The sequence below is a fragment of the Gymnoscopelus microlampas genome (assembly GCF_963454915.1).
Source record: "Gymnoscopelus microlampas genome assembly, chromosome: 9".
Lineage (NCBI taxonomy): Eukaryota > Metazoa > Chordata > Actinopteri > Myctophiformes > Myctophidae > Gymnoscopelus > Gymnoscopelus microlampas.
In genome coordinates, this window is record NC_139946.1 from 12,191,356 (window position 1) to 12,335,534 (window position 144,179).

Here is a 144,179-nt window from a genome sequence, read left to right on the forward strand (position 1 = left end):
CAAAAGCGACTATAGGCTGCATGAGCACTTTAAACCTATATACAAATAAAATAGCCGATCTACAAGCTCACAATGCGTCGCAGCTATTTTCAAAGAAAAAAAGCAACATTAAGAAATAAAGCCAAATAAGAAACTACACTTTGGAAATAAGCTAAAAAGAAACGCAACCATCAATATTTTTTACAAGCAACTCGCTTATAATAAGCAGACACAGCAACACTGCTTCAGATCTGAATTGCACCCTGGTTGACTTTTGAAACGTTTGTTTCAGAGAGGGAGAGAGAGAGAAATACAGAGAAATTGAGAATTATTTAATGTCAATCATTAGCGTCCTGTCTCGGTCTCGCGCATATATCACGGGAGCCTTTCACGTTTTCGTGAGACGTTTGGAATAAAAACAAATGTATGTATTGGCTCGGGATCACATCATGGTGAAATATCTTGCAATCAGTGAACCCTTGTCGCCGACCAATCAATCGTGCGAGAACCACAACGATATATTTAGCCCGATTTCAAGAGAGAAACTTGTGCAATGTGAAATGCTTAACGATCTGTTCACTCGCCGACCATTTCAAATGTCGGGCAGTGTGTAGAGGCCTTTAGGTCTAGCCCCGGCTCGGGACCAGGCGCCGGGGAGGGCCGGGATGGTATCATCAAGCTCCCTCGTCGTGGGCCTGGCGTCGGAGGGAATCCCGCAATAAGAATAATAATAAGTCATCTAAGAAACTGTATCTAAAGAAGGATGTTTTGTAGTAGAATGGTACTAGTCTATCTGAAAACATAGGTAGTAGTAGTATAGTATATAGACAGGTTTCCTGTTAGTAAACATGAGAGGATATGACCGCGCAGAGGAGGGGGAAGCCTATAGAGGGCGCCATTACCCGCAGAAGCTCTGGTCAAATGTCCATTCAAAAAAGAAATGATCTTCACCGGGTTTAATGAAAGTAGATTAAATTATGCAGTTTGTAATACCTTATCAATAAAAAGTATTTGTCGGAAGTTGGATCTGTTTGTATATAATAGCAGCATCTAACTCCCGAACATAACAACAGAGTGAACGGCGCAACAATTCGTTTCCCCCGAGCATGCGCAGATTGCGCATTCTGCTCTGTGATGACGTCGCGCGGAAATCCGTCTATAGCCTTGGGAACCTGGTTCCATAGCCATGTGGCCAATAGGGCAGGAGCCTATCTCTATAGTGTAACGGAAGCTTTTGAACAAAACTGGGCACATCAGAGAATTGGGCACGTTTTTGTTTGCTTTTATGTTTTTTTTTTTTCTTTTCTTCTATAGAGAACTGCAGGCAATGAGAGAAATGGTCATGTTTTGGGGGGGGGGAACAGAGCACTATTTGGGGGGAGAACTGGGTATTCTCCATTTTATATTTAATCACTCATACCCCATTTTACATTTTAAACCCCATTTCTGATCACTCATGAACAATGAGATGCAATGTGTACGTAGTAATTACTGCCCTCCCTATTATGTTTGAACAAAAGGATTAATCAAAAACGTGTGTGTCCAAAGATAATTACCTCACCAACCACTGCTAAACTGGGTCATTCGCACATCCCAGAATTCAATTAATTGTCTGTGAATGGGCGGAAGGGGCACTTTTCCAATTTTGGTTGAGTGCCCCACTCAAATCTTGAGTGGCCTACCAAACATTAATGCTTCTTTATTTAAGCAGATTGTGCCAAAAAGGTGCTTTAAGATAAGATAGTGCTGCTGAGGCCAAGAGTAGAAGAAATCACATTCGGATCTGAGTTCTCGCTGTCATTTCAATCCATTGCCAATTACACAGCTGGAGATGCCTGCCATTTCTCCCTGTCAATCATGCTGTCAGACCATTTTCCAGTGTCATAGCAAAATGGTTGATACAGTAGGCATAACAGGCAGATTAGGTGTGGGACTAAAGTAAAGTAAATGAATATATTTCCCTTTTCTTTCTCAGCTTTTATCAGGTATAAGTGAAACTGCCCGTTTTGTTCTGTGTGTGTGTGTGTGTGTGTGTGTGTGTGTGTGTGTGTGTGTGTGTGTGTGTGTGTGTGTGTGTGTGTGTGTGTGTGTGTGCGCGTGTGTGCGTGTGCGTGTGCGCGTGTGTGTGTGTGTTAATTCAATATCAATTAGTCACCCCATGGAGACTTGAGTTCATGGATATTTCTTTGTTTTTGTCGCATTCCTAAGCCAATAATTTGATGACCAGCCGGTTGGCAGCGGTTCCGGTAGGAGACACAAAAGCAGACTCTTGTGTCAACTACCGGAACCGCTGCCGGTCATAAAATAATTGGCTTAGGAATGCGACAAAAACAAACAAATCTCCATGAATTCAAGTCTCCATGGGGTGACTAATCGATAGAAAAAAAGTCATTTTGGGGTGAACTATCCCTTTCAGAGATTGATGAGTCACCCCTTCTTCCCCACCAAGTCATGTCTTTATTGATAGTTGGCTGGCAGTTAAACGTTTCAAAAAACAGGAAGCGGCACCGCACATATTTTCCCCCCATGACATGAATTTTAAATGAACACATATCTTAAGGTATCCAAAACATTTTAGTTTTATGCATATTGATGCTATGCTTGGATTTGTTTGTACACTCTCAGAGTTAAATTATCAGTCAGGATTTTACTGTTTAGAGCTGTACTGTAGTATCTCTAGGCAAAACATTTCAGAGTGACTGGGCGAAAAACCTTGTTTTAGTCTTCTTGATTCACATTTTAAAGGTGAACAGACAAACACCCTCCCATGGCTTCCCTCCCAACAATCTGTGAGCACTCCCACTGCTTTTCTCTTTGCTGTTTCTTTCTTCCCTGAAACAACAACACAGATGGGATGGCCATGCGTTGGCAAAAGCACTCAGAAAAATAAAGTGTCTCAAATTCATTCCATTTGATTTCCATCACAATTTTATTTTATTTTAGTGCAAAATCACAACAAGTTGACCCAAGACACTTGAAAAGAGCAGAGACCCATCATTTTCCCTCCTGAGCACGCATTTTGTGAGATTGCTAACTTGGCTAGACTCTAGGGTGAGGGCGGCCATCTGCCTCGTACGTGTTGGGGTGAGAGAGAGAGAGGGCGGGAGAGAGAGAGGAGACAGACAGAGAGGGAGAAAGAGGAGACAGAGAGAAAGAGAGAATGAAAGAGAGGGGGAGAGAGAGTGAGAGGGGACACAAAAGATGGACAACAATAATAACAACAACAACAACAACAATAGTGACAACTATAACGACAACAATAACAGTAACCTCAGCCGTATTCCATGGAAACCCTCGATCTGCAGCCGGGGGATACGCAATCACAGTCCATGGGAGCCTGCAAGTCGACAAGAAAGCACCAAAACTCCAGGGAAGAAGTCCCAGAAAGTCAAGTTACACATGTGTGACAGGGTCAAAGCAGGGGGGTGAAACCAAATTGTAACATTTTTTATTGATGATGAAAAACCTGTATTACGCACTTAAAAACATCATTCTCTTAACTATATTTCTGCACTGCATGTTTTATGGTTGACAATGTATTTCCCCCCGGTCCCCGAGCCACTTGACATTGGACTCCCCTATAGGCTGTGTGACATTGGCCTTGTGACAGCGGACGGCCAATGTCCCCAGGTCACGCTGGTGGCAGAGCGAATGAGGGCGGAGTAGGGTGTGGCCCACCTTATTCAAAAGTGAGCGCGAGCCACTTGGACAGCAGAGAGACAGGCATACAGGGCAGTGTGGAAGTGACAGCCAGAAGGGACGGTTGTGCACAGGAGGAGTAGACATACCACGGAGCAGAGGTGGGGAATACAGTGATCGCGGCACGTACCAAGCCACCAGCAGCGGACGGTGAGCAGACGGCGCAGTAGCAGCAGAGACGGGGAGGACAGACAGACGAACCAAGGAACGGAGGAGAGGTCCAGTGGCGATAACGTTGCGCGCTTCACACCCTCAAAGCCAGACGTACAGTCTGGCGGGCGAGTAAGTGTCCTTCTATGCAACGTTACCTTTATAAACCCACGGTCCTAAACCTCATATGTGAAATATACCTGAACAGATGAACTGGTTCTAGTTTCTATGATTGCAGGCAATACGCACGAAGACAAGAAGAGACAGTGATTCCTGGCCTAAACCCCCGCTCCAGTTAAACCCCATATAAGGACATTCCCACCTTTTGCATTGAACCGTGATGAGTATATGACATATAGCAATTGAATTGGCACTTGGCACTTTACTGCTTCAGTAATAGTTGGCACTTTAACGCTAAATTCATTATTTATTTGCTATAGTTTGCACAAGCCCTGTCTGTTTTTAGTGTTTGGTGATTGTCTGTATTCCTGTATTTTAGTTAGTTAGTGGGCGCATTAGGAGGTTGAGGTTTTAGAATTAGTGTTATATTTTGTTTATGCTTTTCAATATTTTATGGCTTATAGACGCCACTGTATTAGCTTAATAAAATAGATTACCTTTTTATACAAACCTGTTTCCGTCCAGCTTTCTCCAAGGGATATGTGTTGAAGTGTTGTTCTCATTTAAAAGTATTGTACTTACCTGGGTAAACTCGAACCTGTGAATAGCCTAAGAAAGAGTGTTACAGAGGACCCTTACCTCTTAAATAAAAAGGTGGCGTAGTCTTGCAGTACCTAACAAACAGTATTATTCTCACAGTAATTACGCACCCCGCACTTTACCGTGCAACTGATATTTTATTGTTGTGAGTTTAATGTGTATTGTTATTTATTTATTATTGAGACAAAGTAAAGAGTGTCAGCATTCTAAAAAGAAGTGGCAAGTTACATGTGACAACCTGGCCACCGTCACATATTTGGCGTAGCGCGGCAGGACTGGGTAGAGAACAACACAAAATCCCTAAGAGAAACTGTATTGAAATTTTGCTGTTTTGCTGCTTTTTGTTTTGTTTTGTTTGGTTGAATCAAGAAAGTAATGATGATGATGCCAGTGTATCCAGGGGCACCGTGGCTACCTAAGTTTTCGGGCATAGAAGGTGAGGAGAAATACAGGGAATGGAGAGAACAGATTAAAGGATTATTGGGCACTCAGGATTTAACAGAGGAGAAAAAAGTTGCTTTTGTAGTACAGACCCTTACTGAGGAAGCTAAGCGACAAATTAGTGTAATTGACAAGGAAGATCGCAATACAGTGGCCAAAGTCTTTAAATGTTTAGACACGTTGTATAAAACATCTGTTTCTGCTTCCCAAGCTCGTGCCTTGTTCTATGGCTGTGCGCAACGCGCAGGCGAAAGTGTGCAGGCTTATATTTTGAGGCTTAGAGAGTTGTTCTGCGGGCTGCGGCGGCTCGACCCAGACACCGCTCCCTCCGATGCCATTCTGCGAGAGCAGTTACTTGTAGGACTGTCTGAAGGCCCTCTGGGTCAAGCCTTAAGAATATATGCCCGTCGAAACCCCACAGAAGACTTCGCCGCCCTAAAAAATGAGGCCTTCCTACTAGACACTGAACATAGAAGAGAAGGGACTGCTGAAATCTTGTGCCATGCTGTTAAACCTGTCTCTATCCCAACACCCTCACAGGAATCTGAATGGAGAGAGAAACTGAAACAGGAGATTATGGAAGACGTCAAATCGCAAATGCAGGGGTTTACGCAGGAGCTCATGAAAGAGATCAGACCGCTCCTTCGACCCAACACCACCGATACACGACCTCGCGGTTCGCCTCCATCTGAACGACGCCGGGAGCCGTACCAACGCAACGAGTGGGATGAGGGAGGTAGGCCGATCTGTAGGAGCTGTAGGCAGTCTGGGCACATTGCTCGCTTTTGTAAATCTGACCCCAATCATTTAAACTAGTACGCCCTGTCGCCGAGGTCCGGGAGACAGGGGTGCAGCGCGCACTCGCCAGATCAAGGGCTAATGAAGTGTTTATTGGGGACTGTCCGACTATTGGGATCACTATGGGAGGAGTCCACTTAAGGGGGTTACTGGATACTGGGTCACAAGTCACATTAATGCAGCAAAGCTTATTTGAGGAAAAATTCTCACACCTAACGTTGGGAAATGGGCCCCTTGTTTTTAAATTACGCGCCGCTAATGGTCTTGACTTACCGTACACTGGCTATGCCATATTGGACCTAGAGCTGGAGGGAATGAAGATCCCAGGGAGAGGAGTTGTAATCGTGAAAGATGAACATTGTACTCAACCGCTGATTATTGGGATGAATGTCGTGAACGCTGTATGGCACGCCCTCTTTAAATGGCCTGGGAGGCCTGTGTTTCCATGTCAGCAGGGAAGGACGCTGTGGAAGGACGCATTCGCCACCTGTAGGAGGGTGGAGGCAGTGACGAACGAAGATGGGTCCATCGGTTATGTGTGGCCGGTCGGCCGGCGGAAGATTCGAATCCCCGCGCAGAGTGAAGTGATGATCTGGGGCCGCGCTTGGAGAGGACCAAATGGAGCGGACTACGAGGCCTTGATGGAAGCCTTGCCGGATGGAAAAGATTTGGGAGTGGCCCGTGCCCTCGTCACGGTGCGCCACGGACGTGTTCCCATACGAGTGTGCAACCCACACGCATATAGTCTGGTCCTGGACCGCCACCAGAAGCTGGGGAGGCTGTACCCGGTGGAAGAAGCGGATGTCCGAGGCGGCAGGGACCTGAGCCTGTCCCTGGGGACCGACGGAGAGGTGGAAGTGGCCGTAATCAGTGTGGAAGATGATGGACCACTGAAGACCCTGCCCGAAGAGATGGAAGTGTTGACGGAGCGTGATGACCTGCCGGAGGCGCAGAAGAGAGAGTTACACGAGATGTTGTGTCGGTGGAAGAAGGTGTTCGCCATCCATGACGAGGATTTCGGACGGACGGACGTCGTGCAACACCAGATACCGACCGGAGACGCGGCACCCATACGAGAGCGACACCGGCCGTTGCCGCCCTCCATGTACCGGGAGATGAAGACCCTCCTGAATGAGATGCTGGAGAAGGGAGTCATCAAGGAGAGTTGCAGTCCGTGGGCGGCACCTATCGTACTGGTCAAGAAGAAAGATGGCAGCTGGAGGTTCTGCGTCGACTACAGGAAACTTAACGCCGTGACGCACAAGGACGCCTTCCCCCTACCCAGGATAGAAGAGACGCTCACCAGCCTGACGAAGGCGCAATGGTTCTCCACGTTAGACCTGGCCAGCGGGTATTGGCAAGTAGGAATGGATCCCCGGGACCGGGAGAAGACCGCCTTTACGACCCCGCTGGGCCTGTTCGAGTTTCAACGCATGCCGTTCGGGCTTTGTAATGCGCCCGCGACGTTCCAGAGGCTGATGCAGCAGTGTCTGAGTGGTCAGGTGACAGAATCCTTGCTGGTATATCTTGATGACATTATAGTATATTCACCTGACTTCTCCTCTCATCTACAGCACCTCGAGCTCGTCTTCCAACGCCTGTGGAGACATGGACTGAAGCTGCGGTTAGACAAATGCAAACTTCTGCGGAGGGAAGTGCAATTTCTGGGCCATGTCGTGGACAAAGAGGGAGTGCGGCCCGATCCGGAGAAAGTGGTGGCAGTGCGGGACTGGACACCACCCTCAACGGTCCGCGAGGTCCGCGCGTTTCTAGGTCTAGCGGGTTACTATAGGCGTTTCGTGTCCTCTTTTGCTGCTATAGCACGACCCTTAAACAACTTATTGATAGGAATCCCAAATGACGTAAAATCCCACCAGTGTAAAGTCGAGTGGACTTCGGAGTGCCAGCGGGCGTTTGATGCGTTAAAGAGTGCCCTCACACAAGCCCCGGTGTTAGCGTATGCGGATTATACACAGCCTTTTGTGGTTTACACTGATGCGAGTGGCCGTGGGTTGGGAGCGGTTCTAGCCCAGGTCCAAGACGGTCACGAACGTGTAATAGCTTATGCAAGCCGCAGTCTCCACCCGACCGAGCAGAATGACGCAAATTATAGCTCGTTCAAATTGGAGCTTTTGGCCCTTAAATGGGCCGTGACCGAGAAGTTTAAAGATTATCTCACTGGCGCTCGATTCACAATATTCACGGACAATAACCCTGTTGCGCATCTCCAAACGGCTAGATTGGGAGCTGTGGAACAACGGTGGGCTGCTCAACTTGCGTCGTTTACTTTCGACATCAAGTATCGACCGGGCAAAAACAACGCCAACGCTGATGCCCTATCGCGGTTCCCAGTGCAGCCTGTAGATGTGGCGGCTGTACAATCGACGCCAGCAGCCCGGGAGGATGAGTGGAGAGAGACGCAGGATCGGGATCCAGATGTGCAGGTGGTGAAGAGGTGCGTGGAACGGGGGAGAGCCCCTAATATGGTGGAGAGGAAGAATTGGACTCGGGGAGCGCGGCAACTGTTACGCCAGTGGAACAAACTGATTATACGAAATCATGTGTTATATAGGAAGGTGACCGATCCTTATACCAAAGAACAATACTCACAGATCATTTGTCCAGGTTCACGCAGAGAGGAGGTATGGAGAGGAATCCACACGGCCGCGGCGCATGCTGGGTTGGAGAGGACCTTGGCCCAGCTGCGACGTCGGTTCTATTGGCCAGGCATGGAGGGAGCGGTGCGTCAGTTACAACAGGGTTGTGTCGCCTGCAGCCTGCAGAGGAACAGGTCAGAGCCTCGGGCCCCCTTACAACCCTTTGAAGTCTCATATCCACTAGAAGTAATAGCCATTGATTTCCTCACATTAGGTAGGCCTGCTGATGCGTGGCAAAACATTCTGGTAGCTACTGACTTATTCACCCGTTATAGTTGGGCTATTGCCACCCGAGACCAGACTGCGCACACCACTGTCCGTGCGTTATGGACGCATATTATCCAGCCGTTCGGCTGTCCGGCCCGGTTCCACTCAGATCGAGGCCCCAACTTCGAGTCCGAGTTAATGCACCATTTATGTCAGACTTATGGTATTGCAAAAAGTCGCACCACTCCGTACCACCCGGCTGGGAACGGTGGAGTGGAACGATTTAATCAGACATTACTGAACATGTTGCGATCACTAGACACTGATAAACAAGGAAGATGGAATGAGCACTTACCCGAGTTAGTTCATGCTTATAACAACACGATCCATAGTGCTACGGGTTATGCCCCCGCCTACTTAATGTTTGGCCGACATTTGAGGCGCCCTATAGATGTCCAGTTAGGAGTGCAGTCAGCGCAAGAGCGCATGGGAGTGGGTGGCTGGGTACAGGACCACCAACAGAGAATGGCGACAGCTTATAGGACCGCAGGGGAGAGGATGGGAGAAACGGCCAAGAGGAGAAAGCAGGTTTATGACCGTAGGGCCGGTATTACACCCCTATTACCAGGAGAGAGAGTGTGGATTCGAAATAGGAAGAGAGATGGCCAGGGGAAATTGAGTACGTGGTGGGACCCCGAGCCTTACGCAGTGATGGAACAGGTGGGAGCTACGGGGTTGGTGTACCGAGTCAGACCCGAGAAGGGGGGGCGAGAAAAGACCATACATAGAAATGCGTTGAAAGTGTGTGTAGCCCCCAGGTCGCCCCACGAGGACCCCCCAGCTGTAGTGCAGCCCGAGCAGGTAGAAGCAACAACGCCGCAGTATTATGGGTTTCTCTCCGTCCCGAGAGCACCAGATGAGCCACGGCGCTCGGGAAGAGCAAATATAGGCCAGCCACCCCAGAGGTATGGACATGATTAGGGACAGTTGCAGGGACTGGCAACGGAAAAGTGGGGGGGGATGTGACAGGGTCAAAGCAGGGGGGTGAAACCAAATTGTAACATTTTTTATTGATGATGAAAAACCTGTATTACGCACTTAAAAACATCATTCTCTTAACTATATTTCTGCACTGCATGTTTTATGGTTGACAATGTATTTCCCCCCGGTCCCCGAGCCACTTGACATTGGACTCCCCTATAGGCTGTGTGACATTGGCCTTGTGACAGCGGACGGCCAATGTCCCCAGGTCACGCTGGTGGCAGAGCGAATGAGGGCGGAGTAGGGTGTGGCCCACCTTATTCAAAAGTGAGCGCGAGCCACTTGGACAGCAGAGAGACAGGCATACAGGGCAGTGTGGAAGTGACAGCCAGAAGGGACGGTTGTGCACAGGAGGAGTAGACATACCACGGAGCAGAGGTGGGGAATACAGTGATCGCGGCACGTACCAAGCCACCAGCAGCGGACGGTGAGCAGACGGCGCAGTAGCAGCAGAGACGGGGAGGACAGACAGACGAACCAAGGAACGGAGGAGAGGTCCAGTGGCGATAACGTTGCGCGCTTCACACCCTCAAAGCCAGACGTACAGTCTGGCGGGCGAGTAAGTGTCCTTCTATGCAACGTTACCTTTATAAACCCACGGTCCTAAACCTCATATGTGAAATATACCTGAACAGATGAACTGGTTCTAGTTTCTATGATTGCAGGCAATACGCACGAAGACAAGAAGAGACAGTGATTCCTGGCCTAAACCCCCGCTCCAGTTAAACCCCATATAAGGACATTCCCACCTTTTGCATTGAACCGTGATGAGTATATGACATATAGCAATTGAATTGGCACTTGGCACTTTACTGCTTCAGTAATAGTTGGCACTTTAACGCTAAATTCATTATTTATTTGCTATAGTTTGCACAAGCCCTGTCTGTTTTTAGTGTTTGGTGATTGTCTGTATTCCTGTATTTTAGTTAGTTAGTGGGCGCATTAGGAGGTTGAGGTTTTAGAATTAGTGTTATATTTTGTTTATGCTTTTCAATATTTTATGGCTTATAGACGCCACTGTATTAGCTTAATAAAATAGATTACCTTTTTATACAAACCTGTTTCCGTCCAGCTTTCTCCAAGGGATATGTGTTGAAGTGTTGTTCTCATTTAAAAGTATTGTACTTACCTGGGTAAACTCGAACCTGTGAATAGCCTAAGAAAGAGTGTTACAGAGGACCCTTACCTCTTAAATAAAAAGGTGGCGTAGTCTTGCAGTACCTAACAAACAGTATTATTCTCACAGTAATTACGCACCCCGCACTTTACCGTGCAACTGATATTTTATTGTTGTGAGTTTAATGTGTATTGTTATTTATTTATTATTGAGACAAAGTAAAGAGTGTCAGCATTCTAAAAAGAAGTGGCAAGTTACATGTGACAACCTGGCCACCGTCACACATGCATTGATTGGGACATGAATGCATACAGCTTGAGAGGCAGAGTTGAAGGGAAGAGGAGAGAGGATCTAATGGTGAGCCATGGGAAGTCCCATGAGCGGTCTTAAGCAGCATAGCTTAAGGGCTAGTCCCGGGCAAGCCAGGGCCAGCCCTAACTATTATAGCTTTATCAAAAGGAAAGTTTTTGGCCTATTCTAAAACTCTAGAGAGGGTGTCTGTCTGCCTCCCGGACATAAATTGGGAGGCGGTTCCACAGTTGAGGATATTTAAAGTCTCTGCCTCCTACTACAAGCCTAACCTACATTCTAGCAGACTGTGTGACCATCAAGGGCTTTGTGGGTGAAGAGAATTTTTCATTCTGCCCTGGATTTGAGGGAGCCGGTACAGAGAAGCCAATGAATGAGGGACAGATATGATCTCCTATCCCGTCAGGACATTTTGTGGACCAGCTAGACTGAGGATCAGGGGTCATTAATAATGTCCGTACATGGACAAATGTGTCCATGGCAAGACTTGTCCTTGTCCGTGGCAAATTTTAGATTTTCTGTTCTTTTGCATAACATTATAATGTTCTTATATTGATCACAAGACCTAAGTACTGAATATTAGCCTTCAGGTTTTCTTCAAAATATGATTTACTACGACTATGGTATACATAGGAGTCCACTAGTACTAGTGGTTCTCAAATGTTTTATTTGCAAAGACCTCCTTAACTCTGAGAGTGTTCAAATGGAACCAAATGGACCCGGGTCCATTTGGTTCCATTTGTACACTCTCAGAGTTACAGACCTGTTATGGTCACTCAGGGCCAGTTCGCTATATGTTTCTGGTAATATTATTGTCCACTCATTTTGTATGTCCGTGGCAAAAATAGAATTTTGACCAAAATGTCCACCACAAACCAGCATGGTGGTGACCCCTGCTGAGGATAGAGACGTGTTTTGTGACAGCCTGATAATAATGTGTGGACTCATTTTTTAGGCATAATTTTCACGTCACGTATAGGTGAAAAAAGACAATCTTTGAAATGTGTTTCATGTGGGAGTTAAAGGACATAACCTGCATGGTCAAAGACAACTCCCACAGATACCTTATGCAAGCATGGTGGTGGCACTCTCTGAGGTCACTTTTATTGTGCAAAGTACATTAATAACGTGAACACGGTATTCTTTGGACATGGGATGTGTTGATGCTGTCCTTATGATGATATAATATATGACATATTATGATATTTTACCCTGGTAAGTATGGGTTCAATGCGTGCCTCTGTGTAATCTAGCACAATCACTCTTACTTTCAGTTCAGAATTAGGCTATGGAATAGTGCTGACTGTGTAACTAAGCTGCTGTGTTATCTGTAACATGGAGATAACACAGCTGATAAACATTCTATGGCACTGAAGGAAGAAATCTCTAAAATATGATGCAGAGGCACCATCTACTGGACGAACAGTCACATAATGTGACGTGGCACTGCCACCTAGTTTCTCATTTAATGCACTCACTGGCAACCAACAAGTTATAAGAACAATGAATGGAATGAAATCCATCCATTTCCATTAAACATTGTAAAATCTGCATTTTGTCTTCAGCGGCCAAGGAGATTGCTTCACATCATGGAATCCTTATTAACTAATGTATATTAAAATGAAATACTTCTTGCCACCGCCTCTCTTCAAAGGACATGATTACTATTACTTTATTTAATTTCCTTTTTTCCTTCATTAAGCTGAAAGTTTGTTGCTCACCACATCCAAAATTATTGTAAAATGGCACACTTTATTATTGTTGTTATTGTTATTGTTATTGTCATCTGCAACTGTAATAGCAATTTTAGAGTGCCAATCTCAAACATTTATATTCTATTTCATTGTATTTCGCCCATAGAGTGTTAGCTTCACAGCAGGGGTCTTTTACCAGCTGTCATTCAACAACTGTTCCAAAGGCTATTTCTACTACACTGTTCTCTGTTTTGGCTATTCTGTTTTGATCATGATCTTTCATTAAAACTTTGTCAATCCTTCATCTTTGTGGAAGATACATTTCTTCCTTTACACAGCGAGGCTGGATGATCTGTAACACAATGACAGAAAGGGCAGTGAGCCTGGATGATCAGGCTCCTCATACATGGTTAAAACTTTGGACTGGAGCTGCTTCGGTCACTTAAAAGTGAGGCATTTAGCCTGGGAAATTCTTTCTGGGTCCTTAAATGGATGTGAGTGGATTGGTAATGGGAAATTGTAGAGCTATGCCCACCCCGAACCATAGGCCTTTTATGTATGATTGTCACCCATGGCCAGTGCCACTACTTTCTAGGGATGCTGGTGAGCCTAGTCCACCCTCATAATAACAGAGTCATCATGTTTTATTTGTAGGCCAACTTTAACATCGTCTTACTTCAAAATACCTTATTGAGAGGCCAATCCAATTTCAGTGACTTTAAAATGCATATTCTGGGGAAACAAACTGATATTGCATTTTGTTCTACCAAGGTTTTCCTCTTTCAGTGTGTAAATTGTAAATAGCCTACATGCTCCTGCAGTGATGGAAAGTAACTAAGTTCGACTAACATTTACTCAAGTACTGTATTCAAGTACAATTTACTTTACTTGATGTCCAATTTTCTGTACTTTTACTTCACTACAATTATTTGAAAACTTGAGTTACGAGTTACTTTGTAGATTTTTATTATTATTATCATATATGTAACAGAGTATTTCTACATTGCGATACCTTTACTTGAGTAAAAATGTGAATACTTTTTCAATCTGCGATTACTGTGCCAGGGGTATTTTCCAATCTGCGATTAATGTGTCAGCTACAGAAGTCTTATGATTAATGAGCCTTCTAAGTGGCCTTACCTGTTCCTATGAACTTGTACTTAATGTCCGTACGAACCTACTGTGACCTTGCTTGTCCTGTGACCTTATTTGTTCGTATGAACCCAATGAACTTAATACCTGTATGAACCCAATGAACTTAAGACCTGTATTTATTTCTATTTAGAGTGTTTTAGTAATTCTTATTTTATGTAAAAATAAAACTATGTTGTACTATTCTACATTATTTCTCAACAATTTATGTAACAGAGTATTTCTACATTGCAATACTGCAATATTACAATACTTTTTCCTCCTCTGTGCTCCTGTTCATCTGTCATCATGACTCGACATGGGCCAAGCGGTGCACGAGACGAGATGACGTAAAACCAGTACGTGCTTACGCACATGGTATAAATCCGTGCGTGCTGACGTCAACGGCCTCTTCCCTGCCAAGCCCCTCGTGAGGTGGGCAGTGTAACAATTCTCTCCTTTTCTCCGCTGAGCGAATCACCAACCATCCGTCAAAATGGTAAGTCGAAATTATACATATGTTTAGATTACATACCCGACGCTTACATTAGAATCGTTGAACATTAATATTTATTTACGTACAGGTCTCTATTTATGGGGAATTTGATCGCCTATATACGGTCAGCTGTGAATTCTGCCTTGGAACAAAATGGCGACCATTTTATCATTTGCCGCACCGTTATTTCTCAACATAACATGACTGAAGTATTACTTACTCAGTTATGTGTCTTTGTGAGGAGCTTTGCCACACTATTAACTCAGTTTCTAGCCGCTCACCAGCTGTTTGACGGCAGTACTAACGGATCTAATTATGGATACATGACCAGGAATGGAGACGACGCCTCAACATGGGTCTTGCGCCGGTTGTCTACGTGTCGTGCTTGTGTCGCAGCAATAAATGAACGAAACGGGTTGTTTGAGTCATTAAATTACAGTTTACACCAGTATTGTGACGTTGAGCAGCTCCCACTGTGGCCGGTGTTTACTGTCACTGACATGTCGAGGAATGGTTGGGTGGGGATACCGGCATTTCTCGGGTCTGTCCGTCTTTAGCTAACCGGGTAGTCTTAGCCTTAAATGCTAGTCTGTACACGTGGCCTATTATGCCGACTTGACACGCCGGGCGTAGCCGGTTAGACTGTAAATGTTGCTAGGTTTTGATTAAATATGATTTTCTTAACCCAGCTTCAGTGTAACTGCATTTTAACGTTTCTGGACGTAGAAAAATGACTGCTATTGTGGTGGTTTTGATCCATCGTAGTTATAAGTGAGTGACGTTTGCTGCCTGGCCGCTAGCCAGGTGATGGCGTTTGGCCAACGGCCTTGTTAAATGGGCCTGGAAGTGTTGCTTCAGAATGACGCACTGGCTTTTGCTCACATGAAACAAGTGGCGTTATATATCTACATGTAATGTTGCCTCAGAATAATGCACTGGCGTTTGCTCACATAAGTAGTCAGGTTATGTATCTACATGTAATGTTGCATCAGATTGATGCACTGGCGTTCGCTCATAAGACTAGTCGGGTTATCTATCTAAATGTAATGTTGCATCAGAATGACGCACTGGCTTTTTCTCACGTAAGACTAGTCGGGTCATAAATATACATGTAATGTTATGTAAAATGTGTTGAGTAAGATGATATTGTTGCAGGCCCAGGTGACAGCTGTCATCATGGCTAATTTCTGTGCGATCACTTGGAAGGCTGACCATAATAAACCTCCCTGAATGCAGTATAATGGCCCCTAGGCATGACGATCCAGCACTTTCCCCCTGTAGTTTAGAAATCATTGTCAAAGAACAATGGTCAGTGGATCCCTGGCCCCATGCTACTTATAAAACATGACGCAATTTAAGGGCAAAATAAAATGGGATAACGCTGCAAGAGGGCAAATTGTAAATCTCATCTACTTATTCAAATAAAAATAAAATTGTATCTGACTGTCTTGTTTGCATTGTATCTGACTGTCTTGTTTGCATTGCAGTGCTCTAATCAAAGCTTTTTTTCCCCCTCTCAGGTGAACTTCACAGTAGAGCAGATCCGTGGCATCATGGACAAGAAGGCCAACATCCGTAACATGTCTGTGATTGCCCACGTAGACCACGGAAAGTCTACCTTGACAGACTCGCTGGTGTCCAAGGCTGGTATCATCGCCTCTGCCCGTGCCGGGGAGACCCGTTTCACCGACACGCGCAAAGATGAGCAGGAACGCTGCATTACCATCAAGTCCACGTAAGTGTTAAATTGTAGCTGAATCACTCTCCTTATACCCATAATTCCATCCTCAACGCAATCTATTGAGATGCCCCTTTTTGCCTCGGTATGCTGACTCACCTGGTGACTCAACATTTGGCAGCTATCGGAACAGTATCGACTATACTCCAAGTGACTTCCACTGGTGTTGATTGCATTCATAATGTCTTGCCACATTCGGCCAACAATCGTTCTTCACATACCCTCAATGTGATTTAAGGAATAGACTGTGATTCGCTATTGTGTGTGTTTCACATCTTGGTTCCAGGTTTACGTAATTGTTGTATTGTACGGTACATAAGAGTAAAAGTAATTTGTTCTGGTTACTCAGACATTGTAGCAGCAATAATGAAGTGCCATGTGCAAGGTTCTTACCCCTGGGTTATAAACATTACAAACATCTGAATGTAAAAGGTTCTTACTCCTACGTTATAAACGAGTTGTAAAGTGACCTGTCCGGCACATGTCTAACTGCTTGTTCTGTCATCTCAACTTCCACAGTGCCATCTCTTTGTACTATGAGCTGCAGGAGAATGACATGGCCTTCATCAAGCAGAGCAAAGACGGTATGGGTTTCCTAATTAACCTGATCGATTCCCCCGGGCACGTTGACTTCTCATCTGAGGTGACCGCCGCTCTCCGTGTCACTGACGGAGCCCTGGTTGTGGTCGATTGTGTGTCTGGTAAGCGATTCCAAAATTAAGAGTGCCATCTAATTCTCTTTAGTTATTGTAATTCTGTCTGGTTCTGTATATTTTAACTGAACCTGCTGCACAAGGCTGTGTGGTACTTGTAACCATCCAAATTGCTAAATATGCATCCGTCTGTGCATTCCTACCAGGTGTGTGTGTGCAGACCGAGACTGTGCTGCGTCAGGCCATTGGTGAGCGCATTAAGCCTGTCCTGATGATGAACAAGATGGACCGTGCCTTGCTGGAGCTGCAGCTGACACCTGAGGACCTCTACCAGACATTCCAACGTATTGTTGAGAACGTCAACGTCATCATCGCCACCTATGGCGAGGATGAGGGTGGACCCATGGGTAGCATCATGGTAAGTGGGCAGTCTTTGCCCCATTTGGTCTTTTTTTGTTTTATTTGAAGCTGTAATGGAGATGGTTGTCCTCTTCCATTATCCCCTGAAGACATGAGTCACTTCCCACGAGTATTAAGCTTTTGTACTTGCGAAGTGTCAGGCACTTATATTATGTACATGAAGCCAGGAAATTGAAAAGTTAAAATATCAGACTTGTAAATACAAGAGACTGCTTGAATCTGTAATCTTTTTCCTAATGTGTATATTTCTATAATTTTCTTTATGCTTCTAGATTGACCCAATCATTGGTACAGTTGGCTTTGGTTCTGGTCTCCATGGCTGGGCCTTCACCCTGAAGCAGTTTGCTGAGATGTATGCAGCCAAGTTTGCTGCCAAGGGCAATGCACCAATGACCCCTGCTGAGCACTGCAAGAAGGTCGAGGACATGATGAAGAAACTGTGGGGTGATAGGTATGTTTCAGTCCAGAATGTATGAGATGGATACAAGGACTGGATACAAACGATTGACGCAAGGCTAAGAACATGAATCCTGTGTGTAATGGTGATTTCATTTTTAGGTTCTTCGACCCTGACACTGGCAAGTTCCACAAGTCTAACCTTCATGAAGGCAAGAAGCTGCCCCGTACCTTTGCCCAACTGATCCTGGATCCAATCTTCAAGGTGATTTGTTATAGCGAGCTAGCTACTTATTTTCTTAATCAATCTGTCATTTACACATTTTCAGTTGATCCAATTTAAAGAATTGGAAAAGGATTTATGCAAAAAAGATATATATATTTTCAATGCTCTCTTTCAGACAACTTAAAGATGACAATTGTAAAACACATGTAAGTGCGTAAAGCATGAGTGCAAAACGCTTATTGTGAGTGCATAGCATTAGCAACTTAGCCAACATAACATTTACCACAAATAGAAGTACAGCTTTTGCTTAGGCTTATAGTTTTTTTCAGGCTAATCGTGTTCTGTTGTGTAGTAGATGTGTTTTTTTTTATTGCGAAGAAATGCAATAATGTAATAAGTGGATTGTGTGCACGTTCACGTTGGGTGCAGTTGCTTTTTGGCAGGCAGTAGTTTTGCAGTATACCGTTATGCAATTCAACCACACCCATGACCAACCTAGTTTCCACCAACAAGTGGAGCTCACTGAAAAGCAATGACTCCTTGCATTTGTTTTCAGGGATGCAAACAACTCGATGGCAATTTTATTTATTTTTCAACATCAATTTTGTCTTTTTTATGCAGCTGCACTACTTGCTGCTCTTCTGCAGTGCACACTTCTTGAGAGAAGTGTCCACTCCCTTCAAATGAGTCTTCACAATTCAGGATGCACCGAAAATTCAGTGATCAAAATTTGGCAGAAAATTTGAGAATTCAAAATGACACAAAAATACGCTTTCGATATTCAGTTATCTGCTAAGTGTTTCTTTTCGGTTCCACAATAGGCCTACATTTCAGTCAACCGTGTTGCAATTCACAGCTATGTGTCAACAATTGTCAAGATATGTTCAAAATGTGCCCACAACATGTAGCTGTCTAGAAATGAGGGAGCAGAGTGATAAATGAGCAGTAATTTACCAATGGTAAAACTTGGCTAATTGATATTGGCTTTCAATGGGTACTGATGCCTGTCCTGCTCAAATGTCAGTGCATGTCCCCCCACTAAATACTTGCCTTTGCAGCACTGGTTGTTATACTCTAATGCAGATGTATTATCTTATGATGATAAATGTGTACTGCTGCAACTAATGTATGCCATCGCTCACTTTCAGAATGAAAGGATTTGATATATTTTTTTGTAACAGTTAATCATGGATGGATTTACCTAGTATAATAATAATTTGTCTAATTCTGGAAATGTCTTATCTTATCTCTTGATATGAATACAAATGGGAGTTCCTCTTATCAGCATATAACAGGTGTTTGTCAAATGAATATCAGGCTACTCATACTTTTTCTTTTTGGATTGGGGTAGCTTGCCTTTTTTACTCTATTCTATTCATGCGTTAGCATTTTTTCACTTTGAGCCCACAATCTTCAAACATGCTTCCTTTCCAGGTACTTGTGCATCACTGTAGTGCCATGTAAGCTCTGCTTTGCACATTTCAGCTGTAAATGGTCTTTAAAGACTTGGAAGGTAAAGTGTTACCATAATTGCTAGATTTGGGTTTCACTCGTATCATGTTGAACCGTGATGGCGGTCAACATGAAAATTCTACAAAATAAAACTTGACCCGTCTTATCGGTAATGGAATTAGTTGGCAACAAATTTGTGTTATCCAGTTGTTCGAGGCCCAATATTTGTGCCTTGGAGAGAGAGGAAATTAAAATGTGTATGATGAATATGTAGACTACGCCTGCAAGTGATGACTACTTATCTTCACTTTGACCTGACTGTCCAGTGATGAATATCTTAAGTCTGATAATGGCAAAACAACAGCAGCAGTTTGCCCCATCCCCATAATCTTAATTTATCCTAAACTACATCGTACCTTCATATACAAATGATTTGTTCTCTGCTGTTGCCCCAATTTAGGTGTTCGATGCCATCATGAACTTCAAGAAGGACGAGACCGCCAAGCTGATTGAAAAGCTGGACATCAAGCTGGACGTTGACGATAAGGAGAAGGAGGGCAAGCCCCTGCTGAAGGCTGTGATGCGTCGCTGGCTGCCTGCTGGAGAGGCCCTTCTTCAGATGATCACCATCCACCTGCCTTCCCCTGTCACCGCCCAGCGCTACCGTTGTGAACTGCTCTATGAAGGACCTGGAGATGATGAGGCTGCCATGGGTATGAAGCTGTTTTTAACCTGTTCTCGCTTGCTGTGCCTATACACGATTCCTCAAGTGCTTTGCTACAATTATGGCTCATCCTAAAATATTTCTTGATCAGTTTTTGGTGAACCAGTTTTGTTTGTGTATTGAAAATCATGGTCTTACTTTAATTTCCCAGGTATCAAGAACTGTGACCCCAAGGCTCCCCTGATGATGTACATCTCTAAGATGGTGCCCACCACCGACAAGGGACGCTTCTATGCTTTTGGCCGTGTCTTCTCTGGCACCGTTGGAACTGGCTCAAAGGTGCGCATTATGGGACCAAACTTCACCCCCGGAAAGAAGGATGACCTCAACATCAAACCAATCCAGAGGTTGGTTTCTGCTGTCTGATCAATGCATTAAAGTTGGACTTAAGAAACACAGCTTATTCAGGTTTTGAGTCTGTATGTGCAATTAGACTGTGTAATGATGCATGTTCTTATTTTTACAGGACCATTCTGATGATGGGCCGTTACGTCGAGGCCATTGAGGATGTACCATGTGGAAACATCGTGGGTCTCGTAGGTGTGGACCAGTATCTTGTCAAGACCGGGACCATCACCACCTATGAGCATGCCCACAACATGAGGGTGATGAAGTTCAGTGTCAGTCCTGTGGTGAGAGTGGCTGTGGAGGCCAAGAACCCAGCTGACCTGCCTAAGCTGGTGGAGGGTCTGAAACGTCTGGCCAAGTCTGACCCTATGGTCCAGTGTTCCATTGAGGAGTCTGGAGAGCACATCATCGCTGGAGCTGGAGAGCTGCATCTGGAGATCTGCCTTAAAGATCTGGAGGAGGACCATGCCTGCATTCCACTCAAGGTAAGGAGAAGTACAACGTTACTTAGTGAACTATTGTGAAAGCTGAATTTGATCCTCGACCTATTCCTTGTATACCTTAATTAACTGTAACATGACTCTTGTTTTTGTGTAGAAATCCGACCCTGTGGTGTCCTACAGAGAGACAGTCAGTGAGGAATCCTCAGTGATGTGCCTGTCCAAGTCCCCTAACAAGCACAACCGTCTGTTCATGAGGGCCTGTCCCTTCCCAGAGGGCCTTGCAGAGGACATCGAAAAGGGTGATGTCAGCAATCGTCAGGAGCTCAAGGCTCGTGCCCGTTACCTGACCGACAAGTACGAGTGGGAGGTCACTGAGGCCCGTAAGATCTGGTGCTTCGGACCCGAGGGAACTGGACCCAACCTGCTGGTAGATGTGACCAAGGGAGTGCAGTACCTTAACGAGATCAAGGACAGCGTCGTCGCTGGCTTCCAGTGGGCTACCAAGGAGGTAACAGGAATGGATGACTGGTTTTCAGGCTAGATGATTTTCCCATATTGCATGAACTGTGTAGTGCTGTGGTGGTGCAGAAGTTAATTGCAACTACTGTGACATCTGCAGTGAAATTTTACTTTTTCAGTATTGATAAATTGATAAATGAGTAGGCTTGTACATTGGGTTATCCAAAGCCAATGGACACATTTTGCGTAGCACCTCATAACTAGCCTGTCATTAAATTGGTAATTATGTATTTGACTTGCTGGGACACGAGGATGTTATTGTCAGTTGGTCAAGTTATTGAGAATTGTGTAATAACTTGCTGAAGGCCAGTATCTAAAAGCATTTACCGTGTCTATAGGGTGTCCTGTGTGAAGAGAACATGCGCGCTTGCCGCTACAACATCCACGACGTCACCCTGCATACTGACGCTATCCACCGTGGTGGCGGCCAGATCATTCCCACAGCCCGTAGAGTACTGTATGCCTGCCAACTCACAGCTGCACCCAGACTCATGGAGCCAGTCTATCTGGTTGAGATCCAGGTACGTGCCCCTCCTTTGCTGCCGCTTTCACTTGTTGTTAGTGTATACTTTTACGTGATATCTTATTTTTCCTTATACATCAGTTTTGTGGGTGGCTAGGTTCTAGAGCAGGGGTCTTCAATGTTTTAGTCCAAGGGCCCCCTAGCTGAAAGAGACGAAGTAGGGACCCCCATTACATACATACTTTATACAATTTTATTTTCATAGATTTCATTGGCCAACACCAAACCACTTTGCCGAAAATAGCCGATCTACAAGATAGATCATAGAGCTGCTATTTTTGGCTACGGTTCTCCTCCAGAATAGGGATGCTGGGTTAAAGTGGCTAATGTAAGAATCACACTAAGATTTGGCGGACCCCCCGTAGTAATTCTGAGGACCCCCTAGGGGTCCCGGAACCCCTGTTGAAGAACCCTGTTCTAGAGATTTTTAATTTTGCAGCTTTTTTTAGAGGCTATGAAATGGCAGTATTTATTGATCAGTTTACCATTTGGAATTTGTCCACAGCAATTTGATAATCAATAGGCCATTAAGCCTTATTCGATTTACATTTTAAAATGTTTTACTAATTGCATGTCCTTCCAGTATAATGCCAGACTTTTGTCTTTCTTTTTTTTCCCCTTCTAAATGTTCTGACTTTTCTCCCCCTAGTGTCCTGAGCAAGTGGTCGGTGGAATCTATGGTGTGTTGAACAGGAAACGTGGACACGTGTTTGAAGAGTCCCATGTCATGGGAACACCTATGTTTATTGTCAAGGCCTACTTGCCTGTCAATGAGTCATTTGGTAAGTTTACTTTGTGATGGGAATCTATCAGACTTTCCGTTAACTGCTGTGGTGTGTAAAGAATATGGAACTGGTTCACACTAGTGTGAAAACGAATATATCTTTAGTTTTAACCTCCCTTTCCACTATCATGTCTAGGTTTCACAGCTGACCTGCGTTCCAACACCGGTGGCCAGGCTTTCCCACAGTGCGTGTTTGACCACTGGCAGATTCTTCAGGGAGACCCAATGGACCCTGCAACCAAGCCCTTCCAGATCGTCGCGGAGACACGCAAACGCAAGGGGCTCAAAGAAGGCATCGCTGCATTGGACAACTACATGGACAAGTTGTAAAAGGATCCCCCACTTCTATCCCCAGCATTGCTCCCCTCTTAAATTACCTACACATTGTGGGACTGGACTGTACAGAACACCATGAGCACTAATGTTTGCCAAAAGGATTTGTTGTTATCCACAAAACGATAAAAATTGTAAACGTTAAATAAAGGAAAATAAAAATTGTCATCGTGAAGGTCTCTCATTCATAGTTGATTATAGTTGATTGTGGTGGGGTTTGTTTCTCGTGAGAATTGATGTTGGTGCCATACAGAGACAGTGGTAGACGTAAGTTGAATCAAAGTGGCAATCAACTTTATTTACAACATACATGAACAAAGTGTGTTAGGGCTTTAAAAGCAAACATGTGGTAAACCTGTTGGGCAACGCACCCAAAAGCCCATTTACACTATTGTTTAAGCTCTTAGTATCTTACCTTGAATATTGGCCAGTGTGCAAATTTTGCTTTGGCTTCTCTTGCATGAAACTTGTGGAAAAGGACTTCCGCGCACCCAGTCAGTTTAAGAGTAGGTGCATAGGCAAGATCAAAGATGCACCCGCACACTGCCATTTTCATGTTCAAGGGAAGTTTTTAATGTAACGTTCCAGCCGTGTAGACCGGAAGGTTACAGTAAACTCTTGAAATGTGTGGTAGATCTCCCTTGCATGAACTTAAAACATGAACTCACTTGCTGCTTTACTTGTGTCAATGTCTAGAGACTATGCATGTTTGAGATGCTAGCATAGAAATTTATCATAGCATTTATGAATTATGAGACTTACACATACAGCCTCTTAAAAACAGTTTGCCTTATTCCACTTCTGTTGCATTTTGCTTAACACTGTTAGGTCAGTCAAGGGCTGAGGGTGCAGTACCAAATACTCCAGAAAATTCTCATGGAAGGGAAATGTTGGCTTTGTGCGCTTGCTCCCAAGGTAGTGGGGTTTAAAGCTCCATGTCATAATTCTGGCGTCCTGTCAAAGTGCTTCAGTGCCACCGTCAGAATGGTGTAATGCTTGGGTACGAAACTATTCTTGTAGCCCTGCATGGTTTTTGCATTGTTTCTGCACATAATGGTATTTACATGTTAAGAGAGGGGCAATTAAACCAGTTGTCCCGCATGCCATTTACAACCTGCTGACCAGAGATTAGTGGTCTCACTAGAAAACATACCCGTGCTAAATTGTTTCCTGGAAAGACAGTTCAACCCTGTTGGATGACTGCAGAGATCAAGGGACAATGAAGACATTCTAGGTTAATTAGCTGTGTAACTAGCTTATTAGAAAGTCAGACGATCCTCTGTAAGCCAAATGGCATTTGAACTTAACTACAGTATGAGTCAGCATGTGATGGGTAGAATATACAGAAGGTATTAAAGATCTTATGTATAGAAGATGACTTCTGGGATCTGTCCATCTTCTACCGAAGTGCCATTGTTGTTGCCTGCAGCGTAGCAGAAGGTGAAGCACGTCTTGGTGCCAGTGGCAGGACCCTCATGGGTGACCTTCCGCATGCCTTTGGTACCATAGTGAGAGTCTGGCCCCTATGAAATGAATTGTCATTTTAATTCAATGTCACATGCAAACATACACACATTAACCCATCAAGACCGGGAACGCATCTGTGTCATTTTAGATTTCTTTGGCTATTCAAAAAAAAGCAGATCTACAAGCTCAGCTGTGAAACCTACGAGCTTGTAGATCTGCCATTTTTAAAATAATCGGTACATTTGTAACTCAAATCTTTGCTTCGATCTGAGGGTCCCTGGAACAAAATATTTTGAGATGGGGTCCACGGCCTCCGGTCTTAATAGGTCATGGTGGTTTACTATTGTGTCAATCAAGTCTGGTATCCCAAAATGACCTCCAAACTGAGTGGTTACGAACAGTTGTGAAACAATTGTTTGGGGTATTCCCTTGTTGAGACTTTCCCCGAAATGGATAACTGTAGTGTACCGTAAATACTGGTCAATGTGTGGGATATGCATTCACCTTGAGAGTGGCACAGGCAATATAGTTGACACTAGGCAGAATTTCCACTGGTTCCTTGAACATGACGCGGAATGTGCTGGCAGAGCCATCACAACTGAAGCCTGTATCATTCTGGCCCAGGATTGTGTTACTGTCCGTGTGAATGATCTGGAAGACACATATAAAGTGCACATATAAAGTTTTGTACATGTGATCAAGGTTACGCTGAAAGTAACTTTACCTCTACACAATAAAATTGAGACCAACCATGTTTACATTACACACTATCAATTCAGTTCAATTAAGATCTCACTCAGTATGACGCAGCTCTGGGAGCTTGTTAAACCTATTTCTTGTTATACCTTTTAATCTGGGACTGCATCTGTGTCACATTAGTTGTTGCTATATCATTTATATATTATAGCAACATAGGGTTTTCAGAAAACTTAGGTTAGGGTTTAGAAGGCTTTTTTAGAATTGGCCTCAGGTCTAAAAGGGGTAAACTAAACCCCCTTTGTCTACTATTCTGAGATGTAAGGGCTCAGATCATGGTCTGCCTCAACTTTGCCAAATATTAAATGTGAGGGGAATCTCACACTATGTCTAGAAGTAAAAGAAGAACAATGTGGATTTGACACTCCTTTCCTTGAGAATGGAAGTCAGGGACATGCTGGCCACTGGGAAATTTGGGACAATTCCAGAACGTCCGTGCCATTTTCTTTTTTTTTAATATATATTTTTGTTTTAGGATTATTACGGTCATTTCCGGGTCGCGCGGCCCAATTATTAGTTACATCACTGTTTGGGCTGGGATGCTTTTCAGCAGTGGGGTAATTTACATAGGGTTACTGGGTTAAAACAGTGAACCCCCCCCCCCCCCCCCCCCGTTGACAAAACCTCAACACATGGTGGCTATTCAAGATGCACTGTTGAAACTGTGTGTGATTGAAAACTGATTCAATCAGCACCACAACAATTAATTCTTCCTTACCTGTATGTTGACCTGGTAGTCTGTAGGACCATGTATTGAACCATATAATCCAAAGCCCACAACAAATATCCTGCGATTTACTGAAAACCTGCATGAAGACATTGTGCGATAAAGGATAATCAGCAACATATTGTTCATGTACATGCACATGACTGACTGCTGTGTGTGTATGCACATGCATTAATTAGTATGACTGGATGACTCACCGAATGCGGTCACTGGTCCCGCTGTATCCCCAGCGGCTCTCCACCTGTCCAAAGCGCGTGATGCTACACTCCTTGCCCCTCAGGCAGCAGCGAGGACGGTCAATGAACTCCACATGAGGCTTGGGATTAACTGTGAAGTGGAGGAACAGACTCACCACCTCCCGGTCTGTCAGGACACCAGACTGTGCTGGACCTGATATAACAAGAAAGAAATTACTTGAAGTCATATTCTACCAGGTGCTCTGTGTGTGTGTGTGTGTGTGTGTGTGTGTGTGTGTGTGTGTGTGTGTGTGTGTGTGTGTGTGTGTGTGTGTGTGTGTGTGTGTGTGTGTGACACTTAGGTGTCACCTGGTGTTTTTACCAGGTGCTCTTCGAGCACCTGGTAAAAACCAACAACATTGAGACATGCATCATCATCAGCACTTAGTACAGAATGTATCATTTTGTTTGCTCTTGAATACGTGCGGAAAATGTCTGTCATATATTTCGTTGACTAAAACTATGACGACATTTTTTCGTCGACTACCTTTTTTCACTGACGAAAACGAATTAAAAACTAAATAAAAACTAAGCTATGATGACTAAAACTAAGACTAAATATATTGACAATTTCGTCAACAAATAAAAACTAGACTAAAATGTTAGACAGGGACAAGTGGAGAAGAGATCCAGTAGAACTAAAAGACAAGTCATTTTATGTTTGGTTGCGTGTGGGTGTTGCGCTCTGAAAATAGCAGATCTGCAAGCTCACAACGCGTAAAATCAGCCATTACGACACCATCAAAATACATTTTAGTCGACTAAATCAACTGTAGATTTAGTCGACTATAATCTTATGATATGTAGTCGACTAAAACTAGACAAAAACTAAAACATTTCAGGTGACTAAAATTTGAATAAACTTCCATTTAGTTTTAGTCATAAGACTACGACTAAAACTAAATCAAAATAAAATTTGCTGTCAAAATCAACACTGCACTGTACCAGCAGCAAACTCCTCGATGGTCATCAGAGGGAAGCGGATGAGAGAGATGGCTTTGCCCAGGACTTTGCGTCTGTTCTCTGGAGTGGGCTGGAACTGCTGCCGCTGAGTCTCTGCCTCCGACCAACGCACTGCTGCTGCAAACAGACGTATCTCACGCACTCCCAGTGTGTCCCTCTCAAGAACCGCAACCAATGTGTCTGTGTGGCAGGGCATGAGAGTATTGCCTTAGAAAAACTTTTTTTTTTGGTCAAGTCATATATACATTTGTTTTGCTTTCAGTGGGGCTTAAAAACTTAAAAAACCTATAATGCTTGACCAGCAGCCTCGATTACCTAATCCTCACCTACCCAGGTCAATATCAGTGAAGCCCTCTGCAGCCAGAGCATCCGCAGTGTTCTTGTCAATGTTCTCGAGACAGAGGCTGGCCAACTGGGGCTCATCAAACAGTCGAGCCTGAAATAAAATAATTATTGTTCATTTGCATTTTGGTTCAAAACTCTACCATGTAGAGTACAGTGTTTTTATTGTATTGTTACCTCGGCTACATTGAAAATGAGGGCCTGCCCCTCAATTGTACTTTCAAGTTTAAATAACAGTTATGATGAACAACGACTAATTATTATTATTATTATTGGAAATTAGTTTTCAATAATCACACTGTGATTCTTGCACATCTGCTTATAGTGTACACATTTGCCACTTTCAACAATGTGAAAATAGGTTATATAACCTGTCATCATGTAAAAACATAAACTTAGTAGTAGTCAGTTTAACACATACCAGATTGGCCGTGTTAGTTGGTCCTTCTAAATGTGTTATTCCTGAGGTTGCTTTTTTTTCTTAGGTAATTTTGCGGGAAGCTTTTTATTTTTTATTTTTTTGTGATACATTGAGATCTACATCCTGCTCTTGAAAATGGTTTGGTCTGCCAGTCTCGCGTCGCCAGACAACTATTCCACAATCTCCGAATGCTATATAGTCTGGAACTACACCTCCCGAAAGCCGAGACTCGCGAGACTATGCCAGAGTAGACAAGCATGGGATACCGTATACTAAATGTAAGATTGAGCTTCAGATGGGGAAAATATGTGACCTAAGCCACTTTGACCATATGATGATTGATGCCAGCACATCAGAAGTGGAAGTGGTTGTTGCCCTCCTGGGCTCTTCACACTAGAAGGAGTCCCAGCCATAAAAACATCCAGAACCCACTGGCTGAATGCATGCAGTCTGAATATCAAGGATTACCTGAGTGAGGAGCATGAAGGCGTTATCAGCCCTCAGGTTTTTCTTAAGAAATTCGACACAGTGAGCCTCCAACGCTGGAACAGCGTATTTCTTAGCCGAGTACAGAGTGGTCATCACTGTCTCGGGGCCGATCTGCACCTCGTCGGAGTACAAAAACCTGGACCCAGGACATACAGTTGACATGTGTCAAGGAGGCAATCCTGTTAATGAGTAGCTGAATGTACTTTGGGTAGAAAAAAACACTCTTTTCTTCAAGCAAAAGCAAAAGATAAGACAACAGAGTTTCACCTTGACGACAGAAAATCATGAACTACACCATTGGTTCTAAAAGTGGGGTCCGGGGACCCCCCAGGGGTCCTTGAGGGAGTTCCAGGGGGTCCCCAGCTAAATGATGGATAGTTAGGAACCAAATGGACCCTTATGGGTCTGTAACTCTGAGAGTGTACAAATGGAACCAAATGGACCCTGACGGGTCCATCTGGTTCCATTTGTACACTCTGAGTTAAATTAACATTGCTTTTACAATATAAATTGGGGTCCCAGAGATAGAAATGCCATTAAATGGGGGTCCGTAGCCTAATGCGTGTCAAACCGGGGGTCCTTGAAATTAAAATGGTGCTAGAGCCGTACAAATCTTCTCTTATGGGGGTCCCTGAGGCATATCTTTTCAAATGGGGGTCCGCGGTGTCAATTTGGGGGTCCTTGACATGATAAAGTTTGAGAACCACTGACCTACACAATGGACGCATCAAATACATTGGACATGAGCCAGTGTAGGAAATGGGATAGGTTCAATCTGGAATAGCATAACTTTAGAGTGCAAGAAAGCAAAAGGATAAAGCATGGTTATTTGTCAGTTTCTCACTTGTGCATTCCGTTACTGCTATAAGCTTACTTGAGCAGGGCAAGGAAGGCAGCAGGCTCCACGTCAGGTAGTTCGATCTCAGTGGAGGTAGTGGCCATACCGCCATTGAACATGGCATCGAACACTGCACTTCCAACTGCAAGGGCAAATCTACCAAAGACAAAAGGACATCAACCAAATCATAGGCTACTCTCTCTCATCTGTGGTAGCTTATTGTAAATGTAAAGCATATTGAATAACATCATACTAAACTATGATCTATGAAGTAATGACATAACCTAAGCAGTCTTTTTTGAAGCGCAATTAACCCATCTATGTGGCTAGTCCGAGTCCAATTTCAAGCTGTGTATCGATCTAATCTAATCTGCTGCATTTTTGTCAGTGTCTATAAATATGGAGTAAAGACGTAAAGGGGTGGCAGTGGCTCAGGAGGTACAGCGGCCGCTTAGCAACCGGAAGGTTCCCAGTTCGATCCCAGGCTCCCCCAGAGTTAGTGTCGAAGTGTCCTTGAGCAAGACACTGAACCCCTAATTCCCCCCCGATGAGCAGGTTGGTGCCTTGCATGGTTTCGTCTGCCATCGGTGTGTGAATGTGTGTGTGAATGGGTGAATGTAAATGCACAATCATTGTAAAGCGCCTTTGATAAAGGCACTATATAAAATGCACCATTTAAAAGGCAGTGATTCATACTGGGCTATACATTAAATGCCCATTCTATCCTGAATGATTCATCCCAATACATGCAGGCTACCATAGCCTTGTATCAAGACTATTATGTATTTTATCGATTTTTGACATCGTTATATCTTCGATAGATACGAAAGTAAAAGTCAGACTCGATAAAACACATCTATGATAGTCTAATATCCAAGGCGAGGTCTACCGTTACTTACCTATGAGCCGGTATCCGCTGCACTCCCATTCCCTTCCCCACCAGAAAATGCACGTCACTCAGCACTTCGTTGTTGAACAAGAACGCGAATCGCTCCTTCACTGTGTTCTTGGTGGCCTGCCAGTTGTAAACCGGTTCCCGGTACACCAGCACGGCTGCGGCGGACACGGACGGGCTGTTCGCCGCCGCCGAGCCGCCGGTCGGCGGGTCCGACTCCGCCGCAGAGGTGGAGGAGGATGCTGCAGACGAAGAGGAGGAGGAGGAGGAGGCTGCCGCTCCTCCTCCGGCTGCCATGGCACCGGGAGACGCCGTCGGCCGCTGCGGGGCTGCGTGCTGCCGATGCGGGGAAGCGTCTACTCGAACATCGGCGGTGGCGGTGCCCCGACCAGCAGGGCCCGTCTGTGGGTTGTTGTTTGCGACGTGGTGACTGATGATCGCTGATGTCCTGGTGGTCGTGGCCCCCGTCGTCGCCCCCTCCTCCTCCTCCTCGTTCGTGATCGCTGAAGACTGTGCGCTGTTGTTGCTCGGCGGAGCGTTGCCCAGCGGTCCAGGTGAGGGGAAGCGGAGCGACGGCGCTCTGCTGCTGCCGCTACTGCTTTCTCCAGAAGCCATCTTGGATCGGATGGATGGAGCGCAGTGTCTGCAGGGTTGGCTCTTGCTCTGCTGGCTGCTGGGATCAACAAGCAGCTACAGACACAGACAGCAGCGCCTCGTTCAGAAACATGGGAATGAATGATGACATGTTGATGTGGAGCCACATGCACGATTTAACTCACTGGGTGTGCAAATCATGTGACCAAGATGTAACCCATGTTATTACACAGTGGTGGGAAAAGTACTACATTGTTTTTACTTAAGTAAAAGTACCAGTACGTACTGCAATGTAAGAAATGTAACTCTGTTACAAGTAAAAGTCCAGTAATCAAAATTTACTTGAGCAAAAGTATTGGCATCACAATATACTTAAAGTACCAAATGTTAAAGTACTCATTGTGCAGAATGTCCCATTTCACAAGGTATCATAATGTATAAAATGTATTAAAATATTTTGAAAGTAGCAGATCTACAATAAGTGGTAAATGTATGTTTTGTAACAATCAATCTACAAAGTAACTAGTAACTAAAGTTGTCGAATAATTGTAGTGGAGTATATTTGCCCTCAATATTTGCCTCTGAGATGTATAGTGGAGTAGAAGTAAAAGTATTGAAATTTGGACCTTCTTCAGTAAAGCAGAAGTACCTCACAATTGTACTTGAGTACAGCACTTGAGTCAATGTACTTAGTTACTTTACACCACTGAATGTACCTATGTTATTACATTTGTACAGTCTCTGAGTTAGGAATGAACAATAAATTATCACTAAGGATTTTACTGTGTTGATACTTGTAACCTAGCCTGGTAAACCCTCCCTCCAGAAATCTCATTTCCATTTGATGGAAATGAGATTTCTGGAGGGAGGGTTTACCAGGCTACTTGTAACCATGTTACACACTGGGAATTAACAACAGATACCTTTTGTCAATTATTAAGATGATTTATTGTGTCTTGAGGCGGTGGTTTTCAACCTTTTTAGTCCCCAAAATAATCATATTTGAACTGGGACCCCCCAAAATAATCATATTTGAACTGGGACCACCCAAAATAATCATATTTGAACTGGGGACACCCGCCCTGACAAGCACTTGGAATTGTAGGCATTACATTTAGTTTGACTCGGTTCCACAGATAAATATTGTGAAAATAGCAGATCTACAAGCTCAAGACGCCTTGCTTTGTGAAGCGTGGTGAGCTTGTAGATCGGCTATTTCCACAATTTTTGCCTCTTTCTTTCATTATTTTTTAATATGTGTTTGACCAGTTATATAGTATAGTTTGTTGATTACTTTTGATGCAGTAATTATCTTTTTCTTTTCTTTCTTTTCTTTTTTTTTTTTATGTATTAAAATGGTCTTAAAAGTCCTTAAATTGTCACTTCACTGTCATCTGGGGACCCCCCCAACATCTTATGGGGACCCCCCTGGGGGTCCCGACCCACAGGTTGAGAACCACTGTCTTAAAGGGCTGATTTTATGAGCAAACATTCTGACATTATATTTCCACCATCCCCTGTCACGCACAGGTCGGCTGTGCTGGCTTGTCCTTGTGTAACCTGCTGCCATGGCAACCAGCCAACCAACGATGTTAAGTAAACGTATGGTATGACAGTATGACTCATTTAATTTTAGATAGTCGTTTTTGCAGTGGTGTAAAGTAAGTACATTTACTAAAGTACTGTATTTTACTTAATAGAATTTCAATACTTTTACTTCTACTCTACTAGATCTCAGAGCAGGCAAATATTGTACTATTATATTTTGGTACCTTAAGTACATTTTTATACCAATCATTTTGTTCTTATATAATAATATATAAATAATAAGTCTAATGAGTCTAACAAACATCGGCTCCAGTGGTCAATAATTGTTTGCATTTTTTCAATGAAGCACAGTGGGAAAATAAACAAATGCAATTATGTGTAAACATGAATAAATTGTAACGGCATGGTTAAACGTAAATAAAATAAAATAAAAAAGAATGTTACGCGTAAAAATGAACACGTGTGACTGTTGGTAGAATGAACCAACCAATCGTCAGGGCGCTATGGTATCAGCCAGTGTTGCCATGTCCGCTTATTACAAGCGACTTTGGGCTTATTTTTCTCTAAAGTTGCTCGTAAAGGTAGTTTCAGGTTGTGGTCTTTTGGGCTTGTTTCTAAGTGTAGTTGCTTATTTAGGCTTGTTTCCAAATGTTTTAATTATTATTTAAATCAGTGGTTCTCAAATATGTCCATACATGTTTTATGTTTTTTTTTTAAATATTCCAAAATATTCCACATTTTATTGCAAGAAATATGAAAATAGCAGATCTACGACTACAATATGCCATATTGTATGCGTCGTAATATGCGTTGTGAGCTTGTAGATCGGCCATATATTGAATATATATGGCCATTGGCCAATCTACAAGCTCGCCTAGTTGCTTCTTTTGGGGCCTGTTTTCCTAGACCTGTGTGCTTGTTTCTCTCGCTAAACCTGGCAACACCGGTATCAGCCAATCAAATGTGAGCTCCTCTTCCTGTTTGGGTAAGAGGTTCATCATAAGGTGAGTAACATAATGTTTTCTACGGCTAAAAGTAGGCATTCTTTTTTTTTTGAACGGAAAAAAAGCTCTGATTTGCGTGCATAAACATCCACCCACTCTACGTCTAAATAATACGAACTGTATACGTACTGTTTTCTCGTAAGCGATCGCATTGGATCGCCGTATTTTCCATTGTCCGTTGCATTATGTCCCATGCGAATTGCAGTCCACGGGAGAGAGACGGGGAGAGCCTCTTTCTTTGGTGTTTCGACCAGGTGGGCGTGGTTTTGAGGCATAGTTTTTGTGAGAATAATATAAATCCCTTTACTGGTATTTCGTATTTACACTCTGAAAGGTGAACAAATTGAGCTGGTCACTTCTTATAAATACCTGGGCATTTGGCTAGATGCCTAGCTCCTCCGGAACCTCTCCCTCCGTATAGCTCCGAGATGAGGTTCCGCGTTTCCCGGTGCCGTTTGAGCAGGACATTGTCGCACATTTTCCACTTTACATATTTCTTACCCTTTTCTGCACATCGTATACAAAAAGTAAAGGTTTTCTGAAACGCTGACAGATGTTTTAAGTTCTAGCTGGCAATAAAATCCATCCAACGAGTTGAAAAAAATATTTAACTCGCTCCTGTCCTCAGCCGGTTACATGTTTTTAAGACATTGCGCAAGAGTTGCGCCCGTAGAGATAACACTACTGATTCCCCTACTGGTCAAATATTGAATTGCATCTTCTAATGCAAAATATTATGGAACCGGCTGAGGACAGAGGCGAATTAAATACTTTTTTCAACTCGTTGTTGGATAGATTTTATTGCCAGCTAGAAGATAAAACATCTGTGAGCGTTTCAGAAAACCTTTACTTTTTGGATACGATGTGCAGAAAGGGGTAAGAAACATGTAAAGTGGTAAATGTGCGAAAATGTCCTGCTCAAACGGCAGAGGGAAATATAGGACCTAATCTCGGAGCTACATAGTGGAGGGAGAGGTTCTAAATGGGGCTGGCTAGATGCCAAGCTCTCATTTAAAGTTCATATCGAGAACCTAAATCAAAAAATTAAGAGGACAAATAGGTCTCCTCTATAGAAACAGGTCCTGTTTTTCTTTTTCCAGCAGAAATACTATAATTCAATCTGTAATAATGTCTGTTTTTGACTATGGGGATATATTGTATATTCATGCTTCACTCTCCACACTGAAGCCTTTGGAAGCAGTCTACCACAGTGCTTTGCGTTTTATTGCTGGCGATGATTATCCCACCCATCACTGTATTTTATATGATAAAGTGGGTTGGCCATCTCTCGCAGTGCGTAGAGCATTGGTTCTCAAAGTGGGGTCCGGGGACCCCCAGGGGTCCTTGAGGGAGTTCCAGGGGGTCCCCAGCTAAATGATGGATAGTTAGGAACCAAATGGACCCTTATGGGTCTGTAACTCTGAGAGTTAACTCTGAGAGTTAAAGACTCTGAGAGTGTGCAAATGTAACTCTGAGAGTGTACATATGGAACACTCTTAGAGTGAAAACGGGTCCATTTGGTTCCATTTGCACACTCTCAGAGTTAAATTAACATTGATTTTACAATGTAAATTGGGGTGACAGAGATAGAAATGCCATTAAATGGGGGTCCGTAGCCTAATGCGTGTCAAACTGTGGGTCCTTGAAATTAAAATAGTTTAGAATCACTGCTAGAGCCGTACAAATCTTCTCTTATGGGGGTCCCTGAGGCACATCTTTTCAAATGGGGGTCCGCGGGCTAATAAGTGTCAATTTGGGGGTCCTTGACATGATATAGTTTGAGAACTACTGGCGTAGAGAGCAACATTGTATTTAATTTATCTATAAGGCCTTGTGTGGAAAGCTTCCTTTGTACCTATCCTAGCTTTTGAAACCAAAGGATACTGGACATTCAACACGTTCACAAACCCACATTAGATATACCAGTCCACGTAAGAGCAGTGAACAAGGAAAGACTGCTTTCATGTATTATGCTCCAGCTCCACACAAATGGAACAAACTTCAGGACTCTCTGAAACTGGTGCGATTGGTCTCAATTGAGACATTTAGGGTGCTTCTCGACCCCCAGGGGTCCTCGAGGGGGTTCCAGGGGGTCCCCAGCAAAATGTGTGAATATAGCATCACAATCATTTTAACCTTTTATACTTAGGCTATGCAAAAATAGCAGATATACAAGCTCATAGCGCAGCACCGAGTGCCGCGCTATGAGCTTGTAGATCTGCTATTTTTGAAGAACCTTGAAGATTTGTGCAAATCTTTGAATATATTTATTTTAAACATTTTTAACACACATCTTTGCTTCTGGGAGTCCCTGGCACAACACATTTTCAGATGGGGGTCCGCGGCCAAATATATATCAATTTGGGGGTCCTTGACACGAAAAAGTTTGATAATCACTGCACTATAGTCACTGCACCTGCTTCTTCATTTAACTCTATGTTTATTTGGATCTGTGACACTGTAATATGATTCAAATGTTAGTTATTGTTATTCATTATGTATGTATTGTATTTTATATGTTGTTATCAGGGCGTCCTTGAAAAAGAGAGCTTGCTCTCAATGGGCTTCCCTGAATAATAAATAAAGGAAAAAGAAAGAAAAAGTAAGGTTCATGCATATAGCCACGCCCACCTGGGCGAATCACCAAAGAAAGAGGGTGTCCCTGCAGCCTATACACTTCGTTGCACGGCGGTGTTGCATGCCGACAATAACCGATCTGCAAGCTCACACAACGCGATGCGACGCGTTGTGAGCTTGTAGATCCGCTATTTTCTATGCATGACCGAAAGCAGCCATAGCGTCGGTGATCTGGTCCTGACTTGGTAGATTAAGTTACAAACTATAGCCCTTCATTTTTCTAATGAGCAGCGAAGCGTCGCTAGCTAGCAGTGGTGTAAAGTAACTAAGTACATGTACTCAAGTACCGTACTTAAGTACAATTTTGAGGCATTCTTTTTCTTTATTGGGAGTATTTCCAATTTTCAGTACTTTGACTTTACTCCACTACATCTCAGAGGCAAATATTGTACTTTTACTCTACTATATTGCGATTATCATTACACAACATAGATTAACTACTTGAGCCCTGTATACATTTCGGCCATTTGAAAATAGCCGATTGCATGCATTGTGAGCTTGTAGATCTGCTATTTTCAAAATATGTGTATACATTTGAAAACTTGTGACATGGGACACTCTGCATAATGAGTAGCCTACTTTCTACTTGGTACTTTAAGTACATTTCGATACCAATACTTTTTTACTTTAACTTTTTGAATTCCGGACTTTTACTACATTGTAGTATTGACTTTCTTACTTAAGTTAAAAAACGTTTTTTTTCCTCCACTGCAGGGATAATGGGAGGAGTGAAACAGGAGCAGAGTGATGCACCTTCACAACCCAAAGGTACACATCCATCTGAGCCAGCAGCACCAGAAGAGGTGAGGATTTATTGTTTTTTATACATATCTTACATATATACCAGGGGTGATGCAACTTTGATGATGGAGAGGGCCACTATATTTCCACACTCACTGCAGAGGGCCACATTGCATATAACTGTCGAGCCATTCTATGTCACACAAGACAAAAGTAGCAAAAATAGCCGATCTACAAGCTCAAAACGTGTCGCAGTGTGACACGTTTTGAGCTTGTAGATCTGCTATTTTTGCTACTTTTGAATTGGAATCCTGATAAAAAAAATTGCTATTTTGTAATTGGAATCCTGAAAAGTAACATTTTTATTTAATTTCAAATGCATTTAGTTATACTTATGTTAACTTTATGAACTTAAATACAAATACATTGGACATAAGAGAGACAATAGAATTTTAATACTAGTCATTAAGCTACTAAGACTGAAGTAGGTAATTAAAGGGGGTCATGTTTGCAATTGTAACAGCTGACATCAATAATATATCAGTATTCCGATATTAAATGTGGCCCCTGGGCCGCCAGTTGCCCATGTATGATATATACATATCTTAAGCAAAGTATCATAGCAGTTTTGTTTCCCATTGATTCCAAGGTTGGAGTATGTCATATCATGCCAAGGACCCCTTAGTTAGCTGAGAGAGATGAAGCAGGGACCCCCACTACATATTGTATAAAATTGTGTTGCAGATTCAAGTTTTTCATAGATTTCATAGACAGCTTTATAGACTTGTTTGACAGCACTGTCATACTCCCACTGTAAGTGTTGTGTAAATGAATGTATTTTGTTTATTTAAGACATCTAACCACTTAAACCCTCCTTACGTAGTAAACCTGTCGTACTTGGTTTGCTCCTTTTCCCCTCTACACCAAACCTCTGCAATTTTTTGGCTAATCTTCCCCTCAGAATAGGGATGTTGGGTTCATACTATGACACAAAGATTTGGCGGACCCCTATATTAACACTGAGGACCCCTAGGGCATTGGTTCTCAAAGTGGGGTCTGGGGACCCCCAGGGGTCCTTGAGGGAGTTCCAGGGGGTCCCCAGTTAAATGATGGATAGTTAGGAACCACATGGACCTTTATGGGTCTGTAACTCAGAGAGTGTACAAATGGAACCAAATGGACCCCAATGTTAATTTAACTCTCTGAGTTAAATTAACATTGATTTTACAATAAAAATTGTGGTCCCAGAGATAGAAATGCCATTAAATGGGGGTCCGCGGGCTAATAAGTGTCAATTTGGGGGTCCTTGAAAAAGTTTGAGAACAACTGCCCTACGGGGCCCGGACCCCTGTTGAAAACCCATGCGTTAGGCTTTATGTTTGTTAAAGAATCAATCAATCTCAAACTGTAACAGTGGCAAGGTGAAGATCAACTTAACAACCCCATACCTACGTGATAACACATGTTTTCCTAACCCTGTAGCCGAAGAAGAGAGGATGGCCAAAGGGGAAGAAGAGAAAGAAGGTGCTGCCGAATGGTCCCAAGGCACCGATAACGGGATATGTGCGGTTCTTGAACGAGCGACGCGAACAGATGCGATCCCAGTACCCCGAGTTGCCTTTCCCAGAAATCACAAAGAGACTTGGAGCAGAGTGGAGTCGATTAGCTGCTGGTGACAAACAGGTAGCCAATGTAGATTCACAGATACTGTGCGTGTTCTCAAGTGTTTATGCAAAGTTTCACTTCACTGTTATTATTGAAACTTAGTGTTATGCTGTAGTACGGGACTCATAATCCATTTGCCCCAAATCACACTTATAATCAAGTAAATAATTCTGTCTTGTCTTGATTTTCAAATATTATTTCACAATATATAGTCAAACATCTTGAATATCTTTACTAGATTAACAATTACACATGTTTCAAAACCAATAAATGTGTGTGTGTGTGTGTGTGTGTGTGGAGATAATCTTTCAAACTACTGGACCGACCAGTGTGACCACATTTCTTGTACACGCTGCCAGTAGTTAGTATCTCCACACATGTTTTATTTTATTCATATATATATATCTTATCCTATATTAAAATTGGAGGTGGACCACGGCCACGTCACTGTGACTCTCAGGCATAAACCATAAGCAAACCGGACACGCCCATATATAGGCATATATAGAGATCTGTGTCTATATGCCCATATATGGTCATGTAGCTCTAGAACAGTGACAGCAATGGTACAAATAATTTAAAAAATGATAATAATATAGTCTACAGTAGTATTCTTTTTAAAATTCTTCTTTTTGTAATCACTTTAGGCCTTTCGTTGCATAGCTAGGGCATCAGTATTATAGCCATATCATGATATTAGACTGGATATCGTCTGTGATTTGGGATATTGTACTATTGTGATATGGCATAAGTGTTCTTTTCCTGGTTTAATCTTATTGGTACTCTGTATTGGCGAATACACAAAATTAAGTACTTTTACTCGTCCTGAAAAAAATAAGTTCTAAAATCTGTATCGGTAAAACCGGTAACGGCAGGTCAGACTTAAAAAAAAACGGTAATCGGTATCGGCCAAGGATTTGTGCGTCTCTATCTGTAAGAGTTAGTTTTGTACACAATGCCTCACAACATATCAAACCAGGCAAAGCGCAGGACCTCCTGCGACCAGTGTTGCCAGATTCTGTGAGAGACAAACAAGCAACCAGGTCTAGGAAAACCAGCCCAAAAGAAGCGACTATGGGCCACATGAGCACTTTAACATATACATCAGCTATTTTCAAATAAAATCTTGCGGGGAAATTATAATAAGCAGATCTGGCAACCCTGCCTGCGGACATCCCGCCGATGCTTAAAGCCGTGATGAAATCAGGTGTGTTGTTTGTGTGCTGACAGCGCTACCTGGACGAGGCAGATAAGGAGAAAGAACAGTACGCCCGGGAGCTGAAGGAGTACCAACAGAGTGAGGCCTACCAGATCACCTCCGCCAAGATACAAGACAAGAGGGTCAAGAAAGGTAACGAATGCCATTCATTTGGTTTTCTGTTTGTCTTTTGGTTTACAGCCATCATCCAACACCGTACTTTACACACATCCACTCACCTACTGCGCTGAGTGTACAGATGAACACACTCCATGGCAATTTAGTTCATTTGCCTTTTATTTATAATAAATCATGTTTGGCTTTTACCGTACCACATGATATCGTTGCTGTCGTGCAGAAACCTCTTATCTCCATATTTTAACTTGTTTTTTCGTAAATGAATGCCCTACTTGATCATACTACAGCGTCACACAAAAGCATCAAAAGTAGCAGATCTGCAAGCTCGTTTTAATATTTTTGAATTTGAATCCTGAAAAGTAACAGTTTTGGACATTCCAGCCGACAGAGAAAACGCCACATGTGGCTCAAGAGGGGAGCGCATGCCATAGGAAAACAATGGTTTTGCTGCCGATGTGATTCTGGCCTAACTCATGTTTTTGTTTTTTCAGAGGACTCTCCATCAGTCATTATCAATGCTACCGCCGCCTCAGCATTACCAAAGGTACACAAACGATCCTGTGACTCTTGGTGTTACTGTATATTTATATTATTATAAACATGCTGGGTGGACCTTTATGAATGTACGATTGTTGTTCACGTAGGCTTCTGAGCTGCCCAGCAGATTTGACATCCCCATCTTCACGGAAGAGTTCCTGGATCAGAACAAAGGTAACAAAATAAATAGTCTCTGAAAAATAAAAATGTTCTAGCTGCTGGTTGTTAAACACAATGTTTCCAAGACAAGCTGTCTGGTCAAATTAAATGTAAATTAAACCATGTTAAACATGACCCTTAGACTAGATGACATGTGTGTGATGTTCCAATTCTACAAAGCATTTTATACACCGCTACCCCATGCAGTCTATAAATCCCATTGTTCTGTAGGGTGAAAATATGACACGACGCTTCCCAATGCCTTCGGTGTGTCAAGAGCACACAATGGAAAATCACTACCAGCCGAAATATGGTCTCATACGGTCAGACCCATCCATCGTGCATGATCAATTCCAGTGACACAAGGGTCTGCAATGCATTTAAAGTCAGCATGTCTTGGTTTTGCCGTAGAAAATCTGATTGGCTCGGCTGCAACCAAAGTCCATGGTTGGTCCGTGCTTAGTTTAAGGAGGAGGTCTATACATTGGTAAATTCATATGTCTGTCACACATTTACGGTGTGGCTCTGTAGGAGAGAGTCTGTGTGTCTGTTTGTCCGGAGCTGAAGCAATCAGTGCCTAATGTTTTGTTGGTTGTTTTAGATGGGTGCATGCAACATTGTTGTCATTTTTAGCCGCATGCTTGCAGCGGCTCTATAAACAGCACTAGTCCTAGTCGACACCCGAGTGACAAAGTGTCGACACCCGAGTGACATTTAGTGACACCTAAGTGTCATTGGCTGTCCTGGCTGTCCTTCACACTTCACGCCAATGGAGAGACGGTACTTTGAAGCACCCGCCTCTCCTCCTTTGACACCTATTTGTCATTGGCTGTCCTTCAGGCAGTACAGTGCTTCATTAGACCTAGTTTGGCTATTAAGTTATTATTTGGCCATGTTCACACTGACTTCAATCTTAGCTATTGTTGGGAAGACCCGTGTGATGTTGCCACCACTTATATAACAAACATTAGAGCGTTAATCTGCGACGCTAAATGTTGCCAGGTTTGGCGAGAGAAACAAGCAATCCAAAAAACAAGTAATCAGGTCTATGAAAAGATTGGGGCCAAAAAAGCCTGCCACATGCGGCTTTATTATGACTTTGGTCATTCTTGTTCCTACATACATTGCATCGCTGCAGATCGAATGCCCATTTCTTTCAGCACGAAGATGGCAATCTCTGTACACGGAGGGCATTGGGGACTATTGCCGCATGTCAGAATTTCATGTCCTCATAATAGAGCAATAGGATTCACATCAAATGTTAGCGAAGCTCACCTGTAGCATCTTCTATCTCTGTTCTCAGCTCGAGAGGCTGAACTCCGCCGGCTGCGTAAGGCCAATATAGAGTTTGAGGAGCAGAATGCCGTGCTGCAGAGGCACATCAAGGACATGTACAACGCTAAAGAGAGGCTGGAAGCAGAACTGGGACAGGACGAGCTACGTACCCAGGCGCTGCACAAGCGCCTTATGGCAATAAAACACACACTGGTCAGCAGTCTTTCATCAGTCCCTCTGCCAGGTGAGCTGACCACTGGCTTTATTCATTCTGACTAGGAAAATACTGAAAACGAAGGCAGAAAAGGATATTATAGACAAGATATTAGTCAGAATGTCTACAACATCATGTCACAATCGCATTGAAATGGTCTTGACTAATGCAGTATATTATCCACGTCACTAGATATTTTCTTGAGAACAAGACAAATATTTCTGGTGATCTGTAGAATCTCAGGCCTATACGGTATATCAAGCTGCATGTTGGAGTAAACGTTAGTTATTATTTCAAATAGAGTATATTGCTCAAAAATATCTAATGTATTAACACATTAAGGCCTTCCGATTCTACAAATGTCATCTAAATCAGTTTTTTGAAAAAACTTATGTTACTATGTCAGTGGTTCTCAAACCTTTTCATGTCAAGGACCGCAAAATGTATATGTATTTGGCCGCGAACCCCCATCTCAAAATGTGTTGTTCCAGGGACCTCCAGAAGCAAATATTTGAGTTACAAATGTTCGCTTTGAAATATATATTCAAAGATGTGCACACATTTTCTCGATTTTTCGAAAATAGCAGATCTACAAGCTCATAGCGCGGCACTCTGTGCCGCGCTATGAGCTTGTATATCTGCTATTTTTGAATAGCCAAAGTGTAAAATGAATGCTTTTTAGCTCAAATCTAAAAATGACACAGAAGCGTTCCAGGTCTTAATGGGTTAATACATTAGTGTTGAAACTGAGTCTTTCTTTTTACCTTTACCCTGTTTCTACTTTTACATCAGGCACAGGTGAGACCCCATCTCTAGGGAACTTGGACACGTACCTGAGTCGTCTGAGTGTTGTGCTTGAAAGCAACCCTCACAAGCACCGTGCTTTCCTCACCCAGCTCCGAGAGGTCCTGGCTCATCTGGACAGGTAACCATACTCATGGTCATGTTATGAATGTTCGTCTCATATGGTCGTGAGCTGTAATTTCCACATGTTCATAAAGTGATACTTTACATGAAGGGATACTTTATGAACACCAAATACTGGTTAAAAAAATAAATGTGTCTTTACCTGGTTGTACAGTATATTATGCTGGACATCTTGTCAGCTAATCAATTAGTCTGACCTAAAATAATTGCAAGAGGTAGTTTCACAAGTAAGATAATGACACTAGCTGTTTTGGGAACTTTTTGAATTGGCAAGTTCCCTCGACCTATAAATGAAAGAAAATGGGAAAGAAAATGGGTACCGCTAATACTATCATCCATTTTATTAACCTTAATCTCAAGTCTGGTGTGCTAACTGCAGTTTGCATCTACATACCCCCCCCTGATGTTATACTGTATATTTGTCTAACTTATTGTCAGTGAGAAACTATGAAGAAGTTGCAGCCCTCCATCCATTCCCTGCCTATGATGATGTACAGATGACAGTCTCGGTGATGTTAGGTAAATACGTGCCATTCATCTGTAACATCTAAAGGACAAGACTGCAAAAAGTTCAAAACACCAACACATTGTCAATGTCCATTTGTCAATAAGCTGTATGGTACATGTGATCATGCAGAACTTGTATATTCTTGCACAGTATTACTTATAAGTGTAAGCCTATGTTGTTGGAGTGTGGAGAAGAGTACAGTTAAATTCATTCAGGGAAGGAATTTAATTAAATCGCAGAAATTCTGTTTTTATCATGTAGTACTTAACCTACTAAGTATATTTACACATATCTGTTATTTCAATTAATTTAAATGTAATGGAGTTTCTTTCTGAAATGACTGAAATTTAAGGTGTTTTGACCCGAACTCTGTTTTTTGTATTCGCTGGTACCGTTTAGTCTCAGCCATAGGTTTTTATGGTCTGTGCAATAAGAGAAGCCTAGTTTACAGTACATGCCTTTTTTGGCGTTGTGCGTGAAATCATAGTTTCCAGATGGAAAGCTTAATCTGAAATAAGGAGAGTGATAATTTGACAACTAAATGAATGAGGGTCGTAGGTGTTTGACATGGTATTGTGACGTTGATAAGTGATTTGGTTTGGGTTTTGGGGTTGGTTGTCTTTATAAAATTTGTTGAAGTTTGTACCATTTATTGAATAGAAAGAAATGTTAAATGAAATCACTTTACATCCATTTGCAATAAAAGTGAATTTAACTATATTTCCTGTACTTTGTGGTCATCATATTGGGCCTTATTCAACTTGTTCTAAAGTACTGGAGGTTTTGGTGGGAAACGGTATTAATGCATTAAGGCATAATTATTTCTTAAACTTATCAGTGTACAGTACAAGATAGTGTGCTTTTTTTATAGACCAATAGAATGCTCAGGGATTGCATCTTTTTTTGTAGGCCAACCATGAAATTATTCCCATCATAGGAAGATTGATATTAGATTATAATTGCTCTCCATAACAAATTAAATACACCTTAAATCTTTTAGAAATAGTTTATCTTTTACTCAAGGGGGACAACGCCCGTCGCGAGTTGATGGTTTAATTTGTCCATGTGTGGTACAGCCCTAAGGAATGCATGTGCTAAATAAAAACATGTTATATTGTTTTGATGCTCATATTAACCTTTGGAAGTATTTAGTTGTTTTTTTGTTATGGTTAAGTACAATTGTTTATTTTTTAAATGACATCAACTTGTGACGGGCATTGTTCCCCTTGAGTAAAGTATTTGAGGTGGTTTTCATTTTTTGTTATAGAGGGCAATTATAATATATTAAGGCTTAGTAGCCAGGGATCCTTTTTAAGGATTTTCTTCAGGTTTTGAATAAATTAATTCAGGCTTAAGAGATTAACATGTTTTGAGAAACAGATAATGTCCACAAGCCAATACATGTCATGGTTTATTTTTTTAAGCATACAATATTAACTGTGTGCTCTACAGAACAAAACATGCTACTAAGTCTTATGTCAACCGCAGACCTAATATTATCAAAACCCTCAAAAAAGCATTGGCGATCTGAAGAGGGAGCCAATGTGAACCCTGGTTTTAAGGACTACAAACTATAGCACTCTGTTAGTTGCAGTTTTATAAAGAGATGTCTCTTCACTATTTAGGAGCTAGACTCAACATTAACAACATTGACTTCCAGTAGAGGGAGCTGTTAATCCACACCACACCAAAATGATAGCTGTTGAAACTGTGCAAGTCGAATCCTTGTATGTTCCAAGAATGCAATCCAAGTATGGTCCTTGTACTGTATGTATGGTATCCAAGTATGGTATAGAAAATGTATATGGTCATATAATTAGCCGTCATAATCTTAGTCATTATTTGGTCAGTTTGCCTTTTCAGTACCTATGAACTTGGACATTAACGCATTAAGACCTGGAACGCATCTGTGTCATTTTTTGATTTGAGCTAAAAAGCATTATTTTACACTTTCGCTATTCAAAAATAGCAGATCTACAAGCTCATAGCGTGGCACCGAGTGCCGCGCTACGAGCTTGCCAAATACATGTATAGCCATTTCCAAGTTTGTAGATGGTAGAGACAAAAGAAAGTTGGGCTACATACTCGCCTATAGGATTCCTTTTGTCAATATAAATTCATTTTAATACTGTAAAATAGGCTGCATTGGATATAGTCTTGTCCTGTTTATGCAAAGTGTGAACCTATGTTTTTTCCCTAGGCTGCTTCAGTGCTTACTACAAAAGTATGCATCTCCCCCTATTGCTCATTCAATTGAAGGGTCGTTTTAAATCAGTGGTTCTCAGTCTTTTTAGGATTAGGGCACACTTGAAAATTTCAAAAGGTTTCGCGGCCCACCCATCTGACCACTTAACATGGCAATCTGTTGGCTGCTGTGTTAAGTGGTCAGAAGGTTGGTCTGTGTGTATTTTCAGAGCATTTTTATTTGAATGATCAATCAATCGATTGTTTTCCGACCTGGATCAATGGAACTAACATAGCATACTTTAAGTTCTTATATGTATTAGTATCACAATGAAAACTCACTTTTTAAGGTTTAAAAAAAAAATACCATGATCTTGTTCTTTTTACATTAACCACTTAAACCCCAGCATCCCTATTGTGGGGAAAGCTTTCGCTGAAAATAGCAGATCGACAAGCTCGCGACACGTACGTTGTGAGCTTGTCGATCTGCTATTTTCAGCGAAAGCTTTCCACACACAATAGACAGAAAACAGAAAAGACGTTAGCATAGAGCCCTGAGGGTTCTCCGTTCAACCATGTGGGGTTTAAGTGGTACATTTCTATAAATATTGTTCTTATCATTAAAATCTTCATGTTTTGCCCGTTATTTTGGGGGCCCACTTGCAATTTCCCGGCCTGTTCAGAACGAATGTTTAAAATCAGTGGTTCTAAACCACTGGTCACCACCAGTGGACCAGCTAAATTAGTTAACATAGCGTCACAATCATTTTAACCACTTAGCTTTGGCTATTCCAAAATAGCAGATATACAAGCTCATAGCGAGCTTGTAGATCTGCTATTTTTGAAAGATTTTGAAAATGTGTGCATATCTTTGAATATATATATATATATATATATATATATATTTTTTTTTTTTTAAACAAACATTTTTAACTCAAATCTTTGCTTCTGGGGGGTCCCTGGCACAAAACATTTTCAGATGGGGGTCCGCGGCCAAATGTATATCAATTTAAGGGTCCTTAAGTTGGTATGAATAAAACCACTGTTTTAAATGATGATGATGACGGTATTGGGGTCAAACCATGTATTGAGGGGGTGGGAGATGCTCACACAACACAATCATCTGTTTCAGCGTCCAGCTCTGCCCCCCCTTTCATCATCATCGCCTTGACGTCATTTTCGTTAGCTGTCCACAGAGCGGTGGTGCTGAAGCTGAACAAGATGGCTGTGCGCTGGGGAGCAGAGAGCTGAAAACAAGAAGGCGGGGGGGAAACAGCTGTAAATTCACCCACATTTAGCCTACATAGTAAGCGGACAAGAGTCTCGGCACTGAGACTGTATTTTTGTAAAGGGTGACAAGCCACGGTAGCTGTAGGCAAGTAGCGACGGTAGGCACCTGCCCCCCACTTTACACTGTTCGGGTTGTATTGAAGTGATCAGCTGCTCAACGGGAGCCGGTGGAACGAACGATCAAGGCTTTAGGTTTAGGTTAAAGACATGTCATTGCTGTGTGTCGGAGGTGAGTACAATACATTCGAGTTTAAAATAATGTTGGACCACTTCTTGCTGGTTTCAAGTAACCTATTAGTAGCTTCAAGTCTTTTCAGCTCGTTGAGGGGAGAAATGTTTCAGATTATAGTTTAACGATTTGCACCGCGGGACTGAATGAATGAACGCATCCTACTTTTCGCTGGAGAAACGCCAAAATGACTCGGAAAAGGCAAACATCTGTAAAATATGGGATGTCATTATTTCAACCACGAGGTCTAATTTTAGCTTTGATTAAATGACTTGAATCAAACCTCTTCTGCTGAATGGAGTCGTAACAAGGTCTCTATCCAAGCTGGTTTAAATTACAACTGAATCAATGTTTGATTGGAATGCTGGTTGTGGTCGCATGGATAGCTTTGGGTAGTCACTGTAAAACACAGTAAAACAAGTTAGTTAGACTCACTTCACTCTCAGTTACCCCGCATTGTTCATGCTCTTTTTATGTGTATGAGTCGACATTACACTATCTGTGAATGGGCGTTTACTCTGTACGGTGTTGGGTTTCTTTCAGGCTCAGGCTGTCCTTCAACCACGTGATTGGCAATGAAACGTGTTGATTATTTCGTGTGTTGCTTTATAGTGATTGGCAATTTACGCAAAGTAAGCTACAACGTAAATTAACTCCCAAGATGCAGTTTGTGATGCTGTTTAATCAGTGTAGGCCTACTGTTAATGTCGTTTGTGAGGTCTTAGATGTAGCTACCATAGTTGTTTGTCTGAGATCTCTCTCTCTCTCTCTCTCTTTCTCTCTTTCTCTCTCTCTCTCCAGAGAAACATAGTAGCCTAAAGAAAGAGGTGCCAAGAGAGATTTGGTCTCCAGAGCTTAGACTTCTCTTACTGTATGTCCATTCTTAACCAGAAAGAGCAGAACAACACTATATCAGTGTGTGTAGCACTGTATTAGTCATAGAATTATACTTAATTCAAAACCAAGCCCATTTGTTTTAACTTTGTTGGCATTTATTTCATGAGATAAACCCAGATAACTACACACTCCTTCAAAACAGATGTGCTTGTGTTGCAGTAGTGGCTCTGAGCCTAATATCACCCCCGGCCAATTAAGGAACAATACTCTTTTAGCCTAATGGATAAGATGTTGGCTTTCCATGAGGAAGACCCGGGTTCAAATTCCGGTCATTACACTTGTTTGATGCCTCAGTTAGTTATACAATATTTGACCTGTGTAGCACTGCAGCATGGTAGCCTAGCCTGCTGTATAGCCCATGTTTACACAGTTTGTCATTTCACAAACTAAAAACAAAGCCTGTCAGCAAAATGACAGAGGGTCACTCCAAACAAGACAAGCCACATGCTTCCATTTTGGTACAAGAACCGTTTCCTCTCGTCTCTTTACAAAGTGTCCAGCTTTGTCAGACTGCCGAGCAGAAGAAATAGCGAAGCAGTATTTCCAGGGGCTTCTGTGGGTTTAATGAGAACTTGGAGGGGGCTTGTTGCATTTTGTTGCTGTCGGGCAGAAACCTTGTATATCTCGATATTTCAACTTTTTTCCGTAAATGAATACCTTACTTTGTCGTACAGAAGTGTCACACAAAAGTAGCAAAATATTGGTAATCTACAAGCTTAGAAGAATTTGGAAAAAGAAAACTGAAACTGAAAGTCTGTGGGTTTAAAAAAAATGGAACTCATGAAAAGTATTAACAGGAGCTTGTGATTAAATAATGACTACATTGGATCTCATTGGAACACAGGTTCTTTTTTCCCCATTTCCTAAAAAGTAACACCCGACGGCGACGATATGTGAGAGCTTGCCATGTTGCAGTCATCAGAGTGTTGGTGCCTTGTGCTGCACACACGCACACGCACGCACACGCACACACACACACACACACAGACGTCTGGATTGAGACACATCCTCCTAGTGGTCCCTTCATGTCCTGAAGCTTTGTTGTCATAGCAACCCCCAGTGGTGGGTTTTGGTCTCCGTTGTGCGTTTTCTCATTAGTTTAGTGTACACTAACACTTCACTATAGACCTTGAGCGACGCTGGTGTTATTGTCATATAATATGTCAGGTTTCTGACGTCTGTGAGGGGATATGACGAGAGCTGTTAACCTTCTTGGTCTGCGTGGTGAGATTCATGTGGACTGTTGTCGCTGACGGGCTTCAGAACAACCATAGAATTGCAATACAATATGTATGTACGCACTGTGTATGTTAGAAATACCGAGGAGGTTTTAGAACAACCATAAAAACAGCAGTATTTCACTGTCCTGTCGGAGTAAACCCTATACCGTCATTATATTGTATTGTTGAGTAAAGGACTTAGCTGTGATATGATGGGCAAAGTCAGAGAAACTGACCAAATAAGTTCAGTCGTGGTGATGCTATTCCTGCTCTGCCTTGTAGACACAGTGAAAGAGAGCAAGAGACTTTCGAGGTAACTGGAAAAATACACCCAACTCCCTCAGTTACTTTACAAACGCCTTTACAAACAATATTCTGAGAGAGACTGACCCTTATAGGAGACTTCTCCTCAACAATAACACCTTCACCTATACATGCATTATGCAAGCATCCGCTAGAGAGACTATTTAGATATGCATTTCGGATCATTAGCGAAGAATGTTGTGCATCTGACTACAGAGATGAATATGATTTAGAATTGATTTCTCCTTGGCCAGCACTGTTTCCTTCAGAGACATTAGCATATCAAACATACAGCTATTTTTGTGCACGAAGGACAAATGATGTTGTCTAGGAGTCTAGAAATTGTTGGATTTATCTGTCTTGTTAGTGTCTAGTGGACACTACCAATGTATGATGGTATAAGGCACACTATTACTTTGTGACTTTATGCTATCTTTATAACCCTTTATAATGGATTTCTTATTGGGACCAAGTTAGTGACTGTGAGATATGGGGCAGTTTTATGACTTGCAGATTCTAATCAATATTAATGTCAGTATATCCCCTCTGGCATATAGAGTATGTGACTTAATATTATCTGACTGGGAAGGCAATATGAAATTTGGGGTAATGACTTTTCAGTCTTTTCAAACTGAGGTGTGTGTGTGCGCGTGCGTACGTGCGTGTACATGTGTGTAATGTGTATGTGTTTGTATGTGCATTTTCTTAATCGTAATCTTGGAAATATTCTACGTCAGACTCGCTGCCGGCTTCAGGTTTATATTGTTCCTGCTGTCAGTACAGCTGCTCTGAGGTGTGGCTTAGTATGTGTTTGATTGGGAAATAAAAAGCCATTTAGCTCTTCTGAAACAACATGGCTGACTTTATTTGTCCAATTTCCCTACGCAAAGAAAGAGAAAATGAGATCCCATTATTGCCGTGGCCACGACTCAACATATTCTGTTGAGGGTTTGCAGGAAATATGTGCCACTACTCCACCCGACATACACCACCACCACCACCACCACCCCCCAATACCAAGCAAAGCTGGTTCCTGTGAGCTGAGAGTACCCCCACTCCCTTTTCCCACCCCCACACGGCACCCCCCTGCAAACCCCCTATCCACTCCCGTCACGCGAAAGTGGTTATTTTTAGTGTTGGGGATGCAGCTCACTCTGGCCAATGCTCGGCTGCACAGACAGAGATTAATGGAGCACGAGGGAAAGCGATAGAAAGCGGAGCACACGTGCTCTCCTTCCACATGGCAGGAGGAGAGCGTAGGAGTGAGGGAGTGAGCGGGGAGGGCGGACGAGAGAGAGAGAGAGAGAGAGAGAGAGAGTGAGAGCGGGAATCCAGAGCGGGTGGGGAAGGTGAGGGGAGTAGTGCGTGTGTGTGTGTGTGTGTGTGTGTGTGTGTGTGTGTGTGTGTGTGTGTGTGTGTGTGTGTGTGTGTGTGTGTGTGTGCGTGTGCGTGTGTGTGAGAAATAAAAGACAACTGGCAGCAGGGAGTGGGTTGGGAGGTGTTGAGGAATTGATGTTGGAGCTTCTCTGAATTAGCCTCCGTAAGCAGCAGGAGGGTGAAAAGAGATCTCTCATTTGAGCAGCTCTTTTGTCAACTGTGTACAGCAACCCCCCCCCCCCCCCCCCCCCCAACCACCCGCCCAGCGCCCACCCACCAGTAACTGCTTTGTAATTGTAAGGCAGCTTGAATATAAGGAAGGGGGGATTTTGCTTTGCAATCAGCAAAGGATTCACATCGACTACATCGTGACTGTGAGATATGGTGTACTGTAGTTTGATGACTGGCACATTCTAATCCATATTAGAATGTCTCTTCCACCTGCTTCACTCATCAGGAGGATGTACTGATGATAAGCATTGTCCTAAGGGGGTCTTTAGTGGCGATACTATTTTTGGAAGTCCCCGTCGCTGAAAGGGGAAGCGGTCCAGAAAAATCCTCTCCATTAACCCATTAAGACGCATCTGTGTCATTTTTAGATTTGAGCTAAAAAAGCGTTATTTTACACTTTGGCTATTCAAAAAATAGCAGATCTACAAGCTCATAGCGCGGCACTACGCGCTATGAGCTTGTAGATCTGCTATTTTTGAAAAATCGAGAACATTTTTTGAATATATATATATTTAAAGTGAACATTGTAACTCAAATCTTTGCTTCTGGGGGTCCCTGGAACAAAATCTTTAGAGATGGGGGTCCATGGCCAAATACATATGATTCCTGTCCTTGACATTAAAAAGTTTGAAAACCACTGACATAGAAACATACGTTTTTTTCAAAAAACTCTTAGGATTTAGAAGACATTTTGTAGAATCGGAACCTCAGGTCTTAATGGGTTAAATCAATTCATTCAGGCTATACCATCAACAAGCAGATCTATAAGCTCACAACGCGTCACGTTCGTGACGCGTTGTGAGCTTGTAGATCTGCTATTTACTGAGCACGACACCGGCACGCAACTATGTATAAATCAGGCTTTAACCCCCAGCTCCCCGGGTGCTGTACTGTGGAGTGTGGAGCTAAGCTGACAGGACACAAGCGGACTGCTTGGGAGGCGTAGTTAAGCTTCTGTTTATGGAGCAGCCGGTCAGTAGGTCAGGAGGAGTATCACTTTTCTGGTGCCCTCTAGGTCTCTGCCAATGTCCTGTTTGGATGTCAAGCAGTGTGTGTGTGGTGTGTCTGAAGACACTGCACTGCCAGTGTCACAGCCCTGTCCACAGAGAAGTGGCTTCTGAGGAGGTTCCCCACGGATTTTTTTAATTTCTTCTATCATTCTTTCATTTTTGTTTTTGTTTTTAAAAACATTTTAAAATAGTGATCTAAGCTCGACGCGTTGTGAGCTTGTAGATCAGCTATTTTTACTATCTTTTTCACTAGCTTATAGATCTGCGAGCATATAGATCTGCTTATAGATCTTCTATTTTGTGAGACACTGTTATGAAGAACTAGGGCATTCATTTACTAAAAAAATATAAAACGAAATGCAGATATTGGAGGTTTCATGCCCGACAGCATGCCGCTTCAGTGAAAATATCCAGGGTTTAAAAACCAGGGCTTTGAATATTAATGCCTCACTGTACATGCAACGGGGGTGCATGGAATTGGTGGGACACAGGGTCAAATCAATAATGAATGGGGATTTATTTGGCTTAAAATGTTACTGTTACCTCCAGAGGTCCAGTGTTGATGATAGTGGCGGTCACACCTTAACAGAGATGATCCTATTGTGTCACACAAACTGTGCTACAGCGCACGTATTTAATCCTAACAGTTTTCTGAAAAATGTATGTTGCTATATCATATGGTTCTCAAACCTTTTCATGTGAAGGACCCCCAAAATAATGTGTATTTAGCCGCGGTCCCCCATCTAAAAAATATTTTGTTCCAGGGACCCCCAGAAGCAAAGATTTGAGTCAAAAATGTTTGCTTAAAAAGAATATAAATATATATTCAAATATTTGCAAAATCTTTCATGATGTTTCCAAAATAGCAGACCTACAAGCTCGGCACAAAGTAGATCTGCTATTTTTGAATAGTCAAAGTATAAAATAATGGTTAAAGTGGTTAAAATGATTGTGATGCAATATTAACTACTTTTTCTCGGGACCAATAATTTCCCGGACCCCATTTGAGAACCAATGTGCCATATACTGTATATATAGCTCAAAAGGGAGAGATACCCGCACACTGCAACTTGCACGTTCCAAGAGAATATTTAGTAGATGTAACAACGTTGTTATATCTAATGAATATCGGGTATCTCTCCCTTTTTGATTTTATACTGTTTATCGCTTACGCACCTGCTCTGAGAGTGACTGGGTGTGTGGAAGTCTTTTCCACTATATACTGTATAGCTAAAATCTCAGACACAGATGCTTTCCTGGATCAAAACACCCTATTGCTCTGTGAAAGAACGGATACTCCACAGAGCGTGCCCAAGCACAACCCTTTCTCTAGCTAGTCTCTTTCACCTGTGCTAACAACAGCCTTCCAGGCCCTTCAGACTGGCTCTGCATGGGAGGTCCTGACATCTATATCGCTGCCTTTGATATTGAGATTGTGGCATTCTGCACTATAACAAGAAAGGAGGACTAGGCTAACTAGAGCTGACCCATCCTCCTCCCTCTGAAATGCCAGGCTTCTGTCAATCACCAGTCAACCATGCATGCATGCATGCGCATAGGCTTGAGGCAGAGGCATGTGTCCGTTACAGCAGGGGTGGGCAACTTTGATGACGGAGAGGGCCACTATATTTCCACACTCACTCCGGAGGGCCACGTTGCATATACTGGCGGGCCATTCTATGCCACACAAAAGTAGCAAAAATTGCCGATCTACAAGCTCAAAACGCGTCGAAGTGCGGCACGTTATGAGCTTGTAGATCTGCTATTTTTGCTATTTTTGACTATTTTTTTATTGGAAAAGTAACATTTTTTATTTTATTTCAAATGCATTTAGTTATACTTATGTTAACTTTATGAACCTAAATACAAAGACATTAGACATAAAAAAGACAATAGAATTTTAATACTAGTCTTTAAGCTACTGATATAGACTGGAGTACATTAAAGCGGGTCATGTTAGCATGTTTGGAATTGTAACAGCTGAACTCAATAATTGATCAGTATTCCGATATTAACCTGCGGGCCGCATTAAGTGAAGGTTGGGCCGGCACCATGTATGCGTTACAGGGAAAGAGGCACAAGAAGATGTTAGACGGTCCAATGTTTGTCTGCTCCTATAGTGTCACCAAGACAACTTTCTCTACAGTTGTTTTTACTGTAAATAAATATATTATATAAAATCATATACAGTATATATTATGTAAGATATGGCAATTGTGGTTCTGAATGTGAGTGTGATTGTAATTCCAGTTGCAAGCCTGCAACTGTTGTACTATAGTCCCCTGGAATAATGTCATATTTTCAGAATAGATTCAGATGAATATTCATATACTGTGTCAAGATTTCCGCTTGAAATCTTTGAGAGACTAACGACAGCATTAAATTACTAAAAGATGATGAAGATTTGACTGCTTGTTTTATGTAACAAAACACTCATCTGAAAGTGGAAAAACACCACATAACGTCAGAAGAAACAGATTGATTGTTTTACTCTTAAAGCCCATTGTGACCATTGTTTCCTCTGTATCTGTCTTGCAGTGAAGAAAGCCAAGCTCGATGGACCCCAAGGTAAGTTCTCTTTCTTTACTGTGAAGGCTATAGGTGATGAGTGACGTTGCCATCAATGCCATGTTTAGGTCCACCAATATATAATAGGATGATGGACCTTTGGTTGTTTGGTACATTTACTCACAATGTCATTGACTTCTTCTGATGTACTGCTACATCTTTCAATTGTATCGATGTAATGATTGGTTAAAGCGTTGAGTGATGCTTGATGTTAACAGGTGGCACGCAATCAATGTGAACATGTTGATTTGTTTAAAGAGGGTGTTTTCCCCATTGTCACTTCAGACTGATGAGTGCAAGCTCCAATAAACGTCACTAGGCATTCAGTGGGTGCTATATTTAACACGGAAACACACACACTCACACAGAGTGGCGTTAACAGTGACATTTCTGCTTTTCTTGTCTTTTTTTTGACAGAGAAATTTAACACTTACGTGACGCTGAAGGTACAAAATGTCAAGAGCACAACCATCGCCGTGCGTGGCAGTCAGCCATGCTGGGAGCAGGACTTCATGTTGTGAGTCACCTGCATCAATCATTTCCTCCACTTTTCTATTTCAGTGCTTTTAAAACTTTTTCATGTCAAGGACCCCTGGGAGTCCCTGGACCCCACTTTCAGAACCTCTGTTGATGAATCATCTTCAGGGATGCAACTTTTTAGGCTTTTACCAAGAATCCTATTCATTTATAATAGAAATAAGTAGTTGCAACAATCAGCATTCCCTGCCTTTTGGTCTTCTTCATTTCCCTGCTGTTTCATACTTTGCCATTCTTCAAATCTATTCAAGTTATTTTATGTTGTTCTCTGAAGTTTACTGGGAACTCATTTTAAACAAGCTTAGTGCTTTTATGAGTTATCCAGTTTAGTAGACCTTGTATTGTGAATTGTACTTCCATGTACTGTTTCTCATGTCTTACTAAATAAAGTACATCAATCAATCAATCACAATACTGTAAATTACTCAGCATTTTAAAGTCAAGGACCTTTAAAAAAACATGATTTCGATCTGCAAATCAAACCTTTTGATGATTTATGATGAAATACTAGCTGTTCAAATTACTGATGACTAATTCATGCAGAGAGATTCACTTCACACAGAGAGAACTCCGCTGTCACATCAGTGGCTCTAGTGCAGGGTACACAGATGTTTTTTATTTTATGCTTCCCAAAAAAAAGTCTGTTTACAGGAGATGCCACAAATGTGTGGGTGTATTGAACTGCTCCAGCAGACTTCAGAGGCTAGATCAGTTTTAGAAGTTTTCAACCCCATCATCACCATCTCTTAACTGCTGATAAGAGCTGGAAGTTGCCCAAGCAGAAAAACTTTCCCAAAGCTGAACAGATAAAGAAAAATGGCATCTCCTCCTTTCCTCCTCTTTTTTTAGTAGACATTCAACTGCTGAAACCCATCACAAAAGAAAATGCAGTTCTACCCCCCTCCCATCCTCTTCCTCCCTAGGCTCTTTCTTTCTCTTTCTCTCTCTCTGTCTCCCATCCACCTATCTTCCCCCTTTCCTCTTCTATGAAGGCACAGCCCCAAGTCAGCCATTTGCCAGATTACCTCCCTGGCTCTCAGAGAAAGAGAAAGATGTGTTTTCATATCAGAGCTGTCTATTATTAGGATTTGATTCACTTGGGAGAGCAGAGTGCACATTGTGTTTGCCCAGCTCAGTATGGGAAGAGATATTGAAAATGCTTTGAGGAGTAATATTATTGATTTAGACCCGACTGTAGCTATAATAATATAACGTTGCTGTTCGGCAGAAACCTTGTATCTCCATATTTCACAGTGTCGCACAAAAGTAGTGAAAAAAGAGGCTCAGAGGTCCCATTTGTCAGGGCTTTTGGAAATATGTGTTTCCCAATCTCCACGTTTGAACTTTTTATGATTTCTTTCGTAAATGTAGGCCCTACTTGATCATACTACAGTGTCACACAAAAGTATCAAACTGGCAGATCTACATGCTCAAAACGTGTGGCATCGCGACATCGTTTTGAGCTTGTAGATCTGCTATTTTTGTCTCCGCCAGGCCGAAGGTATGGCCGAGACCTTTTGCACCGTGAACAGCTAATCTCCGGCACCGTTGGCCCGATCGCAATGTGCACTCCCTGGATGCCAGAGCAGAACCTCTGGCCCGAAGTTTTCAGATCGGCCTATTATAGCGCCACCAGGAGGCCAATTTTGATATTACTCCTACTTTCAGATTGTTCATATTCCATCCTGATTGGCTAAGATTGGCTTCTAAAGTTTGCAGGAGTGCTCCGTTTTGAACAAAATGCCTCAAATCATGAACACAGCGTGCGAGTGGCGTGAAACTTTGCACGGCCAAGGAAGAAATGCCACCCTACATTTATCAAATCGGCCTTATGGTAGCACTATAACAGGCCGATTGCACATGACTATTATCTCTACAGTCATGTGATCAAGACCGATCTGTCCGATTTTTCATATTCCATCCTGATTGGCGAATTTCGAACATTGCTGGCCCGCAATAACCTACCTGACCTGGCGGAGACCTGTGCTCCGAGGAGCACTCTTTCTAGTTGAATTTGTAACATTAACAGTTTTGGACATGAGGTTTCCACCCGACAGCAGCGATATCGTCTCTGTCGGGTGAAACAAAACTGTTACTTTTCAGGATTCCAATTCAAAAACAGCAAAAGTAGCAGATCTATAAACTCAAAACGTGTCGCTTGCAGATCTACTTTTGTGTGATGCTGTAGTATGATCAAGTAGGGCATTAATTTACACACAAAAAAAGTTAGAATATTGAGATAAGAGGTTACCACCGGACAGCAACAACATGGTATTTTAACTATTAATAGGGCGTTTCATTCATAATGTATTCCTGTACGTTTGGGTCTCTGTCTCTCTCTCTTTAATTGGAACTTCATGCTGAGTGACTCAGTCACCTCTCTCAGCAGATTGCATCGTAGCGTATATCCATCCCAGGGGTTGAGTACAACTCCTGATGGCATTCCTGTCCAAGGCATTTCACTACTATTAGGCTTCAGCATCTCCTCCCCCAACACGCACGCACGCACGCACGCACGCACGCACGCACGCACGCACGCACGCACGCACGCACGCACGCACGCACGCACGCACACACTTGCTGTGTATAACATTATTCTCAGTACTTCATTCTCCTGATACATTTCTCTCAATCTCTGGTAGTCCCTCTTCTTGATAAAACAACACACCTTACACTTATTTTCCTTGGGAGAATTGTGATATGTACCAAGGTCTCTCTCTCTCTCTCTCTCACTCTCTCTGTCTCTCTCTGTGCATCTCTCTCTCTCTCTCTGTGCATCTCTCTCTCTCTCTCTCTCTCTGTGCATCTCTCTCTCTCTCATATATGCCTCTGTATACCTCTGTCCTCTGCAGTGAGATAAACCGGCTGGATCTGGGCCTTACGGTGGAGGTGTGGAATAAAGGCCTGATCTGGGACACCATGGTGGGCACCTTATGGATCCCCCTGCGCAATATACGACAGTCCAATGAGGTACACACACACACTCTCTCTCTCTCTCTCTCTCTCTCTCTCTCTCTCTCTCTCTCTCTCTCTCTCTCTCTCCCTCTCTGACCTGGTTATGATTCTGCCCCCCCCCTCCCCAACCCTCCCTGGATGATGGATGATAGGTACATGTGCACCCCAATACCGAACTGATTTCAAAGCAGCTGTGAAAACGTGATCCATTGTATTTGCACTTCAATAAAGCTCATCATCATCATCTCATCATCGGAGAGTTCTCGCAAGTTGTGTGATACCAGTATTTGCACTGACCGTACCTTTGTACAGTTTAGTTTGAATATGTTTATTTAGTCTTTCCATTACGAGATTCTCTGGGTTCATAAGCGTGAACTGGAAGCCTTATATGAGAGCAATGTGCAAACTGCAGGTTATGAACTAATAAAGGGCCATGACCAGTAACGTTAAACAAATAAAGATGACTGATTAATTCTGTCAATTAACGTACACGAAATTGTATTAAATTGTATAATGAATGGAATATTCCATTTTAATTTGCATGTAACCAGCTAAATAGAATTACAACCCGAGTAAGTAAGTAGTGATTAGATGACTATGAGCTTGGAAACACAGTCTGTGTCTTATTGATTTACCAATTTGGCATAGCTCAAGTTTCACTTAAAGCTGTAATCCGTAAAATCTACGTCGGTATGTCCTTCCCGGGATATCCGGGACACTGACACCGAAACTGGAATAACCGCTTTCTCAGGGGAGATATTGCTTTGTTGAGCTGCAGGCAATGCCAATCGTCAGTAGTGTTTCTACCTGCAGATGTACAAGTTATATTGTATTAACATACTCTACCATAGGCTACAGATAAAAATACAAATAATGTTTAATCCCATTAAGACCTGAGGCCGATTCTATACAATTTATCATACTCTATATACCATGCAGATAAAGATACAAATAATGTTTTATTCACATACAAAAAAAAAGTTCTGTATTGCATCTTTAAGCTTTACAAAAGATCTGACACACCTAAAGGGTAACATTTCTCTTTTCTCTCTTTCCTCTTTCATGTATGCAAAGTACCACACTTTCAGCATGACAACACTTGACATTCAGTAGTACTTTTACCCAACGTGCCTTACAAATACCATGGATGTATAACGTTTTTTTTTGGGTGGAGCTAGATAACGCACTAAACTTATAAAAGTTTCAGTTTCGGACTGGATGCTGCCTGTTTGAAGAGAGAGAAGAAAAATATAAAGAGATGGGTAGATCTCAAAGGAATATCTTAACCACACTCATTATCATTTAGGGACTTTTATTAATACAATGTAGGCTGCTGTATTTATTTAAAAAAAGATCCTACTTTAGCACAGTATTATGTTAATTTAATATGAATAATTATTTAAATATTACAATTTAGCAAAGACATGTTTATCTTAGATGCTGTGTAGGCCTAACTGTGTCTACCTATCTCTCCCCTGTGTGTGTCTGTCTGTCTGTCTGTCTGTCTGTCAGGAGGGCCCGGGCCAGTGGTTGACCATGGACTCCAACGTGATCATGGCTGAGAACGAGATCTGCGGAACCAAAGACCCCACCTTCCACAGGGTGCTGCTGGACACCCGCTTTGAACTGCCACTAGGTTAGCCCCATTCATACACAGTAAAACACTGCACTGTTCCTTTAACTCAGAGAGTGTATACATGGAGCCAATTTATACTAAGCTACTAAGTTTAGTATTTCACTTTATTATATTTTAGTATCAAGCTCTTTCATAACTTAGTGTTATAATGTGTCTTCCTGTCTGCGTTTGTCTCATTGTTTGCTGTCGTTTTTAATTATTGTTCGCTCGACCTCACAGTAAATGAGGGTAATAACCCCCAGTGCCTTTCAAGCATAAATAAAGCTTTGAATGAATGAACTTACAGTACCTTTTTTTTTAACCTAAGTGTGTGTGTTTGACAATGTGTCGTTGTGTCCTGCAGACATTCCAGAGGAAGAAGCCAGATACTGGGCCAAGAAACTAGAACAACTAAACGCCATGAGAGACCAAGATGTAAGGACGTCGACTTCTCACTCCCTTTTTGTTTCATCTCATCGCCTTCTATCCGCTCTCCTTTACTCTTTCTCCACCACGCCTTCCTTTCTCTCTTAACCCATTAAGACCTGGAACGCATCTGTGTAATATTTTTGATTTGAGCTAAAAAGCATAATTTTACACTTTGGCTATTCAAAAATAGCAGATATAGCGCGGCAGATGGGGGTCCGCGGCCAAATACCTATCATTTTGGGGGTCCTTGACATGAAAACGTTTGAGAACCACTGATATAGAAACATGCGTTTTTCAGAGAACTGTTGGGATTTGGAAGACATTAGCTAAGAATCGCCCTCAGGTCTTACTCCGTTCCCACTGCCTCCACCTCTTGTCCTCATTCTAACCATTCTCCGCTCCATCGAGTCTCAATATTCTCCCATCTCACACATCCTCTCTCTCTCTCTCTCTCTCTCTCTCTCTCTGTAATTGCACTCTATTGGAAAAATGTATCGATAACGATTTTTCTTTCTCCCTCTTTTTTTGCGAGCAGTCGATACTTTTGCTAGTAATTTGTCTTGGCAGAAGTGGCAGGCCTTGTGTATTCTGACCTGTTGCTGTTGTTGTGATCTTGTTGTTTCAGTACGCCTACCAGGAGCAGCAGGAGAGACCGCTACAAGCCCCGTCTACACAGTGCTGTGAGTGTCTCCCCATCAAACTTTTGAATTTGAATCCTGAAAAGTAACAGTTTTGGACATATTTGGAGGTTTCCACCCGACAGAGACCATCAATGTTATATTGATATCGATATGGAACTATATATCGTCTGGGAGTTTTGGATACCGGTATCTTAATATCATGATGATAGAGATTTGTTCTTATCACCCTTATGAGATTCAGATTAATTTCACAGAGATCATAAGAAAACTTCAGGGACACAGTCAGCCATTGAGTGTAATGAAATATCTTGGAAGGATGGAAGGTCACAGTAACACAGGTGGCTCATCGGGGTACCTCTCTCTCGTGAGAGACGGAAAAAGACTGGGCTTTAACAGGACCCGTTATCAGTTTGGTAATATAAACAATGACATGTCGGGCACGGTGGCGCAGTCGGTAGCGCTGTCGCCTCACAGCTAGAAGGTCCTGGCTTCGATTCCCGCCAGGGACGCTGTGGGCGCTGGGGGCGTGTTCTCTCCTCCACGTCATCGGCGCCCATACCCTAGGTGGGGTTGGTGAAAGGGCCTACTCTGTGTGGAGTTTGCATGTTCTCCCCGTGTCTCCTAGGGTAGTTAATACCCTCACAAAAACATGTAGTAATCCTGGTCACTATACTGCCTCCCCCTGGTCAGCCGGGGCGCCTGATGGAGGAGAAGGGAACTGGTTGGAATAACGTGTTCCTTCCACGCGCTATGTCCAAGCAGGGAAACTCCCCCCTGTCGGGTGATAAGAAGCGGCCTGCTTGCTCCTCATGCATTGAAGGAGGCTTGAGCTTCAGCTTGGGCTCTCCCTAGGCTGGCAGAGGGTAGGTAGTGCCCAGGATTACATAGGCAATTGGCAGTGGGTGAAAAAATGTGGGTTACAAAATCGTGGGACAAAAATTATAGAAAAAAACAAAAAAAACAATGACATGTCATAGGCCTACACATGAGCATCCGACCGTCGGAGGTGGAATCCTGCCGTTGGCGGAGAGTGATGATGTAGTTGATGGAGTCAGATGGCAGATGAAGATGATGGTGGTAGATAATGATGAAGGTGACCCAGCATCCGAATGTCTGAGTCAACACTTTGGCCTCGGTTCTTGACCGGTCACTCAGTGGCACTGAAAGAAGTGTTATTGTATCGAGGGACACAGAGTTGTAGTGGGCTGATTTTTTTCCCCCTTCTAACTAGCAATATTATGACAGAGAGAAAATAGGAGACTCCTTGACATTATTATATGAACTTGACATTTAGGCAGGACAGAGATGACACTAGACAAATAATTATTACAAAAACACATCATCACATGATATGGCACAAGTGTTGTCTTTTCTTGGTTTTCTTACTCCCATGTTCCCCTTCAACATTTCTGAATATTTTTCCACGCCTGACACCTCTTCCTACGTTGTCCCGCCTCTCTCCCCCTCGTACTGACACGCCCCCTTGTCGTCACTGCCGGGCATAAACCTTGTATGTCCGAAACCGTTACTTTTCAGGAAGTGAAAAAAATAACTTGTGTTCCAAAGGATCCAATGTAGTTATTATGATTTAGTCACAAGGTCCTGTTAATACTTTTCATTGGTTCAATATTTATAAAACCCACAGACACACATAACCACATATTTGCTTAAAACCTGCTCATCTCATCTGTTAAAAAACAGATGAGATGAGCTTGTAGATCCTGCTATTTTTGATACTTTCGTGAGACACTCGTATGCAACCAAGTAGGGCAATAATTCACAAAAAAACGAAAAAAGCATAAAAAAATCAAATATGGGGATACAAGCTTTCAGCCCGAGAGCAATGTCATGTTTTTACTCTCCTCCTTCCCATGACTCATTGAAAACAAGATTGGAGGGGGGGGGGGGGGGGGGGGGGTTCGGTTGACAGGGAGATGAAGTTAAAGTGACTTTGAGTGTGTCAAGCGTCAATCGACATTGGGTACTTAGAAAAGCACTATATAAATCTGAGCTATTATTTTTATTATTATAAGGATGGTGGGAGGGAGACAGCTAAAGCTGACAGGACAATTGGTTGCCCACTGTGTGATGATTGAGGCGCTGTGACTAGGCCTACTCTACAGACAGCCTTTTTGGAGCTGGCAGCGCCTGTCTGCCATGCATGCAGTGTTGATTTCGTCGACTAAAACTATGACGAAAAATGTTCGTCGACTACCTTTTTTCACTGACGAAAACTACATTAAAACTAAATTAAAACCAAGCTACGATGACTAAAACTAAGACTAAATATATATCGACAATTTCGTCAACAAATAAAAACTAGACTAAAATGAGTTAGGGAGGGACGAGTGGAGAAGAGATCCAGTACAACTAAAAGACAAGTCATTTTATGTTTGGTTGCGCTCGGGTGTTGCATGCTGAAAATAGCAGATCTACAAGCTCAGAACGCGTCGCGGTGCGACGCGTTGTGAGCTTGTAGATCGGCTATTTTCAGCATGCAACCACTTGTAAAATCAGCCATTACAACACCATCAGGGCGCCGCCAACATTTTTCGAACATTTTAGTCGACTAAATCAACTGTAGATTTAGCCGACTATAATCTTATGATATTTAGGCGACTAAAACTAGACTAAACTAAAACATTTCACATGACTAAAATAGGGCTAAAAAACTAAATGGAATTTGATTCAAAAGACTATGACTAAAACTAAATCAAAATTTTGCTGTCAAAATCAACACTGCTGCCATGATGCATTTCTATGGTAAAGGTGCGTTGGAGCGTATAGGTGCTAGATGTGTGATGGATGGGAGGTGACATACACAGACGCCCAAACCCACTGTCTGTCTGTCTGTCTGTCTGTCTGTCTGTCTGTCTGTCTGTCTGTCTGTCTGTCTGTCAGCCTGTCTGCCTGCTGACGATGACAGGATGGGGCGCAGGTGGAGGAGGGTGTATGGTTAAAATCTGTGGATGTGTGCACGGAGACTTGCTTGGCGGAGTGGGTGGCACAGGTGTGTGTGTGTGTGTGTGCGCGTGTGTGTGCGTTGCGTGTGTGCGTGTGTGCGTGTGTGCGTGTGTGTGTGTGTGTGTGTGTGTGTGTGTGTGTGTGTGTGTGTGTGTGTGTGCGTGTGTGTGTGTGTGTGTGTGTGTGGAGGGCATGACTGTGCATCTATGGTTCTGCTGTGCTTTGACTGTGACTCACACGATGGCCCAGTTCTTAACAGGCTGTGAGTAATGGCCTGTTTCTGTCTGTGGCTGTGCTTTACTAATCATCACCTCCTGGACCCCCTGGCTGTTCATGGCCAGAAAGTTTTACTGTCCTTCCCCACTGACACGTGTGTGTGTGTGTGTGTGTGTGTGTGTGTGTGTCTTGTGATGAACACAGTGTGTGATTATAGATAGCGGCAGTGAGGTAGTGTTGATTTTGACAGCAATTTTGTATTTAGTTTTAGTCATAGTCTTTTGAATAAAATTCCATTTAGTTTTAGTCATATTTTAGTCATCTGAAATGTTTTACTGTTAGTAAAAAAAAATGAGTCGACTAAATTTCATGAGATTATAGTCGACTAAATCTACAGTTGATTTAGTCGACTAAAATGTATTGTGTCGGTGCCTTGATGGAGTCGTAATGGCTGATTTTACACTTGGTTGCATGCTGAAAATAGCCGATCTACAAGCTCACAACGCGTCGCAACGCGACGCGTTGTGAGCTTGTAGATCTGCTATTTTCAGAGCACAACACCTGAAAATGAGGTTTAGTTCTACATGGATCTCTTCTCCACTAGTCCCTCATTTTAGTGTAGTTTTTATTTTTGACAAAATTGTCAATATATTTAGTCTTAGTTGTAGTCATCATAGCTTAGTTTTTATTTTGTTTTTATTTAGTTTCCGTCAGTGAAAAAAGGTATTCGACGAACATTTTTTGTCATAGTTTTAGTTGACGAAATCAACACTGCAGTGAGGCAACATCATTGTGGGAATACTAGGAATAGTGTATGCTCCCCCAAAAATGTCTGTGCACAGCCCTGAGATACAGAGACAGACAGAGAGAGACAAAGTACTAGTCAAAGACTGGAATGAGAGAGAGAGATTAACTCTCTTGGATTGTCCGTATGGGTTTACACCCTAAAAACATGACTCTGAATCTCTCACTCATTCTGGCGTGTTTGAACCTGCCCGTAGGACCCTTTCAGATGTTTAATTTATGGCCCAAACCTAATTTTATCTTATTTCCTCTGTGTCCTTGTAGGTAACTGGAGCCTGTGGGGAGATCAGCAAAGTAAGTTTCTTTCACAAGTTTCTGCTATTCAACCCGGGAATCATGTTGTGTTTGTCTGTGTCTCACCTAATTTATTACAGTCTTCTTTTCTGTGTGTTCCCTCTTGTGACCAAACTCATATCAGCTCGTATTAGTATTCTGCCAAGGGGTGTGAGAGACAATACAGCCTCACAGAGTTGAATCAATCACACGGAAATAAAGCATAGCATGAACACATGCCCTACTGCCAGTCTGCCACTATAGTGAACCAAGACAACGAGTATTTTTGCAGAGAGTTTTTCTGTTTTGGCATCGCCTACTTCAGGGGTCTTCGACGTTTTCAGGCCAAGGAAAACGTTGAAGAACCAAATGATTTGGTTCCATTTGTATACTCTCAGTATAGAGCTTATGGGGTGTCCTTAAAAATCAAACAGTTTGAGAACCACTGAGGTAGACTATTCATTGACCAGTGGCCCACTTAACACGGTCCCTTGTGTGTCTTGGTGCAGACGAGGACCCAGACAGCGCCGTGGACGACAGGGACAGCGACTACCGCAGTGAGACCAGTAACAGCATGCCTCCTCCTTACTACACCACCTCCCAGCCCAACGCCTCCATGCATCAGTACCCGATGAGGCAGCAGCAGCAGTACACACACCCTTACAGCGAGGACATCCACCAGCTGGGCTACGACCAGAGAGCCATGAGGTAACAGCAGTCACTTAAACCCTATCTACTTCGTTGACCGCCGGGGTCCCCCAGGGCTCTATACTAGGTCCCCCCCCCCCCCCCTCTTTATACAATCGCATCACTTTGCTGACAATAGGCGATCTATATATCTAAATATGTTCACCCCCCAGAATATGGACGCCTATTGGGTTCACATGATTAACCAATCAAGGGGGTGGAACTGACACAAAAGCTGTAAACACGCCCACATTTACATAAGAAAAGCATGTACAGGCACCCATGTGCTTTGTCCACGCAAACACACACACATATATATATATATATACTGTATATAAGGCAGAGTGATTTCCTTCTCTTGCCTCTTTGGCCTTGCCTACTGTATCTGCAGGAATGAAGGGAACGAGACAAGGAAATAATGATGGGTAATGTGTTGAATATCACTCATTTTCTAAATAATTTGTTTATACTAGCCCCTATACTAACTTGACTTGGATAGTTTTTATACCTAGCCTGTATATATATATATCGCTGTCCGGCAGAAACCTCTCCATATTTCTCTGTCGGGTGGAAACCTCATACAGTATGTCCAAAACTGTTACTTTTCAGGATTCAAATTCTAAAATAGCATTAATGTACGAAAAAACACAAACAGTTAGAATATGGAGATAAGAGGTTTCTGGCCCACAGCAACGATATATTCAGTATACGGTATTTATTTATTTACCCCCCCCCTGTGGATTTTTATAAATATTTAACCAATGAAAAGTATTAACAAAGCTTGTGACTAAATAATAACTACATTATTACCATTGGGTCAATCAGAGCTTTTCCATTTCCTGAAAAGTTATGGTTTTGAACATATATAAGGTGTCCGTCTGATAGTAGAAGATATACAGTAGTCCTGAGACTGCTCAGCTCCTTGTGTTTTATTCTGTGTTTAGTGTACTGGGTACATGGTACATGCTGAACATGAAAACATGTTTTCCCATATGGTGCTCTTCCTCTCCAGAGAATTAACTTTGTCCCCACTGTATACAGGCTTTCTGTGGCACAGACTGCTTTAATACAGGTTGTGTATAAAGACAGAATTTCTGCTGGTATGGGCGAGTGTCTTTGTGTGTGTGAGTGAGTGAGTGAGTGAGTGGGTGTGCTTGCGAAGAAAAAAAAAAGAGCACCAGACTTTAACCCGTTCAATCCAAGAACGCATCTGTGTCATTTTAAGATTTTCTTTGACTATTCAAAAATAGCAGATATACAAGCTGATAGCGCGTAACCGAGTGCCGCACTATGAGCTTGTAGATTTACTATTTTTGAAAAATTGTGAAAATGTGTGCGAATCTTTGAATATATCCTAACAGTGTGTTGCTATATCAGTGGTGCTCCAACTTTTCCATGTCAAGGACCCCCAAAATAATATGTATTTGACCACGGACCCCCATCTCAAAATACGTTGTTCCAGAGACCCCCAGAAGATTCGCACAAATTTTTCCCAAAATGTTCAGATCTACTCATAGCTTGTATATCTGCTATTTTTTGAATAGCCAAAGAAATATAAAAAAAAAACACAGATGCGTTCCCGGACTTAATGGATTAAGTGTTAAGTGTGTCCTCTTCTGTGCCAGTTTATTTAGCAGAAAACCCAAAATGACTGTGTTTTTCTGAACACATTTCCAAAGGCTCCAGGTCACCAGATTGGTGAGACGCAATATACAGTAGCATGAAGTTTCGGTCCGACTTTCTTTTTGTCCTTTCACTATTATTCACCAGTGAGCATATATATATATTTCTTCTGAGCTGTATTGTTAGATGGGTGATACAAGTGCTCAACCTGCAGTTTGTCTTAATGCAGAAACTTAAAAGCCTACTTTATGCTTTGTGGTACGAAAAGGCAAAGTATAAATTAAGCTCAACTAGGCATATCGTCTATGTCGGGTGGAAACCTCATATGTCTAAAACTGTTACTTTTCACGATTCAAATTCAAAAATAGGGTTAGGGTTAGGCTTGTAGATCTGCTACTTTTGATACTTTTGTGTGACGCTGTAGTATGTAGGCCGTTAATTTACGAAAAAACACAAAAAGTTAGAATATGGAGATAAGAGGTTTCTGCCCGACAGCAATGGTATGTACAGTATACACTAGTAATCTTTTATTTACACCCCCCCCCCATGCCATTACAGATGGGCATGCCATCTGTAATGGCATGCCCACAATAGGGACACCAGGTTAAAAGTGGTTAAGTCTGGTCCAAGCCGTCTTTTGAAAGGTTTTATACTGGGCTCTACTGATGCTCCTCTCCTAACCTCTCCCCCCAAAACCCCTCCCTCCCTCCTCCCTCCCTTCCTCCTCTCGCCCAGACGCTATGATAGTTTAGACTCGGCCACCAACGGGCGCGGCGGCAGCGATGTCGACTCGGGCTCGGGGTCGAGCCAGCGCACCAGCCGTCAGTATTCACTAGACAGTAGGCATTCGCTCTCCGATAGGTGGGTCTCTGCACCTCCTCCTCTTCTCCAAACTGCTCCTCTTCCTCCTCCTCTCCCTCCTGCTCTAGCCTGTGACTCCGTCTCGCTGTGACGTCAGTGGTGGACTTGTCCCGTCCTCCTCGCTCGCTGTGCTTGCATGCTTATTGTGCTCTAACCCTCTCTTCTCTGTATATATGTACAGTACAGTATTATATTTATCCTCTCTTCTCTGTATATATGTACAGTACAGTATTATATTTATCCTCTCTTCTCTGTATATATGTACAGTACAGTATTATATTTATCCTCTCTTCTCTGTATATATGTACAGTTCAGTATTATGTTATATTTATGCTTTGTATGAACTTATTGCTCCTGTGACAAATGTCTTTTCCATTGTAACTCTATTGTATGTGGAGTTCCGCACTGCTAGGTGTGTGTGTGTGTGTGTGTGTGTGTGTGTGTGTGTGTGTGTGTGTGTGTGTGTGTGTGTGTGTGCGTGTGCGTGTGTGTGTGTGTGTGCCTACGTGTGCATGCGCGCGCGTGCATGTGTCTTTATGCGGACCAAACGTCCCCACAAGGATAGTACATTTATGGTTAAAGAGTCAGGTTGGGGTTAGGATTAGGTGTTCAAAACTATGGTGACGGGTAGGTGTGGTTGTGATTAAGGTTAGGCTTACGTTGGGGGCCAGCTGGTTAAGTGTGTGTGTGTGTGTGTGTGTGTGTATATGTGAGAGAAAGAGAGAGAGAGAGAGAGAGCGTGTATGTGTGTGTGGGTGTGCCTCGAAGGGGCTAATTGTTAGTTCTTGCTCAGCTGTGCTAATGTGTGGGCCTGTGGGTCTCCTCCATCGTATATAAATATGCGTTTGTGTATACAGGCTTTTCTGCTTTTGTGGCAGTCTGTTATTACTATCTGTTGTTAGAGTGAGGCAGTGAGAAGAGCCCTGTTTGATTCTGGCTGTCCCACAGTAATTATACAGATATCTCTGCCTTCCAGGCGGAACACAGCAGCAGGCCCTCAGCTCAGAGACATGCCCTATACTACAATTTCTTGGTCATTTGAAAGATGACCTTAAGTAAAATAAAGTCTCTTTCCCACTGTTGCCTTTGTTGGGACATGCCTTATGTACTTTTCATATTCCGTTGCTGTTGGGTGTCCAAAACTGTTACTTTTCAGAATTCTAATTCAAAAATAGCAACAATAGCAAAAATAGCAGAACTGCAATGCAACATGCTTTGAGCTCGTAGATGGGCTATTTTTGCTACTTTTATGTGACACTGTAGGATGACAACATAGGACATTAATTTACAGAAAAAAACAGGAAATGTTAAAATATGGAGATATGAGGTTTCGATATTTGAAGATAATTTCTTATACTTGTGTATCAGTTTCATGAAGGCAGCGCAGACAGACAGTGGAGCTACAGATGAGAGCAGGAGTGACGTGCTGGGTCACATGGTAGTCTACTGTAGGTCCCCATGCAGCCAGGAATCAAGTGTGTTTGATGATGCTCTATTTGGATGAGCGACCCTTCTGTGTGTTTTCTAATTGAATCAATAGATGAGGATGAATAGAGCTCTCTGTGTCTCTGTGTGTGTGTGTGTGTGTGTGTGTGTGTGTGTGTGTGTGTGTGTGTGTGTGTGTGTGTGTGTGTGTGTGTGTGTGTGTGTGTGTGTGTGTGCGCGTGTGCGCGCGTGTGTTTGAGGATAGGTGGGGGAGAGGGTGGATCACTAATGAGCGTGAAATAAGGGGAAGTCTCGATTTCTTTGATGCATTGATTGATTCATTGATTGTTCATGTGATCAATCATCCAGTCTCTTATTATTCCCTCTGGTTCCCACTATAGCCCCAGGCTGTTCCCAGCCCTCTCTGTTACTGCTCCCCCAGTTCGTCATGCATTATTGAACACACTTTGCTGTACTCAATAGCGCCTAAATGATGAAGTGTGTGCGCGCGTGTGTGTGTGTGCGCGTGCGTGTGTGCGTGTGTGTGCGTGCGTGTGCGTGCGTGCGTGCGCGTGCGTGTGTGTGTGCGCGTATTTCTGTGTGTCAGATCTCTCCCTGACTCATGCCTTGTCCCAATGTCTAACGTCTAGCGTCTAGCGTCATTCATCACGATGAATACATATTTCTATCTTGGTCTGCAATACAGACAATCTTCCTTAATGAAACTCTTCCTCTACTCTACCTCTACCTCACGCTCTCTCCATCTCTCTCTCTTCCTCAAAAGTCTGTCAGACTTCAGAAGGTTGTTTTTCTTTCATTTTATTCAGCGTTTTGATCTGCTATTTATATGCAAATCTTCTGTGTGTGTGTGCGTGCGTGCGTGCGTGCGTGCGTGCGTGCGTGCGTGCGTGCGTGCGTGCGTGCGTGCGTGCGTGCGTGCGTGCGTGTGTGTGTGTGTGTTTAAAGCATCCTCTCCAGTGGAGAGTCTCCACACTAATCTCTCTCTCTACTAAAGCTTGTTTCTCACTGTGGCAAGAATTCCCCTGATTTTAAGCCCAATTGTGGAACGCTCAACTGGAGCCAGTCGAGGCCGAGGGTCGGCGCTAATAATCCTCATGGCCCCCCTGACTCTGCGGACCCCCACCGCCTCCCTGGTCGACTGACAAAATCAAACATGTTTGATTCGTCTGGGCCAACTCAAAGGCAGAGTCGCGTTGTTTGTATTGGTCAAATGATATCTGACTGATATCTGCAACCATCCCAGGCAAATCTGTAATCGTCTTAACCACTTGAACCCATGTTCTGGGGCGAACATTCGCCAAAATAGCAGATCTACTGGCTCAAAATGGTTGTAGAGGCTATTTTCGGCAAAGAGTTTCGGTGTGGACGTGAAAAAAACTGTCCGAGTGCAGTTGTAACTTAGGGTTTAAGTGGTTAAGATAATATTCCCCCTGCAGTTCCTTCTGCACACCTCTCTTCTATTCCTATAGGTGAACATTCCCTTACTTCCAGTTATTTGCATTTGTGTGTGTGTGTGTGTGTGTGTGTGTGTGTGTGTGTGTGTGCGTGTGCGTGTGCGTCTGTGTCTGTGCGCTTGTGTGCTCGCGTGTGTGTGTGTGCGTGTAGTTGTTTGTGTGTAACTGACTGGTCTCCATATCTCCCTCTCCCCACCAGTCCAACAGACAGCCGTTATGCCTCGTCAGGCGAGCTGAGCCGAGGCAGCTCCCAGCTCAGCGAAGAGTTCGGCCCCGAGGAAGGCGACAGCCTGCGAGGCTCCGAGTTCTACGATGAGAACGACTCGTATCACTCCTGCCACTCCTCGGTCAGCTGCGGCAAGGAGGGCTCCCCCGTCTGGGACGGCGAGGAGCCCCAGGCGGCCTACAGCGACGAGGGGGGCTACGTCAAGGACGGAGGGGAGGAGGGGGCCCTGTACGACGAGGGGGAAGGAGACATGTACGAGGAGGGGGAGGAGGAGGGGGGAGAGTACAACTACGACGAGGAGGAGGAGATGCCGTACGAGGAAGACGAAGACCTGTACCCGCTGGACGGCACGCTCAGCGAAGACCAGGAGCCGCCTTACACCCCCACGCCTACCAGCACGGCCCCCGCCGCCCTGGAGCCCCCCTCGGACGGCTTGCCCTCGACGAGGCCTCCTCTGGAGAAGCAGGCCTCCCTGCGCCAGCCTGCTCAGGGCCAGCTCCAGCCTCCCGGCATGGGTCCGGCGAGCATGGCCCCTGGCCTGAGCCCGGTCACCCAGGACGACACCGTGCCCCCTTTCAGTGCTGGCTCCGCCATGAAGCCTCCTTTTACATCCACGCAACCAGGTCTGTCTACCTCCACAGCTACCACCATGTCCTCCACCACCACCGCCTTCACTACCGTATCACAGGCCCCGGCCTTTGACACTCAGCCCTTATTGGAGCCTGAGCTCAAACTTGAGGTCCGACTGGAGGAAAGTCCAGCCACAGAGCCGCCTCCATCGGTGGAGATCAGTGCCCCTACTGAGGAGAAAATAGAGGAGCCACCTGTGCCAAGGTGAGCATTCAAATGCTGTTGGTATACTGCAGTGTTGATGTTGTCGACTAAAACTATGACGATTTTTTTTCGTCGACTACCTTTTTTCACTGAAGAAAACTAAATAAAAACTGAATAAAAACTAAGCTATGATGACTAAAACTAAGACTAAATATATTGACAATTTCGTCAACAAATAAAAACTTGACTAAAATGTTAGTGAGGGACGAGTGGAGAAGAGATCCAGTAGAACTAAAAGACAAGTCATTTTATGTTTGGTTGCGCTCAGGTGTTACGCTCTGAAAATAGCCGATCTGCAAGCTCACAACGCGTCGCGAGCTTGTAGATCGGCTATTTTCAGGATGCAACTAAGTGTAAAATCAGCCATTACGACGCCATGAAGGCACCGCCAAAATACATTTTAGTCGACTAAATCAACTGTAGATTTAGTCGACTATAATCTTTTGATATTTAGTCGACTAAAACTAGACTAACAGTAAAACATTTCAGATGACTAAGATATTACTAAAACTAAATGCAATTTGATACAAAAGACAAAAGACTTAGCTGAAAATTTGCTGTCAAAATCAAGATTAGTATACTGTCAGATTAGTCTTATAAAAGTCGAATCAGGGATACAAATGTAAACAAAATGGGGAAATGGGTAACCTCACCACCAAAAAACAGCAGGTTTTCATTCTCCAGTGATTGACTCAGTTCTTGATGGAAAGACTAAACATTTGACAAGAGTTGATGAGTTGAAATGTATGCATTTTGGGGCTGTAATATGTTTGGTTATGTTGTTAACATTCATAAACATTGGAGGATAACAGACCTGTATTTTGATTTATGATGGGGTAATAAAGTATTGTAATAAAGTATCTACCAATTAAGTTTAAGGTTAGGGTTAGTTTAAAGTCTATCAAAGTTTAGTTACTCATTGACGGGGATTAGTTTAAGCATAATTCTATTTCATGACAAATTACCTAATTATTACACAATCTATACTCATATATGCACAATCAATTAAATTAAATTCAATTCAAAGGGCTTTATTGGCATGAGAAAACATAGGTTTACATTGCCAAAGCAGAAAGCACAATACAACAATACAGCAATACAATCAAAACAAAAAATATGTACATTTGAAAGTCAGAATCTTCAATAGATCAATTTCTATGTACCAAGATCACTGGGTGCAGGTATAGTGCAGGAATACACACAATGATTAGTCTTTAGGGTGGTTGTGTTCCGTTTGATCAAGTGTGGCAATCAAGTGTGGCAAATATTTCCTCTCCATTCTTTGCCAGTTTCCCAAAGAGAGAAATCATGGAGCCTGGTCCTGCTAGGGCCAAGGCCAACTGGCTCCGACTCTTCAGCAGAGTGCGACTTCAGCTACAAGAAGTAAGGTTTCTGTGTCCGTGCGTGCGTGCGTGTGTGTGTCTACTTATGCACCTGTGCGTGCACTTGTACACTTGTATGTGATGTGTTCATATTATGTGTATGCATGGGCTCATACAGTAAGTGTGTTAGAACGTGTTAGAATGTGTTTCCTGTTCTCTTTCCTCCTTTGACTCACTACTGTATTTGAGTTCACTGACTTTGCTTTGTCTTATAGCTTTTTCCGAGTTTAAAGGAGTAGTTCACCCAAAAAAATGACTTATTTTCTATCAATTACACACCCCATGAAGCATTGAATTCATGGAGATTTTTTTGTTTTTGTTGCATTCCTAAGCCAATAATTTTATGACCGGCGGAAATATGCTAATGTATCCGGTAGGAGACTCAAAGAGTAAAAGAGTCTCCTACCGGCGAGACCCCCGGTCATCAAATTATTGTCTTAGGAATGTGTCAAAAAGAAAGATATCTCCATGAATTCAATGCTCCATGGGGTGTGTAATTGATAGAAAATAAGTCGTTTTTTGGGTGAACTACTCCTTTAAAGTATGCTGACCAGACATACTATTCCCTCCTGTTGTTGATAGCTGTGTGGTTTGTCTTAGTCGTGTCTGGAGTCAGTCTCTGTCTCTGTAGTGTCTCTGTAGTGTCTGTAGTCAGTCTCTGTCTCTGTAGTGTCTGTAGTCAGTCTCTGTCTCTGTAGTGTCTGTAGTCAGTCTCTGTCTCTGTATTTATTGTTATGATAGTTTGTGTTTACCTCGTGTCTCGTATGCCATCTCATTATTTTCTTTTCAGTTGTTTGCCACACCCCGTTGTGATTTGCATGTTGTCCATTCTGATTACCAAAGGCTGGAGCGGACGCTCAGGTAGGTGTGACCAAAGAGTTCCTTAATTACTCAAGATATAGAGTAATTAAGAGTAATTAATTCACAAGTCAGATATTGAGTATGTCTTCTGTAGGGCTCAGAGTAGAAGTGTGTAGACACATTAGACAGCTACCGGTGGATATAATGGTGGTTTTTAAGCTGATATTCAGGCCAGTCATACGCCCCCCTCAGCATCAGTATGACGTAAGTATCAGCACTGCCTGTGTCATTTTGTGACAAAGAGCATGTCTTTCTATAATAGACCAGATAGAATTAGAAGAATGATTACCCAGATAGTCATCTGACAGTAATTCACTTTTACTACGCTTCTCAAATGCTAAGACCTCACCGCTGACGTCAATAAGTGGGCTACCCAGTGAGTACTCAGATGTTTTACTTAAGTAAAAGTAGCGATACCATATATTTTTCTTTCTGTTATTTGTTTTGCTAACGTTAAACTCAAATAAATTGATCATAAAAAAGTATCGATACCACAATATAAAAATACTCTGTTAAGTAAAAGGCCTGTATTCAAAGTTTTACTTGAGTAAAAGTACAAAAGTATTGGCATCAAAATATACTTGCAGTACCAAAGTAAAAGTACCCCCCTCCCCCAACTGTAAAATAATAGTAGTGGAGTAAAAAGGATAATATCTGCCTCTGAGATGTAGTGGAGTAGAAGAATAAAGTATTGAAGAAAAAAAAAAGGAAATACTCAAGTAAAGTAAGTACTTGAGTTAATGTACTTAGTTACTTTCCACCGCTGTAAGTACCCCAGTACCATGTGGTGAAAGACAGAGCGAGAGAAACACAGCACAGTGCTATCTCTTATTTCATCCTTTTACCTCTCACATTATTTAATCATTTGTGAATTTCAGGAACAAGGCGATAGGCAGTCGCTATGGTAGCAGCTAGAAGGGAATGGAATAATGACACTGTTGTGACGTTACTCCACCATACAATACACACAATAGCATATATATATATATATATATATATATATATATATATATATATATATATATATATATATATATATATATATATATATATATATATATATATATATATATATATATATACGCACGCTGTAGTATGATCAAGTAGGCCCTACTTGACCATTTAACCAGTAAAAATATACATTGAGACAAAGTCTCTTTTGCAAGTATGCACTGGCAAACCGTGATCGACACTTGATTGATATTTCTCGCTTCTACTTGTCCCTACCACCATTCTAATGGGTGTCTCTCTACCATCTCTACCTGTCTTTCTTAACAGGCCAGAGGAGAGAGCGTTGGGATTTGTTCTCTGCTTCTATCAGCGGGGTACGTACAGTACTGTAATCCTGACTCTGTTTACTGTCAATGGACTGTGAGGCTCTCAGTTGAACCAGCCTGCAAGGAATCGTGCATTTGTATAGTTGCACACAGTCATTGAAATGCCATGCTGCTAGCAGTGTCTTATTAATGCAGTGTGTGTGTGTGTGTGTGTGTGTGTGTGTGTGTGTGTGTGTGTGTGTGTGTGTGTGTGTGTGTGTGTGTGTGTGTGTGTGTGTGTGTGTGTGTGTGTGTGTGTGTGTGTGTGTGTGTTATCCACAGGGTGGGCGGTGCTCTCTACAGCATAGACAGCATGCCTGACCTCAGGAAGAGGAAAGCTATGCCACTGGTCAGAGATTTGGTGAGGGCTCAGGCCAAAAAAAAAGACTAAATCTGTTGTTGTTCCCCCTGTCTCATAAACTTACCATCTGTATGTTTTTGTATGTTTTTGTCTCCGCCAGGAGACTATGTTTTCGTTCTCGTCCTTCCGTGTGTCCACCAAGCTAACATTGGTCAAGCTTCACGTGACATGTGACAATATGTTGAAAGGGTGTGCTTTGATTGGCTAGCGAGACGCATGATGAAATAGAGCCCTATGAATAGGTGTGTCACTTCAAAAGATAATTTATATCTTTTGAAGTGAGGTAAGACAGGATTAATCAGGAACACTACTGGCGGAGACCTGTGCTCCGAGGAGCACATTTTCTAGTTTTCATTATTTCTTTTTTTGTTTTCTTCTTCCTTGTTCCTACTCATCTATCGTCCTGCGTTGAATTCTCTTTGAGTCCTCTCTCTGTACTGCTTCTAGTTTGCATCCACTGTGCGTGTATGCTTGTTGACGACAAGTTTCTGCGGTGTGACAGCCTGCGAGGCCGCAGCTCCACAGGGGCCAGCCATAGAGGGCTAGGGAACTTCTGCGAACTGACACTGATGTAAGCTTGAAGCTGTCAGTAAACAGGCCTTGTCACCCTCACCAGGCCTTGCCACCCTCACCGGTGCTGTCTCGCCGATGACAAGGCTACGTGAGAGGCTTATAAATAATACAGGAAAACGTTTTAACATTTCAAACAGACATTACACGTATAATTGAGAAACATTGAGAAGATTTTATAGATGTTATATAAGATGCGTTTAGTTTTGACAATGGAACTGATCACCACTCCCTGCTTAGCATAATAAAACAGACGGCCAAAATGAGAGCAAGCAATGATTATTTACCAAAAGACCCTGGGGAACTAAAGTGAAACAGAGACAACAGGTGGATGCTGTGGACATCTGACAGACCATCTGACGCAGTGGGGAGGCGCTACTCGAGTTGTCTGCCTGAATCTGCACGCTGATTCGTTTCATGTTTGTGAGCACCAAAAGCCAGAATTGTAAAATCTAAAAGCCGATCATTGTGAGCTTGCAGATTGGTTATGTTTGGCAAGTGACACCGTAGTACAACGGAGTATAAATTAAGCACTATTATCCTACACAAGGTTAGCCTGGTAAAGCCCCTCCCTCCGGAAATATCATTTCCATTTGATTTCAGGAAGGAAGGAGTCTGGCATTAGGGCTTATTTGGCTTTTTTTCGTCGTCCACCAAGTGGACGAACCTATCTGCGTCCTTAGCCTAGTAAAGCCCCTCCTCGATCATCGTTCTGTGATTGACAGCGAAATTTGGCCAATCAGGTGGCGAGTTCAAGTGAACCCGAATGGATCCGAGTACAGCCGACCAAAAGGGAACGGCAGCCATTGTTTTCTGTCCGCTGTTTTTGGTTTCGGTTTTAAAACTTGAAAACGCTCTCAAACTTCTTTTTTTGAGGCACGGAATTTACTTTTAAGACATCGTTCGGATAGAATTGAACTGAGGAACCCTGGCGTCTGTATTGTAATCACTGGGGCCACAGAGGCAAACCCACCTGCTTGGGAAGTCTCAGACAGTGTGCACTCTCCTGTCAGAGGAGGACTCCTGGGATATGAAACTCACAACACATTGATGGCTCCTTGTTTTCCTCCTTCCTCGACCAACCGCCATTGATCTGATTGAGATTCTCCGGCTGAGTTCTAACTGTCTGGAGACAAGCTGGCCAATATCACCTGCCAAATGACTGGGTTCATTGCGGCGCAACCTGTGCCGAGCAAACTGGAACCCAGCATTACCAAACAGGAGCAAAACGCTCAACGGGATGTCTTTATTAATCCATCTTTCTGTCACACTGTGACACCCGCCGCCTTCTTCACTGATGACCCATGCTGCCAGACACGGATGTTCAATTTCAGTCTTTATCTCTCTGTCTACAGTATACCTACTCTCTCTATCTACACCTCTAATTCTTTTCTTCTTTCTCCTTCTGTTGCTCTCCCATCTTGCCACACTTCTACTCTATACTCTACTACTACGTTTACTTTAGATTTCCACTGCACTGGACCGCCCTCATAGTTCCACCTCCCTCTGGAGGTGATCGTCATAATAGCAACGGCCATGAAAACTGCCGTGACCGTCTGTCTAAACTAGGGGTTCCCAACGTTTACGGGTGCTTACCTGTTCAGCAGCGGAACCGGGAAGGATTACGTTTTCCTCCGCATGCGTTATACCCTCCTGGTGAAACTCCTCACCGTCAGCTGAAAAGAAGCGACGTCACATGTATTGGTGGAGACACATGGTTGTCTACCCCCCCACTCCCGCCAGTGGCTCAGGGGTAGAGTGGCCGGTAGAGCCGGTGGTCGGTAGAGCGGCCGGATGGAAGCCGTGAGGTGTCTTTGAGCAAGACGCTAAACCCCTAATTGCTCCTGATGAGCAGGTCGGTGCCTTGTATGGTTTCCTCTTCCATCGGTGTATGAATTAATGGGTGAATGTAATGCACAATCTATGTAAAGCGCTTTGGATAAAAGCGCTATATAAATGCACCATTTACCACTCCCACCCCAACAATGACACATGGGGGAATTGGGAATTGGCATAGCTAATAATTACTAAATTGGAAGAAAATGATTAATTGATAAAAACATAATGTAAAAAAGGAATGAAACTAAGAAAATATAATATTAGAATTACTTTGAAGATAACCTGACCTATAACCATCTTTGAAGCAGATGACCTCGGCTTCAATGACGCAAGCTACAACAAGAAATCCCATTGGACAGACAGTAGATATCCTGTAACATCTGATCAGTCCTTCCTCCTGTGGTGTAATGTTTCATTTCTGTGTGTATTTGACGTTGAAAAGCCCATCAGGGTTTTAAATTGTTGTATCTGATAACTGTATCTCAGGACTCAGTAGTTTTGGGAAATGAATCCCACTACGTTGGCCCTGTTCCTAACAGCATATATCTCCCCCCCCCCCCCCCCTTTCTTCTCTTACGCTGCCACAGGCCATGGTGAGTAACATGGATGCTGGTTGTTTGTTTGTCAAAAGCTTTAAGCTATTGTGTGTCTCCCCTCTCTAACCCATTAAGACCTGAAGCCGATTCTACAAATGTCTTCTAAATCCTTACAGTTTTCTGAGAAATATATGTTTCTATCAGTGGTCCTCAAACCTTTTCATGTCAAGGACCCCCAAAATGATATGTATTTGGCCGCTGACCCCCATCTAAAAATATTTTGTCCCAGGGACCCCCAGAAGCAAAATATTTTGTCCCAGGGACCCCCAGAAGCAAAGATTTGAGTTACAAATGTTCGCTTTAGAAATATATATATATTCAAAGCTTTGCACAAATTTTCACGATATTTTCAAAAATAGCTGTGCAATCTTGCTATTTTTGAATAGCCCAAATTAAATCTTAAAATGACACACAGATACATTCCCGGTCTTAAAGGGCTAAGGGAGCGCTTTCAAATTCTGCCACTGTCATTTTATCGTCGGTTGTAATCACTGAGGAGAACGTTGCCAGACAGGCCTGTAATAATGACACACTGCCTCAGAGGCAGAGGCAGACTGACATTTGTCTTAATTACAGCTAAGCTGAGTGATATTGAAGCGTGTATATCTGGAGCAGCGATGCTCAACCTGTGGGCCCGGGCCCCACTGGCGGGGCTGCGAGGGTATTGCAAGCAGCCCTCCAAATAATTGTCAAAACACTTAAGATTTGAATGATAATATGAACAATAATATGAAAAAATATACCAATAAATAAGAACTCTTGGTATACTACTCCACTGATCCGAGGTGGAACACAATCGATTGACTGATCATTAAGATAAACATGCTGATCATTAAATGCGCTTTTGAGACTTTCAAGGTGGTCCCTGATCCAGATGAGGTTGAACCACTGATCTAGAGAAATCAACTCCATCCTCCCTCACTCACTCCCTCCCTCCCTCGTCCACTCTCTCTGTTTTCACTCAGTCCTTGGTGCAGAATTCCAGGAAGGCAGGCATCACTTCGGCTCTGACGTCAAGCACCCTGCACAATGAAGAACTGGTCAGTCCTCCTCATTTACAATTATGACACATGTTGAGTCATTTATATCTGGATAAAAAAAGGCTGTGTTTTGCAAACAAAGGGTTCCAGACACATTTTTGAGTCACGGAAGCATTTGTATGGGTCTGTCGTGAGTAAATATCACAAAAAAAATAAAAAGACCAACTGGCTATATTTTCCCAAAAACATTTTTTTTTCAAAAAATAAATAAAAAGTTCCATAAATAAAAAAATTAAAAGTAACAAAGAGTGGAAATAGCAGAGCTTGTACATCAGCTATTTTCACTATTAATTCATAGTGAATTTTTGTACGTTTGGGTCCCGACTCCGAGGAGACACCAAATGTCTCTTTTGGGTCTCGGGCTAAAACTTGTGGGACACACTGATCTAAAGTGAACACATACAGTTCCTTTTTACTGATATTAAATAGATTTTATGATATTATGATGTCGCAGCTGTCGGGCAGAAACCCCTTATCTCCATATTGTCACTTTTTGTGTTTTATTTTGTAAATTAATGCCCTATTCGCTCATACTACACTAACTACAGCGTCACCGTCACGCGACGCAAAAGTATTAGATCCACAACATCGCGCCGGGTTTCGAGCTTGTCGATCTGCTACTCTTTCTATTTTTCTATTTGAATCCTGTAAAGTCACAGTTTTGTACATAAGGAGGTTTCCACCCGGCAGAGATGATATATCAGCTCATATTGAATAAATTCCAGTATAACTGTTTTTGTTTACGATATCTTGGAACCCTTTCCTCCATGCCCTTGTAGAAGAGCCATGTTTACAAGAAAACCCTCCAGGCTCTCATCTATCCCATCTCTTGCACCACGCCTCACAACTTTGAGGTGTGGACCGCCACCACCCCCACCTACTGCTATGAGTGTGAAGGGCTGCTGTGGGGGATCGCTCGCCAGGGAATGCGCTGCACGGAGTGTGGGGTCAAATGTCACGATAAGTGCCAGGACCTCCTCAACGCCGACTGTTTGCAAAGTAAGATGATGCTATTGATTGAACGACCAAAATCAGTTGACCGAGCTAATAATAAGACTGGTTCATTTGATCTATAGCTAAGAAGCTTAGCTTTTCAAGTGTAGTTCAATTTCACTATAATTATAAAATCACTTAAAAATCTTGCGATACAAAACATTAATAAGTGACTATCCGAAAAAAATATGTTATATGTCAAATCAATATGACCACAATGAATGTACAATATTTTGTGTTTACTGTAGACCTACAATTGTGACTTAGAGACAATTTAATTCAGTGCAGCTCTTGTCAGTTTTGACTATATACAGTAGACTACTTTGAGTGTCTTGGTGTCTCAGTGTCTCAGAGTGTCTCTGCTTTTAATAATAAGACTGGACTCTCTGTAGCCCATTTATCGTCTTCATTTCTATGAAGCAACCTGTCCTCCCACCGGCTTCGAATGCTATCAATGCATTGAATGGGAGATTATCACGTTTTATCAGACCATTGAATGGGCGAAGTAGGCGACCTACTGTCTACCCCGCGATTTGTCAGACCATTCATTGGGCGTAATCAGGAGCTACTGACCTACCGACGGAGGCGGAGCAGTCCCCACAACAATATTTACGATTCTGTCCATATCGGTACATAACTCGAACGGCGCTGAGTAGGCACAGGCGAGCGTCGCACCGCTCCGGACGGCAACTCAGTCGCCTTAGCTCCTTCGGTGGCCCGTCGCGGGGCTCCAGCTCGCCTGAGACTGCGCGCCTCCGTCATGGTCCGAAACCAAAACAACCAAAACCAAAACCGAAAGTAAACTATTTAAGTCATCTCCGTCGGTAGGTCAGTAGCTCCTGATTACGCCCAATGAATGGTCTGATAAATCGCGGGGTAGACAGTAGGTCGCCTACTTCGCCCATTCAATGGTCTGATAGAACGTGATAATCTCCCATTCTATGCATTGATAGCATCCGAATCAGGTGGTCCTCCCTCTTATCCTTCTCATGCCTATTGCTTTGTTTGCCTCTGTTTTTCTTTTTCTTTTGAGAGGATATTAAAAGCCATTTGTCTTTTGTTGACATCCAAACCTCTTTTCCTACCCATTTAGGGTATGTTCCCACTATCCGCAAAACAAACAAAAACAGAAGAAAAAAAAACACCTTTTTTACAATAACCCTAAGGGACTTTTTTGGGGGCAGGTGGAGCGCTTTCAGAAGTTGAGAATAGTTTACCTTTTTGAAAAAAGAGCGTATGACTTTTTTTTTTGTCAAATAGGGTTTATTGAGAATCATGAGTACAAAATGAAAGGTAATACAGAGATAGAATTCTCCAGGTTTTCAAGTTCATGGACCGCTTTTGGTCAGCTGGCCAATCACGAAAAATGCTGTGTGTAATAGAACTCTGTGGAGAGTAGCCTTCCAAATATTCATAACAAAGTTTTCACTGCATGGGCCATTTCTTGCCTAAAATTACATTCTCTTCACACACCTGCCCCTGCCGTGTTATTTCTACTCCTAATCAGGAGCAGCAGAGAAGAGCACCAAGCATGGTGCGGAGGACCGAACCCAGAACATTATCATGGTCCTGAAGGACCGCATGAAGATCCGCGAGAGGAACAAGCCTGAGATCTTCGAGCTCATCCAGGAGCTGTTCGCCATCGTGAAGGCAACCCACGTCACCCAGATGAAGCAGATCAAGCAGAGCGTGCTCGACGGAACCTCCAAGTGGTCGGCCAAGATTAGCATCACAGGTAAGAGGAGAGTTCGGTTCAGACGGAAGCTAACGTCCTCATCAAAGTCATAGGAGAGAGAGTATGACAAAGGCTCAGGTGCTGTTTCTTTTAACGCATACTGAGGCCAATTCTACAAATGTCTTCTAAATCTTAAAGGACGACTTCACCAATTTTCAAGCATTAAGCATTAAACCAAGCTGTGTAATGAATAAATAGGGATACATAGGGAGGAACAAACAATGGCTGACAGGTGGGTGGTGCTGCTGTCTCTCCACAGTGTTGTGTGCTCAGGGCTTGCAGGCCAAGGATAAGACGGGCTCCAGTGACCCCTACGTCACCGTCCAGGTGGGCAAGACCAAGAAGAGAACCAAGACCATCTATGGCAACCTTAACCCTGTATGGGAGGAGAACTTCAACTTGTGAGTAGACGATAAGACAGACAAGCCCGATTATTATGTTAAATTAAACTGTCTAAGGCTGGGTTTTTATTGTTTTTTATTTGTTTACACTGTCAGCGTTGCATATCGTTGCTGTCAGGCAGAAACCTTGTATCTCCATATTTCAACTTTTGAAATTGTTTATTTTTTCTTTTCGTAAATTTATGCCCTTCTTCATCATACTATAATCTCACACAAAAGTAGCAAAAATAGCTGATATACTGTATATTACATTACATTACATTACAGTCATTTAGCAGACGCTTTTATCCAAAGCGACTTACAATAAGTGTATTCAACATAGGTAGGGAACGAAAACTACTAATCACCAGAAGTTTTAAGTACATTTCCTGCAAAAACAAGCAACCAAGAGTATAAGCAAATCGACAATTTCCTATTTTTGAAGTGAAAGTGGTTAAATCTGTCTGCGTTTTATAAATATTGAACCAATTAAATGTATTAACAAGAAGCTACAAGCAACAAGAAGGTACTTTTTTCCATTTCCTGAAAAGTAACGCTTTTGGACATATTTTTGAAGATTTCCACCTGCACGAGTTATGTCCCATAAGTCATGCTAATTATTCAAATTCAAATGTTTGTTAACTCATTCAGTGCCAGGCTTTTTCAAGCTTGTTGATCCCTGTGCCATGAAAAATGCTATTATTTTACCTTTTCAATTGGTCACAGAATGTTTGTCTTCAGTGTGATTGATCCCCTGATGGTTGCTAATCACTGAGTCACTTCAGGTGTGGTTTCACAAATTTCAACGAGGTCATTGTGACCTCGTTGACATTTGTTTTTGATGTTTGAAAGTGCCATGCCACACTCAGAAATACAGGGTTTACAATGGTAGGAAAAAAAAAAAAATTCTCTCCGTTTCCTTTTTAACATTGAAGTGGATGGAGCAATAAGTTTTTGAAAATCGTTTTCTCCTAGTTCCTTTGAGATAAAAAAATAATAATAATAACCAAAAAAAAAATTAAAACATTTTTTTTTTAGGAGACGTCAAAAGACGTCATTGGCACTAATGGCCAATTGAAAACAGCCGTCAAAAGACGTCATTGGCACTAATGGCCAATTGAAAACAGCCGTCAAAAGACGTCATTGGCATTGAATGAGTTAACTGTAATCGGTCATTTCTCTCACTGTAGATTGAAGGAATGCATTGTAATGTTTCTGTGTGATGTGTCCACGCACGTATAGCGAGTGCCACAACTCCTCAGACCGCATCAAGGTACGAGTGTGGGACGAGGACGACGACATCAAGTCTCGGGTAAAACAGAAGTTCAAACGGGAGTCCGATGACTTTCTAGGTCAGACCATCATCGAGGTCCGAACGCTGAGCGGAGAGATGGATGTCTGGTACAATCTGGGTAAGTAGGATCAAATAAATAAAAAATGTCAACGTTAATAAGGGATATTTACTCGTGACCCATAAAAATGGGTGCGCGACCCAGTGTTTAGTAAACAGTGTAATAGATCAGTACGTGGTTCTCAAACTGGGGTCCCGGCGGGGAACACACTCTCAGAATTAGGATTTTATAGTATAGATTGCAGTCCCAGAGATAGAACATCGTATCAAATGGGGGTCTGAGCACATAAAAACCGGGGGTCCTTGAAATAAAAAAAAGTCTGAGAACCACTGTACTATTTTGCTGACTGTCGGTTCATCTTGCGTTCCTCTTACTTGACTGACCTAACATTTCCTATTAGTATTTTCAGTGGAAGTGCCAGTATGTGTTCACACTGTGCTCTGTGCTCCTCCTTACAGACAAGCGTACAGACAAGTCAGCTGTGTCGGGTGCTATCCGCATGCACATTAATGTCGAGATTAAAGGAGAAGAGACTGTCGCCCCGTATCATGTTCAGTACACTTGCCTCCACGAGGTAAGTTATTAATTGTGTTTGAGTGTGCGGGTATGGGTGGCTGTGTGTGTGCGTGCGTGTATGGGTGGCTGTGTGTGTGCACAAATGTGTATCTCCAATGAGCCATTTCTTAACCCATTCAATCCGGGAACACATCTTTGTCATTTTTTGATTTCTTTGGCTATTCAAAAATAGCAGATATACAAGCTCATAGAGCGGCACCAAGTGCCGCGCTATGAGCTTGTAGATCTGCATTTTTTTTTAAATCATGATTTTTTTTTGGTACAAATCTTTGAATATATATTTTTTATATAAATACATTAAATTTGTAACTAAAATCTTTGTTTCTGGGGATTCTACAAATGTACAAAAGAAATGTCTCAAAATATGTTGTTCCAGGGACCCCCCAGAAGCAAATATTTGAGTTAAAAATGTTCGCTTTAAAAAATGTATATATTGAAAGATTTGCACACATTTTCACGATAAAAATAAATAAATAGCAGATCTACAAGCTCATAGTGCGGCACTCGGTGCCGCGCTATGAGCTTGTAGATCTGCTTTTTTTGAATAGCCAAAGAATGACAGACATGCGTCCCCGGATTCAATGGGTTAATGAGCCATGCCACACAGGTTAATTTACTTGACTGATATCTGTTCTCTGTCATAATGGGGCCATTCCCATCAAACAGAGGTTAATACCCCGTAAAGTTTGCTTTGCTCCAGTAAACTATTACCTCAGACACAGTTCCATTACCCCTGACTACAGATATGCTGATTGATGCAGACTAACCACGGCCTTGTATTTGGTCATTACTCGGCCTATTACTCAGTACAACACGAAAATCGCTGAACCTTGTCCCGAGAACTGGCTGTATAGTTATTGTTGCGAGAAAGGGCAATTGTTTCACAAAGCTAACTTAGAATGCCTTCTAGCAGCATAATGTGTTTTTGGCCATGCCCATGGTAATATCAAATTGTAGCATCATATTATTGCTTCATACACTGTAGCACAGCCAGTTCAAGATAAACAAAGACAGCTGCACACATGGTAAAATCTTGCTCTGTTATTGTTTTATGTAGCCTTATACAATACCTAGGGTGGACATTAACTGGACCTTTGATTAGAATTGAGAGCAATGCGTGCATGGTTTTCCCTTCCATTAATAAGTGAATGAATGAAATAATATTTCACTAACTAAATTAATTAGTAGACTGATTGAAAAGAGAGGTCACCTATTAAACACACGCATGCACACACATGCATGCACACACGCACACGCACATGCACATGCACACGCCTACTGCAATCATGTAGTGCTCATTCATCCTTTGACATAACCTAAGAGCAGACCAATCACTTATTATCCCTTCACTCTGTCCATTATAGTCTTTAAATCCTACTACTTCAACCTCTGCTTCTTGACTCGTTTGGCTGCTTTTACTTTTTATCTCTCATGTATAACCAATTTCTTTATCGACTCGCCGTTTTGCTCTTACACCTTTTGCTCTTACACTTCATACTCAGGTACAGTGTGACATTAGAGCAGCATGCCCGAGTAGAACAAAACAGCTGCTAGGTGCGAAAATGCGTCACGATTATTTCACAGCAAACCTTTTATTTTGGTAATGCCTCCATTAGTAGCCTGCCCTACAGGTTGATAATTTTATTCGCGCTGACAATTTGACCTCGTTTCGATTGCATCATTGCCTCGTTAAAATAGCACTCAGTGTGCATGTACTCATAACACAAACAGCAGTTTAAATTAATGTGAATTATTCACACAAGATAAAAGCTCCCCGTCCGTCTGGACCTTTTAACCACTTAAACCCTACAGTATATTACATTACATTACATCACAGTTATTTAGCAGACGCTTTTATCCAAAGCGACTTACAATAAGTGCATTCAACATAGGTAGGGAACGAAACTACTAATCACCAGAAGTCTTTAAGTGCATTCTCTTCTAAAGCAAGCAACCAAGAGTATACCTAGCGCTAAGGTAAAAGTGCAATATATCAGCTACCTACTTTCTTAAACAGATGAGACGAATAGGAAAATCAAATGAGCAAGAGCTAAAACAAATAAGTGTCTCGAATAAACAAGATCCAATAAAACCAATAAAACAAGAGCTCGTACAACTAGTTAACTAACTAACAACTAGTTAACAACAAGTAGGCAAGGCAAGGAAGGGTAGTGTTTCCTGAAGAGGTGGGTTTTCAGCCTGCAGTGAAAGATGGGCAGTGACTCTGCTGTCCTGACATCAGTGGGGAGTTCATTCCAGTATATGCTTGACCCGGAGTCCCTCAGGGCTCTATACCAGTAGGGAAAGCTTTCGCTGCGACGCGTTGTGAGCCTGTAGATCTGCTATTTCTGCGAAAGCTTTCCCCACAATACGGATGCTGGGGTTTAGCCTTTGTGTCTTTTTGTCAGTTACCTGTACACCTCTGTTATCCCCCCCCCCCCTCTGTCCCCCCCCTTTGGGCTCTCCTGTGTAGAACCTGTTCCATTACGTGACAGACATCCAGACCGGTGGTGTAGTGAAGATCCCTGATGCCAAGGGGGACGACGCGTGGAAGGTCTACTTCGAGGAGACTCCCCAGAATTGTGGACGAGTTTGCCATGCGATATGGAGTGGAGTCCATCTACCAGGCCATGACGTAAATTCTTAATCTTAATTTGCCAACACCGACCAAAACAGCAGCTCTTTAAGCTTGGAGAGAGAGAGCGAGATGAGGAGAGAGAGAGAGAGAGAGAGAGAGAGAGAGAGAGAGAGAGAGAGAGAGAGAGAGAGAGAGAGAGAGAGAGAGAGAGAGAGAGAGAGAGAGAGAGAGAGAGAGAGAGAGAGAGAGAGAGAGAGAGAGAGAGAGAGAGAGAGAGAGAGAGAGAAGAGAGAGGAGAGAGAGAGAGAGAGGGAGGGAGGGAGGGAGGGAGGGAGGGAGGGAGAGAGAGAGAGAGAGAGAGAGAGAGAGAGAGAGAGAGAGGAGAGAGAGAGGAGAGAGAGAGAGAGAGAGAGAGAGAGAGAGAGAGAGAGAGAGAGATGAGAGAGAGAGAGAGAGAGAGAGAGAGAGAGAGAGAGGGAGAGAGAGAGAGAGAGAGAGAGTGAACAGAGGCACCGATCCTGCGGGTTCTTCGTTGCCCGAACACCTCTGAGAAATGCCGAGCACCCGTTAGAAAGTGCCCTTGATATTACTTCTGATGCGGCCGTCACGTGTGTGTGTGGCCAGATTTACATTCATTTGATAGCGAACTCCACCCAGCACACGATGCGCGGCATATCCTGTGTTGCAAAACAATTGGACCCGCCCAATGAAGTTAAAGTAGCTCGCCCATTGGCTCCAATCCATCACGGACAGGCAGCCAATCACTACCGTGTCCAATCTGTCCATTCATTGGAGGGATGGGCGCTCGCCCATAGGCATGCATATATATGGCTTTGTCTTCTTGGGGACTTCACCTGGCAGGTAGAGTCTAAAAGGCCAGAGAGAGCAGCTTACCAGCACCCATATACCGCAACAAGATGATGCCACCACCAGCAAAGAAGAGATTCATCCAGAACACCCTACATTTCGCAGGGCCGGATTAACCTTTCGTGGTGCCCGTTTTGTCAGTGGGGAGGGGGGGGGGCGGGAAAAAAAATCACAGTTTTAGCGCTCCTTCAGCAGCCGCTGCTTCTAAATTTCGGCGCTTTTCGGTGATAGTTCAGTCATTCTTTCACTTTCTCCCCGCCGTTTGCCCCCCCCCCCCCCCCCCCCCCCCAAGGTTGACGCCCTGTGCTTCAGCACCCTAAAGCCCTTCCGTTAATCCTGCACTGCATTTCGCCGTTGCCGGCAAGACCCCAGGATGGGTTGGGGTTTAGCACCCGTGGGCATGAGCATACATTGGCGCATACGAGTGTGAGTGAGTGTGCGAGTATGTGTATATGTATATATGTATGTGTGTCACTTAATGCCCTACTTTGCCGTACAAGATTGTCAAACTTAAGTAGTAAAAATATCTGATCTCAAAGCTCAGATCGGCTATTTTCACCAATTCTGAAAAATGTTGTTCCATTTCCTAAAAAGGTTTTGGGCATATGAGATTTCCACCCGACAGAGGCGATAATTATGCTTATTCATCGTGTCGAAGCCTTTGTGTCTTTGTGTCTTTGGCCTGTGTGTTCATGTTTGTGCGTTCCCTTCTTGTAATTTATCGGCATTTCCGTTTGCAATCGTGTACCTTTCTTCTTCCAGCCACTTTGCCTGCCTGTCTTCTAAGTACATGTGTCCGGGTGTGCCGGCGGTAATGAGTACCCTGCTGGCCAACATTAATGCCTACTACGCCCACACCACGCAGGCGACCAACAACGTGTCTGCCTCCGACCGATTTGCCGCGTCCAACTTCGGGGTGAGTCACTCTCTCTCTCTGCCTCTCGCTTCTTGGTGACAGAGCACAGAAACAAATGAAACCCCCCAAAAAAAATCCACAGATCTTACAACCAGTAACATGAACGGTTTAGTTGTTAACTCATTGAGTGCCAGGATTGCCAGAATTATTTCAGAATTGATTCTGAAAAGTGCCAGAGTTTTTTTTCACAGAAAACAAAAAGTGCTTAGGAAGCGAGATACAGCCTTTTTCCGTTCTAAGTTAAACAAGGAGTGGATGGAGCTGCACATCTTCAGATGATGATATCTTGGGTTCTGAACATGTTTTTCAAAAAAAATAAAAAATGTATGCAAATTTTTCAAAAACACGTGAAACACGTTAATGGCACCCAGCGCCATAGCGGTAAAAACACGTGAAACACGTTAATGGCACTCAGTGAGTTAAACTGTTGTATCGATCGTATACGATTGTATCAATCGTATTGTATAGATGATTTGATCCTTCAACTTTCTGTAGCCTCAATTATTTCCACATGTCCTCCATCCTCCAAAAACGAGATCTTACTGGGTATACATTTTCACACTGATGGTTCTGCTGTGTAACAGTATAGTCAGTGGTGGATAAAGTACTCAACCCGAGTACTTGAGTCAAAGTATAGATACTCCTGTTTGAATATTACTCCACCTACAAGTGAAAGTTGATCAGTCAAATTTATAGTATAGACATTTCTGTAACTTTTATATTTTACATGTATGCCTTTTACTTTCCCAAATTGTAACTTATTTTCAACAGTGATGTTGTTGAATTGTACAGTATTACTCGACGACACTGCAAATTAGTTTAACTACTCAGTGTAATTTCAAGAATAAATACATCTTGAATTCATTCATTTAGACTTTTTCCACACAAAAAAGCGACACACTGTGAGCTTGTAGATCTGCAATTTTCATTATACTTGAAATAGGGCTTAAAAGTATTTACTTCATGTACTTTTTCTCCCAAAGTATCCAAAAATACAACACTCAAGTAAAGTACAGATACTAATCATATGTTTTACTTAAGTACAGTACTCAAGTAAATGTACTCGAGAAAGAATACACCACTGAGTGTATTCTTTCTCTCTGGGTTTGATGTCATTTGTGCATTTCTGTGTCTGCAGAAAGAACGATTCGTGAAGCTCCTAGACCAGCTCCACAACTCCCTGAGGATTGACCTGTCTATGTACCGGGTAATGTGGCTGTCCGTCTATCTGTCTCATCCTTGATCTCAGAGAAGTGCAGTGATTATGCATGACATCTCAGAGCAGGCTGCAGACCAGCTGAGACCTTTTGTTATTTTCTCCTCTCCTTCCATGCCGGCATTCTCTACTTTCTGTTCTCGTTGTCTTGCCCTTGTTTTCTTGTGTAATGATATAGCAAGACTGAGCAGGCAGATGTGTTAATTAGAAAGACATGCTCCTCAGACACATGCATTAACACATGCCAGGCGATGTTCCAAACCCACCCAACAGCAAGTGGTGGGATCAAAGATCACCCCCACACCCAATCTTTATGTGCAAATATATGTGACTGTTTTTGTCTGGGAGACGAGACAGTCATCTCGCTTGTGCCCATTCTTCAGGAAAACAAAAAACGTTTTTCTATTTAAAATGAGTTAATAGCCCAGTTAGACTCTCCACATATTAGAGTATGTCTGACATAAATGTCAGAGCTTAAATCCACATGTAAATATGAAATAAATGCATAAACATGTAGCTAAGATATAAGGTTAGAGCTAGCAACCACTAATTCAAGTGGTGCTGCGGACCCCCCTCTGAAAATACTTTGTGCCAGAAATCCCCATACAAGATTTGTGTTGTTAACATTTTTGGAGAGTTTTTGAAAATAGCCGATCTTCAAGCTAAGTGTCGTGAGCTTGTAGATCGGCTATTTTCAAATACCGTAGTATATAGTAGTGGCTAAACTGATTTTGGTGCTAAATTAACCAATTTAGCTGGGGACCCCCCTAGAACCCCCTCCAGGACCCCTGGGGGTCCCCAGACCCCACTATGAGAACACACACACACACACACACACACACACACACACACACACACACACACACACACACGGAAATACAAATACATACAGTATACAGGAACAAAATCTCATGCACAATGGGGAGGGGTGATGTGCTTACATTGCTTTCTGTGTTGGACTACAGAACAACTTCCCAGCCAGCAGTCCTGAGAGGCTGCAGGACCTCAAATCCACCGTGGACCTACTCACCAGCATCACCTTCTTCAGAATGAAGGTGCACTATCTCTCTATCTCTCTCTCTCTCTCTCTCTCTCTCTCTCTCTCTCTCTCTTGCCTTTCTACTCTCTCCTTCAGTGCATTTTCTGTTTCCAGTTCACTCAAAGATTCAAAAATGTTAAAGATGGATTGCCACAATTTTTGGTACCTTTGTTTTGGGTGAATGCCTCATTCACACAGGCTGGTGATTTCATTTGCGCTGGAAAAATCAACTTTGTTTTGAAAAAGAAATACGCTGCTTCATGGCCTCGTTATAATCGCGCTCAGTGTGCATGTACTCATAATAACACAAGCAGAAGTTTAAATTAATGTAAATTAACCACTTAAACCCCAGCCTCCGTATTGTGGGGGAAGCTTTCACAAGAAAATAGCAGATCGACAACACGTTGCATTGTCGATCAGCTATATTTTCAGCGAAAGCTTTCCCACAATGATAGAAAACAGAAAATACCCTAGTATAGAGCCCTGAGGGACTCCGGTCAACCATATAGGGGTTAAGTGGTTAATCGCGGCAAAATAAACGCTCCCAGTGTGTACAGACCTTTACTGTACACTTTATTTAAATAATTCTTCCTCCTTATATAGTAATAATACTGTGGCACAGCTCTCCCTCCTTGACTTTGATACTGTACTAATGGCGGAAGCATTACAACATGTCATTTAGTGGTAAATTGGTGTGCGTGCGTTTAAAACTAGTATTAAAGCTCTCTTTGTGACTTGCTGCTGTTGTTCAGGTCCAGGAGTTGCAGTCTCCACCCAGAGCCAGCCAGGTGGTGAAGGACTGTGTGAAGGCATGTCTCAACTCCACCTACGAGTACATCTTCAACAACTGCCATGAGCTCTACAGCCGCGAGTACCAGACAGACCCTGTAAGACGTGTGTGTGTGTGTGTGTGTGTGTGTGTGTGTGTGTGCTTGTGCGTGTGCGTGTGCGTGTGCGTGTGCGTGTGCGTGTGCGCGTGCGTGTGTGCGTGTGTGCGTGCGCGCGTGCGTGTGTGTGTGTGTGTGTGTGTGTGGAATGTCAGTTCTTCCATTTATCAGGCCTGTCCTGGATTTCGACAGGGACTTTGTTCCTCTTTTTTTCTCCAACCCTTATTAAATCACCAGCAGCGTTTTCAGTCTCCCTTTGTGAATTTAAAAATGAGAATTTTCACTTTGAATAAAACATTTCCTCCTGAGGGGCACAGCTATACTTTGTAGACATTTCCACTAGATCATTGTTCATTTTGAAACCCTGTGGTGCTAGGCTTTGCTATCCCCCTCCCTCCCCGAGTCCCTGTTGTCAACACTTGAAGTTGCAAGCCTATGTAATATGGTTTGAGCAGCAAGAGTTGAATATGCATGAGTTATGTTGAACTGGCATCGTTGAAATGTTCTCCAAATACAAGCTGATGCTCAAAGGGTTTCAAGTCAAATTTCACTTTGAGGGAGTTGAGGATCTGGAGTATTGTACCATATGTCCAGTTAAGTTGTGAGCTACAGTACATTTGACATTGTTTTACATTTAGTTTTTGTTTCACCTGGTGTTTGATCAGGATGGGGGACCTGTTATTTTAGCTAGTGACTGCACCTTTCAACAGAACTGAACATGATACGCGTATGTAAGCAGCACTCAAGTGTTATTATTTTAATTGTGGTGAAAACCGGGACAATTTAGTTGTAAATGTTCAAAACCGGAACATTTTAGTGTGTGTGAGAGATATTCGTCGAGACTCGGGACACCCAGATTTAAACCGGGGCAATCCCGGCCAAAGCGGGATGTCTGGTGACCGTACTCTGGTGGTCATCTGTTGTCTTCACAGGCCAAGCAGGGGGCTGTCCCTCCAGAGGAGCAGGGACCCAGCATCAAGAACCTGGATTTCTGGTCCAAACTCATCACCCTCATCGTCTCCATCATAGAAGAGGACAAGAACTCGTACACGCCCTGCCTCAACCAGTATGTCTCTCTAGGTTGTCTTTGTCTCTTTAGGTTGTCTTTGTCTCTCTGTCTCTCTCCCATTAACCACTTAAAGCCTCTATGACCTCAGTTGGCTTTTTTTCTGTCTGCATCAAATCTCTTGGCCAAAAATAGCTGATCTTCAAGCTCACAACGCGTTGTAGATCGCTATTTTTGGCTAACGTCCCCCCTAGAATATGGATGCTGGGATTCAAGTGGTTAATCTCACCTTTGTCTTTCTGTCTCGTTCACTCTCACAATCAAAACCTCTATCTCACTCTTCTTCACTTTTCACCCAGCGATCTCCCTTAAATGCATTTTCAAATTGTAATACCCCTCTTATTTTCGAACTCCATTATACCTTTGCCCTTTTCTTCTCCATTAAGATTTCCCCAGGAGCTTAACGTGGGTAAAATCAGTGCTGAGGTGATGTGGAACCTGTTTGCTCAGGACATGAAGTACGCGATGGAGGGTAAGCATAAGTTAATTATACGTATACTGCCTCAATATTGACCATGCCTGCACTCGACTACTATGATGACGTAGCCTGGCATGGTCAGACTAATATCACTGTGTAGATATTAGTCTGGAATGTGGAACCTGCATTTCCAAGGAGCGCATTCAAAAAATGCCTTTGATGATAAACCCGCCCCACATTTGCATACTGGGCCCTGATTGGTGCCCCACAACTTCGAGGGCAGGGAAATCAAATCGCAACCGAGCGGGACCATACCAAATCTGCTAAGGGGTTTTTACATTTTTTTTGCACTGGCAGATTCGTCAGGCTAATGATGACGATATACATAATTCAACAAGACAAAGAGGTTGCATGCAGGTTTCATTTGAGGTTAATGCTTCTAAATACATGCAGTATGTAAATTGATTGTGAATGGGCTAAAATAGCTTAAACACACGGAATAATCATCATCAATCATCTGTCTCTCATTTGTTGTATTTCTCCACGCTCTCAGAGCATGAAAAGAACCGCCTGTGCAAGAGTGCCGATTATATGAATCTTCACTTCAAAGTCAAGTGGCTGTACAATGAGTACTGCAAAGATCTGCCCTTCTTCAAGAGCAGAGTGCCTGAATACCCCGCGTGAGTTGTCTATGTCCATAATAGCCAGGGTTCAACTTGTTTAAAAAAAACAGGGGGGACTTTCTTAAAGTGGTATTATGTAACTTTCTTTAGTGGATAACATTTTATTTTGTCTCATACAATTGGGGTGGTTGTATTAAATACAACCACCCCAATTGTATGAGACAAATTTGGTCTCCCTGGTCTTCTATTGAGACATTTGGATCCTGTGTCTAGGTTAGACACGACCTTTGACACAATCCTGTTTTTGGTTTATTGTGCCAGATAGTGTAAGCAACATTGAACCTTACGAGTCACTCCAGATTTTACTTTGAACATTCAGTAGATTTACAATAATATTATAATAATAATATGTAGATACATATGATGATATATGATTATAAGCAAAAGCTGCTTCTCTCATATAGGTGGTTCGAGCCATTCGTCATTCAGTGGTTGGATGAGAATGAAGAAGTGTCTCGAGACTTTCTGCATGGCGCTCTGGAGAGAGACAAAAAAGATGGGGTAAAGTGTTTCTGCTTTTCTCTCCTCTTTAACCCATTAAGACCTGTTACTCTGTTACTTTAGATTTTAACCACTTTAACTATTTTCTAATATGTTGGCTATTCAAAAATAGCAGATCTGCAAGCTCATAGCACGGCACCGAGTGCTACGCTATGAGTTTGTAGATCTGCTATTTTTTTGAAAATCATGAACATTTTTGCGAATCTTTGAATATATATTTGAATATACTTTTTTTTTTTAAACTCATGTTGTACTGCTATATATCAGTGATTCTCAAACTTTTTCATGTCAAGGACCCCCAAAATGATACAGTATGTATTTGGTCGCGGACCTGCATCTAAAAAATATTTTGCTCCAGGGACCCCCAGAAGCAAAGATTTGAGTAAAAAATGTATACATATATTCAAAGATTTGCACACATTTTCACGTTTTTTCAAAACATAGCAGATCTACAAGCTCGTAGCACGGCACTCGGTGCTGCGCTATGAGCGCTATCAGGGCGCCGATACTGTGGGTGCCTCGGGGCTAAAGCACCCAGGAGAAATGACGAGCACCCATCACAAACTCATCACAAGAAAAGAAAAAGAAAAAAACTCCGACATCTGCACTTCATGGAGTACATTTTTTTGTACCAAATTAACCGAATTAACCGCATTAAAGTAAAACGAAGGAGAAAAAAAAGGTAACAAACACGAAAAAAAACACATTTTCGCACGCGCAGTGACCGCACATGCATGCACACTGCATCCAATAGCGCGGACATAAATCGGCGCCCCTGGCGCTATGTATATCTGCTGTTTTTTAATAGCAGCGTTCCCGGATTGAATTGGTTAACTCCTCTTTACTGCTCTGGAGCCACTGAGTCTTTGTTCTCATTCAGGTAGCATTAGGGTAATCCATTCTTTGAACTTCCTCCAGAACCTTATCAGGCGAAGTTTATCCTTCTCCCACTCTACCACCCTCTTGTTTCCCTGTACATCCTCTCTGCACTTCAGAGACTCCACAACAACAGTAGTGCCACAGTCACAGCAGACCTGGGGCCTCGTTTATAAAACTGTGCAGAATATCGTTGCTGTCGGGCAGAAACCTCTTATCTGCATATTTTTACTTTTTGTGTTTTTTTGTTAAATTAACCCCCTACTTGATCATACTACAGCGTCACACGAAAGCATCAAAAGTAGTAGATCTACAAGCTCATAGAGCAGTCATGTCAAGTAATTTTTCGGTGAAGAATGCAGTTGGAAATAACAAGATGTTTCTACTTTGTATTATCTTCATCTCTATCCATCACCAAACAGAACAACATTTTGTTCTTCCCTCTGGTAGATGTTTTTGTGTGCCAATGTTTTGTTGTTACACTGACAGATCTGTGGATGATTTGTTTTCCTGTTCTTATTTTATGAGTGCTCAGCTTTTATTAAGTTTTTTTTTTCAAGGATATTTTGAAATATCATAGAGCTTGTAGATATACTTGAATCCTGAAAAGTAAGTTTTGGACATATTGAGGTTTCCATCCGATATGCACACAAAACAAAAAGAATTGCCTTTTCACAAAAATAATCAGATTTATAAAACCAGGAGACTGGGAGAGAGATGGATGCAGGGAGAACCTGCATGCAATTCTCCCATTATAAATCAGACTCAATTGAGAATATGTGCACATGCCCCAAGCCTAATATCAACTCTCATTATTGACCATGAATGGTTATTGGAAATCTGAACAGCCCAGTGATGCTCTACAACCGAAACCAGCATGATGCAGTAGTTAAAACAACAAGAGCTATATATCAGTGACTTTATAGACGCGTACAATACGGTTAAAAAGCCAACAGAATTGCTGTACTACTTCTATAATAAGTATTAACTTGCCAAGAAGCCAGCCATCACACAGCTCCATTCTGAAGTCTGTTCCCTACACTGCTACAGCGCAGGGTAACCTAATGTACCAATGTTTATCAAAACTTTAATAAAATATAATTTATAATGGAGAGTTGGACAAAAGGCCCAATTAGTGCAGCTGACCTACAGTGCCTACTGTACAAGAGAAATCTCATTAGTGCAAGTGCACTGATGGATATTATCCAGAGGAGATTTAAACACAAACGCTGCCCGCCACCATGAGTCAGTCTCCTTACATAACCCTTACCACCGACAGTGTTGTGTTATAATTGTGTGCACATCTGTGTGCATTTGCTGTATGTTAATTTGTATGATGCACATAATTAGCTGCTTTCATATCTGTTTGGTCAACATTGTCGCTGCTCATTTTCACCTTGGTGCTGCCTGAGGTGCATGACACAGCAGTGTGTTGTGTATTCAGTAATGTTAGTTCTGCCCACATGTCTTATTCACTAATATTCTCTTCAATGCCTTCTTGTATCCTAGAACAGTGGTTTTCAAACTTTTTCATGTCAAGGACCCCCAAATGGACACTTATTAGCCTAGACCCCTATTTGAAAGAATATGCCAGGGACCCCCATAAGAGAAGATTTTTAAGACTCTAGCAGTGATTCTCAACTGTTTTAATTTCAAGGACCCCCAGTTTGACACGCATTAGGCTACGGACCCCCATTTAATGGCATTTCTATCTCTGGGACCCCAATTTATATTGTAAAATCATTGTTAATTTAACTCTGAGAGTGTACAAATGGAACCAAATGGACCCGTTAGGGTCCATTTGGTTCCTAACTATCCATCAATTAGCTGGGGACTCCCTGGAACTCCCTCAAGGACCCCTGGGGGTCCTCGGACCCGACTTTGAGAACCAATGGCCTAGAACAGCAGCCCATCTATTCATCCTTGTTATAATAGACTTTCTGTAGGTTCATTGTTGTAGCTCTCAAGTGGTATGGTGTGTTTGTTTGGTTGTTTTATGATTTATTTGGTGCTGCTGACGCACACTAAACACTAAAATAAACACAGTTTATGCCTGGAAGTTCCTTATGACAAGGTATTAGAAGGCTGTAAGTTGATATGGAGTGAAATGTATTTGTCAGAACGGCCATTACGACATTCGGCTTTATTTAACTACATTGCTGTCGGTGTCGCTAATTCACACATGTACAATATGTTCATATGCATGGGTCAAGGTTTCAGTACAGGTGAACACAGTTTCCCGTCAAGTTTGTTTTTATATATCTCAACTTTTGTGTGGGAAGTGGCATGCATATCTTCAGCCCCTGGGCTCAAAACTAAGAGAATGCCTCGGTGAAGAGCATATTTCTGTCTTTTGTGGGATAAAGACATTGTGGAAGTGTGACGAGCCAGGATTGAGGCATGTATGTTTGTGAAGGAGACTATAGCTTTTTGACGGCACGAAATTACGTTTTAACCAAAGGAGTAGCTTCCCTCACCTCATTACGCAGACGTCCCTGGAAGAACAGCTACATTGCTACAGACTGACCTCTTGCCAAATGGGGATCAGAGACCCAATTACAAAAAGAGATCCCACCTGCCACTCGCTGGCTGTCTGGGTGACTCAGGGGTGCCATGACACAGTGGGCAGGTGGTTTAATGGGCCTTTCTTATGCTCATGCTACAGTATGCAGCCTTGGGTAGCTGAGTGTCACATCTTGTGGCTAGCTGTCATCTTGATTTATTTCGGCCTCATCAGCCAGTCTTTCTTCTCCACCTATATCGACCACACCCTTTTTTTTTAGCGCTTGCATGCAGCTTTTAGTTCTTCTTTTTGGCCCTCTTTGATGCAGATGCTTGCCTCTATTTGCGTGCTTAGATTGCAAAGAAACCTTTCTGCTTTTGTTTGGGGGGGGGGGGCCCACACAAAAATGTGCAACACGTCGGACAAATTGATCTAATCAATTCTCAGTTGTGTACAAGGTTCTGACTGATCGTGCCTTGCAATGCACCCAGGCTATCAAAACAAATGTCTTTCTCTGTTTCACCTCCACTTTCCCTCCATTCTGGTCAACATCTGTGTCCTGTGTCCTGGCCCACAGTTCCAGGTGACGTCGGAGCACGCTCTGTTCTCCTGTTCCGTGGTGGACGTGTTCTCCCAGCTCAACCAGAGCTTTGAGATCATCAGGAAGCTGGAGTGTCCCGACCCACAGATCGTAGGGCACTACATGAAACGCTTTGCCAAGGTACATAGAGATCATTTCAATCAATGAAGTTATTTTAGTCACGCGTTCAGATATTGAATACTGGGAAACTGTAGAACACAATCCCTCATAGAGGTTTTTCATTCAGATTTTCACAGCCATTTAGGAAACGCCTTATATTTCTATTGTTATTTAAGGTAACTAGTGATTGTGTATTGATTGTAGTGTTTCCATCCTTCTCTCTCCAGACCATCAGCAATGTGCTTGAGTCCTACGCCGACATCATCTCCAAGTGTTTCGCCAACTACGTCACCATGGAGAAAGTGGTGAGTGGCCAAACGCATATAACCCCCATGTGTTGGAAACAGTGGTAGAAAAAATATTCAATTTTTAGACCACCAATAGGCACGAGCATGCATTGATGAAGTTATCAAAGAGGGGTCCAGGGACCCCCAGCGCCCGTATGAGCACGGGATGAGCACGGGATTTTAAACAGCTATAACTCCAGTTTGCAGCACGCCAGCAAGTCCACATTTGGTATGTGGACTTAGACCACCAGGACCAGCATGAATTGCTCAAGCCCCGCCCCCTCTGTCTTCCCATTGGCTGGCCTTCAAACAGCCATAACTCAAGTTCACAGCATGCTATGGAGTACTAATTTTGTACATGGACTAAAGCCAGCAATAGGGACTAACTGTCATTACTTAAGCCCCGCCCCCTCTGTCTGCCCATTGGCTGGGCTTTAAACAGCCATCATTCCAGTTTGCAGCATGCTACCAAGTACAAATTTGGTAAGTGGACTCAGACCACCAATAGGGACGAACTGAAATGAGTTAAGGCCCGCCCCAAAGGCACCGCTTCCTTCACACAGGGTGTGATTTTTTACTTAAGTAAAAGTATCAATATTGCAATGTAGAAATACTCTGTCACAAGTAAACGTCCGGAATTAAAGATTTACTTGAGTAAAAGTGCAAAAGTATTGGTATCAAAATGGACTTAAAGTACCAAAAGTAGAAAGTACTCATGATTCAGAATGTCCCATTTCCAGTTTTCAAATGTATAAAAATCTTTTGAAAATAGATTCACTCACAATGCATCGCGACGCATTGTGAGTAAAAGTGGAGTGAAAGTACAAAATGTGCCCCTGAGATGTAATGGAGTACAAGCAAAAGTATTGGAAATTGGAAATACTCGAGTAAAGTACAAACAACTCAAAATTGGACTTAAGTACAGTACTTAAGTAAATGTACTTAGTTACTTTCCACCACTGGTTGGAACTAAAGCCCTGAAGGACACGTTGTCACGTTGACAGTGTCACATTGACGTGTCCTCTCCTCTCGTCTCCAGCCGTGCATTCTGATCAACAACATTCAACAGCTGAGGGTCCAGTTGGAGAAGATGTTTGAGGCCATGGGAGGAAAGGATGTGAGTGACTCACCTCTGTCACCCTCTGACGTCTGTAATGCACTGCGTGTGTGTGTGTGTGTGTGTGTGTGTGTGTGTGTGTGTGTGTGTGTGTGTGTGTGTGTGTGAGTGTGTGTGTGTGTGTGTGTGTGTGTGTGTGTGTGTGTGTGTGTGTGTGTGTGTGTGTGTGTGTGTGTGTGTGTGTGTGTGTGTGTGTGTGTGTGTGTGTGTGTGTGTGTGTGTGTGTGTGTGTTCCTGCTTGCCTCTGTGTGACCTGGTTCTGTGTCATAGTGCTTTCTCATGCTGCGTTCAAACTACAGTAGCTGCTGTGACAAGAGCTACAAAACAGCCAAGCGTGTCCAGCCAGCTACAGTACATTGCTGCTGAGTCACAGATGTTGCTCAAGCTATACTGTGTAGAAGAAAAGGACAGGGTTTAATAGCACATGGGAATGGTTAACGGTGGCTTGAACAGAGTTTTTCTCTCTCTTTTTTATTTAATCATACTGTACTATTAGTCGAGCAGCTCCAGGATTTTGTTTTCAAAATGTCAATCTACCTGTTGCAAGTGTGAAATCAATCAATATTGAACAAATACATGGCCCATTTCTCGCCTAAAATGTTGAACAGAAGCTATTTCTGGTTGCACTATAGATGATGGATAGATAGCTGTATTGTCATTCAACAGTACATGAAATGCATAATTGAAGGGCATTCCCTTCCACAGGCTCACTATAATCTAAATACTCCTAGTTTAAAAATAGAATACTAAAATACTACAATACTAAAAAAATAAAATAGTCATAGTCAGTTCATAAGTTCATAATGAGACAGAAATATTGCACAGCAAGGAGTATAGGAGTATCAGCAGCATATAGGTGAAATGTAGATAATAACCACACTGTGAGTGCGCTGTCATTTCCTGGGTGCTCTGCCAGAGGAACTTAACTGTGTTAAACGTGTGTGTGTGCTTCAGCTGTGTGTGGAGGCCAGTGACATCCTGAAGGGCCTGCAGGTTAAACTCAACAACGTCATGGATGATCTCAGCAGGGTCTTTGCTGTCAGGTACACACACACACACACACACACACACACACACACACACACACACACACACACACACACACACACACACACACACACACACACACACACACACACACACACAGAGATTCTTGGCTGGGCCTTCCCCACACTATGTGAGGGGATGAATGGTCATTAGTGGTCAGCAGATGGAGACCGCCTTTGTCTTATGCTTCACAGAAATCTCTTCCCACATTCTTTCCTCTCTCTGTGGTTCCAATGTACTGCCAATAACCATATCAAAAATATGGAGCCGCAGCTCCCTTAATAGCTCTCTGTCACCTCTTTCTGCCATTTGTATTAATTCCTGAGAAGACTTTGTTTGCACAATGGTAGAGCCAGAGAAATAACACATTAGGAGTCCAAAGCACTATACAGTAGGTATACTAACCCAAATCATGACAGCCATTTTAGAAGCTTAAAACAAAAGAAAAGGAAGCGCTGCCTGGGTTGAATCACAGTGGCTCAAAACAGGTGCTCTTCAGTGGAACAGGTATAGGAATGGATGCAAAGGAACCCAATAGTCCTGCTTGTGGTGAGGCAGGCTGTAGGGAAAGAATACTAAGGCACTCCGTCTGCAGGTGAAAATGTATAATTTATTTTGCAGATGAGCAAGGCAACAGCTGAGCCATTTTAGAAGCCTCATAACACAAAAGGGAAAGTTTCATCGGCCAAGAACATTTGGACCTACCTGGAATTCACCCTCTGCATTTAAGCCACCCTAATGTCTGCTTCTATAGAGCATCGAAGTCTGATGTAATTTACGCATCCTACCTGGGTCGCGGTTCCCCCCCCCCCATTCTGAATTCCCATAGACGTCTTTAATATCGCGTCAAATAAGAACTGTGTTCCAAAAAATAAACAAATGGCGAATTGACTCATATGGATATGAAGCAACATCTGACGGTGAGAAAACGGTAATGTTCCTTCCGCCGAATTAGTTACATTTTCGCCAGAAACAGACTGTATCAAATATGAGTGACTGACTGTCATAAACGACACAGAGCCACCCACCTGACGATATTGCAGAGACAGTTTGTTTATTTTTGGACCACAATTCTTGAGACGATTCTATGACCCAATGTTATTCTCCATAGAGAAATGACTTCCGCAACCCAGGGGATGAACGAGTGACGTCAGGACTTCGGTACTCTATACTTGGCTGTGCATCACGTCATGCACCGTTAAGCCTAGCTGTGATGCATCGTGAGCTTGTCAATCAGCTATTATTGGTGTGTGTGTGACACCAGTGTGACACCAGCGCGCAGCTAAGTATAGCTCAGACGTAACGGTTAGGATCAGTGGGCAGCACCCAGGGAGCAGTTAGGGCTTCATCTTTAGCTCAAGGACGCTTTGACACAATGCCAGGAGGAGCTGTGATTTAATTGGGAACCGTCCAATTCCCAGGTGACCGCTCTATCTCCTGAGCTACTACTGACCCCTGGCTAACATGCATCTTCTATCCTTCTGTAAATTATCTATCTGTGTACTGATAACATCAGGGTTCTCCATATATGGCCAACTTGCATCGTTCCAGAGTAGTAATATACTGTAACAAATGCAACTTTACAACTCAGCATATACTAACTAGTGTTGATTTTGCCAGCAAATTTTGATTTAGTTTTAGTCATATTTTAGTCATCTGAAATGTTTTAGTTTTTGTCTAGTTTCAGTCGACAAAATATCATAAAATTATAGTCGACTATCATAAGATTATAGTCGACTATCATAAGATTATAGTTGACTAAATCTACAGTTGATTTAGTCGACTAAAATGTATTGTGGCGGTGCCTTGATGGCGTCGTAATGGCTGATTTTACACTGGGTTGCATGCTGAAAATAGCAGATCTACATATTTAGTCTTAGTTTTAGTCATCGCTTAGTTTTTATTTAGTTAGAACATTTTTCGTCATAGTTTTAGTCGACAAAATCAACACTGATACTAACACAGTGCTAGTGGCTGTCAAAAAAATGGTGGCTATAGAGACACACGGGCGGAAACGGAAGGCCTACAAATTCACGCCCACTTTTGAGATAGCGCCGCTACTCGAGGTCCGTTAGAACGACGAACTGCAGCTCTCAATGCATTCCCTATGAGAGGATATGAGAATTAGCCTACTTTTAAAATTATCCTGCATTAACTGGAGACGATATTGATTTAAATAAAAATATGTTTCCAAATGTATGGAGTGTCTTTGTCAACATATCTTCTTGTTTTCTTAATAGTTGATGTGTTTCACATTTAATTTGCCACTTTAACAAGTTACCCATAATGTTAACACAGCAGAGGGTAGACGGCAGACAGAGAAGTTGTCGCATTTCAGTGACATCACTGTCTTTACGAGCGCCGAGCGCCGACCAGTGGTGTACCCAGTACCACACTGTAGAGGCAGGACAGGCGGTCGCCTGCCCAACTAAGATCTCGCCTCCCCTAAAAAAAAAAAAAAAAACCCGAAAATGTGTCATTGCGTGCTTAATGTCCTCAAAGTCACGCACCCAACAAGCTTTGAACTGAGCAGATTGGACCTTCTGTTCCAGAGATAATGACCAAAACATATTGAAAACGTCCACTTTCGCCAGTTTTCTGGGTATTGAAAACCTCAAGGGATGCGTCCGTGACGTATATACCATGCGACCACTTAAAGTCTAGATCTCCGATGCTAGCGGTTTTGACATACTGATGGAGTATATTATAGTATATTGTGGGTAGTATATCGAGATGACAGATATGGGACATTAAAAAGGACAAATCAAACAAATGGGACACTTTATTAGAACACCAAAAATTTCGCTACAGCCTCAGTAGTTAACCAATGAAATGACGGTATTTTACAATGCCTCTCATAAAGATTGCATTGAGTGCTGCAGTTCATCTTTCTAACGGACCCCGAGTAGCAGCGCTGTCTCAAAAGTGGGCGTGAATTTGTAGGCCTTCCGTTTCCGCCCGTGTGTCTCTATACCAAACCTGGCACCTGCTGACAACTGAAAACACAAAACATTACACAGATCTACACAGTAAAATCCCCCATGTTAATTTAACTCTGCTTTAGGTGGTTGTTGGCTCCCACACAGGGGCGGCCTTAATGATCTGGGGGCCCGTTTCAAGAGCTCATATGGGGGCCCCATATGCACCCCCCCCCCCCCCCCAAAAAAAAAAAAAAAAAGTTTTTTTTTTTTTTTTTTTTATTAAAAAACAAATGTGTGGACTGAAGTTGGTTTGCTTCCACAATCCATAATGCTGCATTTTCGAAATAAATAAATTAGGCTATCTGCTCTTCCACCATGGACAGACAGCTAAAACAACTCACTCACATGATTCACTTGAGCTGAGCCCTGATTCAATCAGATCTACATCATCTTCTTGCATGAAATTCTTGGACGTCGGCCAGCCAGAGGCGGGTCCCGGACTGGGATGCGAGTCAAAAAATATATATTAAAAAAAAAAAAAATTAAAAACATTTTTTTTTTTTTTTTTTTTTTTTTGGGGGGCCCCTGAGGTTGGGGGCCCGTTTCAATTGAAACGGGTGAAACATAGGAAAGGCCGCCACTGCTCCCACAGCAACAAACTAAACTGTGCCATGTTGTGTTTTGTTCCCCGTATAGTTTCCAACCTCACATTGAGGAGAGCGTGAAGCAAATGGGCGACATCTTGGGCCATGTGAAGGGCACCGCCAACGTGGGCAATGCCAGCAGCGTGGCCCAGGACGCCGACAATGTCCTGCAACCCATCATGGAGTTCCTGGACAGCAAGTGAGGCCATCTGCCATTTTAACTGAGCGTTTTTCTGGGCTCTGCTTTCTGGCATCGCTTTTCATACACAAGGGACTTTATAGTACATTTCTCGTATTTGTCTTTCTCTCTCTCTCTCTCTCTCTCTCTCTCTCTCTCTCTCTCTCTCTCTCTCTCTCTCTCTCTCTCTTCCTCTCCCTCTCTCTCCCTTTCTCTGTCTCTTTCATGTTCGCCCCTCTCATTTCTTCCAGCTTGCTCTGCATCCTCAGTATCTACATTTTGCTGTTGTAGTCTTCTCTTGGCAGCAGAACAGTGCTTGTGTCTGTTGCTAATTATTCATTGCCCCCCCCTCCCCTCCTCCCCTCTGCCAGCCTGACACTGTTTGCAAAGATCTGTGAGAAGACTGTGCTGAAGCGCGTGCTGAAAGAGCTGTGGAAGTTGGTGATGAACACCATGGAGAAGACCATTGTTCTGCCCCCACTCACGGATCAAACGGTGAGAGCGCCTTGTCGTATGAATGAACACGTGTGCATTAGTACACGTGTAAAATATACAGGCAGGCGCATGTGCACGCGCACATGCACACACGCACACGCACACACGCGCGCACGCACGCACGCACGCACGCACGCACGCACGCACGCACGCACGCACACACACACACACACACACGCGCACACACACGCACACACACACTCAAAAGTTGACATTTCATGAACAGGCTACCTGCCACAGCAGAGAACGCAATATTGAAGCTGTTTGGCCTTTTTCTTTGAAAGGCCAAACCACTAATAGCACATTTATGGACTATTTGTCCACAAACATATCCGAGGCCTGTATTTGTGTGTCACTAGGGACTGAATGTCAGGTTGTCAAAGAAGGCTTGTTGCATATAAAGGTGTAATGAGCTCTCTTTGATCATTATTCAAAAAATATATATACTGTACAATATCAGAGTGTTAGGGGTTTTGGAATATACGTAGATAATGAGCAGAATTAACCCTTACAGACATGTATAAATACTCAGAGCCTGAGGATGGGTTGTGACTCAGGGTGGATTTGCAGTTTATTTTTAGTGAGCAGAGAATTGCTGTGCTGCACTACATGAAGTAAAGAGACGGGATGAATATTTCATCTGTGCTGCTGATGACATGACAACCACAGCATTAGTTAGCAGGAAACCATGTTCCACAAGACAGACACACACACACACACACACACACACACACACACACACACACACACACACACACACACACACACACACACACACACACACACACACAGAGTTTACACTCACATCCAACTGCCAACGCGGCATCAAAGAAAAAGCATGGAGAGATGGAGGAGGGGGGGAAGGACATGAAAAGGCCGACATTTTGTGTGTATTGAAATTCAAGATGGCTCCTCCTTTTGAGAGATGTCTGAGGAAATGTGCACAGCGCTGTCATCAAATTGACATGACTCTGCTACAGATTTACCGCCTAGCTATACGTGTCCGTTGATTGAGCAGAATCCAGGTGAAATCCTCCTCCTAATACGACAGAAAGAGGAGGAAAAAAAAGGAGTGCACCATTTCATTTGAACCCCAGCTCATGCTGCTCTCCAACATGTCACATTCTGATTATACTTAGAGATCCTTCAATTATACAAGCTATTTGTTTACAAATTAATGAGTGAAATCTTTTGCCCCAGGATTCCTCTCCTTATGAAGTATAAACATACATTTTGGAAAGCAGCCTCTTGTTTTCGTTTTCTTTTTTTGTGTAATTATATATATCTGTTCTTATTTGGGTTTATTTATTTATTTCATTTTTTTAATAAGAAAGAGCCTCATATCATTCTAAAGGGGAAGGGAATTGTGTTTGTAGTATTGATCCTCTTAGGCAAGCCCTCTGATTAGCCTGAAAGCTGTTTTATTCCAGCAAATGTGTCTGTCGACAGTGTCAAAGAGCAAAAGAATAGAGAAATTAAGCAGGGATAAACACACAGTAACAGTAGTAACAAATGTATTAAATTCCTGCAAGACATAACTATCTGAACAGCCATTTACCGCTATGTGAAGACACTCTCTTCCATGCTTCACTTACTGCATCTACTCTAGGTTTTAGAAGTCTCTCTTAACAATTACAGTAGCTCTGTGTCCCTCCAAACCCTTTTGTTTTTGACTGATGTGGGGCTCTTTGCAGCTTGACTGACCCTTTTCTCTGGTTTGTTGTCGTTATTATTACATCCTGCTCCCACGCTCTCCCTCCACAGATGATTGTAAGTACGGCACTCCTGCGTGTGTGTCTGTCTGTCCGTCTGCGGTGGTCGGTCCTCTGCTATATGTGGCTGCAATCTCCCCTGTTCTGCCCTCCATGAGAACCCAACCCCCATCCCTCTTCTTTTTTCTCCAAAACCAACTGTCCTGTCTCTCCTCTCCTCTCCTCTCCTCTCCTCTCCTCTCCTCTCCTCTCCTCTTCTCTTCTCTCCTCTCCTCTCCTCTCCTCTCCTCTCCTCTCCTCTCCTCTCCTCTCCTCTCCTCTCCTCTCCTCTCCTCTCCTCTCCTCTCCTCTCCTCTCCTCTCCTCTCCTCTCCTCTCCTCTCCTCTCCTCTCCTCTGTCCTTGAGGAGACAGAAGCATGGTGCATTCCTGACTGGGTCTTACAGGTCCCAACTACCCCCTTAGAAACACCACCAATCAGAGGCCCTATGCTATTTGTCTTCCTAAAGCAGGAAGTGGTACTCCTCCCTCCTTACGCCTGGTGTTGCCTTGTTTCTTCTTCTTCTCTTGCATTGTGGCCTCCCTGGGACTCAAGCGGGGTGAATTTGGCCTCTTGATGGCTTGGTATCTGGTGTCCTAGTGTCCCTTTGTCCACCCCCCCCCCCCCCTCTCTGAACTTTTCCCCCACTGCCCCCACCTTACCCCCCCCTTCCCCGTTTGAAGTCCCCGTCCCCCCCCCAGTGTGGGTTTGTTGCTTGCATCTAATCTATTTCAACACTGCAGTCTTCTCTCAGTATACTGTACTACACTATACTGTACTGTACTATGTGTCTCTGCAGGACCTGTCATGTCGGTCTGTCATGGTTTAGTTCCATGTTCTGTTTCTATAACACCGGCTTTGAATGCTATCAATGCATTGATTGGGAGATTATCACGTTTTATCAGACCATTGAATGGGCGAGTAGGTGACGAGTAGGCGATATACTGACCTACCCGCGATTCGTCAGACCATTCATTGGGCGTAATCAGGAGCTACTGACCTACTCGGAGGCAGAGCAGTCCCCACAACATGATTTACCATTCTGTGCCTATCGGAACATAACTCCAACGGCGCTGAGTAGTCTCAGGCGAACGTCACAACGTTCGGGACGCCAACTCGCTCGTTTTAGCTCGCTCGGTGGTCCCTCACGTGGTTCCAGTTCGCCTCCTTCATGGTCCGAAACCAAAATGGAAACTGGACTTTTTAAGTCATCTCCGTCAGTAGGTCAATATGTCTTGATAACACCCAATGAATGTTCTGAGAAATCGCGGGTAGGGTCAGTATGTCGCCTACTTTGCCCATTCAATGGTCTGATAAAAGGTGATAATGTCCCATTCAGTGCATTGATAGCATCCGAATGGGGTGCACCATAATGACAATTGTAATTTCAGTGTTGGAAGCACTGTGCTTCTGATGGACGGATAAAGCTTTGTTGGGATGCTGCATTTAATATAGTGTTCTGCTTTAGCAGAAACCTGTCTTTGTTAAACTAAGCTATGTATAATCTTGTAACAATTGTAAAATATTTCATTTTAATATCTCTCTCTGAGTTATGGCTTCTCTGCTTTTCCTTATATGACTTGGGCCCTATCTCAAAGTAGATCCATCTTCTGACTTTAATGTATTAGTAATGTGATAGTAATGTCAGAGACAATAGATTAAAATAATGTGAATATCCGATCAGACCTAAAACAATTATTTAGCCACATACAGTATATCCAAACATATTTTGGAGGTTTGGTCATTTTGTGGCTAATAGAATAGTTTGGGATTATGTTTCCAGCAGTGCCGGTGAGTGTTCACATGGCTCAAAGTGGCAAGTGTTATGACATTTACCCATTTGACCAATGAGAACGAGTGTTGCTCAGATACCATACCAGCCAATCAGACTAGAAGGGACTGGAACACTTCCTCATGTATTAACCACGTCCATGTCTTTTCAGGGGAGGCTGAAGAGTGCTTCTCACAGTGATGTAAGGACAAAAACCCCTCTAGATTGATGTGTCCTGTCTTACTGTACCTCCTCTTTGTACCTGTGTGTGTGTGTCTCGTCTCTTCGTTTTGAGAGCATACACTTTATTTTATCTCCCCAGATCCATCCTTATGCATAGAGACTCGTTTGTGGTGGTTGCTTACTTTTTATGTTGTTATTGTGGTACTCTTTGTATGCCACTGATTAACCCGTAACACATTATGTACTCTAAAAACATTCATAATGTCTATGGCTGTGTTGTTGACCAGAGTCACAGTCAACAACTCTTAATGATACTCTGTTAGCAGAGCATCACACTAGGTTGTACTTCCAGCATAGGTATCGCAAGGTTTAACCACTTAAACCTTGCGACGCGTTGTGAGCTTGTCGATCGACTATTTTCTGCGAAAGCTTTCCCCACAACAACAGAAAAGACACTAGTATAGCCCTGAGGGACTCCGGTCGATAGGAACACTGCATAGACACAGGCAGCTCTCCTCAACAACCTTTGTGTGTTTGTGTGTTTGTGTTTTTGTGTGTTTGTGTGTTTGTGCGTGCCGTATGAATTAGCTGAGCTAATTTCTTCCCTTTTTGTACTGCTGTGTGTGTGTGTGTGTGTGTGTGTGTGTGTGTGTGTGTGTGTGTGTGTGTGTGTGTGTGTGTGTGTGTGTGTGTGTGTGTGTGTGTGTGTGTGTGTGTGTACAGTCTTAACAGTGCTTCAGGCAAAAGTGTCTTTCTAGGCTTAGATAAGCTCACTCATAAGGTGTGTGATTGTTTGCATGTTGGAGCTGTCACTGTCTTCAGTGTGACATTAAACCCTTTACTGCCACCCTGTGTTCTCATGATAACCATGACATTATTCTCCCTCTCTGTTTACCTTTCTCCTGTACTCTCCACCCTCCAACCCCATCCTCCTCCTTCTCTGTCTCTTTTGTGCTCCGCTCGCTCCTTTCCAACTCTAGGGCACTCAGCTCATCTTCAATGCTGCCAAGGAATTAGGACACTTGTCCAAACTGAAGGTAGCATACTCTCTCTCTGTGTGTGTGTGTGTGTGTGTGTGTGTGTGTGTGTGTGTGTGTGTGTGTGTGTGTGTGTGTGTGTGTGTGTGTGTGTGTGTGTGTGTGTGTGTGTGTGTGTGTGTGTGTGTGTGTGTCAGTGTTGATTTTAACAGCACATTTTTATTTAGTTTTAGTCATAGTCTTTTGAATAAAATTCCATTTAGTTTTTGTTACATTTTAGTCATCTGAAATGTTTTATTTTTTGTCTAGTTTTAGTCAACTAAATGTCATAAGATTATAGTTGTCAAAATCTACAGTTGATTTAGTCGACTAACATGTATTTTGGCGGTGCCTTGATGGCGTCGTAATGGCTGACTTTACACTTGGTTGCATGCTGAAAATAGCAGATCTACAAGCTCACAATGCGACGTGTTGTGAGCTTGTAGATCTGCTATTTTCAGAGCATAACACCCGAGCGTAACCAACCATAAAATGACTTGTCTTTTAGTTCTACTGGATCTCTTCTCCACTATAGTCCCTCACTAACATTTTAGTCTAGTTTTTATTTGTTTGTTTGAGTCTAGTTTTAGTCAGAACATTTTTTGTCATAGTTTTAGTCGATGAAATCAACACTGGTGTGTGTGTGTGTGTGTGTGTGTGTGTGTGTGTGTGTGTGTGTGTGTGTGTGTGTGTGTGTGTGTGTGTGTGTGTGTGTGTGTGTGTGTGTGTGTGTGTGTGTGTGTGTGTGTGTGTGTGTGTTGTATGCATTTAAAAAACCCTTCTCTGTCCTCAGGAGCACATGGTCCGTGAGGAAGCCAAAGCCCTGTCGCCCAAACAGTGCGCCGTGATTGAGCTTGCACTGGACACCATTAAGGTACAAACCATTGCACCGTTGTACAACTCATGTGCACATATACACCCACATAGACTTGGCACTAGATATACTGCTATGATAAGCTACTACTATCAGAGAAGAAGGAGTGTTTGTGATGTTTGTGCTCTCATTTTAGTGGCCAATTCACGTGGTTCATGTCTATTTAAATAACTTTGGTTTTATACCATGCCTAACACCAAGGAAACAGCCTTTTGATAGCATGGCTTTGTAATGCTGTAATTTTAAGACCTAATTTAAGTGGATGGAAATTGGTAATGGCCCCTGCCAAATGGCACAAACTCCTGTACAGGATGTTAAAGGAGTGATTGCGGAAACAGAATACCTAATCACGGCCACTGTCAGCTGAGCCACTCTTTTCAAAAGCACTGGACTGCACACCAGATAAGTGTTGAATGTCAATAATGTGCAGGGTGTAGTGGAGGGGTAGTGTGAGGGAGCGACACTCTCCTTCACTTCTAAAAATTGGGTTTTGTTTTTTTGATCAACCGATTCGGTTTGTTATCATATGATATTGATAGTGCGACTTGGTGTGACCGCAATAAAGTCTACCTGCAGTGGTCCGTTGACTGGTCGTAATGTCACCCTGGAAACGTGGTCTTCTACATCTGACTCCCTGTATATGGAGGGAGTTGTGAGTGAGTGACTGAATTCGGACACAGCCTCTGTCAGTGAACACGTTCAGCTTGACTGTCCCCTCGGGCTATAGGAGTTACAGTAAATGATATGCTCTCTCCAGGAGATGGGATCCAAAACTCAAGGCAGACACACAAATGAATGGCCCATACTAATACTTTGCAGTTCATCGAGAGGAAACCCCCCTCCCCCTCCGTCTGTTGAGCTTGTCAGCGGTCTGATTGCACATTCACCAATACAATAATGTAGGCTACAAAAAATATATATAATGCAGAATTGCACCCTTTGCCACTCGTTACGAGGCTATATTCTGCTCACATGTTTGTTTGTTTGTTTGTTGGATTGATTTATTGAATACTTAACAGTTTGCAAATAGTGGAGTGGTATGATTTTACAATGATGCTAAAAGGATAACCTAGGGGCTTGTTTCCATTGTGTAGATTTATTGTAATTAATATGTATTGATATAATTCATATTTGAATGTTATTTGTACTCGCATGCATATGCATTAGGTAATAATAATAATAATAATAATAATACATAGCATTTTTATAGCGCTTTTCTTAGTACCCAAAGTTTCTTTACAACAAAACAAAACAAAATAAACAACTTTATTAGGAGAGAAATATTTAAAAAGTGCGCTGTCATTCTGCACTGTGTACTATTAAGTTACAATATTCTAAACTGATGTTACTGTAGAAGTGATGATCTATTTTCTCCCTGTCTGACCTGACCATTCTCCGTGGCAGATATACTTCCATGCTGGTGGTGTGGGTCTGAAGAAGACTTTCCTAGAGAAGAGTCCTGATCTCCTGTCTCTGCACTACGCCCTGTCCCTCTACACCCAGGCCACAGACAAACTCATCAAGACCTTTGTCCAGTCACAGAACGCACAAGGTAACCTAACAGTCTTTCGTCGGACCCTTCTCTTTCTCTCTTTCCAACCTCCCTTTTTTCTGCCTTTTTTTCTCAAGACCCTCATATCAATCTCTGCTTTGGATCTTCTCTTCATTTGTTGACTGTAAACCTTATTGCTCACAGTTTTACTTTTCTTCCTGCATTGCTCTGAATATGTGCACTGTGTGCTCTTTGAGAGGCGACTCCAGCATCTCCCTCCCACCATGTCTGTGTTCAGTTAAGGCATACATGGGCAGCTGGCGGCCCGGGGGCCACATGCGGCCCCCACCTTCACTTAATGCGGCCCGCAGGTTAATATGGGAATACTGATATATTATTGATTTCAACTATTACAATTCCAAACATGCAAACATGACCCGCTTCAATTACTTCAGTCTATATTAGTAGCTTAATGACTAGTATTACAATTCTATTGTCTTTTTTATGTCCAATGTATTTCTATTTAAGTTCATAAAGTTAACATAAGTATAACTAAATGCATTTGAAATTAAATAAAAATGTAACTTTTCAGGATTCCAATTCAAAAGTAGCAAAAAAGAAATCGGGATTCCAATTCAAAAATAGCAAAAATAGCAGATACACAAGCTGAAAACGCGTCGCACTGCGGCGCGTTTTGAGCTTGTAGATCGGCTATTTTTGCTACTTTTGTGTGACATAGAATGGCGAAGTACGGCATTCATTTACGAAAAAAGTTAAAATACGGAGATACGACATGTCTACCCGACAGTATTATGCAATGTGGCCCTCTGGAGTGAGTGTGGAAATATAGTGGCCCTCTCCATCATCAAAGTTGCATCACCCCTGAGTTAAGGATTCCCCACATGTCTCTGTTCAGTTCAGGATTCCCCACATGTCCGACTGTATTTCCTGAAAATACCTTACATGCTTTGTAGAGCAGAAAGCAGTGGCTCTGGGTGGTACTATTTTATTTCATCTCAAAAATATTGAGTCTCCAGTTAGCCAGCCTCCGGAAACACTTAATAATCTTTTACATGAGCTGTCCGTCTAGCCATTTGAAATAATTGAATACCCCCTAGTCCACCCACTCTTGTTTTTTTTTTTTACATTTTATCTTTTCTGAAATATTTTACTTTCAAGTCAGAGGCGGTCGAATTGGACAGAAAATTGCCCAATTATGGAGTCATACGTCATGAATACCCTAGATGACTGACTGATCATATGAGGTCTGAGATCCACATGGGAGTCACTCTGTTATTAGACCCCATCTTGTTTGTCTCTGCTTCTGTTCTTTTTCTTTGTGTCCTCTCATCAGAAGGCTGCATAACAGCCATCATCTCCGTGTGAGCGCTGACACACCTCCCTTAGCAACATGAGTAGAAATGATATTTTATTTATGATGTTCAAACATTTTAACAGAACAGAATTAATACCATTGTGGCTCAGGGAACATTTAGAAACACTGTGTCAGACGTCTGTATTTGTCTTTATAAAAGAGAATGAAAGAATGAAACAGTTATGCAACAGAGGAATAATGCCTGTGGATTCACTTTCACATTTAAAACTGTGAGTTTGGCTTTTATTGTTCATTTTTTATTTCCAACTGTCTTGTGTTTCTCAATTCAACGTCTTCGCTCCTTCATATTTCTATGTGTCTCTACTACAGTATTTTCTCTACTTTCCCTTCTCTCTCTCTCTCTCTCTCTCTCTCTCTCTCTCTGTCTATTCTCTCTGCCTCTGCCCCTTTCTGTGGGCCAGTGTTCGACGGGAAGGGCTTGAGGTTCACCAGTAGTGAGGATGTGTACCCAGACAAGGGTATGTGGACCCTCAGGCTTGGGGCCTGAGACCCTGGGGCTCCCAGAGGGCCTCCAGACCAAAGCCCTACTCCCTTCACCCTGTACATACCCAACCATTATGCATCCTGAGACTGCCCTGCCTGCTCAGATTCATTCCCTATAAACAAACCCAGTGTTACAGCTGTCTCTCAGCCTCTCTCTCTCTCTCTCTCTCTCTCTCTCTCTCTCTCTCTCTCTCTCTCTCTCTCTCTCTCTCTCTCTCTCTCTCTCTCTCTCTCTCTCTCTCTCTGTCTCTGTCTCTCTCTCGCTCCTTCTCTCTCTCAAGGCTCTTCTCTCTGTCTCAGTATGGCCTCTTCTTCTGCTACTACAGTGCACACCCATACAACAACGCACAGAGCATAGACTTAATGCATTCATGCATGCAATGTATACAATTACACACCGATGTCTGTATGTGCGCTGCTGCGCCGTATACATACCCCACACAGTATGTATGAGAGACCAAGGCATGATCTGCAGACATCAGGCACAGAGAATACTCGGGCATTGTAGAGCCTGGAGGATTCTGGATCAAGCATGATGTCACACGAAAGGAGGCCTCAGGGCCAAGTCCACTTGTGTGTATGTGAGTGAGTGAGTGAGTGAGTGAGTGAGTGAGTGAGTGAGCGCAATTGTCTACTGTCACTGAACCAGACGCAGAGGGACTTGCTGTCTTTAGTAACATCGGTCGCTGCATCAGAGGAAATTATTTTGCAGATGTTATGCCCTTTCTAAATGCTACAGCTAGAGGTGTGCTGATATATCGTCCGGCGATATATCGTCCGGCGATATATCGCGATACGTTTTCATGACGATATGTATCGTTTTGGGTGGAAAAAAATATCGTTTTGAAAAAAATAAAATAATAATAATAGTGTTTTTCTTTTTTTTTTCTCCAATAATAATAATGCAAAAACATAAGTATTTGTTTGCATTTGCTTTCTTTCCCCCCCATTTATTTTCATAATAAAAAACGTGCCATATATCGTATCGTATCGATGTTGTGAGCCCAATATTGTATCGTATCGTTTTGTGAAATTAGTGTATTGGCACACCCCTAGCTACAGCCATGATAATTATATATGCTTTCTCATAATGATGATGATGATGACGATGGTGACAGTTGGCTCACATTGTCTGGGAGGGATCCCTGTCCTTGTTTTGGCCTTCAGTGCATATACTGTACACGCACACACACACACACACACACACACACACACACACACACACACACACACACACACACACACACACACACACACACACACACACACACACACACACACACACACACACACACACACACACACACACACACACACACACACACACACACACACACACACACACACTGGTACGTACACACACATCTCCCAAGTGCAGGGTAGCCCTCCCCCCAGCGTGGTGACAACAAGCGGTTGTTGGCCCCTCCCTCTAACAGATTCTTCCAATCAGAAGTGTCCCCCAGTGGTAAGGTGGTCATGCCGCCTGTCCTTGTAGATCAGCATCAAAGGATTTGACTCTTTCTAGTCTCTCTGCCGCCGGCCTCTCTTCACATCCTCATGCTGTTCATTTGACACATGGGATGCAGCTGAAACTGAATACAAATACTTTCTTTTGAATTTGGCTTTTATCTCCCTGTAGTCTCAGGGTCTCAGGGCATCTCATTGTAACTGACAAAGACTCTGCTCTGATGGAGAGTCGTTTAGAACTAGACTCTAGTGGTTTAGAACTAGACATTATTAGGGAAGTTGTGCCTTTCAAACACATTATTTATTTATTTAATATATTTTCATATTTATTATAGAGTTCAATAGCATATTGTCTATCGGGTGGAAACCTCATGTCCAAAATGTTAAGGAATAAAATTCAAAAATGGCAAAACGTGAGAAAAAACGTACAGAATCTTTGAGTATGACATTTATGCCCTATGCTAAAGATTAGTAACATGACATAAGTTCTATACACCTTTGTGTATATTGGAGAGACAAAAACTCTTGCCTTTCCTTGGCAGCATCTTGCTTTCTCTTAGCCAGTAGCACTTTCAGTTTCTCATCTGACATCAAAGTAACAGGCAAGGCCAGATGGATGAGTGCTTCCCTGTTTAGGCCTAACCACTTTCACCCTAGCATCCCAATTATGTTTGTGTCACTGTACATGGAATTAAGGACCTGCACTGTGAAATCCTGAGTGTAACTCTGAGAGATCGATATGGGTACATTTTTACACTGTCTGATAAACTGATACTTATTGATTTTGTAGTGTACATATGTACATACACTTACAGAATACACACACACCCACGCACGCACACACGCACGCGCACACACACACACGCACGCACGCACGCACGCACGCACACACGCACAGTACGCTACCCTCAGTTTGGACAAGTGTCCTAATTCCTTGGCAGCATTGGAGATGAGCTGAGTACAGGCTTCTGTTAGTTGCCGCAGATACCATTGACAGAGCAAAAAGACCAATCAAAACGGAAAATAAACACAAAAAGACCAATTCAAACGGAAAATGAAAATCAGTCATAATAATTTGACACAAATCTTCTGTTCTATCATACTTAGGACAGATTGCTTCTTCTTCTGCACAGACAGACAGACCCTTGTGACACCTCTCTCTCCCAGACAAAAGAGTGGAGCTATCTTGAAAGCCCTTTTCTGCACGCCCCCTTTCTTCCTGTCCCTAACATCAGCATGGAATAGACCTGTGTTATTCTCAACCTTATGGTTCAAGGACCCCCAGTTTGAAAGGCTTTTTAGGCCACGGCACCCCATTTGATAAAGTTGTATTGTCTCTGGGACCCTAATCTACACTGTAAAACCCCAAAAAGGGTCCCTGGTGGTCCCTGGACCTGAGGGTTGAGAAACGGGGGAATAGACCCTTTTTCACAGCAGACCAGTAAACACAACTTGTGGGTGTGTTCCATTTAGATAAATTACTGTGCCTAAATGAAACACACAATTAATATTATTACCTTAAGCTGGCACTTATCTGTCAAAAATGGCTGCTATGTGGAAAGGGTCCATCAAGGACCGCCCAGGTTCTGATGAGCCCCAAACATCAACATTTGGGCACAGGTCCAGTAAGTGAGCTATCAAGGATTTCTGACAAAGCTGAGAAACTGAACTCCCAGCATAGCTCTGTTTCCCTTCATCTCTAACCATCCCCCTGCCATGCTGGAGAACTCTTACCAAGGAATGGGTTTGTCCGTCATGTCTGGATCCATATCAGCATGTTCTTCTGACCTGACATGCAGTATCTCAGGAGAAACAGAAATGTGTTGGTCTCTTTCTCAACGTCCTACTAATGCATCTTAACCAGACACACTCCATGAGACAACACAGCCACTGTGCAACTATGAGTGGACATATACTGTCCCAAAAGAGCCTAAATTGCTCAATGTTTTAAAAAGATATGTGTAATAAATAAAAGGAAGGAGGAGGAGAAATCACTGTCAGTAAGCTCTTCTATTGCATAATGTCTGTTTAAAGGAAAGGCTAACATTCGACTCGTTGTAAGCCATTTGTTTAAGTAAATTCACAGGCATCCTGATTATTCATTCGATCATTGATTTAATCTTTTCTAAATATCTTGTTTTTTTTACATATTCTTTTTAGAATCCTTCTTTTCCTCCCTCAACATTTGTTTACATAAAGGATGCTTGTCTCCTTGTGCTCTAAAATCCAAAGTGCAAGGTGTGCCTGTGTTTTGATGACACACAAGAGAAATTGATGTGACTTCCTCCATTACCATGAAAGTATATCTCTCATAGCTGCACAGTGTGAAAAATAGCAGATTTGCTATTTTCTGCGAAAGCCTCTTCCCCCACAATAAGGATGCTGATGCTGGGGTTTAAGTTGTTAAGTGGCCCATATTTGTGAGCATCAGGAGTTGAAGTGTCTCCTCTCTGGCTGTCTTGCTCTGTCAGGCTCTGGGGTGGACGATGCGGTGGGCGAGGTGTCCATCCACGTGGAGATCTTCACTCACCCCAACACCGGAGAGCACAAGGTCACGGTTAAAGGTCAGTCAATGTTCTTCAGTTGTTGTTTTTTTACCCCGTTTCTCCCTTACGGAGGGGATGGGGTGTGCCGAAATGACATGAAACTTGGGTAATGGCCCCTGGTTTCATGAAAAAGATTAAAAAAAATGTTTTTCAGCCATGCATTTCTCAGAAATAGTATTCTATTTCTGAGCTATAATGCTATCCAATATCCATTGGGAGGGTTCAAAAGGGGGTCAAATTATCAATCAGAGTTACAAGCTTAAATTCTCTCTCTCTCTCTGTGTCTCTCTGTGTGTGTGTCTCTCTCTCGCTCTCGCTCTCTCAGTGGTGGCTGCCAATGACTTGAGATGGCAGACACAGGGAATATTTCGGCCTTTTGTAGAGATCTACATCATCGGCCCCCACCTCAGTGACAAGAAGAGGAAGTACGCCACCAAGTCTAAGAACAACAGCTGGGCTCCTAAATACAATGAAACGTTCACATTGTGAGTAGAGTGCTGAAACTCGGATGAATCAACTATTATAGCTTGTATGTTGTATGTCCAAAACCGTTACTAATTTATTGAGCCTATTGGAGCCTAATTTTTGCTCCACCTTATGACACAGCTGTCACAAAGTGTTTGGGATTTGAGTACAATAGTGTCACGCAAGGAAGTCACGCTTAATGATCACCTACACCATACATGGGCAACTGGGCCCAACAAACATGCGGCCCCCACCTTCACTTAATGCGGCCCGCAGGTTAATATCGGATTACTGATATATTATTCCAATTATCCTATTATCTTTTTTAAGTTCATAAAGTTAACATAAGTATAACTAAATGTGTTTGAAATTAAATAAAAATGTTACTTTTCAGGATTCCAATTCAAAAATAGCCAAAAAAAAAGAAATATGGATTCGTTTTGAGCTTGTAGATCGGCTATTTTTGCTACCAGTGAGCGTGGAAATCTAGTGGCCCTCTCCATCATCAAAGTTGCCCACTACTGACCTACACTGATGGGCTGGCATGTGGAGAAAGATATTTGCATGCAGAGGTTTAGGGAAGTAAAAGCACACAGACTGGCAGACATTCATGTTCTGTTCTTGACTGACCAGTCCTCAAAGGCAGACAGACACACAAACAAACATAGCCTGGTACCAGACGAATCTGCGAGTGCAAAAAAAAAAAGCACTCTGCGATTTGGGTCTGGCACCGCTCCATAGAGAATCCATTTCCTCTCCCAGAAGACGTGGGGCACCAATCAGGGCCCAGTATTCGAATATGGGCGACTGTAATTGGTAGTTGGTTGTAGGTCTAACCAATTGCGTCGAGGGCTATTGTTTTGATCCCGCCCCTTGGAAAACAAAACGTCCTCATGGAAGCACCAGACTCATATCCACGCAGTGATATAGTCTAGCTACGCCAGGCTAAAACAAACACACATTGATGCCGGTCCTCTACATAGGAAGCAGCGCATGATAAAATTATAAATGAATAAAGACAACCACAAACAAAGTTGAATTCGGCCTTATAGACTCTCCCTTTTATGTTTTCCCTCCCTGCAGCGCCCTGAGCAACGAGGTGGGCCCGGAGGGCTACGAGCTCCAGGTGTGCGTGAAGGACTACTGCTTTGCGCGCGAGGACCGCACCGTGGGCATGGCCGTCATGCAACTCAAGGACATGGCCTCCAAGGGCAGCGTGGCCTGCTGGCTGCCGCTGGGCAAGCGCGTCCACATGGACGAGACGGGCCTCACCGTGCTGCGCATCCTCTCCCAGCGCAACAACGACGACGTGGCCAAAGAATTCGTCAAACTGAAGTCTGACCAGCGCTCTGCGGAGGAGGGCCGCAGCTAGAGAAGAAGCAGAGAGGTGAAATTACTTTTGTCTGGAGAAAAAAAAGGGAAAAATCTACCCCACGCGGCGCCAGCTGCTGCTCTGGCGCCGCCCGGTGGCTACTGGCTACCCACTGCCATGAGGTTCCTAGTGATGTAAAAGCACAGGTAGAACGACGGCCATGACACGTGACTTGAAGTAAATACATCCATTTTACTGACTAGGACGTCGTCATCACAATTTGAATATAATTCAAACATCACTCTACCTGTCTTGACTCTGTAAAAGCATCAACATCGTTACGTAGAGCAGGGGTCTTCAACAGGGGGTCCGGGACCCCTAGGGGGTCCTCAGAGTTACTACAGGGGGTCCGCCAAATCTTTGTGTGACCCTAGCATCCCTTTTCTGAGGAGAACTTTAGCCAAAAAATTGCAGATCTACTTGTAGATCGGCTATTTTTGGCAAAGAGTTCTAGGTGTAGAGGGAAAAAAGAGCAGCAAAAGTTTATCTGAAACACAATTTTATACAATATAGAGGGGGTCCCTGCTTCATCTCTCTCTCAGCTAGGGGGTCCATGGCCTGAAAACGTTGAAGACCCCTGACGTAGAGTTTAAGTCATATACTACCTTCCACTAAACCTCTCCTGGAAGAGGTGATAGTCATTTCATTCCAAACTAACATTTGATATGTAGAAGACACATCTTCCTAGGCTGATCAGGGTGTGGGCGTACTGTACTTGTATAGCCTTGGTTGGGTCCCCTGTCACTTTTTGACATTGTCCCTGACATTCCACTCTTATCTGGTCCCTTTCCCCCCGGCTAGTGCCAAGAGAGGGGACTAGAAGTGCCAATAGATAATCAATGAAACATGCCAAGACCAGCCCGAAGCACAAAATTACCTATAGACGGATTTCCGCGCAACATCATCACAGAGCAGAATGCGCAATCTGCGCATGCTCGGGGGAAACGAATTGTTGCGCCATTCACTCTGTTGTTGTGTTCGGGAGTTAGATAGCCATAATTCTGCTATTATAGGCATAATAGGCATAATGCTGCTATTATATACAAACAGATCCAACTTCAGACAAATCATTTTTATTGAGTAAACAAGGCATTACAAACTGCATAATTTAATCTACTTTCATTAAACCCGGTGAAGATCATTTCTTTTATGAATGGACATTTGACCAGAGCTGCTGCGGGTAATGGCGCCCTCTATAGGCTTACCCCTCCTCTGCGCGGTAATATCCTCTCATGTTTACTAACAGGAAACCCGTCTATAACGTCCTCCTCCGGCCCACTCACACCAGAGGCTGCACAGTGTCACACACTCCAGTAGGGGGGGGTCACTCACAATGGGAAGAGTTTTAACACAAAACTTTAATTCTCAAGATTATTCTTTGGTTTCTTCTAAATTATATTTTAATGTTTATATGTAATGTAGTGTTAAATGCAGATCTTCTAAGATGATGTATGGATACGATTATAACAGAGGACTAATTGGTGCAGGTTATTGAACTTTGAAAGATTGTCCCTGTCATCGTTTTGTATGTTTTGTCTACCCTGTAACTAACAGAGCACACTGCCTGAGACCCGTTATGCCTTCTGTCTTGTGGACCCTATGTGTCTTGTCCTTTCTAGAGCTAATGTTTAGAGACTTTAACCTGATGAAAACAAGCCTTCAAGCACTGTGATTCATCAGTGTGTGTGTATGTGTGTGTGTGCGTGCGTGCGTGTGTCACGTGCGCGTCACGTTCGCACACGCATAGATGGAGACCAAATTGTGCGTTTCTAAGTTCTAGTTCTGACCTCTTGTATTTACCAGTCTTGCCTGTTACCTGTAACTGTAATCATAGAGAGCCGTGTCAAGTGGAGGACATTACACTGACGATGAGAGTGCTCATGTTTGACTTAGATTTATAAGAATTTCCAAAGTGTCTTTTATGTGAGGAAGGATGCGCAAATTATGTCTTTTAAGGGATCTTTTCATGTTCCGTGTCTTATTGTAAACATTCCATGGCGGGCATGCCCTGCTAAGTGTGTGTGTGTGTGTGTGTGTGTGTGTGTGTGTGTGTGTGTGTGTGTGTGTGTGTGTGTGTGTGTGTGTGTGTGTGTGTGTGTGTGTGTGTGTGTGTGTGTGTGTGTGTGTGTGTGTGTGCGCGCGCGAAAGAGAGAAAGAAAGATACAAACTGAACAAAGCAGTTTGCATTTTTGGCTGATATTTAGAAGACACAAACTGCCACTGCCTCTCCTGCAGCATGACTAGCCGTAGCCGATCAGATCAATACCTGCCGGTAGGTGGCGGGTGCACCGAGGCGATAGAAAAATCTCTATTGAGCTCATGTTGCCGTAGCAACCTCAATCCAACTGAAGATGTCATAGTGGGGTGCAAGACCGCACCCCCCCCCCCCCACCCTACCACACCCCCACTTTTATGGTATCTCTTCCCAGGGAAAGCACAAACCATTAACCACTTTCAACCTGGTGTCCATATTTTGCATTATAGATGAAACTTTTCAAATAAAAAAATAAGAAATAAAAAATACAAAAAAACCTTCAAATTCTCAAAATTGTTAAAAGTAGCAAAAATAGCAGAAAAATAGCAGCTTGTAGATCGGTTATTTTCACTATTCATCATACGACGAAGGATATAGGGCTTAAGTGGTTAATGATCTAAATACCCACAATCCCTGAGGACTTTAGCTGTGGGCCTATGTGCCGTAACCATGATCTACAGTATATGTCAGAGAACGCAGACCTCTCCTGAAAGGGCTACAGATGCAAACCACATCAGGGTTGGCACTGTAAACTGTATACAGAGGATCTACAGAAGACATGCTTGCTTACTTATGTAGCATAGAAGAGTATGGGGATTTATGTAGAGATTTCAAAGCACTAGGTTTTCAATTGTACCGCATTAAAACATAAACTATTTTGAATTAACTGATTATTGAGCTAAGAGGAGGCATCTTCCATTTCCTCTGGCTGAAATTATTAGTCAATATAATTTCAGGGATTTTGCATGCCTGATGAAAGCAAAAAAAAGATGAGAGAAATTGATGTGATGGCCAAGGTTCCTCACATTGGGACATTTATTCCAGAGTAAAGGTCCTTACACACCGGGGATTTTTTTCATGCGAATAATACGTTTTTTTTTTAAACCTTTTAAAGTCAATGCAAGCTTCACATCAGTTTCGCGGAGCGAAAAAAGCGTCTTTTAATTATTCGGAACAAGTCCGAATTTTGCGTATATTCGCATATTCGCCGGTGTGTAACCACCTTTAGAGTTGAACAAGTTCGGTTCCATTCTTTTGTATTTCAATGTAGCTCCACTTTTTTATAGTCGACACCAACCATAACAGCCTGTCCCCCAGAAACTGCAGAAATCACTTTTTTGATCACTCAATCACTCAATTTGGCAGTGACTGCACATCAGAATTTTATATGGCCCCTGATTTAACAAGGTATAACAACTGAAGTCTATGCATCTAGTCTGTAACATGTATGTAGACCTGTCGTTTCTAATGTTTACATTGTGAATTATTATTATCAGCACAAGGTGTTTGTCTGATAAGTTGAAAATGCTGTCTCTATTGACATACTGTAGGCCAAATGTTGGAAAATTGTAGTAATGTGGATTAGAGAGCAAACCTGTGTATGTAGGCTACTACAGTACAGGCTTTAAGGATGGAGGAAATCAACTGTTACAGAAATATTCTTGTTAAAGAATATAGAACAGTTGGATTGCAGACATTGTAAATAGTACCTATGTACCAAACACTTGTCATACTATATGAAGTGACATTCGCTGCTCTTTGAGTTTTTTTGGCCTTGGCTGGCAGGGTGGACATGGGCACCCATCTATGCGCGCAGTGCGCTAATTACTGAAAGATGGACTTTGACCTGAATGCATCTATGGCTGTGTATACAGGGCAAGGGCATGCTGGAGTTGTACAACTGATTTGTCCTCATCACAAAAACATTTATAATTAAATGTTAATGGCATCATTATCAATTAAATTAACTGCCTGCTTATGACACAGTGTTATTTACCACATCGGTCACATCTGCCCTGCCTGTCAAGGTTGTTGTTTATCACACGCCTTGGTTGACTAAAGCCTCATGCAGGTACGCTGCTGTTGGTTGCATACGTAGCTGCAAATGGCACACTAGATCTTTATTTATTGTTGTTGACCATGATGCTTTTGTCACTGAAACATTCCCTTATTTTTCACAGCTGTCATAAAGTCAGTATTTGGGATTTTATTTCAACCTAGTGTCACGCCAAGGAAGTCACGCTTAATGATCACGTGCACTGATGGGCTGACACTATGGAGAAAGTCGTGCGGTATGCACACAGACGTTTAGGACGGAGAAGTAAAAGCACAATGAAAAAGCACACAGACATAACCACTTAAACCCTCTATATAGCCTACTTAGTCAAATGGACCTGAGTCACTTACGACTGTATTTGGTAGGCTTTTTTTTTTCTTCTCACTCTTCTACCCCAAATCTGTGGCGAACGTTACTGCCAGAATAGGGATGCTGGGGTTCAAGTGGTTAAACTGACAGACATGCATGTTCTGTCCTTGACTGTCCAGTCCTCACAGGCAGACGGATAAACAAACACACTTCAATGTGGGCTCTGTACATAGGAAGCAGTGCATGATAGCAACAATTCAAAAGATAAGAAAATAAAAAAAGTTGAATATTATAAACATCTTTCTTGTGCCAGCACGCATAATTATTTGATGTTATTTGCCAGTTGTTGTCCTCTTTCATTTATTTTGATATTTTATTATTGTTTTATATTTTTCAGATTTGTGAATATATAAATATGTATTTCTGATGATGTGTAGTGGTACTGAGTACTCGCATGGGAGAATTTTTTTATACAGATGTTTCTAATTTTTTTGTCTTTTTTTTATTCTGGTTGTTGTTATTGGGGGTCGAGGTTACTGAGACTGTTGTCTCACTGTGTATCTGCTTCCAATAAAAAATATGAAACAAACGTAGTTTCTTCTCATTTTGTGTATTATTACCTCATACTGACCAAAGCAAAGCAAAGCAAAGCAAAGCAAAGCAAAGCAAAGCAAAGTTTGTTGTTTACCCAGGGTGTCGGACTAAGCACGAAGCTTGTTTCCAGCCGGACCCTGCATGGAAGCCTTGCTCAAGGGCTATTCAGCGGTGATTCATGATTGATGTGATGAATTGGGGAATCGAACTAGGGACCTTCCGGTATCAAGGCCGCCCCTCTAACCACTAGGCCACCGCTGACCAATGATACTGACATCATACTGACCATGGTTAATGACTGTGTTTAATGACTATGTTTCTGACTATGGTTCTGAAACAAACAATAAACCACATGCATCCACTCACTAAAAACCAGGTGCTTGGCTGAGGTCAGAATCCACAAAGAAGAATAAAGTCTGCACACTGGCCATATGCTTCAAAGCTTAGAAACATATTTTGGTTCCTTTTTACACCATTGGACGTGACGTTTCGAGCCCACCGGCTCTTCATTATCAGACCACTGACATGTCAGTAAAATCTTGCAAAATAATTTGGGGACCCACAAAATCCTCACAGCCTAGGAGTCGGCCCCGGCCCACAATCGCTGACTTACGGTACGTTTTAACAGCGGGCGACTCTCGGGCGATCGCGGGCGACATCGTCCAAAAGATAAAGAAAGTCTATGAGAGCCGGCGATCGGGCGAAGTGGGCAGGGGGGGGGGGCGATGAAAGATGGATTTTCTTTATCTTTTGGACGATGTCGCCCGGCATCGCCCGAGAGTCGCCCGCTGTTAAAACGCACCGTCAGAATTGTTGTTTTCTTTTGGTAGAGGTGTTTGCGTTTCATAGGGGTGTTTGTTTGAATGAGTGTTTAACCCTCTAAGACCCAGAGATGCTTTAGAGCAACAATTATATTTCATAAAGAAAGGAGTTTAAATAATTTGTTTTTCTGTTATTTGTTCACCTCTAAATCCTCATTGGGTCCTATTGTTTAGTCTTACAATGCCATTGGCCAGGATATTTGCATATAAATACCCCCACAGAGGCAGGAATCATCACAACTTGAAAAATCTCTGTTGGAACAGATCTCTTTTTTCTCTGGAAGATATTCCTCACAAAAACGTAAGTAATATGCCTGTAATATTTGTTTTGGTGAACATTACAATGTCTAGAACATGTATATATGTTATTATTGTGAAATATATGTCCCAAATTTAAATTAGAGCATGATTCATTCTTGTTGCTTTTGGTCAACGTTGGGCCCTCTTGGTTGCAAAAAATGTGATGCCACCCAACCGATTTCAGTCTTTGTTGACCTCGTTACATCTGGTTGACAACTTGACCGTGCCAGAGAAGGACAAGAAGGACAAACTCTAGAAACTCCGACCATGGCTGGATTTGTTCAGAGAGAAGTGCCTACAGGTGGTTCCAGAAGAGCATAACTCTGTGGATGAGATGATGATTCCATTCAAGGGAAGATTCAGTTCCATCAAGCAGTACATGAGAGGCAAGCCACACCCCTGGGGCTTCAAAGTGTGGGTCAGAACGGGGATCAGTGGCGTCATCTGTGACTTTGGCGTTTACCAAGGGAGCATCGATGGCGTACGAGCGTCAGTGTCGTCATGAAGCTTGCTTCGACACTGCCCAGCGGGCAGAACTATAAGATATACGCAGACAACTACTTCACTTCTGCTCCACTGGTAGAGAGGCTCCTTGCTCGCGGCATTCACTACACGGGGACAGCAAGACAGGTAATGACCATAATGATAACAAGTTATATGCTTTTGGTAATCCTTTTCATATTGCTTTTGTATGTGTGCTTCTGTACAACTTATTAATAAAACCATTCATTCTTTCATTCAATCACACAGGGGCCTGTTCCTCAAAAGGGAATTAGAGCTTAAGCCTGGCTTTAACACCTATCCTGGCTTAATTTAGCCAGGATTAGGGCTGAATCGGTTCCTCAAAAGCTGAATTAGCTTGAAGATTAGTTTAGCCAGTTCACCCGTTTAGCCATGACCCGATTCCTCAAAAGAGAATTGAAGCAAGCCTACCTTAGTTACCATGGCAATTTAGCTGTGAAGTTAGCCTGGTCAGGAGCAGGCTAACAGCCAAGCTTACTTAATCCAGTGCCTTGTTCTTCAAGTTTTTCCACAGTTAATTCAACACATGTGTTTAAATATGGACTCATTTTAATGACCTTGCATTCAAATACAATGAAATAAATACAATCAGATATAATCAAATTCATTATATTACTGAAATAGTGTGTGACCATGAATCATAATTGTTTCACAATGACTCATGTGATGTCATTGTCACTCTGTTAACACTATAGTTCATATTGTTGTTGTTTGATAATATATAACAGATTTTTTTTTAATATTATAAAAAGGTCTATATATATATATATATATATATATATATATATATATATATATATATATATATATATATATATATATATATATATATATATATATATATATATATATATATTAAAAAAAATATTAGTTACGGGTTTAAAAGAGCCTCTTCACTGAATGTAAATCAATGAGGAGCATATTTTAAATTATCAATTTCTAGTCAATGGAGATTTTTTTTTTAATTTCTTGTCCGTCTTTGGAGTTACATCATGATGGCATCATGGCAAGGTAACTACACAACCCAAACCTCTACCAAAGTGGTCTTGCAAATGTGGGGTTATTGCGTGTACCCCCCCGTCCCCGTCCCCCCGTCCCCCGCTCATCCCGTCGCGGCCCCCAGTCGCGGTCAACCCCGCCGTCCCGTCCCGTGCGTCCCGTCGCGGTCCCCGTCGCGTTACACCCCCCGTCCCGTGCGTCCCGTTGCCGTCCCGTCCCGTCCCGTCCCGTCCCCTCACGCACACACACACACACACACACACACACACACACACACACACACACACACACACACACACACTCTGTGTGTGCTTGCAATACTTTGCCACGCTTTCTCCCTGGATCCATTTATTGCGGTCGCATTCTCGCTTATAATACATTTTACTTCCTTGTATGATTTCATGAGCTGCTGCAATGCTGCTGTTCAGCCACAGAGAGGAACGCCGCTCGGGTTTTGGACTCCATGATTGGTCAAGTTCAAGGATTCTGCTATCGACTTTCATGGTCTTTTATAGAAATACGTGAAGCCTGGCTTCATTATCCTGGCTGGACATAGCCTGGCTTGACAAGGCCTAGCTCGACAAAGTCGCTCCTTTTCAGCCTGGCTTTGCTTCGAGGAACGGAATAAACGAGGCTTATATGGACCCGACTTTGTCAAGTCTGGATTTGGCTTAAGTCCAGGCTTAGTTAATTCACCTTTTGAGGAACAGGCCCCAGGTCCGCCTACCAAACCTCACCCTCGAAGATGACAAAAGCTTGAAGAAGAAGGGGAGGGGGGCCTTTGACTACAGAGTCGAGAAGGACCAGAGCATTGTTGTGGTCAAGTGGTTTGACAGCAGCAGGACAGTCACTCTTGTCTCATCCTTTGCTGGAGTGGACCCTGTGGATGTTACTCACCGCTGGGCCAAGGCCAGAAAGACCTACATCGAAGTTCAAAGGCCATACATCGTGGGACTCTACAACAAGAACATGGGCGGTGTGGATTTGCTGGACTCCTTCACAGCATTGTACAAGTTCCCTCTGAAAGCCCGTTGCTGGTACATGTACATCTTCTGGCAAACCATCTACCTTGCTGTGGTCAACGCCTGGCTGATCTTAAAAAGGGAGTGCCAAGCTCTCAAGGTCCCACGGAAAGACGTCCTGAAACTCAGACTCTTCCAGGCACAACTTGCATCCTCTCTCATTCTGGTAAGAATCAAGATCTGTTTACCATCTGTCATTTTAAATCCGAAAATATCACTAAGTGTGGAGGCCAAAATCGTCCCCCCAAAAACCTGTTAGGAGTACGTTTCAGGCAATTTAGAGTTGATTGGTAGTACTTTGTAGTGACTTTTTTTGGTCCCTAACATCATCGAGCTCTGGACTTAGTAAATGTATTTTTTCACCATTGGGGTCACTACCGAAACGAAAGTTTGTCACTACCGAAACGAAAGTTAAATCCGAAAAAATCACTAAGTGTGGAGGCCAAAATCGTCCCCCCAAAAACCTGTTAGGAGTACGTTTCAGGCAATTTAGAGTTGATTGGTAGTACTTTGTAGTGACTTTTTTTTGTCCCTAACATTCATCGAGCTCTGGACTTAGTAAATGTTTTTTTTCACCATTGGGTCACTACCGAAACGAAAGTTTGTCACTACCGAAACGAAAATTAAATCCGAAAAAATTACTAAGTGTGGAGGCCAAAATTTCTTTTGAAATCATTTGTAGTTTTGGAGATATTTAACTTTAAGCGCCCCATTCATTGTCGATGCGGCAATGGACATTTAAAGGCAGGCTTACAACTACATACTTACGCCTAGTAACCTCATTCATACTTTAAAATGTTCATCTTACTCTGGACATGTTTGCCTGAAAAGGAATCTTTGAAATGTTTAATAGTTTTAGAATTGTACTCCTTTAAAAGTTCAGAGATTTAGAATGGAGTCGGATGGAAAGTTTTGGGACCTCAAAAAAACACTTTCACCTAGAAACTCCATTCACAGTTCAAAAATCCCCCCTTACTGTGGACATGCATCCTTGAGATGTTTTACTTTGAAATGATTTGTAGTTTTTGAAATATTTAACTTTAAGCGCCTAATGCATTGTCAATGGCAATGGATATTTAAAGGGAAAAGGGTACAAAGTTTTGGAGGCTAAGTTAACAGAACAAGTCAGAACCTCTGTGGTGCAGTGGTTTAGATACAGGACCTGCAACCAGAAGGTTACCGAACATTTTTTTTTTCGTTTCGGTAGTGTCACTACCGAAACGGAAAAAAAAAATCTAAGTCCAGAGCTCGATGACATTTTTTGTCATTTTTCGTCACCAGCATTTTTTCGTCACCAGCATTTTTCGTCATTTTTCGTCACCAGCATTTTTTCGTCACCAGCATTTTTTGTCATTTTTCGTCACCAGCATTTTTTCGTCACCAGCATTTTTTGTCATTTTTCGTCACCAGCATTTTTTGTAATTTTTCGTCACCAGCATTTTTTCGTCACCAGCATTTTTCGTCATTTTTCGTCACCAGCATTTTTCGTCATTTTTCGTAACCAGCATTTTTTCGTCACCAGCATTTTTTTCGTCACCAGCATTTTTCGTCATTTTTCGTCACCAGCATTTTTTCGTCACCAGCATTTTTCGTCATTTTTCGTCACCAGCATTTTTTGTCATTTTTCGTCACCAGCATTTTTTCGTCACCAGCATTTTTCGTCATTTTTCGTCACCAGCATTTTTCGTCATTTTTCGTCACCAGCATTTTTTCGTCACCAGCATTTTTTCGTCACCAGCATTTTTTTCGTCACCAGCATTTTTCGTCATTATTTTTCGTCACCAGCATTTTTTCGTCACCAGCATTTTTCGTCATTTTTCGTCACCAGCATTTTTTCGTCACCAGCATTTTTCGTCATTTTTCGTCACCAGCATTTTTTCGTCACCAGCATTTTTTCGTCACCAGCATTTTTCGTCATTTTTCGTCACCAGCATTTTTTGTCATTTTTCGTCACCAGCATTTTTTCGTCACCAGCATTTTTCGTCATTTTTCGTCACCAGCATTTTTCGTCATTTTTCGTAACCAGCATTTTTCGTCATTTTTCGTCACCAGCATTTTTTGTCATTTTTCGTCACCAGCATTTTTTGTCATTTTTCGTCACCAGCATTTTTTCGTCACCAGCATTTTTCGTCATTTTTCGTCACCAGCATTTTTCGTCATTTTTCGTCACCAGCATTTTTTCGTAACCAGCATTTTTCGTCATTTTTCGTCACCAGCATTTTTTCGTCACCAGCATTTTTCGTCATTTTTCGTTATCAGCATTTTTTCGTCACCAGCATTTTTTCGTCACCAGCATTTTTCGTCATTTTTCGTCACCAGCATTTTTCGTCATTTTTCGTCACCAGCATTTTTTCGTCACCAGCATTTTTTTCGTCACCAGCATTTTTCGTCATTTTTCGTCACCAGCATTTTTTCGTCACCAGCATTTTTCGTCATTTTTCGTCACCAGCATTTTTTCGTCACCAGCATTTTTCGTCACCAGCATTTTTTCGTCACCAGCATTTTTCGTCATTTTTCGTCACCAGCATTTTTTGTCATTTTTCGTCACCAGCATTTTTTCGTCACCAGCATTTTTCGTCATTTTTCGTCACCAGCATTTTTCGTCATTTTTCGTAACCAGCATTTTTAGTCATTTTTCGTCACCAGCATTTTTCGTCATTTTTCGTAACCAGCATTTTTTTCGTCACCAGCATTTTTCGTCATTTTTCGTAACCAGCATTTTTTCGTCACCAGCATTTTTTTCGTCACCAGCATTTTTCGTCATTTTTCGTCACCAGCATTTTTTCGTCACCAGCATTTTTCGTCATTTTTCGTCACCAGCATTTTTTGTCATTTTTCGTCACCAGCATTTTTTCGTCACCAGCATTTTTCGTCATTTTTCGTCACCAGCATTTTTCGTCATTTTTCGTCACCAGCATTTTTTCGTCACCAGCATTTTTTCGTCACCAGCATTTTTTTCGTCACCAGCATTTTTCGTCATTATTTTTCGTCACCAGCATTTTTCGTCATTTTTCGTCACCAGCATTTTTTCGTCACCAGCATTTTTCGTCATTTTTCGTCACCAGCATTTTTTCGTCACCAGCATTTTTTCGTCACCAGCATTTTTCGTCATTTTTCGTCACCAGCATTTTTTGTCATTTTTCGTCACCAGCATTTTTTCGTCACCAGCATTTTTCGTCATTTTTCGTCACCAGCATTTTTCGTCATTTTTCGTAACCAGCATTTTTCGTCATTTTTCGCCACCAGCATTTTTTGTTATTTTTCGTCACCAGCATTTTTTGTCATTTTTCGTCACCAGCATTTTTTCGTCACCAGCATTTTTCGTCATTTTTCGTCACCAGCATTTTTCGTCATTTTTCGTCACCAGCATTTTTTCGTAACCAGCATTTTTCGTCATTTTTCGTCACCAGCATTTTTTCGTCACCAGCATTTTTCGTCATTTTTCGTTATCAGCATTTTTTCGTCACCAGCATTTTTTCGTCACCAGCATTTTTCGTCATTTTTCGTCACCAGCATTTTTCGTCATTTTTCGTCACCAGCATTTTTTCGTCACCAGCATTTTTCGTCATTTTTCGTCACCAGCATTTTTCGTCATTTTTCGTAACCAGCATTTTTTCGTCACCAGCATTTTTTTCGTCACCAGCATTTTTCGTCATTTTTCGTCACCAGCATTTTTTCGTCACCAGCATTTTTCGTCATTTTTCGTCACCAGCATTTTTTCGTCACCAGCATTTTTCGTCACCAGCATTTTTTCGTCACCAGCATTTTTCGTCATTTTTCGTCACCAGCATTTTTTGTCATTTTTCGTCACCAGCATTTTTTCGTCACCAGCATTTTTCGTCATTTTTCGTCACCAGCATTTTTCGTCACCAGCATTTTTCGTCATTTTTCGTAACCAGCATTTTTAGTCATTTTTCGTCACCAGCATTTTTCGTCATTTTTCGTAACCAGCATTTTTTCGTCACCAGCATTTTTTTCGTCACCAGCATTTTTCGTCATTTTTCGTCACCAGCATTTTTTGTCATTTTTCGTCACCAGCATTTTTTCGTCACCAGCATTTTTCGTCATTTTTCGTCACCAGCATTTTTCGTCATTTTTCGTAACCAGCATTTTTTGTCATTTTTCGTCACCAGCATTTTTTCGTCACCAGCATTTTTCGTCATTTTTCGTCACCAGCATTTTTTCGTCACCAGCATTTTTTGTCATTTTTCATCACCAGCATTTTTTCGTCACCAGCATTTTTCGTCATTTTTCGTCACCAGCATTTTTTCGTCACCAGCATTTTTTCGTCACCAGCATTTTTCGTCATTTTTCGTCACCAGCATTTTTTGTCATTTTTCGTCACCAGCATTTTTTCGTCACCAGCATTTTTCGTCATTTTTCGTCACCAGCATTTTTCGTCATTTTTCGTAACCAGCATTTTTTCGTCACCAGCATTTTTTTCGTCACCAGCATTTTTCGTCATTTTTCGTCACCAGCATTTTTTCGTCACCAGCATTTTTTCGTCACCAGCATTTTTCGTCACCAGCATTTTTTGTCATTTTTCGTCACCAGCATTTTTTCGTCACCAGCATTTTTCGTCATTTTTCGTCACCAGCATTTTTCGTCATTTTTCGTCACCAGCATTTTTCGTCATTTTTCGTCACCAGCATTTTTTCGTCACCAGCATTTTTTTCGTCACCAGCATTTTTCGTCACCAGCATTTTTCGTCATTTTTCGTCACCAGCATTTTTTCGTCACCAGCATTTTTCGTCATTTTTCGTCACCAGCATTTTTTCGTCACCAGCATTTTTCGTCATTTTTCGTCACCAGCATTTTTTCGTCACCAGCATTTTTCGTCATTTTTCGTCACCAGCATTTTTCGTCATTTTTCGTCACCAGCATTTTTTCGTCACCAGCATTTTTTTCGTCACCAGCATTTTTCGTCACCAGCATTTTTCGTCATTTTTCGTCACCAGCATTTTTTCGTCACCAGCATTTTTCGTCATTTTTCGTCACCAGCATTTTTTCGTCACCAGCATTTTTTCGTCACCAGCATTTTTTGTCATTTTTCGTCACCAGCATTTTTTCGTCACCAGCATTTTTTTCGTCACCAGCATTTTTCGTCATTTTTCGTCACCAGCATATTTTGTCATTTTTCGTCACCAGCATTTTTTCGTCACCAGCATTTTTCGTCATTTTTCGTCACCAGCATTTTTCGTCATTTTTCGTAACCAGCATTTTTTCGTCACCAGCATTTTTTTCGTCACCAGCATTTTTCGTCATTTTTCGTCACCATCATTTTTTGTCATTTTTCGTCACCAGCATTTGTTCGTCACCAGCATTTTTTCGTCACCAGCATTTTTCGTCACCAGCATTTTTCGTCATTTTTCGTCACCAGCATTTTTTCGTCACCAGCATTTTATGTCATTTTTCATCACCAGCATGAAAAATGACCAGCATTTTTTCGTCACCAGCATTTTTCGTCATTTTTCGTCACCAGCATTATTTGTCATTTTTCGTCACCAGCATTTTTTCGTCACCAGCATTTTTCGTCATTTTTCGTCACCAGCATTTTTCGTCATTTTTCGTCACCAGCATTTTTTGTCATTTTTCGTCACCAGCATTTTTCGTCATTTTTCGTCACCAGCATTTTTTCGTCACCAGCATTTTTCGTCATTTTTCGTCACCAGCATTTTTCTTCATTTTTCGTCACCAGCATTTTTTGTCATTTTTCGTCACCAGCATTTTTTCGTCACCAGCATTTTTTCGTCACCAGCATTTTTCGTCATTTTTCGTCACCAGCATTTTTTCGTCACCAGCATTTTTTCGTCACCAACATTTTTTCGTCACCAGCATTTTTTGTCATTTTTCATCACCAGCATGAAAAATGACCAGCATTTTTTCGTCACCAGCATTTTTCGTCATTTTTCGTCACCAGCATTATTTGTCATTTTTCGTCACCAGCATTTTTTCGTCACCAGCATTTTTCGTCATTTTTCGTCACCAGCATTTTTCGTCATTTTTCGTCACCAGCATTTTTTCGTCACCAGCATTTTTCGTCATTTTTCGTCACCAGCATTTTTCTTCATTTTTCGTCACCAGCATTTTTTGTCATTTTTCGTCACCAGCATTTTTTCGTCACCAGCATTTTTTTGTCACCAGCATTTTTCGTCATTTTTCGTCACCAGCATTTTTTCGTCACCAGCATTTTTTCGTCACCAGCATTTTTTTCGTCACCAGCATTTTTCGTCATTTTTCGTCACCATCATTTTTTGTCATTTTTCGAAACCAGCATTTTTCATCATTTTCGTCACCAGCATTTTTTCGTCACCAGCATTTTTCGTCATTTTTCGTCACCAGCATTTTTTCGTCACCAGCATTTTTTCGTCACCAGCATTTTTCGTCATTTTTCGTCACCAGCATTTTTTCGTCACCAGCATTTTTTCGTCACCAGCATTTTTTTCGTCACCAGCATTTTTCGCCATTTTTCGTCACCAGCATTTTTCGTCACCAGCATTTTTCGTCATTTTTCGTCACCAGCATTTTTTCGTCACCAGCATTTTTTCGTCACCAGCATTGTTTTCGTCACCAGCATTTTTCGTCATTTTTCGTCACCATCATTTTTTGTCATTTTTCGTCACCAGCATTTGTTCGTCACCAGCATTTTTTCGTCACCAGCATTTTTCGTCATTTTTCGTCACCAGCATTTTTCTTCATTTTTCGTCACCAGCATTTTTTGTCATTTTTCGTCACCAGCATTTTTTCGTCACCAGCATTTTTTCGTCACCAGCATTTTTCGTCATTTTTCGTCACCAGCATTTTTTCGTCACCAGCATTTTTCGTCATTTTTCGTCACCAGCATTTTTTGTCATTTTTCGTCACCAGCATTTTTTCGTCACCAGCATTTTTCGTCATTTTTCGTCACCAGCATTTTTCGTCATTTTTCGTCACCAGCATTTTTTCGTCACCAGCATTTTTTCGTCACCAGCATTTTTTTCGTCACCAGCATTTTTCGTCATTATTTTTCGTCACCAGCATTTTTTCGTCACCAGCATTTTTCGTCATTTTTCGTCACCAGCATTTTTTCGTCACCAGCATTTTTCGTCATTTTTCGTCACCAGCATTTTTTCGTCACCAGCATTTTTTCGTCATTTTTCGTCACCAGCATTTTTTGTCATTTTTCGTCACCAGCATTTTTTCGTCACCAGCATTTTTCGTCATTTTTCGTCACCAGCATTTTTCGTCATTTTTCGTAACCAGCATTTTTTCGTCACCAGCATTTTTTTCGTCACCAGCATTTTTCGTCACCAGCATTTTTCGTCATTTTTCGTCACCAGCATTTTTTCGTCACCAGCATTTTTCGTAATTTTTCGTCACCAGCATTTTTTCGTCACCAGCATTTTTTCGTCACCAGCATTTTTTCGTCACCAGCATTTTTCGTCACCAGCATTTTTTGTCATTTTTCGTCACCAGCATTTTTTCGTCACCAGCATTTTTCGTCATTTTTCGTCACCAGCATTTTTCGTCATTTTTCGTCACCAGCATTTTTTCGTCACCAGCATTTTTTTCGTCACCAGCATTTTTCGTCACCAGCATTTTTCGTCATTTTTCGTCACCAGCATTTTTTCGTCACCAGCATTTTTCGTCATTTTTCGTCACCAGCATTTTTTCGTCACCAGCATTTTTCGTCATTTTTCGTCACCAGCATTTTTTCGTCACCAGCATTTTTCGTCATTTTTCGTCACCAGCATTTTTCGTCATTTTTCGTCACCAGCATTTTTTCGTCACCAGCATTTTTTTCGTCACCAGCATTTTTCGTCACCAGCATTTTTCGTCATTTTTCGTCACCAGCATTTTTTCGTCACCATTATTTTTCGTCATTTTTCGTCACCAGCATTTTTTCGTCACCAGCATTTTTTCGTCACCAGCATTTTTTGTCATTTTTCGTCACCAGCATTTTTTCGTCACCAGCATTTTTTTCGTCACCAGCATTTTTCTTCATTTTTCGTCACCAGCATATTTTGTCATTTTTCGTCACCAGCATTTTTTCGTCACCAGCATTTTTCGTCATTTTTCGTCACCAGCATTTTTCGTCATTTTTCGTAACCAGCATTTTTTCGTCACCAGCATTTTTTTCGTCACCAGCATTTTTCGTCATTTTTCGTCACCATCATTTTTTGTCATTTTTCGTCACCAGCATTTGTTCGTCACCAGCATTTTTTCGTCACCAGCATTTTTCGTCACCAGCATTTTTCGTCATTTTTCGTCACCAGCATTTTTTCGTCACCAGCATTTTTTGTCATTTTTCATCACCAGCATGAAAAATGACCAGCATTTTTTCGTCACCAGCATTTTTCGTCATTTTTCGTCACCAGCATTATTTGTCATTTTTCGTCACCAGCATTTTTTCGTCACCAGCATTTTTCGTCATTTTTCGTCACCAGCATTTTTCGTCATTTTTCGTCACCAGCATTTTTTGTCATTTTTCGTCACCAGCATTTTTCGTCATTTTTCGTCACCAGCATTTTTTCGTCACCAGCATTTTTCGTCATTTTTCGTCACCAGCATTTTTCTTCATTTTTCGTCACCAGCATTTTTTGTCATTTTTCGTCACCAGCATTTTTTCGTCACCAGCATTTTTTCGTCACCAGCATTTTTCGTCATTTTTCGTCACCAGCATTTTTTCGTCACCAGCATTTTTTCGTCACCAGCATTTTTTCGTCACCAGCATTTTTTGTCATTTTTCATCACCAGCATGAAAAATGACCAGCATTTTTTCGTCACCAGCATTTTTCGTCATTTTTCGTCACCAGCATTATTTGTCATTTTTCGTCACCAGCATTTTTTCGTCACCAGCATTTTTCGTCATTTTTCGTCACCAGCATTTTTCGTCATTTTTCGTCACCAGCATTTTTTTTCATTTTTCGTCACCAGCATTTTTCGTCATTTTTCGTCACCAGCATTTTTTCGTCACCAGCATTTTTCGTCATTTTTCGTCACCAGCATTTTTCTTCATTTTTCGTCACCAGCATTTTTTGTCATTTTTCGTCACCAGCATTTTTTCGTCACCAGCATTTTTTCGTCACCAGCATTTTTCGTCATTTTTCGTCACCAGCATTTTTTCGTCACCAGCATTTTTTCGTCACCAGCATTTTTTTCGTCACCAGCATTTTTCGTCATTTTTCGTCACCATCATTTTTTGTCATTTTTCGAAACCAGCATTTTTCATCATTTTCGTCACCAGCATTTTTTCGTCACCAGCATTTTTCGTCATTTTTCGTCACCAGCATTTTTTCGTCACCAGCATTTTTTCGTCACCAGCATTTTTCGTCATTTTTCGTCACCAGCATTTTTTCGTCACCAGCATTTGTTCGTCACCAGCATTTTTTCGTCACCAGCATTTTTCGTCATTTTTCGTCACCAGCATTTTTTCGTCACCAGCATTTTTCGTCATTTTTCGTCACCAGCATTTGTTCGTCACCAGCATTTTTTTCGTCACCTGCATTTTTTCGTCACCAGCATTTTTTGTCATTTTTCGTCACCAGCATTTTTTTCGTCACCAGCATTTTTCGCCATTTTTCGTCACCAGCATTTTTTGTCATTTTTCGTCACCAGCATTTTTTCGTCACCAGCATTTTTTCGTCACCAGCATTTTTCGTCACCAGCATTTTTCGTCATTTTTCGTCACCAGCATTTTTTCGTCACCAGCATTTTTTCGTCACCAGCATTTTTTTCGTCACCAGCATTTTCGTCATTTTTCGTCACCATCATTTTTTGTCATTTTTCGTCACCAGCATTTGTTCGTCACCAGCATTTTTTCGTCACCAGCATTTTTCGTCATTTTTCGTCACCAGCATTTTTTCGTCACCAGCATTTTTCGTCATTTTTCGTCACCAGCATTTGTTCGTCACCAGCATTTTTTTCGTCACCAGCATTTTTTCGTCACCAGCATTTTTTTCGTCACCAGCATTTTTCGTCATTTTTCGTCACCAGCATTTTTCGTCATTTTTCGTCACCAGCATTTTTCGTCATTTTTCGTCACCAGCATTTTTCGTCATTTTTCGTCACCAGCATCTTTTCGTCACCAGCATTTTTTGTCATTTTTCGTCACCAGCATTTTTTCGTCACCAGCATTTTTCGTCATTTTTCGTCACCAGCATTTTTCGTCATTTTTCGTCACCAGCATTTTTTCGTCATTTTTCGTCACCAGCATTTTTTGTCATTTTTCGTCACCAGCATTTTTTCGTCACCAGCATTTTTCGTCATTTTTCGTCACCAGCATTTTTTCGTCACCAGCATTTTTCGTCATTTTTCGTCACCAGCATTTTTTCGTCACCAGCATTTTTCGTCATTTTTCGTCACCAGCATTTTTTCGTCACCAGCATTTTTTGTCATTTTTCTTCACCAGCATTTTTTCGTCACCAGCATTTTTTTCGTCACCAGCATTTTTCGCCATTTTTCGTCACCAGCATTTTTTGTCATTTTTCGTCACCAGCATTTTTTCGTCACCAGCATTTTTTCGTCACCAGCATTTTTCGTCACCAGCATTTTTCGTCATTTTTCGTCACCAGCATTTTTTCGTCACCAGCATTTTTTCGTCACCAGCATTTTTTTCGTCACCAGCATTTTTCGTCATTTTTTCGTCACCAGCATTTTTCGTCATTTTTCGTCACCAGCATTTTTCGTCATTTTTCTTCACCAGCATTTTTTCGTCACCAGCATTTTTCGTCATTTTTCATCACCAGCATTTTTCGTCACCAGCATTTTTTCGTTACCAGCATTTTTTTCGTCACCAGCATTTTTTGTCATCTTTCGAAACCAGCATTTTTCATCATTTTCGTCACCAGCATTTTTTCGTCACCAGCATTTTTCGTCATTTTTCGTCACCAGCATTTTTCGTCATTTTTCGTCACCAGCATTTTTTCGTCACCAGCATTTTTTCGTCACCAGCATTTTTCGTCATTTTTCGTCACCAGCATTTTTTCGTCACCAGCATTTTTCGTCATTTTTCGTCACCAGCATTTTTTTGTCACCAGCATTTTTTCGTCACCAGCATTTTTTGTCATTTTTCGTCACCAGCATTTTTTCGTCACCAGCATTTTTCGTCATTTTTCGTCACCAGCATTTTTTCGTCACCAGCATTTTTCGTCATTTTTCGTCACCAGCATTTTTTCGTCACCAGCATTTTTTCGTCACCAGCATTTTTCGTCACCAGCATTTTTTGTCATTTTTCGTCACCAGCATTTTTTCATCACCAGCATTTTTCGTCATTTTTCGTCACCAGCATTTTTCGTCATTTTTCGTCACCAGCATTTTTCGTCATTTTTCGTCACCAGCATTTTTTCGTCACCAGCATTTTTTTCGTCACCAGCATTTTTCGTCACCAGCATTTTTCGTCATTTTTCATCACCAGCATTTTTTCGTCACCAGCATTTTTCGTCATTTTTTCGTCACCAGCATTTTTTTCGTCACCAGCATTTTTCGTCACCAGCATTTTTCGTCATTTTTCGTCACCAGCATTTTTTCGTCACCAGCATTTTTCGTCATTTTTCGTCACCAGCATTTTTCGTCACCAGCATTTTTTCGTCACCAGCATTTTTTGTCATTTTTCGTCACCAGCATTCTTTCGTCACCAGCATTTTTCGTCATTTTTCGTCACCAGCATTTTTTCGTCACCAGCATTTTTTGTCATTTTTCGTCACCAGCATTTTTTGTCATTTTTCGTCACCAGCATTTTTTCGTCACCAGCATTTTTTTCGTCACCAGCATTTTTCGTCATTTTTCGTCACCAGCATATTTTGTCATTTTTCGTCACCAGCATTTTTTCGTCACCAGCATTTTTCGTCATTTTTCGTCACCAGCATTTTTCGTCATTTTTCGTAACCAGCATTTTTTCGTCACCAGCATTTTTTTCTTCACCAGCATTTTTCGTCACCAGCATTTTTCGTCATTTTTCGTCACCAGCATTTTTCGTCATTTTTCGTCACCAGCATTTTTCGTCATTTTTCGTCACCAGCATTTTTCGTCATTTTTCGTCACCAGCATTTTTTCGTCATTTTTCGTCACCAGCATTTTTCGTCACCAGCATTTTTTCGTCACCAGCATTTTTTTCGACACCAGCATTTTTTCGTCACCAGCATTTTTTTCGTCACCAGCATTTTTCGTCATTTTTCGTCACCAGCATTTTTCGCCATTTTTCGTTACCAGCATTTTTCGTCATTTTTCGTCACCAGCATCTTTTCGTCACCAGCATTTTTTGTCATTTTTCGTCACCAGCATTTTTTCGTCACCAGCATTTTTTGTCATTTTTCGTCACCAGCATTTTTCGTCATTTTTCGTCACCAGCATCTTTTCGTCACCAGCATTTTTTGTCATTTTTCGTCACCAGCATTTTTTCGTCACCAGCATTTTTCGTCATTTTTCGTCACCAGCATTTTTCGTCATTTTTCGTCACCAGCATTTTTTCGTCATTTTTCGTCACCAGCATTTTTTGTCATTTTTCGTCACCAGCATTTTTTCGTCACCAGCATTTTTCGTCATTTTTCGTCACCAGCATTTTTTCGTCACCAGCATTTTTCGTCATTTTTCGTCACCAGCATTTTTTCGTCACCAGCATTTTTCGTCATTTTTCGTCACCAGCATTTTTTCGTCACCAGCATTTTTTGTCATTTTTCTTCACCAGCATTTTTTCGTCACCAGCATTTTTTTCGTCACCAGCATTTTTCGCCATTTTTCGTCACCAGCATTTTTTGTCATTTTTCGTCACCAGCATTTTTTCGTCACCAGCATTTTTTCGTCACCAGCATTTTTCGTCACCAGCATTTTTCGTCATTTTTCGTCACCAGCATTTTTTCGTCACCAGCATTTTTTCGTCACCAGCATTTTTTTCGTCACCAGCATTTTTCGTCATTTTTTCGTCACCAGCATTTTTCGTCATTTTTCGTCACCAGCATTTTTCGTCATTTTTCTTCACCAGCATTTTTTCGTCACCAGCATTTTTCGTCATTTTTCATCACCAGCATTTTTCGTCACCAGCATTTTTTCGTTACCAGCATTTTTTTCGTCACCAGCATTTTTTGTCATCTTTCGAAACCAGCATTTTTCATCATTTTCGTCACCAGCATTTTTTCGTCACCAGCATTTTTCGTCATTTTTCGTCACCAGCATTTTTCGTCATTTTTCGTCACCAGCATTTTTTCGTCACCAGCATTTTTTCGTCACCAGCATTTTTCGTCATTTTTCGTCACCAGCATTTTTTCGTCACCAGCATTTTTCGTCATTTTTCGTCACCAGCATTTTTTTGTCACCAGCATTTTTTCGTCACCAGCATTTTTTGTCATTTTTCGTCACCAGCATTTTTTCGTCACCAGCATTTTTCGTCATTTTTCGTCACCAGCATTTTTTCGTCACCAGCATTTTTTCGTCACCAGCATTTTTCGTCACCAGCATTTTTTGTCATTTTTCGTCACCAGCATTTTTTCATCACCAGCATTTTTCGTCATTTTTCGTCACCAGCATTTTTCGTCATTTTTCGTCACCAGCATTTTTCGTCATTTTTCGTCACCAGCATTTTTTCGTCACCAGCATTTTTTTCGTCACCAGCATTTTTCGTCACCAGCATTTTTCGTCATTTTTCATCACCAGCATTTTTTCGTCACCAGCATTTTTCGTCATTTTTTCGTCACCAGCATTTTTTTCGTCACCAGCATTTTTCGTCACCAGCATTTTTCGTCATTTTTCGTCACCAGCATTTTTTCGTCACCAGCATTTTTCGTCATTTTTCGTCACCAGCATTTTTCGTCACCAGCATTTTTTCGTCACCAGCATTTTTTGTCATTTTTCGTCACCAGCATTCTTTCGTCACCAGCATTTTTCGTCATTTTTCGTCACCAGCATTTTTTCGTCACCAGCATTTTTTGTCATTTTTCGTCACCAGCATTTTTTGTCATTTTTCGTCACCAGCATTTTTTCGTCACCAGCATTTTTTTCGTCACCAGCATTTTTCGTCATTTTTCGTCACCAGCATATTTTGTCATTTTTCGTCACCAGCATTTTTTCGTCACCAGCATTTTTCGTCATTTTTCGTCACCAGCATTTTTCGTCATTTTTCGTAACCAGCATTTTTTCGTCACCAGCATTTTTTTCTTCACCAGCATTTTTCGTCACCAGCATTTTTCGTCATTTTTCGTCACCAGCATTTTTCGTCATTTTTCGTCACCAGCATTTTTCGTCATTTTTCGTCACCAGCATTTTTCGTCATTTTTCGTCACCAGCATTTTTTCGTCATTTTTCGTCACCAGCATTTTTCGTCACCAGCATTTTTTCGTCATTTTTCGTCACCAGCATTTTTCGTCACCAGCATTTTTTCGTCACCAGCATTTTTTTCGACACCAGCATTTTTTCGTCACCAGCATTTTTTTCGTCACCAGCATTTTTCGTCATTTTTCGTCACCAGCATTTTTCGCCATTTTTCGTTACCAGCATTTTTCGTCATTTTTCGTCACCAGCATCTTTTCGTCACCAGCATTTTTTGTCATTTTTCGTCACCAGCATTTTTTCGTCACCAGCATTTTTTGTCATTTTTCGTCACCAGCATTTTTCGTCATTTTTCGTCACCAGCATTTTTTCGTCAT

General features: G+C 42.4%; 4 protein-coding genes across 5 annotated transcripts; 3 read left to right on the forward strand and 1 right to left on the reverse strand.

Moving 5' to 3' along the window:
• Positions 1-14,326: 14,326 nt before the first annotated feature.
• On the forward strand, positions 14,327-23,173 carry LOC311051824 (elongation factor 2b). The gene is made up of 13 exons (XM_084066476.1): positions 14,327-14,442; positions 15,960-16,174; positions 16,697-16,878; positions 17,037-17,248; positions 17,523-17,701; positions 17,809-17,911; positions 19,785-20,037; positions 20,200-20,395; positions 20,515-20,881; positions 20,994-21,347; positions 21,697-21,879; positions 22,531-22,663; positions 22,802-23,173. The coding sequence occupies exons 1-13, from the start codon at positions 14,440-14,442 to the stop codon at positions 22,993-22,995; spliced, it is 2,574 nt and encodes an 857-aa protein (XP_083922602.1). The 5' UTR covers positions 14,327-14,439; the 3' UTR covers positions 22,996-23,173.
• A 76-nt stretch (positions 23,174-23,249) lies between these two features.
• btbd2a (BTB (POZ) domain containing 2a) lies at positions 23,250-33,483 on the reverse strand. Its single transcript, XM_084066481.1, has 10 exons — positions 33,408-33,483; positions 30,137-30,822; positions 29,274-29,393; positions 28,379-28,535; positions 27,478-27,583; positions 27,130-27,327; positions 26,146-26,338; positions 25,940-26,027; positions 24,970-25,116; positions 23,250-24,521 (listed from the first exon to the last, which is right to left on the reverse strand). Exons 2-10 carry the CDS (start codon positions 30,745-30,747, stop codon positions 24,360-24,362), a joined length of 1,782 nt encoding a protein of 593 aa, XP_083922607.1. The 5' UTR covers positions 30,748-30,822; positions 33,408-33,483; the 3' UTR covers positions 23,250-24,359.
• Positions 33,242-44,084, forward strand: hmg20b (high mobility group 20B). Of its 2 annotated transcripts, none has more exons than XM_084066493.1 (9): positions 33,242-33,278; positions 36,630-36,718; positions 38,139-38,339; positions 39,552-39,672; positions 40,149-40,201; positions 40,302-40,368; positions 41,657-41,872; positions 42,635-42,767; positions 43,208-44,083. In XM_084066493.1, the coding sequence occupies exons 2-9, from the start codon at positions 36,635-36,637 to the stop codon at positions 43,218-43,220; spliced, it is 888 nt and encodes a 295-aa protein (XP_083922619.1). In that variant the 5' UTR covers positions 33,242-33,278; positions 36,630-36,634; the 3' UTR covers positions 43,221-44,083. The 2 variants fall into 2 exon arrangements, with proteins under 2 accessions (XP_083922619.1, XP_083922620.1); XM_084066494.1 differs by lacking the exon at positions 33,242-33,278 and adding an exon at positions 33,513-33,532 and having other exon boundaries at positions 43,208-44,084.
• A 9,986-nt stretch (positions 44,085-54,070) lies between these two features.
• unc13a (unc-13 homolog A (C. elegans)) lies at positions 54,071-120,980 on the forward strand (the record flags this gene model as incomplete). The annotated part of the gene is given in 44 exon segments (XM_084065960.1): positions 54,071-54,113; positions 54,557-54,586; positions 55,004-55,103; positions 57,976-58,093; positions 59,591-59,714; positions 60,058-60,128; positions 60,748-60,802; positions 65,012-65,041; positions 65,530-65,728; positions 68,066-68,191; positions 71,291-72,151; positions 73,441-73,534; positions 75,673-75,719; positions 75,993-76,071; positions 80,042-80,116; positions 80,896-81,115; positions 82,617-82,844; positions 83,104-83,245; positions 84,467-84,636; positions 85,035-85,150; positions 87,626-87,729; positions 87,731-87,787; positions 89,360-89,513; positions 90,652-90,720; positions 91,695-91,784; positions 92,521-92,655; positions 93,588-93,721; positions 94,108-94,193; positions 94,693-94,819; positions 95,227-95,323; positions 99,280-99,423; positions 99,630-99,707; positions 100,729-100,806; positions 101,761-101,849; positions 105,471-105,617; positions 105,968-106,091; positions 109,785-109,814; positions 110,776-110,832; positions 111,605-111,685; positions 113,090-113,237; positions 114,975-115,031; positions 118,995-119,087; positions 119,395-119,554; positions 120,618-120,980. Coding segments are annotated over 44 exon segments (5,556 nt in total). The 3' UTR covers positions 120,907-120,980.
• Positions 120,981-144,179: the final 23,199 nt, after the last annotated feature.

Bases quoted from the DNA above. Each gene is read 5' to 3' on its own strand.
- LOC311051824 (XM_084066476.1), top strand. The intron at 17,249-17,522 runs GTAAGTGGGCAG...TTATGCTTCTAG, and splicing joins GACCCATGGGTAGCATCATG to ATTGACCCAATCATTGGTAC. The intron at 17,912-19,784 runs GTGATTTGTTAT...GCCCCAATTTAG, and splicing joins TCCTGGATCCAATCTTCAAG to GTGTTCGATGCCATCATGAA.
- btbd2a (XM_084066481.1), bottom strand. From the start codon at position 30,747: ATGGCTTCTGGAGAAAGCAGTAGCGGCAGCAGCAGAGCGCCGTCGCTC. The intron at 26,339-27,129 runs GTACAGTGCAGT...TTGTTATATCAG, and splicing joins CATCGAGGAGTTTGCTGCTG to GTCCAGCACAGTCTGGTGTC. The intron at 25,117-25,939 runs GTAAGGAAGAAT...TGTGTCTTCCAG, and splicing joins ACTACCAGGTCAACATACAG to ATCATTCACACGGACAGTAA.
- hmg20b (XM_084066493.1), top strand. From the start codon at position 36,635: ATGGGAGGAGTGAAACAGGAGCAGAGTGATGCACCTTCACAACCCAAA. The intron at 40,202-40,301 runs GTACACAAACGA...TTGTTCACGTAG, and splicing joins CCGCCTCAGCATTACCAAAG to GCTTCTGAGCTGCCCAGCAG. The intron at 40,369-41,656 runs GTAACAAAATAA...CTCTGTTCTCAG, and splicing joins GTTCCTGGATCAGAACAAAG to CTCGAGAGGCTGAACTCCGC.